The 144,179-nt window shown below is 44.1% G+C and overlaps 2 protein-coding genes across 3 annotated transcripts in view; one reads left to right on the forward strand and one right to left on the reverse strand.

Moving 5' to 3' along the window:
• Positions 1-738: 738 nt before the first annotated feature.
• Positions 739-57,304, reverse strand: PCYT1B (phosphate cytidylyltransferase 1, choline, beta). Its single transcript, XM_030202368.1, has 8 exons — positions 57,114-57,304; positions 47,176-47,275; positions 21,117-21,233; positions 17,751-17,902; positions 12,026-12,104; positions 5,922-6,064; positions 5,545-5,733; positions 739-2,705 (listed from the first exon to the last, which is right to left on the reverse strand). Exons 1-8 carry the CDS (start codon positions 57,150-57,152, stop codon positions 2,505-2,507), a joined length of 1,020 nt encoding a protein of 339 aa, XP_030058228.1. The 5' UTR covers positions 57,153-57,304; the 3' UTR covers positions 739-2,504.
• Positions 57,305-76,820: 19,516 nt separating this feature from the next.
• The window catches only part of POLA1 (DNA polymerase alpha 1, catalytic subunit), a 782,590-nt gene continuing 715,231 nt past the window's right edge, over positions 76,821-144,179 (forward strand). For both annotated transcript variants that reach the window (XM_030202369.1, XM_030202370.1), the window contains exons 1-13: positions 76,821-77,142; positions 82,577-82,701; positions 87,279-87,375; positions 96,574-96,654; positions 108,457-108,563; positions 110,311-110,376; positions 112,800-112,898; positions 115,976-116,144; positions 117,443-117,608; positions 118,929-119,107; positions 124,564-124,676; positions 125,484-125,600; positions 133,169-133,243. In XM_030202369.1, coding sequence (XP_030058229.1) covers positions 77,100-77,142; positions 82,577-82,701; positions 87,279-87,375; positions 96,574-96,654; positions 108,457-108,563; positions 110,311-110,376; positions 112,800-112,898; positions 115,976-116,144; positions 117,443-117,608; positions 118,929-119,107; positions 124,564-124,676; positions 125,484-125,600; positions 133,169-133,243 — 1,437 coding nt within the window. In that variant the 5' untranslated portion in view covers positions 76,821-77,099. The remainder of the gene's footprint in view (positions 77,143-82,576; positions 82,702-87,278; positions 87,376-96,573; positions 96,655-108,456; positions 108,564-110,310; positions 110,377-112,799; positions 112,899-115,975; positions 116,145-117,442; positions 117,609-118,928; positions 119,108-124,563; positions 124,677-125,483; positions 125,601-133,168; positions 133,244-144,179) is intronic.

Raw genomic sequence — 144,179 nt, forward strand, 5'->3', positions numbered from 1 at the left:
AAAGAGACAGCTTCACAGCCATCTGTTCTGGAAATATTATAAAGTTTAATAGACAATGGAACACATATAGATCGTGGAGATCTCATGGAGGAATTGATCTAGACGCCCCCAAGTTGATCGTTCCTCAGATGTGACTGTTATACTCAAGAACTCATAAACACCGATAGTCAGTTGCATTTTGTGTCTAGTTATCAGGGAAGGGTAGGGTGGGGGGGGGGGGGTTGGGGACAATTTGTTAAATCTTAAAATACACAATACATAGTAACATAGTAGATGACGGCAGATAAAGACCTGCATGGTCCATCCAGTCTGCCCATGACAAACTCATATGTGTATACCTTACCTTGAATTTGTACCTGTCCTTTTCAGGGCACAGACCATATAAGTCTGCCCAGCAGTATTTCCCGCCTCCCAACCACCAGTCCCGCCTCCCATCATCGGCTCTGGTACAGACCGTATAAGTCTGCCCTCCCCTATCCTAGCCTCCCAACCACCAACCCCTCTTCCCCCCACCTGCTCCGCCACCCAATTTCAGCTAAGCTTCTGAGGATCCATTCCTTCTGCACAGGATTCCTCTATGCATATCCCACTCATGTTTGAACTCCGTTACCGTTTTCATCTCCACTACCTCCCGCGGGAGGGCATTCCAATAATTGTATACTATGCATTGGCTGTGTGAATTTAAAACTTTAATAAAAATATTTGGAAAAAATAAAAAAGAAAGCTTCTTTACTGACTAGCTTGATTTATTGTTCACACTGAGCTTAGGTTTACAATAACACATTAAAGCACAAGTACTTAAAATGACTGAAATTGGAAGGGGGTGGTCCTGCCTGTATTTGCTTACAAGCTGTTAACATGATCTGTGTTTTCTCAATAAACACTAATCATTGCCAGCAGTGAGCCATGTTCACACCATGCATAACCAGAGGAGTCCCAAGTGCAAACGAGACCTTATTACCTGGTACATGTGAAAAGGAGGCAAATGGCGGATCTTAACTTCAATTTTATCTTCTTACAAGCTAGTGCTTCTGGTTGTCCCAGCAGGACGGAAAGTGCTGCTCGTCTAGTTACAGTACTTAAATCTTGAATTCTCCGTTACGTATTCTGCGTCAGTGCTACTGTCCAAGCTCATTCTACATCTTGCATGATAGAAGTGTGAGATTTGCAGAAACAAAATGACACCACCTCGGAGATAAGACTTTCTCTGCCTATGATTTATAGAAGGTAAAACCAGCTGTGAGCTTGTAAATAATAATCGCTATTGAAAATAAGTACCCCATTGCCAGTGTAACAATATTCACATTTTCGTTTAATACACAAGGATTTTTTTTTTTTTTTACCATGAAAATATGTTTTTGTTTAGGGTGTGTTAGGGACAGCTGAGGTTTGAGCTTGCCAGGGTGAACTAATTGTGTGCTGTTAGTATTTAGGGGGCTGGTGAAGTAACACGGTGGGGAAGGTGTTGTGTGTCCAGGAAACCTGCAAGCTTATACGTCACAATCTCAAGAGCTTGATGTATTTGTGTGGGGCTGAATGAAACGAGAGATTGGACGGCAATGGAAGAAAATGCAGTATATTGTGTCCAACAGTGCAAAGGTAGGTCAGATATTTTCCCAGGAACCCAGTCCTCCTCTCCTCTCATCCTGAAATGCACGATCAGGTTAACATTCACGGTTGCTTAACAAGAACAAAGCAAGCTGGGACTGATGTCTCTGCAGGGAATGCCCATTCTCCCACTGCTATCTAAAGGGTGAATAATCAGGCAGTAGACAACAGATACAGCTTGATCCACGATCCGTTTGGCGGTTAATTAATCTATATTAAGGAAAAGAGTCCTTGCCTATTCATTTCAAACACCAGCAAGGGGTGACAATCATTTGCGTCTGAGGCACTAGTAAAAGGGAAAATTCTGCAGTACTTTGAAGTGTTCACCGTGGAAGTCTGTCCAGCCATCAACGTGCGAGGTGGACTCGGGCCAGCTCAAGGTTTTTCCTCTATTTTTGTCTTGTGGTAATTGGGCAGCTCTAGTAGCCCTGTTGGTCCTGGAATAATCAGGTCTATCTGCAGACTGTAGTTCCCTCAATGTAACAATTATCTAAAGATGTTATCAGCTTCCCAAACCGGTCTCTTCCGCCAATGCTTTGGTGCCGAGGATACTGCAACATTGGGGACACTGTTGCACAGGCAAGGCTGCACCTGACCAACATTTAGAGCAAGTTACAAATGCAATGGAAACATCTGTCAGCTCTCTACCTACTGCCAGGTCTACAGTTTTACAATACAAAACGTTATTGACACTGGGGACATCGCTAGACCCTCCGTTCCTTCCTTGAATGGTCAGATGCCTTTCCATACAAACAAGAGATTGTGCTGTTCCTGAGATCTAATTTAATGGCACCAAAGGGTTTTTGGACTTCTCCTTTTCCAGATTCTCACCGTTTGAAGTCACCTGCCCTCAGCTCTGCCCTTGTTAGTTAAGCGATATTTCTTCTACGCTCGTATTACTTCTCATCCTCATCACCCTCACTCAAGCTGCTGATAGAGACCGAAGCAGCCTTTGGAGAAGAGGGTGGGGACGATCTGTTTGACATCCAGGGGAAGGGAGGGGACGGAGAGCGCTCTCGTGTTGGACTGCTGCTCGGGCTCTGCCTCGGAGATAGTGCCTGCAACATTCGGCCACTTCGTTCCTGGAACATCTGTTTCTGTGCAAGTGGAAACATATAAAGATATTTTAGTGAGCTTTTAGCGTTAGCCTGAAGAAAGTCTAAGGCTGCATACAGATCTGTTCTTCAGATTATTCTCAATTTATTTGCATGCATACAACCTAAGAACATGGCTGATTTGCACAGCAGGATTCCCTTGAAACCTAGACTATTTTTTGTGACCATTAATATTACCATGGATCCAAGACTATAGCCCAGGGATTCCTTGGGACTCCAGAGCAAAGAGGGTTTCTAACATTACTACTACTACTTAACATTTCTAAAGCGCTACTAGGGTTACGCAGCACTGTACAATTTAACATAGAAGGACAGTCCCTGCTCAAAGAGCTTACAATCTTATCCAAAACAAACATGCATGAGATAAATTTACATATACTTGGTTAGAGGCGCAGCCTATGGGTTAGAGCAGTGGGCTGTAAAGTAGAACAGAGTTCAAATCCTACCACTGATCCTTAGTGAAGGGACCTGCTCAAGGCCACTTAACTCTCTTTTTTTCTCAGGCACAAACTTAGATTGTGAGCGTCCTGGGGACAGGGAAATACCTGCTGCACCTAACTAACTCGCCTTGAATTACTACTACTGAAAAAGTGTGAGCTAGACCCAAATCTAACAGTATACACAAGTTATCTGTGATCTTGATAATGCTCAGAAATACTTAGGTTCCTTAAAAAAATCAGTTTAGGAAGTATTCCGAGCATTATCACTTTGAACTAGCGATTATTTTGCTTCACTTGAACATCCGAGCCCCAAGGATGGAATGCAGCTCTATGTCTTTACTCCTGGCTTCTAGGAAGAAGTCTACCAGGAGGTTGTATGGTTTTAGATGGAGGAGATTTGCTATCTCGATAAATAGCAGCAGATCTTGGACATACTTTCAAAACAAATAGGAGGAAATATTTTTTCACTCAACGAATAGTTAAGCCCTGGAACTCTTTGCCAGAGGATGTGGTAACAGCAGTTAGCGTATCTGGGTTTAAAAAATGGTTTGGACAAGTTCCTGGAGGAAAAGTCCATAGTCTGCTATTGAGACAGACATGGGGAAGCCACTGCTTGCCCTGAGATCTGTAGCATGGAATGTTGCCACGATTAGGTTTTCTGCCAGGTGTTATAAATAGCCCCCAGATAACCTATACAAAAATAGGACTCATAAAATCAGATTAATGAATCAAAGCTTAATTAAGCAATTTATTATTCAAATCATCCTTGCAAGAATGGGTGTCTATACCATCAGCTCTAACTTGGAGCTTGCCTCTATATACACACACACACACACAGATTTATATAAGATTCCACAGATTTTATAGTTACATTTAAGTGTCTGCCCCTAGGTTTTTCTCATTGGCCGATGGTCCTCTGCCTGTCTGCTAGGGTTCTGTGTAGTAGCAGCTGGGACTTTTTTTTTTTTTTTAGTTACATTTGTACCCCGCGCTTTCCCACTCATGGCAGGCTCAATGCGGCTTACATGGGGCAATGGAGGGTTAAGTGACTTGCCCAGAGTCACAAGGAGCTGCCTGTGCCGGGAATCAAACTCAGTTCCTCAGGACCAAAGTCCACCACCCTAACCACTAGGCCACTCCTCCAAACTCTCCACTCTCTTCCCCGCTAACTTCCCCCTCCCTTTTGCTTTCTTTGTTTCACTGTTATCTCAGGCCTAGTGTGGCCTTGAGCTGGTACGTTTGTCTGCCAGCCGTGTGTGTGGACTTCTTACCCCCCTTTTCCTCTCCCTTCTCCTGCTTAGTACCGATTCCTTTGTGCAATGATTCCACCAGCAAAGATACAGTGAAATGCTTTCTTTTACAGACCACTTTAGCTAGAGCCTATTACACAAGTATTGCCATACTGGGAAAGACCAAAGGTCCATCGAGCCCAGTGGCCAATCCAGGTCACAAATATCCGGCAAGATCCCAAAAAAGTACAAAACATTTTATACTGCTTATCCCAGAAATAGTGGATTTACCCCAAGTCCATTTAATAATGGTCTATGGACTTTTCCTTTATTTATTTATTGACTACATTTGTACCCCACATTTTCCCACCTATTTGCAGGCTCAATGTGGAAGCCGGCCAAGCCTTTTTTAAATTCCGCAAAGCTAACCGCCTTTACCACATTCTCTGGCAACGAATTCCAAGTTTAATTACACGTTGAGTGAAGAAATATTTTCTCCAATTCGTTTTAAATTTATTACATTGTAGCTTCATCGGATCCCCCCCAATCCCAGTATTTTTGGAAAATGTGAACAGATGCTTCACATATTAAAATGCCATATATTTCTATATTTCTTACACCAGGTACTTGTGACCTGGCTTGGCCACTGTTGGAAACAGAATACTGGGTTAGATGGACCACTGGTTTGACACAGTATGGCTAAAAAGAAATGGGATGACCTTGTGAGGAGTTCAACTCAGAAAAGACCACGTCTAGTCTTTCAAGGTCACAAAATGGATCTGGTTTTCTGTCTAAGGCAAAGCAGGGCCATTCGCATTCCTAATCTCCAGATGTGGAAAGCAAAGACACGTCATGAAAATTCATTAAAGGAATCCTGAAGCCCAGACCTGGAATGCAGCCCTGAAGTGCTCCAGCTGGACATCCTTCCCAGGGGTTAAACAGGTGAAACTTAGGGCCACAATAATTCAGGAGAGTCAAATGACCCAGTTGTGCAAATCCCAATAAATAAATAGAAATAAACGGAAAAAGAATGCTTCCAGCCAGTTGGTGCAGACTCCTAATCATCTAGTTGCACCAAGTCAAATTTTTAAAATTTTGCACATGATTGAAAATCCCACTCAGCAGCAAAGAAGTGGATGGAAAGTAGCATACCCAAGTCCCATCTGGACCGAACAACTCCAAAAAGTTGCCTATGAACTCGCGAGATTTCTCTTCCCACTTCTGAATGAGGTCATGGCTCTTTTCTTCTACTTTATACACAAATTCTTTGGATTTTTCTTCCACATTCTTCACCTTTTCCTTCATCTTGTCCACTTGGTTCTGAAAGCGATACTTTTTCTCCTGGTGGAAAGAGCCAGGCAGACAAAAAAAAGGTTATGAGACAGGTCTGTAAGACCATCAGCTTTCTGTTTTATTTTCACATCAGCTTTAGCCAAATACAAAAGTAACCCTGAAGACAAACAGCAGACTGGAACTGGTGCATTCCATGGGTTGGTCCAGCTGAGATGTTGAACCGGAGTTTCACATACATTTATAAAGCTAACGTTCAGCTCCTTGGCGGTGTATCCTCTCTGGAGGTTGCGTCGGGCATAAACGTCATAGTCCCGCACAATTCGAGTTATGATGTCCGATGTAGAGACTCCTTCTGTCCTTTGTGTAGGTACAAACATTCCTACAGAAGGAAAGACGCAATGAAAGGGGACAATTTAAATCAGTTCTTTGCTGTTTACAGCTAGATGTTAATATATTCTGTATTTGTCCTTCACATGTCAGGAATTCTATGTGATTTCTCCTCATTTTCACTTACATTACACTGATAAATCCTGCTTGGATTTAATCTTTCGTGGACAGTCACTAACTAATTTTAATCGGGTAGAAGAGAGGGAACCTATAGTGCTTATCTGTTAATATAAGTGGAATCAAAATAACTCAAAAACCTACCTACACATATATCAAATGACCTACTAGGTTGATAAATGAGTGTATGTGAAAGCACTGAACGTTCTCTCATAAAGAAGGAAAAGCCTCAAGGAGCTGTTGACCAACAGGTCTACTGAGCTACTGGCGATCAAAATGACCTAACATGTGGTTAATAAGATCTGTTCGTCATCATTGGCTCAAAAACCTTCTTTCGACTACAGGAAGGTTTTTGAGCCAATGACGACGAACAGATCTTATTACCCATATGTTAGGTCATTTTGATCGCCAGTAGCTCAGTAGACCTGTTGGTCAACAGCTCCTTGAGGCTTTTCCTTCTTTATGAGAGAACGTTCAGTGCTTTCACATACACTCATTTATCAACATAGTATAGTGGATTACTTGTTAACACAGTCTATGCTTCTAGGACATGTCAGTTGAACTCTTTTCTCTGGATATCTAGAGTCTGGAGGGATTGAGGTTTTCTCTTTTTTTTTTTTTTTTTTAACTTTAATTTTTTATTGAAAATCAGATCACAGTAACAAGACCTACAACTGTACATCACCCCTAAGGCAATTTACAACAGTCATATCGTCAATAGCTGGTACAGCAATCAACAACAAATCCATCCCTGTTAACCCTGTAACACATGCTTAACAACTGTATGCAACTAGCCCCTGTAATAAAAATTCCCCAAGTTGGTCTGCAAATGAGGGGGAACAACTTTCCCCCCTTACCAATCCGCAGGTTTTGGTTTTCTCCTTTAATTCCCCCCCCTCCCCCCCCCCCCCAACCTAAGTAACAGAAAAACTTCAGTATGTTCCCAAAATAACCCCCTCCTTGCCTCAAATCCACATTCCCTCATGAGGTATAAGGTATAGCAATGCGCACCCTATTGCATTCAATCAGCCCTGGAGTGTTAGCTTAATGACAGTTCTCAACCAAGCTGCTCATTCAGCACCAACCTCCATTTGCCTTCATATTCATGTCTCTCACCTTTAAACTCAAGATTTATTTTGTCAATCATACATATCTCTGTGATAGCTGTTATCCAGCCCAATATAGTACGGCCCTCTGCCCTTCTCCATCCTCTTGCAATACCCACCTTTGCAGTAAAAATTAATAAGTGTGCCACACTTGGTGGGAGTCCTTCATCATGGAAACCCTGAGGTAGGAGTCCCAAAATGCATGCCAGTTTATTATCTTTCCAATCCTCCCCGTCCATTGCTGGGTCTTATCCCAAACAGTCCCCCAATACTGACGTACTATTGGGCATTCCCACCACATATAACATAGTAGATGACGGCAGAAAAAAGACCTGCACGGTCCATCCAGTCTGCCCAACAAGATAACTCATATGTGCTACTTTTTGTGTATACCTTACCTTGATTTGTATCTGTCTTTTTCAGGGCACAGACCATATAAGTCTGCCCAGCACTAGTCCCGCCTCCCAACTCCAGCCCCTTGATTTGTATGTCTTTTTCAGGGCACAGACCATATAAGTCTGCCCAGCACTAGCCCCGCCTCCCAACCACCAGCCCCTTGATTTGTATCTGTCTTTTTCAGGGCACAGACCGTATAAGTCTGCCCAGCACTAACCCTGCCTCCCAACCATCCATTGTACCCCTCTGACCACAGCCTCCAGCAGTCTCCTGACATTCCCACCCAATTTCCTTTCTCTGTCTGGTGTCCAGTATGTTCTATGTAAGATCTGGTATTGCATCTGGTTATATTTAGTAATAAGTGTACATTTATGAGCAGAACAATATATTTTTCCCAGTCCTCATCTTCCAAGTGAGAACCCACTCAACAGGTCCATTTCTCCTCTGCCCCACCCCAAACCTCTGGGAACAGAGGGGGGAAGCTCTGTATGCTTACAGATGTCTGGAAGTAGAACTGTTTAAAATTGGGTCTAGAAGGAAGCTCTTGTCCCGTGTGTGTGTGTGTGTGTGTGTATATATATATATATATATATATATATATATATACACACACACACACACACACACACACACACACGGGACAAGAGCTTCCTTCTAGACCCAATTTTAAACAGTTCTACTTCCAGACAGGTCATAACTCTATGCAAATTCCTTTTAGCATCTGTCCTCATTAGAAAATCCCTCCCCTGAAAGAACTGGTAAAAAGAAATTTTCATCCCCAACATGTCTTGGAGCGTCTCCTGTGAAACCAAAATTCCTTGGCAAAACAAATCTGTACTCTGATTCTGTTCCCCAAATTCAAAAATGGAACATGGGTAAAAAATACTTTTCTCTAACAGAACCTGTCTTACTGAAGATTCCTCAAAGTGAAATTCTCTCAGGGTCTTCAAAACAGCAACATGATTGTAACATTTCAGATTAGGAACCCCCCCCCCCCCCCCCCCCCCCCCCCGCTTCTTAACACCCACTAGTGTTTGCCATCCTACCTTCGCCCTTTTACCTGCCCAAATAAAAGTTCCTCAATATCCTATCTCATTGTTTAAAATACTTCTTCGGTATTTTAAGCGGCAACTGAGCAAAGAGAAATAAAATTTTGGGTAAGACCATCATGTGCACCATCGCAGTTCTACCCCACCAGGTTAACCAAAGTGACTGCCAGGAGTCTAAATCATTCTGAATTTGGCAAGTGAGCCTCTCTTAGTTCAGCTGAAACAAATCTAAGCATTTGTTGGACAAAACTATCCCCAGGTACCTAAAGCCTTTATGTGCTACTCAAAAATGGGAACTGGGAAAATTCTGAGTCACTTCTGTGGTCAGATTATTTATTATAATAATTATCAAAAGTTGTCTTGAACATTGTGAACAAAGATTTAAACAGTGTCAAGTAATAATTAATTATACTGTATCAATTTTATACTATTACTTTACAGATTGAACCCAGTTACATTAATAAATATGCATAAAACAGATTTGCATTAAATGGAAGCGACAGGCATGCAAATCTGTCTCATGCATATTCATGAGGGATATCCTGAAAACGCATCTAGCTGGTGGTCTCACAGGACAGGTTTTAAACCATTGCTCTAATGAAATTACAGCATCATCATAAAACACCAGGGATCATTAAATTCAACACATTTATAACATCAGCTGCTCTTAAGGAATGGAAATGGCCTAGTGGTTAGAGCTCATTAGCTGGGAACCAGGGAAGCCAGAGTTCAAATCCTGCTTGTGCCGCTGATGCTCCTTGTCAAATCAGTTTATCTACACACGAAGGCAGAGTGGAAGTAAAACTTATGTACTTATGTACTTATGATATGATGCGAGTTGCAGAAGTCATAGGAGAAGATCTGATATCAACAACTAAGCAAATGTCAAGAGAGAATGACAGCGAATGATTTTGAAACTGAAGATGCCGTCTGTGGATTGAAAGTGAAAATGCCGTTTTGATGATTGGCTAGCGGTTTAAATGTCCATGAGATCTAAATGGTGAGAGTTCTCTCTCAAATTTAATTTCTGATATCCTGTATAATAAGCACTAAAGTGAAAGAAATTGCGAGCTAAAGTGATCGTTTAAATGTATGATACCTTCCTTTGTTACTTCAAATGTCGATGCACAACCCCTGAAGAAGCCGTTAGAGTGAAACAGGTCTGGCCGTCATCGGGTGTCAGTTAAGTGCTCGACTTCTTTCTGCTATTTTTAAAGACAAGTACATAGTTGCTATTGCATTGTCAAAGGAGAGTGATTTTTGTGCCTAAATTAAAATGAAAATGAAGAACATTATTTTAACAAAGGACAAGGGCTTTCTAACCACCAGAACATACCAAGTAAAATCAAATTCAAACATATCACCTCCGAGGAAAGCAGCCTGCAGAGTACCTCAAGGATCACCAATACTCTTCAACATGATGATGATCCCACTGGCAAAGTCCTTATCCAATCGAGGCCTTCACCCATTCATCTATGCAGATGATGTTACAATGTACATTCCCTTCAGACATGCCTTGACTGAAATAATCAATGAAATCAATGATGGCCTGAACTTCATGGACTCTTGGGCAAATTCATTCCAACTGAAAAAAACACACTGCCTTATCCTCTCATCTCAACGTAACAACTACAAACCTGCAACCATAAACCCCCCAGGACACGCACTCCCTATTTCAGACAGCCTAAAAATACTCAGAGTCACAATCGACCGTAATCTCACTCTCGAGAGCCAAGTAAAAGCCATAATAAAGAAAATGTTCTACTCAGTGTGGAAACTCAAACGAATAAAACCTTTCTTCCAGAGGGATACCTTTCGTAAACTAATACAATCAATGGTCCTAAGCCATGCAGATTACTGCAACGGAATCTATGCGGGATGTAAAGAACAACTCTCAAAAAAACTCCAGACCGCCCAAAACACAGCGGCCAGACTGATATATGGTAAAACACGATTCGAAAGCGCTAAACCCCTTCGAGAAAAGCTGCACTGGCTCCCAATCAAAGAATGGATCATCTTCGAAATCTGCACATTGGTCCACAAAATCATCTACGGCTAGTCTCAGGATACATGACAAACCTCATAGATCTACCAACTAGAAACAGACTCGGATCAGCACGATCATACCTAAACCTATATTACCCAAACTGTAAAGGGCTAAAATACAAAACAACTCACACACTCTCCTACATAAGCGCACAACTATGGAGTGGACTCCCGCATGCAGTGAAAACAATACATGACCACCTAAACTTCAGGAAATCATTGAAAACCCACCTCTTCAAAAAAGCTTATCCCACCGATCCAACATAAATCCCCACACCCAGCAACACAACATAATCAATGATTGTACTGGACAATTTACTCCCTCTTCCCCCTCGACCCCATGACGCCTGAATCACTTCTACCTCATTTGACCACAACACAATCTTGTATTTGTTATCAACCGAAATGGCAAATGCCTTTACGGTACTTTGTAAGCCACACTGAGCCTGTAAATAGGTGGGAAAATGTGGGGTATAAATGTATCAAATAAATTAATTAAGTAAATAAATAAAGTAATTAAAAAAATGTTAAAAGAGTGCTAAGAGTGCTACGAGTTTTTTTTAGACCTGTGATGAATACCACAACCTCAGTGAAAGACAGCAAAATTGTAGTAAGCGTTTGGGTGTTTTGAGGTCTTTTTCTCGTTTTACTTAAAATAATACCATATCTTTATACCATTACTGGTCTCTTCATTTATTTCATTGCTAATGCTCCTCCTCCTCCTCCTGCTAGTTATCATTTCTATAGCGCTACTAGATATACACACCACTGTACACTAAATATGTAAGAGACGGTCCCTGCTCGACAGAGCTTACAATGTAACCAAGACAGACAAACAGGATAAAGGACAAGGGAATTACTTACAGACACTGAACAGGTGAACAGGAGTTAATAGAATTAAAAGCAGCCTCAAAAAGGTGGGCTTTTAAGCTAGGCTTGAATATGGCCAGAGATGTAGCTCGACACACCGACCCGGAAGTCTATTCCAGGCGTACGCTGTGCGCCTAAGCACGCCCCACATATTTAGTGCTTACCGTCGCTTCGCAAAATGGCCCCTTAAGACTAAGCCCTCCAAGGACAGAGAAATACCTAGTCTGCCTAAATATAACTCACCTTCAGCTACTACTGAAAAGGGACTGAGCTAAATCCCAACACAAGTTAAATAAACAAAGAAACTCCGAGACATTGAGCTCAACTGCAGAAAAAGTACAGAAGAGTAGAACAGGAACGATGCTTCACCTGCCTCCTTAATGTGCTTGTACACGTCGTCTGAGCCAGCAGAAGAGTAGGGAATGTCATCATGAGCCACAAAATCAATCTGCAGAGAAAGCAAGAAAAAAATTTCACTTAACGATAACACTGCCACACACAGGCACTTTATTTCTTTAACACTTCCTGCCTATAGAACTAGCTTCAGGGCACAGAAAACAAACTAAGAAAACAAGATTTCCTTATATGAAAAAAAAAAACAACAACCCAACAACACTGCTTTGAGTCAGTACTCCTACCTAAAATCAGAAGGAGTGGAACGAACACAAATATCCCACGGAGAATCACAGTTAAAAGTAAGGAGTGGGAACAGAGTCAGGCACTTCAAAACAGACCACAGACGCTGGACGTAAATCAAAAATCTTTAACGGAGGATGACTCAACAGGGTATCATGTTTTGGTACACACAGTGCCTTCCTCAGGAGGTTTGTCTGTGTATGAAGATCTAAACCCTCAGAATGTGGATTCTAGAAGGAAGTGGTCTTTGGAAAGACCTTTGTTGTGAAAGTGAATATCGCTGCTTCTGAACATCATAGAAAAGCTTTAGATCTTCATACACAGACAATAAGATAAGGATAAGGCAGGCCAAGAGGAACTTCGAAAAAAAGATTGAGTTTGAGGCAAAAACACATAGTAAAAATTTTTTTTAGGTATATTAAAAGCAGGAAGCCGGCAAAAGAATCAGTTGGACCGCTAGATGACCAAGGAGTTAAAGGGGGCGATCAGGGAAGACAAAGCCGTAGCGGAGAGATTAAATGAATTCTTTGCTTTGGTCTTCACCGAGGAAGATTTGGATAGGATATCGGTGCCGGAAATGGTATTCGAAGCTGACGAGTCAGAGAAACTTAATGAATTCTCTGTAAAACTGGAGGATGTAATGGGGCAGTTCTACAAATTGAAGAGTAGCAAATCTCCTGGACCAGATGGTATTCATCCCAGAGTACTGATAGAACTGAAAAATGAGCTTGCGGAGCTATTTTTAGTAATACGTAATTTATCCTAAAAATCAAGCGTGGTACCGGAAGATTAGAGGGTGGCCAATGTATACGCAGATTTTTAAAAAGGTTCCAGAGGAGATCCGGGAAATTATAGACCGGTGAGTCTGACGTTGGTGCTGGGCAAAATGGTAGAGACTATTATTAAGAACAAAATTACAGAGCATATTCAAAAGCATGGATTAATGAGACAAAGTCAACATGGATTTAGTGAAGGGAAATCTTGCCTCACCAATCTACTACATTTCTTTGAAGGGTGAACATGTGGATAAAGGGGAGCTGGTTGATATTGTGTATCTGGATTTTCAGAAGGCGTTTGGCAACACCTCATGAAAGACTCCAGAGGAAATTGGAGCGTCATGGGATAGGAGGTAGTGTTCTATTGTGGATTAAAAACTGGTTAAAAGATAGAAAACAGAGAGTAGGGTTAAATGGTCAGTATCTCAATGGAGAAGGGTAGTTAGTGGGGTTCCCCAGGGGTCTGTGCTGGGACTGCTGCTTTTTAACATATTTATAAATGACCTAGAAATGGGAGTAACTAGTGAGGTAATTAAATTTGCTGATAACACAAAGTTATTCAAAGTCGTTAATCGTGGGAAAATTGTAAAAAATTACAAGAGGACCTTATGAGACTGGGCGTCTAAATGGCAGACGACATTTAATGTGAGCAAGTGCAAAGTGATGCATGTGGGAAAGAGGAACCCGAATTATAGCTACGTCATGCAAGGTTCCACGTTAGGAGTCATGGACCAAAGGTGTCGTTGTTGATGATACATTGAAACCTTCTTCTCAGTGTGCTGCTGCGGCTAAGAAAGCAAATAGAATGTTAGATATTATTAGGAAAGGAATGGAAAACAAAAATGAGGATATTATAATGCCTTTGTATCGCTCAGTGGTGCGTTCACACCTTGAATGGTCGCCGCATGGTTCACACCTTCTGGTCGTCGCATCTCAAAAAAGATATAGTAGAATTAGGAAAGGAGCAGAGAAGGGCAATGAAAATGATAAAGGGGTTGGGACGACTTCCCTATGAGGAAAGGCTAAAGCGGCTAGGGCTCTTCAGCTTGGAGAAAAGGCGGCTGAGGGGAGATATGATAGAGGTCTATAAAATAATGAGTGGAGTTGAACGGGTAGATGTGAAGCGTCTGTTCACGCTTTCCAAAAATCCTAGGACTAGGGGGCATGCAATGAAGCTACAATGTAGTAAATTTAAAACGAATCGGAGAAAATGTTTCTTCACTCAACGTGTAATTAAACTCTGGAATTTGTTGCCAGAGAATGAGGTAAAGGTGGTTAGCTTAGCGGAGTTTTAAAAAGGTTTGGACGGCTTCCTAAAGGAAAAGTCCATAGACCGTTATTAAATGGACTTGGGGAAAATCCACTATTTTTGGGATAAGCAGTGTAAAATGTTTTGTACTTTTTTGGGATCTTGCCAGGTATTTATGACCTGGATCGGCCACTGTTGAAAACAGGTTGCTGGGCTTGATGGACCTTTGGTCTGTCCCAGTATAGCAATACTTTTGTACAGGCCTAGGTCACCTGACTGGACTGGATTTGCGCATCTGACCGTGTTCCTCTACCATCCTGTCTGTTTCATTTATCTTTTGTTGTTATGCAAGTGCTTCTTTTCTTTCCGCTGATGTACTTCTATTTCTGAGTTGTTGCTTATAGTTTGTAAACCACTTTCTTCTGGTCAGATAAAGCGGTATAACGTTACTAATTATTTTGTATTCCATAGGAATATAGTGTTTGAATAGTACTTTGCATATTATTGGAGAGAGGTTCTTCCTATATGTGCTATGGAGGGGGCGGAAACCTGACTGTGATTCGTGTAATATTGAGAACTAGTATTCTCAGTGGAGGAGGGTAGTTAGTGGGGTCCCGCAGGGGTCTGTGCTGGGTCCGTTGCTTTTTAATGTATTTATAAATGACCTAGAGATGGGAATAACTAGTGAGGTAATTAAATTCGCCGATGACACAAAATTATTCAGGGTCGTCAAGTCGCAGGAGGAATGTGAACGATTACAGGAGGACCTTGCGAGACTGGGAGAATGGGCGTGCAAGTGGCAGATGAAGTTCAATGTTGACAAGTGCAAAGTGATGCATGTGGGTAAGAGGAACCCGAATTATAGCTACGTCTTGCAAGGTTCCGCGTTAGGAGTTACGGATCAAGAAAGGGATCTGGGTGTCGTCGTCGATGATACGCTGAAACCTTCTGCTCAGTGTGCTGCTGCGGCTAGGAAAGCGAATAGAATGTTGGGTGTTATTAAGAAGGGTATGGAGTCCAGGTGTGCGGATGTTATAATGCCGTTGTATCGCTCCATGGTGCGACCGCACCTGGAGTATTGTGTTCAGTACTGGTCTCCGTATCTCAAAAAAGATATAGTAGAATTGGAAAAGGTACAGCGAAGGGCGACGAAAATGATAGTGGGGATGGGACGACTTTCCTATGAAGAGAGGCTGAGAAGGCTAGGGCTTTTCAGCTTGGAGAAGAGACGGCTGAGGGGAGATATGATAGAAGTGTATAAAATAATGAGTGGAATGGATCGGGTGGATGTGAAGCGACTGTTCACGCTATCCAAAAATACTAGGACTAGAGGGCATGAGTTGAAGCTACAGTGTGGTAAATTTAAAACGAATCGGAGAAAATTTTTCTTCACCCAACGTGTAATTAGACTCTGGAATTCATTGCCGGAGAACGTGGTACGGGCGGTTAGCTTGACGGAGTTTAAAAAGGGGTTAGATAGATTCCTAAAGGACAAGTCCATAGACCGCTATTAAATGGACTGGAAAAATTCCTCATTTTTAGGTATAACTTGTCTGGAATGTTTTTACGTTTGGGGAGCGTGCCAGGTGCCCTTGACCTGGATTGGCCACTGTCGGTGACAGGATGCTGGGCTAGATGGACCTTTGGTCTTTCCCAGTATGGCACTACTTATGTACTTATGTAACTAGTAAAAAAGCCCCGTTTCTGATGCAAATGAAACGGGGGCTAGCAATGTTTTCTTCTGTGTGCATGTGGGAGTGTGTGTGTCCCTGCTCTCTGGCCTCTCTCCCCTCCCCCCTCTGAGTCCTTCAGTAAAAAAGCCCTGTTTCTGATGCAAATGAAACGGGGGGGGGGGGGGGGGCTAGCAAGGTTTTCTTCTGTGTGCATGTGGGAGTGTGTGTGTCCCTGCTCTCTGGCCTCTCTCCCCTCCCCCCTCTGAGTCCTTCAGTAAAAAAGCCCTGTTTCTGATGCAAATGAAACGGGGGGGGGGGGGGGGGGGGCTAGCAAGGGTTTCTTCTGTGTGCATGTGGGAGTGTGTGTGTCCCTGCTCTCTGGCCTCTCTCCCCTCCCCCCTCTGAGTCCTTCAGTAAAAAAGCCCTGTTTCTGATGCAAATGAAACGGGGGGGGGGGGGGGGGGGGCTAGCAAGGTTTTCTTCTGTGTGCATGTGGGAGTGTGTGTGTCCCTGCTCTCTGGCCTCTCTCCCCTCCCCCTCTGAGTCCTTCAGTAAAAAAGCCCTGTTTCTGATGCAAATGAAACGGGGGGGGGGGGGGGGCTAGCAAGGTTTTCTTCTGTGTGCATGTGGGAGTGTGTGTGTCCCTGCTCTCTGGCCTCTCTCCCCTCCCCCCTCTGAGTCCTTCACTGTTACAGAGCCAGCGATTTGATTTCGTGCTCTGCTGTTTTCCTTCACTGACTGTGGTACAGAGAGGGCGGGGCAGACACTCATAGGGAAACCGGATATCTCGCCCCCTTCACACTTCCGGCTGGAGGCTTCATAGAACGTTGGTTTTGCCTTTTATATAGAGAGATTTGGTTATGTAATCTGTAAGTTGTTTGGTTACCATGCTTTCCATCAGTTTGACTGACAACGGAATGGATTATACTGGACGGTAGTTAGTGATTTCATTTGTTTTTTTCTTGGTGTCTTTTGGTATCGGAGTGAGTAGGATATTGCCATTTTCCTTAGGGAAGAGAGCTTGCTGAAGCATGTAGTTTAGGTGGGATGTGAGGTCTGCTATGAAGCGGTCAGGGGCGGATTTCATCAGGTAGTTGGGACAGGTATCTAGTTTACAGTAATTCTGAAAATTGCTCTTTAGGGTAGGGGCAGGAGGGTCTCATTTTTATTTTCTTAGTTTATATACTTAAAATTCAGATGTCAGAGTGACACTTATATTTTGCTTGTCTGATGGGAATTACAGTCATGCTGCAGGCTTGTGGCCCTGGCCCCTTTACTCCTTATTGTGATTTGGTGATGCATTTCTCTCATATTTTACTGTAGAGCGTCCCCCTGACAGACTGACAGACTGCTGCTAACAGCTCAGATAAGTGCAGCTAATCTTTTTGAATATAATACAATATAGACAACACAAAATTAGCAGCGTTAAATTTGGAGGTTTTTGACTAGTGACAAGCTAGCCTGATATCCACAGCACGAGCAAAATAGCTCTATGTGGGATATTGAAGGCATTAACCCTATAAAGTTAATCAGAGTATTAACAACGAAAGGTTAAGCATCTGAAGTCTTTTCCTCCTATGTAATTCAATAGTAGATTCGTGAGAGGGTTATGCGCATTATTTAAGTTGAAACAGATCTCACATTTTACAGCAATGCAACAGGACACAAGCAAATAAGGATGACCAACACAACAGCATTAAAGCAGAAAGGGGAAAAGCTCTTACAAGTGAGGAGCATAAACAATGCAGAGTGAATCCTACCTTATGTTTCTCCAGGAATTCTGCTGAGAGCGTCCAGGGGGCATCCCTGATAACTTCGTCTACATAGCGACAGTGTCGGAGAGCCTCGTAACGTTCGTTTTCATCCATCACCGTGAATCCTTTGTATTTGTGGGTCAGTTCATCACTACAAACTAAACAAGCAGCAAACCCAGACATCAATAAGCAAGCAGACAAATGCACACCCAGAAGTCCCAGGGACTCTCATTTACATCCGTTTTAAAAGGTGCTTGAGTGAATGGGAGCCAGCAGTGCTGGAGGGGCTTAGCACGTAACACCTTTGAAGTTGCACACTGCAGATCACAGCAGGCGTAAGAGTGGTGGCTGGCTTCTTGCATTTGAGGAACACTTTTATAGGGAAAGGGAACTGGGACTTGACATACTGCCTTTCTGAGGTTTTTGCAACTACATTCAAAGCAGTTTACATATATTCAGGTACTTATTTTGTACCAGGGGCAATGGAGGGTTAAGTGACTTGCCCAGAGTCACAAGGAGCTACAGTGGGAATTGAACCCAGTTCCCCAGAATCAGAGTCCACGGCTCTAACCATTAGGCCACTCCTCCACTAGCAACATTCCATGTAGAAGCCTGCCCTTGTAGATCACCAATGCGGTCGCGCAGGCTTCTGTTTCTGTAAGTCTGACATCCTGCACGACATGAGAAACAGAAGGAATAGGAAGCCTTTTGCGAGGAGGACCTCAGCTGGTGGGGGGTTGAGGTCCCCCGCCAGCAAAGGTAAGCGGGTTGACGGTGGGGGGGGGGTCGAGTGGGTTGTCGGGGAGGGAGGGATCGACAATGGCGGGCAGGTGGTGTTGGCGGCAATGGGAGTCGGGGGGGGGGGGGGGGGCTAAAATGTGCCCCCTCACCTCAGGCTCCTCTGGACTAGAGAGCTGCACGGCTTCCGTCCCCGCGGGAATCCCGCGGAACCCGCGGGATTCCCGCAGGGACGGAGGCAGTTCTTGCGGGGTTCCTGCGGGGATGGAAGCCGTTCTGCGGGGTTCCCGCGGGGACGGAGTCAGTTCCTGCGGGGTTCCCGCGGGGATGGAACCAGTTCTATGGGCTTCCCGTGGAATTGTAAGCTCCACCTGCACCAGCCTCTCATCTACCGAATACCAATTTCTTTGAGTGCTGTCTCCTCCTCCTCCTCCTCTTCCTCCTTGCTTTAACAGCATAAATGTGGAAAGTCTTCCATTAAGGAGGTGGTAGAGTCACAAATGATGACGGAATTCAAAAAGGCATGGGATGAACACAGAGGATCTCTAATTAGAAAATGGAAGTTATAAAAAACCTAACCTTAAATGGCTGCATGTGTGTGGATGTGTCAAGTGACGCTTAGATGGCGACTCTGGCTGTGATGAACTAGGGCTGATACCTGGCAGACTTGTATGGTCTGTGTCTCATACATGGCAATCTGGTGTAGGATGGGCTGGAAAGGGCTTAGACAGCAACTTCAGTGGCTGGAACATGAGGACAGTGCTGGACAGACTTTTATGGTCTGTGTCCCACAAATGAGAACATGAATAGGCTGGAGTGGGCTTCGATGGCAACTCCAGCAGTTGGAACATAAGGATGGGGCCAGATAGACTTCTGTGGTCTTTGTTCCAGAAACACGAAAGAAAGACCATAATCAAGTATATAATATCACACTCGTTGATTTAATGATGAATTGATCATGAGTGTGACTATTGGCAGAGTGGATAGACCGTTCAGGTCTATTTGCTGTCACTTACTATGTTACTATTAATCCTCTTTGCTACCAGGCTGGTGCACAGACCTCAGCTCTGACACAGGCACGAGAATCAGATGTCACCTGACCTACTGGCGCGTGCATGTGGCGACCTCTCAGCACAGAGTGCAAGTGAATTGGAGACAAGTCTTACATGTGCGCACCAGAGTGTTCCAACTTCCGTTCCTTCCTTGTCTACAATGCTGTGGCTCAAATCCAGAGAGAGACTGAGGGAGCTGACTGGAACTTTCTTTTATGTACTATTACATTCTTACGGGGATGGGTTAAATTCTTACGGGGATGGGTGGGGATGGGTTAAATTCTTGCGGGGACGGGTTGGGATGGTTTAAATTTTTGCGGGGATGGGTGGGGATGGGTAAGATTCCAGTGGGGATGGGTGGGGACGGGTAAGATTCCAGCGGGGACGGGCGGGAATGGGTAAGATTTCTGTCCCCGTGCAACTCTCTACTCTGGACCCCCCTCCCGCTGAAGTCTGGCTACGCCCCTGCTCCTAACGCCTTTGGCTCTGCTCTGATCAAACTCGATCCTTCCCGACACTCATCTACACTATTCATACTTTCCAACAGGAGAGGGCAAATTATGGCCTGTGAGCTAAAATCAGCTGCATCTCAATTGTGAATTTAACATTATCCCTGACCTACTTACACTAAGGGCTGGAGTTACTAATGTGATTTACCATATTAATTATTTTATTTGTTACATTTGTCCCCCACATTTTCCCAGCTATTTGCAATTTAAAGCATGTTAGTGTGGAATAACCCGTCTTAAATCTATTCCTCTCTCTGCAGTAGCTCTTAGGATGTTATCATTCAAAGCCTCCAGGGTATCTCACTTCCAATGACCCACCCTGCCGAACTTCTGGTTCGTGGTATATACAAGACACTGGTTTAATTTTTCAAAATAAAATTAGACACCCAGTGGAGATTCAGGTAGGTTACCCTAGTTATTTCATGGCATCAAACTCTTTGGACTTTCACCCACTCCAACCACCCTTGCCTCAACTCTGACCAGGGTCAAAGGGACCCTTCCCCCCCCCCTCCACACACACACCTGCTGTAGCACTCGGGCCAAAACATGTGTTCACCCTTGTTTAGGAGGATGTTCAAGGCTTGTTTTTTTTTAAGTGTCTTTACAGAATGTGTTCATGAGGTTCAGAGGATGGTCTGATTGGACTGTAGCTCGCTGGCATGGTAGGACTACGATTTGGGACTGAGCAGGACTCTCAGCAATTACAGTGAGTATTTATATATTCATTTATTTATGGCATGTTCCCAGCCCTTTTCCCGGTAGACTGTAATTAGTATTTTTTCAATTAGCTCTTTTTTTCCTCTTTCAGCCTTTGGGACTCTAGTTAATAGAGTATCACGTTGAAATGCATTTGTTTATTATATTATTTTTAATTGTACTTTATTACGTTTTCTACATTAAAAACAGCACAAACATCAACAACTTAAACAAGCTGAATAGAACAAAATCAAGCAAATCTACAGAAGGTGCATACCATTATTTTATGTTAAAAATAAATCAGCAAATCACCCAAGCTGAATAGGACGCATGAAACACACAGACTTTCCTCACACACCATTCAATTTGGACCTTACCTCCGACAAGTAAGTAGCTGTTAGGAAACAGATTTTTAGCTTGCATAAGGGCTCTGGCATGCCCAGAGTGGAAGAGGTCAAATATCCCATCTGCATACACTCGGACTGGTCTGTCAACTGTGTGAGAAGAAAGACAGTGGTAAAGACAGCACAGATGGAAAAACATTTATCCAGCTTCCCATAAGGATCATTCAAACCTCAGTCACATATTCAAGCATCTGAGACACAGGCTCACGGCTGAATCAGATATATTAGTACTAACATTTATTCCTCTTCTCCATAATTTAGGATAAGAACATAAGGACAGCCATACTGGGTCAGACCAATGGTCCATCTAGCCCAGTACCCTGCTTCCAACAATGGCCAATTCAGGTCACAAGTATCTGGCAAAATCCCAAACAGCAGCGAGATTCCTGACTCCAAAAGAATAGCAATCAAAAACAGCGAAGATGACGCAAAAAAGGAAAAAATGCAAAAAGAGAAAAATAAGGAAAAGTAGAAAATAAAAAAGAAAAAGAAAAAACCACAAAAAACAAAAAAGATAAAATCAAAAAAAAGACACAAAAATGATAAAACTTATGAATTTAAAAAGGCTGTGTGCGCGATCTGACAATAATCGCTATGGAAAACTGTGGCTAAAAACGTCTCGCTGGAGTAGCTGCAAATCAGCTTCACATTCTGATTTGCAGCTACTCCAGCGAGACGTTTTTAGCCACAGTTTTCCATAGTGATTATTGTCAGATCGCGCACACAGCCTTTTTAAAGGTAGAGTGGTTTTGAATAAGGTAGTGTTTGATAGAACACTCTTCAAAGAAATATTGATATTACCAGAGAACAGATACATGGTGTAACAGACTCCTGATGCAGGCCAGTTGGGCTGAAACACAGCTGTGTCGAGCCATATCACCTTAATAAATTCATAAGTTTTATCATTATCATTATTTTTGTGTCGTCTTTTTTTGATTTTATCTTTTTTGTTTTTTGTGGTTTTTTTCTTTTTCCTTTTCTACTTTTCCTTATTTTTCTCTTTTTGCATTTTTTCCTTTTTTGCGTCATCTTCGCTGTTTTTGATTACTGTTGTTTTTTGTGGAGACTGGTTTCTTCCGTGTTTTGTCCAAAAGAATAGCAACATTCCATGCTGTCAATCCCAGGGAGAGCAGTGGCTTCCCCCATGTCCATCTCAATAGCAGACTATAAACTTTTCCTCCAGGAACTTTTCCGAACTATTTTTTAAACCCAGATACACTAACCATTGTTACCACATCCTCTGGCTACGAGTTCCAGAGCTTAACTATTCTTTGAGTTAAAAAATATTTCCTCCTATTTGTTTTGAAACTATTTACATTTAATTTCATTGAGTGTCCCCTGGTCTTTGTACTTTTTGAAAGAGTGAAAAATCAGTTCACGTTTACCCATTCTACACCACTCAGGATTTTGTAGACCTCAATCATATCCCCCTCAGCCATCTCTTTTCCACGCTGAAGAGACATAAACTCTTTAGCCTTTCCTCATATGGGAGGAATTCCATCCTCTATTATTTTGGTCGCTCTTTTTTGGACCTTTTCTAATTCCGCTATATCTTTTTTGAGATACGGCACCAGAATTGAATGCAATACTCAAGGTGAGGTCAAATCATGGAGCGATACAGAGGCATTATAACATTCTAGGCATTATAACATTCTAGGTCTTAATTTGCATCCCTTTCCTAATAATTCTTACATCCTGTTTGATTTTTGGCTGCTGCTGCATACTGGGCAGAAGATTTCAGTGTATGGTCTACAATGACACCCAGATCTTTTTCTTGAGTGTTAACTCCTAAGGTGGACTCTAGCATCAAGTAAATATGATTTGGATTATTCTTCCCAATGTGCATCGTTTTGCATTTGTCCACATTAAATTTAATCTGCCATTTGGATGCCCAGTCTTCCAGTTTCCTAAGGTCTTCCTGTAATTTTTCACAGTCCACATGTGTTTTGAAAACTTGAGTTATGATTTCCAGACAATTTATAAATGTTAAATAACTCTGCTGCCCATCTCGTCTTCCGCCAGGGTCGCTTTACTCATACTACCCCTCTCCTCAAGTCGCTTCACTGGCTCCCTATCCGTTTTCGCATCCTGTTCAAACTTCTTCTACTAACCTATAAATGTACTCACTCTGCTGCTCCCCAGTATCTCTCCACACTCGTCCTTCCCTACACCCCTTCCCGTGCACTCCGCTCCATGGATAAATCCTTCTTATCTGTTCCCTTCTCCACTACTGCCAACTCCAGACTTCGCGCCTTCTGTCTCGCTGCACCCTACGCCTGGAATAAACTTCCTGAGCCCCTTCGTCTTGCCCCATCCTTGGCCACCTTTAAATCTAGACTGAAAGCCCATCTCTTTAACATTGCTTTTGACTCGTAACCAGTTGTAACCACTCGCCTCCACCTACCCTCCTCTCCTCCTTCCCGTTCACATTAATTGATTTGATTTGCTTACTTTTTTTTTGTCTATTAGATTGTAAGCTCTTTGAGCAGGGACTGTCTTTCTTCTATGTTTGTGCAGCACTGCGTACGCCTTGTAGCGCCATAGAAATGCTAAATAGTAGTAGTAGTAGAGGAGTAGCCTATTGGTTAGTGCAGTGCAGCTCCTTGTGACTCTGGGTAAGTCACTAAACCCTCCATTGCCCCTGGTACAAAATAAGTACCTGAATATATGTAAACCGCTTTGAATGTAGTTGCAAAAACCTCAGAAAGACGGTATATCAAGTCCCATTTCACCTTTCCCTTATGACATCACAATATCAGAAGTGAGCCAAGTATCAGGCAATCAAGCCACTGTGACATCACTGATGAGGTTGGCTCTTATTGGTGGACTGAGCCTCCACCTACCCTCCTCTCTTCCTTCCCGTTCACATTAATTGATTTGATTTGCTTACTTTATTTATTTTTTGTCTATTAGATTGTAAGCTCTTTGAGCAGGGACTGTCTTTCTTCTATGTTTGTGCAGCGCTGCGTACGCCTTGTAGCGCTATAGAAATGCTAAATAGTAGTAGTAGTAGTCTCTTGTAATCAGAGGTGATATTGTGATGTCATAATGCCTCAGGCCACCAATAAGAGCCAACCTCATCAGTGATGTCACAATGGCTTGATTGTCCTATACTTGGCTCACTTTTATTACATAGCTCTTTGAGCAGGGACTGTCTTTCTTCTATGTTTGTGCAGCGCTGTGTACGCCTTGTAGCGCTATAGAAATGCTAAATAGTAGTAGTAGTAGTAGTAGCAGCACTGGTCTCAGTACAGATCCCTGTGGCACTTTGCTATTCACCCTCCTGCATTGAGAAAATTGGCAATTTTGCCTACCCTCTGTTTTCTGTCCAATAACCAATTCCTAATCCACAACAGAACACTGCCTCCTTTCCCATGACATTTAAAAATTTTCAGGAGTCTCTCATGAGGAACTTTGTCAAAAGCTTTCTGAAAATCAAGGTAAACTACAACAACCAGCTCTCACCTTTATCCACGTTTAATTTACACCTTCAAAGAAATGAAGCAAATTATTGAAGAAAAACTTCCCTTGGCTGAACCCATGCCGACTCTGTCCCATTAAACCATATTTGTCTATGTGTTCTATAATTTTATTCTTTATAATAGCTTCCATTATTTTGTCTGGCACTGAAATCAGGCTTACCAGTCTGTAATTTCCCAGATCACCCCTGGAGCCTTTTTATAAAAACTGGCATAACATTGGCCACCCAGCAATCTTCAGATACTACGGACAAGATATAAAACTTCTGATTAAAAAATGGAAAAAAAAAATCCATCTTTATCTTTGCGTGGTAAATTTTAGACATAATCAAACCATGCATGTGATTTGTGTGGAAGATTCTATCTTCTTTTAACTGAAACAGCCAGCAGACAAGAGAATGTATGAACACGTTCTCTTTTTCAGGTCAAATCTGTTTTTACAAACAAATCACCACACAAAAGGGCTCAAAAAGCACTTGACAAAAATATTATTTATATATAATCCTAACTGATCCCCTTTCAGCCCTCCCCTCCCATAAGTCATTATTGAACAAATACAGCTACGAGGGAACCTTGATTGTTATGACTCCCCCTCCCCCATGAACCAGCAACTACAGAACTCCCTCCCTGCCCAAACCAAGATACCCTCTACCCATCCATCCTCCACTATCTTCCCCATATCTACTAATACTACTACTACTATAAATCACTTCTACAGTGCTACCAGTCGTACGCAGCACTTTACAATTGAACATGAAGAAGAAAGACAGTCCCTGCTCAAAAGAGCTTACAATCTGAATCAGGACAAACAGATAGGACCAAAAAGGAGAAGGGAAGGACAGACAGAGGACACATAAGATAAAAGTGACAAGTCATGAATCGAAAGCTGCCTTACTGAAGGCTGTTGAGCCCCTACATCTTGCCCCATCCTTGGCCACCTTTAATTCTAGACTGAAAGCCCACCTCTTTAACATTGCTTTTGACTCGTAACCACTTGTAACCACTCGCCTCCACCTACCCTCCTCTCTTCCTTCCTGTACACATTAATTGATTTGGTTTGCTTACTTTATTTTTTATCTATTAGATTGTAAGCTCTTTGAGCAAGGACTGTCTTTCTTCTATGTTTGTGCAGCGCTGCGTACGCCTTGTAGCGCTATAGAAATGCTAAATAGTAGTAGTAGTCGAAAGCAGCATCAAACAGGTAGGCCTTTAGCCCGGATTTGAAGGCAGCCAGGGATGGAGCTAGACGTAATGGCTCAGGAAGCCTATTCCAGGCATAAGGTGTGGCGAGATAGAAGGAGCGGAGTCTGGAGTTAGCGATGGAGGAGAAGGGTGCAATTAGGAGAGATTTGCCTAGTGAACGGAGTTCTAGGGAAGGAGTGTAGGGAGAGATGAGGGTGGAGAGGTAGTGAGGGGCTGCAGAGTGAGGTCAACAAGAGGAGCTTGAATTGTATATGGAAACGGATAGGGAGCCAGTGAAGTGATTTCAGGAGAGGGCTGATATGGGCATAACAACTTTGGTGAAATATTAGTCATGCGGCAGAGTTTTGAACAGATTGAAGAGGAAAGAGATGGCTGAGTGGAAGACCTGAGAGAAGCAAGTTGCAGTAGTCTAAGTGAGAGGTGATGAGAGTGTGGATGAGGGTTCTGATAGCGTGTTCAGAAAGGAAAGGGCGAATTCTGGCAATGTTATAAAGGAAGAAACGACAGGTTTTAGCAATCTGTTGAATATGGGCAGAGAAGGAGAGGGAGGAGTCAAAGATGACCCCAAGGTTATGAGCAGACGAGACAGGAAGAATGAGCGTGTTGTCGACAGAAATAGAGAGTGGGGGAAGGAGAGAGGTTGGTTCAGGAGGGAAGATAAGGAGTTCAGTTTTGGACACATTGAGTTTCAGGTGGCGGTGAAACATCCAGGTAGCAATGTCAGAGAGGCAGGCAGATACCTTGGACTGGATTTCTGCCGAGATTACTGGTGTGGCAAATAGTTAAAGCAAAATACATATAAAAAGGACACACAGAGGTCTCTAATCTTGCCACCCTCTGCACCTACTACCGTGTTAAGTATGCTCTATGGAGAACTATAAATTGGCACTCTCTTAAATCTGCACTATACGTTAAATTAGTAATTTTAGCCACTAAGGTTTGTTTATTAAAAGAAGCTAAAGGAAAGCCAAAGTCCTGTTCCCAGCCCTCCTTCAACTGATTCCCACTAATATTAGGACCAAAGGCTGCGAGGGAGCGATGACAATTGTAAATTGACATATATCCCAGGGAAGATTTTTCAAAGAACTCTCATATTCTGGCCCCAATTTAGGGTTGGAGATCCAATTTATTTAACATACGGGTCCTTTTACTAAGCCGCGTAGGTGTCTACGCGCACCCAATGCACACCAATTCAGAACTACCACCCGGCTACCGCATGGCCCAGGCGGTAATTTCATTTTTTACATGCACCCACTACATGTGCTGGAAAATTTCCGGAACACAGCATTAACCGGGCAGTAATCAGCATTCTACGCACGCTGACGATTACCGCTCGGTTAACGTGTGAGACCTTACTGCTAAGTCAATGGGTGGTGGTATGGTCTCAGGCCCAAAATGGACATTGTAACCAGGTACCTCTAGGTGCAGCCAAGGATAGAACAACCTCCTTCAGCCACAGGCTCCTGGTACAGTCAAGAAAACAAATGTCCACCAGCAACTTCAATTTTAAGGCTTTTATTCTATGCAGGTTTCTAGTAGACCTGATACACGGTTCCAACAGCAGCATTCACCTTTAATCTTAAGCACATGTAAGCCACCTGAAAGTGTGTGGCAAATAGTCCCCTTTAAGCAGTAGGCTACCAGCACCTACCAGGATTCAATGCAGGCTCACAGTCAGCTTCAGTCTGGGCTCTTTATCCAGTGCACAATAAACAGTAGTTCAATTCCCAAGACAAACAGTCCAATCAGTTCATCATCCCAGTTAAACCACAAAGCAGCCTTTACTTTCAGGAGGTTTCAATACTTTAGGGACTTCCTCACACCCAAGGGATTTCAGCCTGCTTTAGTACTTTAGGGACCTCTCTTGCCCAAGGATTTTCAGCCTGCAACTGCTTCTCTCCTCCTGAACTGAACTCCCCTGGGACGCCTTCCCACCTGCCTAATCAATCCCTGGCTTCTGTTCTCACAACCAATCATTCTCCTTCCATTAGCTTCCCCCACAACCATACCAGCTGAGTTAAGCATTAGACTAATGATGAGGTCCTGCACACAGGGTTTCCTAACTCTTTCCCCCTAGTGGCAGCCCATCTACACGTCCTGCCAGCTTACACCCATGTCTTCCCCCATTGCAGCTAGGAGTCCAGTCCGGGTTCCTCATCTCACCCCCTGGCTCCTTGCCTGCAATGCTTTCTGGGTCTTGTATTTCAAACTGACACTGTCTTAACCCAACTATCCTGGATGTGACTTTATCACAACATGCGACAATTTTCATTTTGATGCACATCCATTTTCGACCAAAAAAACCCAAATGCGCTGAAAAATGAACTTTTACGCGTCCAATACACGTCTACCCCAGCGCAGACCACTTTTTGGCGCACCTTAATGTCTCAAATGGAGATAAGCAAAATATTTTTTCTATAAACCAGAAATCTATGTTGTAAATCCTCAAATTTCATAAGATCTCCAGCATCTGTTAGAATGTGTTACAACCTCAATACACTTCTCCTAGAGTAGACCATTAATCAAAAGCCCCTCTTTCCATGCCAGGCAAAAATAAGGTAAAATTATGTATAATCATACCTGATAATTTTCTTTCCATTAATCATAGCTGATCAATCCATAGACTGGTGGGTTGTGTCCATCTACCAGCAGGTGGAGATAGAGAGCAAACTTTTGCCTCCCTATATGTGGTCATGTGCTGCCGGAAACTCCTCAGTATGTCGATATCAAAGCTCCATCCGCAGGACTCAGCACTTAGAGAATTACACCCACGAAGGGACACTCTGCCCAGCTCACCACCGCCGAAACGGGGGAGGGGAATTAACCCAGCTCATCCCCACAAGTGGGGGAGGGGAATCCGTCCAGCTCATCCCCGCGGAGCGGGGGAGGGACACCACACCCGCCGATGCGGGGGGATCTGGCTTATCCTGCAACCGCAACCGCGGGAGGAGCTGACTGACCCTAACACCGCCGAAGCGGGAAGGGTACAAAGCTGCCCTACAGCCGCACGAAGCGGGAGGGAGTGCCGGCAGAATTTTAAGTCTCAATCCAGCCCCGTAAAACGGAGGGGAGAGGAATGCAGCAGCTCACTGTAACACAAACTCGTCTTAACTCTTGAAGAATCCAAGTGAAAAAACTTGAACACGAAGTCTTTCTGAAGTAACTGAAGACTTAAACTTGAACCTGAAATGCAACCAGAATAAAAACAGTACAGATATCTGGGAGGGGCTATGGATTGATCAGCTATGATTAATGGAAAGAAAATTATCAGGTATGATTATACATAATTTTACCTTCCATATCATCAAGCTGATCAATCCATAGACTGGTGGGATGTACCGAAGCAGTACTCACCCAGGGCGGGACATTGAAATCCCTGACCTCAACACTGAAGCTCCAAACCGGGCCTCCGCCCGTGCAGCCACAGTCAAACGGTAATGCTTGGAGAATGTATGAGCCGAAGCCCAAGTTGCCGCCTTGCATATCTCTTCCAAGGAGACGGATCCGGCCTCTGCCATCGAGGCCGCCTGAGCTCTTGTGGAGTGAGCCTTCAGCTGGATAGGCGGCACCTTCCCCGCGGCCACATAAGCCGCTGCAATGGCTTCCTTGACCCATCTTGCCACTGTAGGCTTAGCAGCCTGCAGACCCTTACGAGGACCTGCACACAGGACAAACAGATGATCTGACTTCCGGAAATCATTGGTCACTTCCAAGTATTTGATGATGACTCGTCTCACATCCAGATATTTAAGAGCAGAGTACTCCTCTGGGTAGTCCTCCCTACGAAAGGAAGGGAGACAGAGCTGCTGATTCACATGGAAGCGAGAAACAATCTTGGGCAGGAAGGAAGGCACTGTGCGAATAGTCACTCCTGCCTCAGTGAACTGCAGAAAAGGCTCTCGACAAGAGAGCGCCTGGAGCTCGGAAACTCTTCTGGCTGAAGTGATAGCCACCAAAAAGACTGCTTTCAACGTCAGGTCTTTCAGAGATGCCCTCGACAAGGGTTCAAAAGGCGGCTTCTGCAATGCTCTTAGCACCAGGTTGAGATTCCACGCAGGCACCACTGAGTGCAGAGGAGGGCGCAGGTGATTAACTCCCTTGAGAAAGCGCACCACATCTGGCTGCGAAGCCAGGGAAACACCCTTCAGGCGGCCCCTGAAGCAAGCCAGAGCCGCTACCTGGACTTTAAGGGAACTGAGCGACAGGCCTTTCTCTAGACCTTCTTGCAGGAACGCCAACACTGAAGAAATTGGAGCAGTGAAGGGAGAAAGTGAGCCTGCTTCACACCACGCTGCAAAGATACGCCAAACCCTGGCGTAAGCAGTAGAAGTAGAGCGCTTCCTCGCTCTCAGCATAGTGGCGATGACCTTGTCTGAGAAGCCCTTCTTCCTCAGACGCTGCCGCTCAATAGCCAGGCCGTAAGACCAAAGGGGGAGGGATCCTCCATCACCACGGGACCCTGATGTAACAGGCCCTGCTCCACTGGCAGTCGCAGAGGATCGTCGACTGAGAGCCTGATCAAGTCCGCATACCAGGGACGTCTGGGCCAATCCGGACCCACCAGGATTACCCTGCCGGGATGCTTTGCCACCCGGTCTAGCACCCTGCCCAACATGGGCCAGGGCGGGAACACATAGAGAAGCTCTTGTGTCGGCCACTGTTGGAGAAGAGCATCTACTCCCAGGGATCGAGGGTCCCGTCCTCTGCTGAAGAAGCGCGGCACTTGGCAATTGGCCGATGACGCCATCAGATCTAGGCTCGGCTGGCCCCAGCGCTTCGTGATGTCCAAGAACGCCTGAGCAGATAGCTGCCACTCTCCGGGCTCCAAGGTATGGCGACTGAGAAAGTCCGCCTTGACATTCATGACTCCGGCAATGTGGGCCGCTGAAAGCTGCTCCAGGTTCGCTTCCGCCCACTGGCATAGATTCATAGCCTCCTTGGCTAAAGGGGCGCTCTTGGTATCTCCCTGGCGGTTGACATAGGCCACAGCCGTGGCATTGTCCGACAGGACCCGTACAGGCTTCCACACCAGTACCGGGATGAACTCCAAAAGCGCCAACCGAATGGCTCTGAGTTCCAGGAGGTTGATAGACCACTTTGCCTCTGCAGGAGACCAGAGCCCCTGCGCTGTCCTTCCCAAGCAGTGGGCTCCCCAGCCCGACAAAGAGGCGTCCGTCGTGACGACAATCCACTCTGGGGTCACCAGAGGCATTCCCGCAGACAATTTGTCTGTCTGCATCCACCAGCTCAGCGCCTTGCGCACTGCTGGGTCCAAGGGAAGTCGCACAGCATAATCCTCCGACATCGGAGTCCAGCGCTGCAGCAGAGAGTGTTGAAGTGGTCTCATATGAGCCCTGGCCCAGGGCACTACTTCCATCGTGGCCGTCATAGAGCCCAACAGCTGCACATAGTCCCAAGCCCGAAGAGGAGAGGCTACTAGGAACTGGTTCACCTGAGCCTGAAGCTTGACAATCCGATTGTCTGGCAGGAACACTCTGCCCACTTGGGTGTCGAATCGAACCCCCAGATACTCCAGGGACTGAGTGGGGCGCAGCTGGCTTTTCTCCCAGTTGATGATCCATCCCAGGGAGCTCAAAAGAGCAACCACCCGGTTCACAGCTTTGCCGCACTCTGCATAAGAGGGGGCTCGGATCAACCAGTCGTCCAGATAAGGATGGACTTGTACTCCTTCCTTCCTCAGGAAGGCCGCGATGACCACCATCACTTTGGAGAAGGTCCGCGGAGCAGTAGCCAACCCGAATGGGAGGGCTCTGAACTGGAAGTGTCGGCCCAGTACTGCAAGACGCAGGAAGCGTTGATGAGGAGGCCAGATGGGAATATGCAAGTACGCTTCCTTGATGTCCAAGGATGCCAGGTACTCCCCTGCCTTCACTGCCGCTATAACAGAGCGGAGAGTCTCCATGCGAAAGTGCCGAACTTTCAAGGCCCGATTGACCCCCTAGAGGTCGAGGATAGGCCGGACAGAACCTCCTTTCTTTGGTACCACAAAGTAAATGGAGTAACGTCCCTTGCCAATCTGATTTTCTGGCACCGGAACGACCGCCCCCAGGCGGATGAGATTGTCCAAGGTCTGCTGCACTGCCACAGCTTTGACCGGAGACTTGCAGGGAGAGAGTACAAACCCGTCTCTTAAGGGTCGGCAGAACTCTAGCTTGTAGCCGTCTCTGATGACTTCCAGCACCCAAGCGTCTGAAGTTATTGTGGTCCACTCGCCCAGAAACGAGGACAGCCGTCCTCCAATCTGCACTGGGGCGTGGACCAAGACCCCGTCATTGGGTACGAGACCCTGGGGGAGGACCGGAGGGAGCACCTCCGGGACGGCGGTCTCTGCGAAAGGAACGCTGCTTGGGGGAGAAGGTCCTCTTAAAGGAAGAGGAGGCAGAAGAGCCCGACCTGCCCGGGTGGTACCGACGGGCTTCCTGAAACCGTCCTCTGGAGGTACCGGGGCGAGCACTAGCTCGAGCCCTGACCTCTGGTAACTTCTTGCCCTTGGACGTGCCGAGATCGGTCACGATTTTGTCCAGCTCGACCCCAAAGAGCAGCTTGCCTTTAAAAGGCAATCTAGCCAGGCGGGATTTAGAGGCGTGGTCAGCAGACCAATGCTTCAGCCAAAGCCACCGCCGCGCAGAGATTGTCTGAGCCATGCCTTTAGCTGAGGCTCTCAAGACATCATACAGCAAGTCTGCCAAATAGGCCAAGCCCGATTCCAGGGCCGGCCAATCATCCCTCAAGGAAGAATCCGAGGGGGAAGCCCGCCGCACCATAGTCAGGCACGCCCTGGCCACATAGGAACCGCAAACTGAGGCCTGCAAATTTAAAGCAGTAGCCTCGTAGGACGACCTTAAGGCCGCCTCCAATCTTCTGTCTTGGGCGTCCTTTAGGGCCGTGCCACCTTCCACCGGCAACGCCGTTTTCTTAGTCACCGCAGTGATTAAAGAATCCACGGTAGGCCACAGATAGGCCTCACGTTCACTCACAGCCAAAGGATAGAGGCGGGACATAGCCCTAGCCACTTTAAGGCTCGCTTCTGGGACATCCCATTGAGCCGAAATTAAGGTGTGCATGGCATCATGCACGTGGAAGGTTCTAGGCGGGCGCTTCGTCCCCAGCATAATGGCAGAGCCAACAGGGGCTGAGGGAGAGACGTCCTCCGGAGAGGAAATCTTCAAAGTGTCCATGGCCTGTAGCAACAGGTTGGGCAAATCCTCTGGGCTAAAAAGCCGCGCTGCAGAGGGGTCATCCGCTCCAACCGAGCGGGGATCCGTCTCCTCCAAGGAATCCGCAAAGGACCGTTGGGAGACCTCAGACACGCTGCCCTCATCTACATCGGAGGAGACAAATTCCTCCAAGGCCTGGGAATCAACCCGAGGGCGTTTGCCTCTGGGAACCTCAACCTCTTTACCAGACGAGGGAGCAGGGGCAGCGTTGTGCATGAGGAAGGCCTGATGCAGCAGCAAAACAAACTCGGGGGAGAAACCCCCCAGACTGTGCACTTCCGCAGCCTGGGCAACAGCCCTAGACGCACCCTCAACCGGCGCTCGCAAGAGCGGGGGAGAGACATGCTGCGCATCCAAGATGGCGTCCGGCGCGACACTCCGCGAAGGAGCCGCGCGGGAAGAACGGCTCTTAACTTTAGCCGCTTTTGTGCCGTCGCCCAAATTAAGGGCGTTCATGGCATTAATGTCTCCAACCTCAAGGGCGGCCCAAGAAGAAGCCGTCCGAGCCGCGTGGCCGGCCAAGATGGCGGAGGCGAGGAGCGGGGGATGGGCGTTTATGGCGGGAAAAACCGCCACGCCGGAGGAAGGACCGGGACATACATCGGTCACGAAACTATCACCCAACAAGGGCGAATCAGGCTTGAAGACCCCCGCATCCCCTCTAGAAGCGCTCCAGCGATCCGGGGAGCGACCCTTTGCGCCCTCGCCCTCCGACGCCATATGCCACGAGAAGAAGAATCGGGGAACCCCCTGCCCGCTATAAAAAGGTAAAAATTACCTGCTGTCCGCTCCGAGCTGTAACGACCTGGTGTCCCAGTGAGTAGCTGCCATAGACGCTTAAATAAACGTCGAAATAAACGCCTTTAAGGACGTTCAAAATTTTTTTTTTTTTTTTTTTTTTTATTTTAACGGAGCCAGCGGGAGGGGGGAGAAAAGGAGGGACCTGGCACCACCAGGTTTGCACTTGCTCAAAAGAGCCCTCAACCCCAGGCCTCAACAAAACCTAAGGATTAGGCTTGGAGGCCTAGCCAGAGCTGCTGCTGTGTGTGACCACCACCTGCTGAGATAGAGAACATACTGAGGAGTTTCCGGCAGCACATGACCACATATAGGGAGGCAAAAGTTTGCTCTCTATCTCCACCTGCTGGTAGATGGACACAACCCACCAGTCTATGGATTGATCAGCTTGATGATATGGAAGTTGCCTTTCCCTTTAACGGAAATTACTCAATAGTGTTAGGATTCAGGTCCTAATATTGAGCCATATTACTCCATATCATTCTTAATGGATATAATAACATGGTTTTTCTTCAAACAATGGGATTAATCTGTGTTTCTGGCTTGCAGGAGATACATAATATGCCATGGAAAAATTCTTTTTCAGAGGTTAAAGGGATATGATCCTGAGAGGACAAAACCCAATCTCTTACATGTCTTAACAAGCAAGTTTCATTATATTTCTAGTCCCAATCCACTCCATTGCTATACCCAGTACAACAGCTCCATTTTCACTTTGGGTTTTTTCCCCCACCCCAACAATATTTGGCTACAGGAGCTTAATGTAGAGCTATTTACTAAAAACATGTTATAAAACTATACATGATAAGTTATTTTCAGTCCAAGGAGTTAAGACTCTGGAATTTATTAACAACTAGTAAAAAAGGCCCGTTTCTTACACAAATGAAACGGGCGTGTATGTTTTAGAGAGTGTATGTGAGAGTGACTGTGTGAGAGAGAGAGTGAATGTGCGAGTGTGTCTGTGAGAGAGAGACTGTGTATGTGTGAATGAATGAGAGTGTGTGCAAGTGCGTATGTGAGACACAGAGAGAGTGTGTTTCACACAGATACAGTGTGTGCGAGACACAGACTCTCTGTGAGACTGACAGGCATATTTTCAAACCACTTAGCCTTCCAAAGTTCCATAGGTTTCTTGACATCTATCCCAGGGAAGATTTTTCAAAGAACTCTCATATTCTGGCCCCAATTTAGGGTTGGAGATCCAACATGAGACCAAGAGAGTGTGTGAGTGACTGTGTGACACATAGAGAGTGAATGTGATACAGTGTGAGACATAGAGTGTGTGAGAGTGAGAGAGAGAAAGACATTGACTGTGAGTGAGAGAGAGAGAGTGTGTGACAGAGATACCTCCCCCCCCCCCTCTGGTGTCAGGCCCCTCCTCCCTCCCTCTCTCTGGTGTCAGCCCCCCCCCCCCCCCCCCTCTCTCTCTGGTGTCTGAGCGTTACTGTGCAGGAGGCTGAGCTCTGGCTGTGCTTCAAGGAACTGACCAATCCTATTTAATAGAATGCACCTCCAACATTCTGAAGCCCAGAAACCTCGTGTGGTTGGTCACTTCTGCTTGTGACGAACCCGGAAGTACGTGATGTCAATTCAGGAGATGGATACAGAGAGCAGGAATGCCTCAGCCATGCAGTCAGCTTCAGAATGTTGGAGGTGCATTTTATTATATAGGAAAGGAACTGACCAATCCTATTTAATAGAATGCACCTCCAACATTCTGAAGCCGAGAAACCTCGTGTGATTGGTCACTTCTGCTTGTGAAGAACCCAGAAGTAACGTGATGTCAATTCAGGAGATGGATACAGAGAGCAGGAATGCCTCAGCCATGCAGTCAGCTTCAGAATGTTGGAGGTGCCTTTTATTATATAGGAAAGGAACTGACCAATCCTATTTAATAGAATGCACCTCCAACATTCTGAAGCCGAGAAACCTCGTGTGATTGGTCACTTCTGCTTGTGAAGAACCCGGAAGTAACGTGATGTCAATTCAGGAGATGGATACAGAGAGCAGGAATGCCTCAGCCATGCAGTCAGCTTCAGAATGTTGGAGGTGCCTTTTATTATATAGGATAAGTTTGAAAAAAGTACAATCACCTTTACAATTTCGGAAACTTTTTAAAAACTTTCCTCTTTGAGTCTTCTTAGTTAAGATTTTTCAGTTTTCAAGATGTTTAGGAAATTTATTTATTTATTTATTGTACATTTATATCCCACATTTTCCCACTCATGCAGGCACAATGTGGCTTACAAAAATTAGGCAGATATACAAACAAGCTGAAAGACAGTGCAAAGGAGACAGAGGATAGACGGTGGGAAAAAATAACTAGCAACAGAAGGCAGAGCAGGGTGAGGATCAGGAGGGGGAGAAATGCTATTTCATGATGCGCTGATATAAATTTCTTTTATTCTCTCTTGAGGAAAAGAGCTTTTCTTATTGTGAACTGCCTAGAAGTCCATTTTTGGATAATTTCTGCGGTATATCAAACAGGATGGCATAGCACAGCATTTTGGGAACAGAGTCATGCGATACAAACCGACATAGCCACTCAGCAACTTGTGACCTCCATCAAATGAGTGACATTCAGCTTATAAAGGCATTGGGTAGCCACTGCCAACTGTAACCCTAAATATCAGAATGAGACATCAGCCTATTTCAATGGAAAAGGCCCTTGCCAGCCCTCTCACAAAGCTTCGCTTGTGATCGATGCTTTGGACTTAGTGAAATTTAGTTTGAAACCAGAAAAATCCCTGAATTCCTGAAAATTTTCCATTAACACCCTTAAGGAGTCTTTAGGATTAGTAATATGCACCAATAAATCATCTGCAAAAGTCACTATTTCACTTTGTTGTGCTCTCACACCTGTAGTAACACCCCCCTAATAAAGGGATCTAATATTAAAATGAAAAGCAGAGGGGACAAGGGACGACCCTGCCTCTTCCCTCACTGTATACTAAAGTAATCTGACAGAATTCCATTAACCTACACTCGTACCTTCATGCCATTATATGATGCCTCAATTGCACCCTTAAATAGATTGTTAATATATTTATTCCACACTTGATATACTGTCTTTCTGTAAATACATAGTAACATAGTAGATGACGGCAGAAAAAGACCTGCATGGTCCATCCAGTCTGCCCAACAAGATAACTCATATGTGCTACTTTTTGTGTATACCCTTTGATTTGTACCTGTGCTCTTCAGGGCACAGACCGTATAAGTCTGCCCAGCACTATCCCCTCCTTCCAACCACCAGCCCCGCCTCCCGCCCTGGCACAGACCGTATAAGTCTGCCCAGCACTATCCCTGCCTCCCAACCACCAGCCCTGCCTCCCACCACCGGCTCTGCCACCCGATCTCGACTAAGCAGGTACTTGTCTGTAATGGGCTCACAATCTAAGGTTATATGTATTTGGGGCAACGGAGGGTTAAGTGACTTGCCCAGGGTCACAAGGAGCTGCAGTGGGAATCAAACCCACTTCCCTAAGTTCTCAGCTCACTGCACTAATACCAAAAGCATCCAAAACTCTATATAAAAAAATCCCACATCGCTCTGTCAAATGCCTTCTCTGCATCAAGGTTAGTCAGAGGAAAAGGCATCCAAAGATGTCAATGTAGTATGTAAGATTTTTTTGCAAAACTACAATGTCAAACAAATCCCACCTGGGGTTCCATAATAATCTTTGGGAGCACCTGTGACAACCAATTCGATTAAAAAAAAAAAAAAAAAAAAAATTTAGCCAGTAGCTTAGTTTAATAAAGAGATTGGCCAATAAGACTTCAGCTGAAATGGGTCCTTGCCTGCTTTCAACAATACAATTATGTGGGCCATTTGCAAAGAAGTTGGCAATGTCTTCTCCTGCACAATAGTACTGAATATTTTAGTCAGAGGCAAAGTAACGTCATCCTTCAAAATTTTATACAACTCTGTATGGTAACCATCTGTACCAGGAGCCTTATACAAAGGACTATATCCAATAGCCCAACCTAAAGATACATTTAACAGCTTTTTCTCAACATCAGTTATCTTAGGAATATCTATGATATACAAGTAAGTAGTACTAGCTAGCTACTAGGCCAGATGCTTAGTATATAGGGTGTTATAAAAAGGCCGAAAAACCTTGCCTATGTTCTCATCTTTCCACTCCATCCTCCCTTGGGCATTCTTTATAGTCAGCATATTATGTGATTCCACCCCCCCCCCCCCCAAACATCTATCAAGCTTGGCCAAAAGTTTCCCCGCTTTTATTACTTTTTTTTTTTTTTAAAGATTGCTAAAAGGACAGGAAGAAAGAAACTCTGAGACAGAGGGGCTCATCATATCTACCGAAAAACAACAAAGAGAGTCCAAATCTCCCGCAAAATCACACAAGGAACCAACAAGTCAAGCGGAAGATATCCAGAAGGACCAGACTGAAGTCACAGATGTTAAAAGCCAAAATGATTTATTGGGACCCTACACGGTCCCGTTCATCATATCTACCACCTGCTGGAGGCTGAGAATACTGGCTCACTCAAGAATTGGTGTTCTCAGTCTCCACCTGCTGATAGGTGTGAACAATCCATCAGTCATTCTGAGCCGGTCCAGAGGGACGCTAAGGAAATACAGCTGGTACTTATAATAATTCAGCCATTTAAGGGTTCTTTGATGAAGCAATTTGTTTAATGCCACTTGAGTAGTTAGTAGCTGGGTCTTACTCTGCTGTAGTGGACTGTTCCCTGTTACCTCTTTTTTTATGAGTTGCGCTTCTAAGCACAATATATTTCTGTCTGTAGCTCTGGGTAAATCTCTCTTATCTGCACCCTTCTCCTCCACTGCTAACTCCAGACTCCGTTCCGTTTATCTTGTTGCATCATATGCCAATAGACTTCCTGAGTCAGCACGTCAAGCTCCATCTCTGGCCGTCTTCAAATCTAAGCTAAAAGTCCACCTTTTTGATGCTGCTTTTAACTCCTAACCCGTATTCACTTGTTCAGAACCCTTATTTTATCATCCTCACCTTAATATTCCCTTATCTCTTGTTTGTCCTGTTTGTCTGTCCTAATTAGATTGTAAGGTCTGTCGAGCAGGGACTGTCTCTTCATGTTCAAATGTACAGCGCTGCGTACGTCTAGTAGCGCTATAGAAATGATAAGTAGTAGTAGTTCTTTTATGGTTAACATATGCAATTATTTCTCCCTGAAGAACAGTTTCTGGCCTGATAACCAGGGGAAGTGCGTTCAATTCCCACCATAGTTCCTTGTGATTCTGGCAAGTCAATTAAACCCTCCACTACCCCAGGTACAAAATAAGTACCTGTATATAATGTTTAAAACTGCTTTGACTGCAGTGGGAATTGAACCCACTTCCTCAATATGAGAACCATACCATCCACTCACTGGTTTTAATCATCCATTTGTGTTTTATTAAGCAAGGGGGGGGGGGGGCATTCACTTCCACACAAGAGAATCTGTTACTGACCTGAACCCTGCATCAGCAGTACAGCCCTGTGCACACGAAGGTCATTTTGCAAAGAAAACTTCCCTTAAAGAATGCTAACTCATATGTATAAATTACCTGCTAATTTGTCTTTTGAATGTATTCATTAAGCAAAAGCGGAATGATAAAAAAAGCTGTGTTGAAAAGGCTGCAGTGCAATTAACCTTTTATTCTAGGAAGGACAGAGATGGAGAGTGAAGGAACACATTTCCCTAAGTAGCCTGATGGGCTAGAAGAAAAAAAATGGAAAGTTATGATCCGCTTAATGGAGAACTGAATTACATAAATATGAACAAGGAGATGTTCTTGGGCTTAATAAGGGTGTTGATTTGTGTATCTACATCTAGCTTACCAAGGACTTGGCTCAAACTCTTCTGTAGCCCAAGTTCTAATGCGCAGAAAACCCCTTAACGAAGCAGAGGAACACACGAGTACCAGAGGCTTAACTTGATGGGAAAGATTTTGAATCAGGCCTCAAAAGAAGAAAAAAAAAACCACAACAACAACTTTATTGAGTTACTGCCAAGACTTTTTACATTTGGAAATTACTACTACTACTACTATTTAGCATTTCTATAGCGCTACAAGGCATACGCAGTGCTGCACAAACATAGAAGAAAGACAGTCCCTGCTCAAAGAGCTTACAATCTAATAGACAAAAATAAAGTAAGCAAATCAAATCAATTAATGTGTACAGGAAGGAGGAGAGGAGGGTAGGTGGAGGCGAGTGGTTACAAGTGGTTACGAGTCTACTACTACTACTACTATTTAGCATTTCTATAGCGCTACAAGGCGTACGCAGTGCTGCACAAACAATACTGCAGGAAGGGCAACTAATGCAAACCCAGAGGACCCCCAAAACGAAAGGCCTGATTTTGCACCCCCTCCCTCAAATCCTGATGCTGCTGTTCTAATACAGACATACTGAAAACTCATATGAACTGAAGAGAAATAGTTCATGGCAGCAGATGAAAATCCAAGGGACCGATAATCAAAACAAGTTATGCATTTGTTGTCAGGCATCAAACTTGTGACTTACTTATTGGTACATTTTCCATTATTATACAGATAAAATCTGGCTAGCTTTGGGGAGGAGTGAAGGTGGAGTCAGCAATGATACTCAGCCACTACAAAGATAACATTGTGTAATTTCAGTCTAAATTAAACACTGGTGGCTCTGCCAACAACTTTTACACGTACATTCGGCAGGGGCGTAGCCAGACACCCAATTTTGGGTGGGCCTGGGCCCAAGATGGGTGGGCAGAACTCCGCCTTGTCAGTGTTGCCAGGTGGGCGGTTTTCCCGCCCAATTGGGCGGTTTTCCGCGACCCGCCGCGGGAAATTTTTGCCTGCGGCGGGTTGCGGTTTTTTGGGCTGGTTTTTGGGCTTCAGGGCGGTTTTTTGTGCGGCTTTTTCGGCCGCGGGGGGCGGGGTTAGTGACGTTTTTGGGCGGGGTTAGTGACGTGGGAGGCGGGGCCGATGACGGGGGAGGCGGGGCCAGTGACAGCGGGGGCGGGGTTGATGACGGCGGGGGTGATGACAGCGGGGGCGGGGGTGTTAGGGGCGGGGTTTGAGTTTGGGCGGGTTTTGGGCGGTTTTTGTGCTGTTTTGGGTGGGAAAAAAATTTTCTACCTGGCAACCCTGCGCCTTGTCCCACAAGTGATTTGGTCTCTCTGTCTCTCGCCTGCATTCCATATGGTCTTTCAAACATCCCCCTCCCCCGCATATCTTTTAAATAGCAGAATTTCACCGGCAGCAACTAATACACACTGCTCATGTTGGCCCCACAGCCTTCCCTCTGATGCAACTTCCTGTTCCCGCATAGGTGGGAACACATCAGAGAGACGGCTGTAGGGCTGGTGCAAGCAGTATGTATCAGTTGCTGCAGGTGAAGATCTGCTATTTACAAGGTATGCAGGAGGGACAGCTGTTGGGTGTTTTCAGCTGGTGGGGCTTGGGGATCCCTGCCAGCCACATCATAGATATGCTGCTACTGGGTGGGCCTGGGCCCACCCTTGTCTACGCCACTGACATTCAATGATATTACTTAAATGGATAGTGATGCTAAATTCTATTAACTTTGTATTTCAAATTACTATGTAAGCCGTATTGAGCTTGCATTATGTGGGAAAGCGTGGGGTACAAATGTAATAATAATAAAAAAAAAAACAATCTATATTAACATAATATAAATGAATATAAGTTAAGCACCAATAAAGTCAGACCTTATGATTATTTATACTTGAGTGCCAAGACTCAGTTCACAATTCTACTGCAGGTGGTTCAAAAAGGCATAACCCTAACGATCCAACTGAAACGCCTGTGTCCTGCAACACAACGAAACTAATACTCGAAATGGACATAACTTAACTCTTCCTCCTTTCGATTCCCTAATGCGCCTGTTACACATGAACTTTACTATACCATAATATCACTCTGTATCTGTCATACCGGAACGGCGATCGCCTTACGGTACTATGTAAGCCACATTGAAGCTGCAAATAGGCGGGAAAATGTGGGATACAAATGCGACAAATAAATAAATAAATAAAATATTGCCGGTCGCTGGAAGAGTGCCGGCAGCCATGTTATACCCAGATATTCAGCAACAGACGGTATCTAGAGATTGGTGCTGAAAATCTGGGTCTAAAATAAGTGCACTGGCCAGCATTTAAATGAAAGGTAGGCTCTTCTAAAAACCGGAGGAAACGTCTATAAAGAAACAATTCTTTATTGCAAGCTGTAAACATTGACTACTGTGGCTAAGTATTACCCCTTGAAGTCTACTGTATTAACCCCCTCCTAAATTTATGATAAGATGACTCTAAATAGAGCTCAACTGACAGAGTAATTCCATACACCTGGTGCCTAATATGCAAAAGCAGCATGGAGTGTGTCGTCTCCCCCATCCCCCCTACCACCATGAGAATTCCAATATCACTGAGTAGAAATTTAGGAAATTACAATAAAAAACAAAACAAACAAAAAAAAAATTATGCCTTCATCCAAGCCATCAACAAATATATTATACAAGAGGAATTGAAACACTGATTGTTACATTTGTACCCCGCGCTTTCCCACTCATGGCAGGCTCAATGCGGCTTACATGGGGCAATGGAGGGTTAAGTGACTTGCCCAGAGTCACAAGGAGCTGCCTGTGCCGGGAATTGAACTCAGTTCCTCAGTTCCCCAGGACTAAAGTCCACCACCCTAACCACTAGGCCACTCCTCCACTGTTGGAATTAACTGGGCAATCCCCCGACCCTCCAATGATTCCACCTCTTGGTGGATCGGAGGCATAGCCTAATGGTTAGTGCGGTGGATTGAGAACCAGGGGAACTGGATTCAATTCCCCTTGTGACTCTGGGCAAGTCACTTAAACCTCCATTGCCCCAGGTACATAATATGTAAACCGCTTTGATAGTAACCACAGAAAGGCAGCATATCAAATTCCATTCCCTTCCAAAAAGGCTGACAGCTGAGGAGCAGCAAAGAATATACACTTTTGAGAGTTCAACCTAAGTATACATTTTTAGCACGCGTCAACACTAGAGACACCAACAGGAATATATGGGTGTCTCTGGCATTAGCGAGCGCTAAAAATGCTAGATCGCCTTAGTAAAGAGGGCCCTAAGGCAGATACGTTTAATAAAGCATCTGTTCCATAAGGCTGCATTATGGACATTCTTCCACTCCCTGGTACTCAATCTTGACTACTGCAATTCTCTATTTCAAGGCATATGGGCCACTGAGATTTGATAACTTCAACTCACTCAAAATAAGAAAGTTATTACTACTACTACTTATCACTTCTATACCGCTACAAGGCATACGCAGCGCTGTACACCATACATGAAAAAGGCAGATTGAAATTAGCAGTAGAGGAGAAGGGGACAGACAAGAGAGATTTATCCACAGAACGAAGTACCCAAGGGGGGTTGTAGGGAGAGACAAGAGTGGAGAGGTAGAGTGAATGCACTCATAGGTCAGTAAGAGAAGTTTGAACTGAATGCAGAAACGGATAGGGACCAATGAAGTGACTTGAGGAGAGGGCTAATGTGAGCATAGCGACTCTGACGGGAAATGAGTCATGCAGCAGAGTTTTGGACTGATTCAAGAGGAGAGAGATGGTTAAGTGGGAGGCCGGTGACAAGCAGGTTGCAATAATCTAGGCGAGAGGTGATAAGAGTGTGGATAAGGGTTCTGGTAGAGTGCTCAGACAGGAAGGGACGGATTTTGCTGATGTTATAGAGAAAGAAATGACCACATAACCTCTTTACTGCAGGCAAAAAATTGTTCACCTATCACACATAGGATTACATCAAGATACTAACATTAGTTCACAAGATAGAAATAACGGCAAGCTCGAGTGGTATGTCTGAATTGCTGATTCCGTGTGCATCTCCTAGGGAGCTTCGCTCTTCTCAGTAAAACCTTCTTGTTATCCCCACCTTCAGGTGTATTAGACTAGACGCCATTAGAAGTTCCATTTCCATGCGATAGGCCCAATATTATGGAACAACTTACCCACTTATCTACGATTTCAATTTTCATTTCAAACTTTAAACGAAAAGGACTTAAAACATTTTTATGATGCGTTCAATATAATATTACTCTTCCTTCCCAGCATTTATCTGGTGGCACGGGCCTGCAGTTTTCCTGTCCTGTTTATTTCTGGTAAAGTTAATTGTGTTAGATAAGCACAGATCCCTACAGCCCCAAGAAAAACCCTCTGATGTTGTAAACCCAGTTAAAGGAGCTCAGGATAGACAAAGAAAGCCTGGTAGGGAAAAACCCCCCTGGGTGGAACAGGACCTGCACATCAGGCATCTCCAACGCAAGCTACTCTTCATATTGTTTTTGTTAATGTCCATTCACTACGAGGGAAACACCATTTGGTACAGGATCTAATCCCGACTTCTAATTTGGATATTCTCTGCCTGGTGTAGAATTGGTTGAGTGATGGTGATGAGGCCTATTTGACCCAAGCAACCTCCCCTCCACCCCCCAAAATTATTCTTACATCTACAGACATAGGGGTGGGAAATGAGGTGGTGGATTGGCTGTTATATATGCTTCTTACCTGAACATCCGTTGCCTACACCTAGAAGCCTCGTTCCCACTTGAGTGTCTCTCTTTTTCAATACCTTCTCTTACTTCTGTGAATTTTCTTTTGATTTATCACCCTCCACCGGTTACTGTCACTAGTTTTAATGCTCTTCATACCTTGATTCTAGAATACTGTGTTCGGTCTCGTGCTACCGTCATTGAGGGCGATTTTAATATTCAACTAGATAATCCTATGGCACCTTTCTACGTAGACCTTTTTACCATGGCAGATGACTTGGATCTTACTGTTCTAAGTTCCACTCATGTAGCTGGTCATATTTTAGAAGCTGTCTTTCTCGACTCATCAGTTTTACAGTCCATCTGTTTCTCGGTACACCCTCTTCCCTGGTCAGATCATGCTCTTGTTAAGTTTATCTGCTTGCTCCTGACTTTTCTTAAGTGACCCCAGAAACAATATAGGAATCTTCAACAGTTCTCTCAATCTTTCTTGCGTGATGCCTGGGACCCTTTAGTTGCTCAATTTTCTACTCTTACCTTGAATGAACAGGGTGACTTATGGGACACATCTATTACTCTGGTTTATGATACATTAGTTCCCTTGCAAGTCTGACGTCTTCCAGTTCGGAAATCTGAACCTTGGTTTGACGTTTCTCTGTATTTATTACAACGACAACTACGGCATTCAGAAAGGTCATGGCAGAAGGCACATACTGATACCGCTCTGGATAGCTACAAACATACTGCTAATCACTATAAAACCGCTAATGTGGAAGTAAAACGTAAACATTATTCAGAACGTATAGCCAAAGTGTCTCATTCATCGGCTCTTTAACGTATTTTATACTCTCCGACAAAATCATCACATTTTGTGAATGATTCTGCTGTCACTCCCTCAGTCCAAGCTTTGGCTTCCGCTTTCTACGATAAAATAGCCAATCTTCATGCCACTTTTGGCTCCTCCCCTACTATCCCTTTTACTAGGAGTTCCTTACCCTCCCCTTTGGTATCTGATCATTCTATAGCTATCACTGCCCTTTCTGATTTTACGTTTCCAAATCTTGCTACCGTTGACACAGCATTAATTCATATGAAGTCCACCACACCACCCCATGACCCTATTTCATCTTCAATCGTAAGTTTGCAAACACTGTTTCCCCTTTTCTGCATTCCCTGATTTCGTTAAGCCTGGTGACAGGTCAAGTTCCCAATGTATGGAAGACAGCATATATCTGACCTTGGATTAAGGAGTAAAAATTGGGTCTCCAGTTTCTCTGTAATTACTGCCCAGTGGCAAATGGGAAAATTATGTAAATTACCTGATAATTTTCTTTCCTTTAGTAGCGACAGATGAATCCAGAAACCTGTGGGTTGTGTCTATTTACCAGCGATAGAGAGAAAAGTTTTGCCCTCTACCTTATAACACAGCAGCCAGGCTTATATTTGAAGGAAGTAGAGAAAGGAATGAGGCACAGAAATACCTACAATTCATTGAAAATAGAAGAACCTAAACAATCAGAGCAACTAACACCGATTGCACACACTGTAGCAGGACTTGCTTACCCATTCCTATCCTAGCTAAGATTATATTCATGCACCTTTCTTTAAATTTTCTCTCTCCCTTATTTTCTAACTCTGTTACTCTGTCTTATCTGTGTTCCACCTTTGTTTACACCCAGTAGTATACTATGCCACACTATGTTCTGTTATCCTATAAAATAATTTGCACCTCCAACGTTCTACGTCTGGATGCCTGGGTTCGAAACACAATTCCCATTGGTCCGCCTTCGCGTCAGAATGTGATGATGTCAGAGGGCGGATCAATGAGGGAAGGGAAACCAGCACCAGGCAGCCACAGAACGTTGGAGGTGAGGATTCAATCACGGGAGAATCGCCCCCTCCCTCCCCCCCCCCCCGTCCTCCAAGTTCCAGGCCCCCCTCTCCTCCGAGTTCAAGACCCCCGTACCTCCCTCCCTCCGTCTTCCGAGTGGCAGCCCGACCTGCGTTGCCCGCCCTCTTCTCCCAGTCCTCCGCCTGTCCCTCGCCTTCCTGCGTGCCGGCCTGAATTTAAAAGTTCTTACATCGGGGTCCGCCGGCAGCAGTAAAAGACGAGCAGGCACGGCGCTTCAGCCTGCCTTCCCTTGTCTCAGCTCTCCCTCTGGTCCTGCCCTCATTTCCTGTTTCCAGAAGGGCGGGACCAGAGGCAGAGCTGAGACAGAAGGGAAGGCAGGCTGAAGCGCCGTGCCTGCTCGCCTTTTACTGCTGCCGGCGGACCCCGAGGTAAGAACTTTAAAATTCAGGCCGGCATGCAGGAAGGCGAGGGGCAGACGGAGTGGGAGAAGAGGGCAGGCAACGCAAATCGGGCTGCCACTCGGAGGGGAGGAGAGAGAGGGAGGGAGGCGCGGCGGTCTGGAACTCGGAGAGGGGGCATGGAACTCGGAGGGGAAGAGAGGGAGGGAGGCCTGGAACTCGGAGGGAAGGGGGGCCTGGAACTCGGAGGGGAGGAGAGGGAGGGAGGGGGGCCAAGCTGGAACTCGGAGGATAACCTTGCTAGCGCCCGTATCATTTGTGTCAGAAATGGGCATGTTTTACCAGTTTTGAATACATTTTACTGCTGTAAATTGCCTGTTGCCTATGTTCGACTTATTCTTCCTGTACACTGCCTTGGGTGTATTTCTTCAAAAAAGTGGTAAATAAATCCTAATAAATAATAATAATAATTAAAAAAATTAACAAATTGATATCAGTTTATATGGTGAGGGACTCACCTGGGGTTCCCAGCCTTGCCTGAGCGATGGTCAGTTTTTCATGAGGAGCCTGACAATGGCAACTTGTCTCATTTGCAAATGGAGCTGGTGCAGCTACAGTCTAAATGAGAGCAACAAGCAAAACAAGAAATCACTAAACGTGCAAAGCATCGTGAAAAGGAAGAGCTGTGTCCGGCAAGTACTACGTGAGCTTCACTACCTTGCGATATTTGAAGACCTGCAGACCCGATTCCCCTGAAGTAAATGAGGTAATGATTAATACAGTAATTTGATAAGCCCTCTTAATTCTACATAATGTTGTTTGTTTTTAAATCTCCGTGCAAGTGTAACAGAGAAAGAACCCTCCCTCTTTCTGATCCACATGGGGTAGTGCTGTCATAGGCTTGACTGGCTTCACAAAATATTTTTTATTACTTTTCTCTTGTAGCTTTTCTAAAAACATAATTTAAAAAGTCTATTGTTAATATGCTTCTGAACTACTTGAAGTAAAATAATTTGATGTTTATGCAACCTATATTTGCATACCTTGTAAAAAATAAAAAAAAAAATCACAAAGCAGGAATGATTCAGGCTTTCATTCTGGGTTTAGAAGGGCAATTTTATCAGCTAACTGCAGCCCACAGAAATCTGTGCAGGGCAGACAATTCCACCTGATCAGACTCAGTAAGGTCTTTCATTTTCTAATCACTGTTTTTTTGCGCGTCTGTCTTTGTGATTATTGGGTACTAAACTATCTTTTTTTTTATCTACAAACAAGGTCAAGTTATACCCTGTCCCGTGCAGCCGAGCTCATGCTGAGATAACGAAGAAGGCAAAAAGTTGAAATAATGATAGCTATGGACTGGGGCCTACAGCTGGTAATCAGTCCCTGGCCAGGCAGAGAGGTCTCCCAGCAGAGATATTGGATGAAAATAGGTCTCTTTTGAAAAGGGGATTTTTTTTTTCAAGCAGAGTAAATCATTTCTGCATTTATAGAACACTTTTCTACCCTGAGAAAAGCTTTAACCGCTGGCAAGACTTAAAACTGTGAAAACAGAATAGTAGGGGGAACTCAGCAAGGCAAGGCACTGCTTACTTGTTAAAGAATAAAGACCCCCAGAAGGTTCACAACTTTGCAGGATTATATCTGCGAGCATTGTCCGTGCATCTTGGAGGGTCTGTGATGATGCCGCAGTAATTTGGCTAACGTTCACAATAAATGGGATGTATGTAGTTATCTATCAGTTATAAGCTTTGGCTTGAATTATCTCCAGAGGACATGCATGTTCTTGCAGCTGCCAGGCTCAGTCACACCCCTCTACTGTGGCAAAGCAGAGGCTATGATTTGTTTCAGTCTTTTAAACTTCTTCAATTCACAGCTCTCTTCTAAGCGTCCTAGTTAGTGCAATTATGTTGATTTTTTTTTTCTTGCTCTGTCTTCTAAGTACTGCAAGCAAGGCAGTCCAGGTCTAAACGCCAAGATACTTGTAAAACATTTCAGGCCAAGTCTAGCAAAATATATCTGTAGTTAGGTACATTAATTGCAGCATATTGCATGTAGGACTCTACACAAACAAATCTCAGCGAGGACATGGCTTCTTGACTGAGGCTTTCCCATGCTCACTGTACAATCTTACAGTACTGTAGAAAGACGCTCTACATAGTCATTCCTTAATATTTCCTCAGTTCCTTTGCTCTTTCATAATGTAGACCTATCTTCGCTTTTCCAATTGCAACACATAATTACAGTCCCATAATAGCTCTGGTTACCACAGTCTGACTCATCTACGGAACCTCCTCGCGTTTGTACCGTCACCATCTCTGGGACTGAAGCTCTCTAGTGGATATGGTTGGTGCAACTCCGCTGGTAATTTACAGGAAGGATGAATACTAACGTAATGAGCCTTATGGAATACACAGCATGTGAAGTTGTCACAAGTCATCTCATCCTCAAACAACAGAATGGGGAAGGGGGAAAGGACACAGAATAGTTTACAGATTAAGGGGCCCTTTTACAAAGCTGCGGAAGGGCTAATGCGCGGATAGCGCTCGCCAAATCGGCACTACCGCCGGGGTAGCCCGTGCACCCAGTGGTAACTCCGAGCTTGGCGCGTGCCGAATCTCGCAGTAGAAAATATTTTTCTATTTTCTACCGTGGGGGGGAGGGGGGCGTTCCCGGTGGTAATCAGCAGCACGGCCACACTGGCGCATGCGCAGCATGGTGTTAGCACAAGGGTAGCGCGTCAACCCTTACCGCTAAGCCGATGGCTGGCGGTAAGCGCTCAGGAAGTAAATAGGTGTGCGCTAGTTTAATCTTTGTGCACGCTCATTTCCTGGCTCATTTTTTTTAAAAATGGTCTTTTTTGCAGCCGCAGAAGTGGCACAGCGCACACTCAAAAGGCGTACCTACCCCCCATTACCGCAGACCACTTTTTAACGCAGCTTTGTAAAAGGACCACTAAGAGCAAAAGCTGTTTACATTTAAGACCTTGAGGCATTTTCCATTTATTTATTTAATGCTATCTGGCCCATAGACAAATGTCTTTAAGAGAGCAAAAGAATAGCCATACTGGGGAAGACCAATGGTCCACGCAGCCCGGTATCCTGCTTCCAACAGTGGCCAATACAGGTCAGAAACCCAAACACTAGCAAGACTCCAGAATCCTAAAAACAGTAACAAGATTCCAGTCTACAAATCCCAGGGACAAGCAGTAGCTTCTTCCACGTCTATCTCAACAGCAGACTATGGACTTTTACTGCACAAACTTGTCTGAACATTTTTTAAACCTAGAAACACTAACCGCTGTATCCACATCCTCTGGTAATGAGTTCCAGACCTTAACTATTCACTGAGTGAAAAAATATTTTCTCCTATTTGTTTTAATAGTATCGCTATGTAACTTCAATGAGTGTCCCTTGAATTAGTACTTTTTGAAAGAACAACCAATTGATTCACATTTACCTGTTCTACTTCACCCAGGATTTTGTAGAACCCTCAACCATATCCCCCCTCATCTCTCTCTTTTCCAAGAAGAAGACCCTTAACCTCTTAAGCCTTTCCCCATATGACAGGAGTTTCATCCCCTTAATCATTTTTGTTGCACTTCATTGAACTTTTCTAATTTGGCTATATAGGATACTATTAGAGCTTTGCTAAAATATGCCAAGTCATCCTGTAGTTTATATGCCTGCCCTGAACATTTGATGAAATTGGCCTCTCCTTCATTTCTTTACATATAGACCAAATGCTTTAATAAACAATTGAGTTCCGGCGATTTTCCTTCCATGAGCGGAGGCACTGTTTCAACCCCCATCCTTAAAAATCCTAAGAGAGATATACAAGAAGTAATTATAGATCAACAGCCTCTATCCCACTTTTCATTAACATGATGGAGGGTTTGTTATTGAACAATTAGAGGATTATTTAGATAAATATGATTTGCTACATTTTTTTTCCAGTCAGGTTTCCAGAAAGGTTTAGCACGGAAATCGTAGTGGGCTCTATTGTTGCTTTTGGAATATCACTATTGAGCCGAGGTCAATACCTAGCAATTATTTCATTTGATCTTTCCTACACATTTGACTTGGTAGACCACGATCTTCTGTTGTCTATTCTTAGCGGCTTTGGCATTCAGGGTGTAGTCTTGCAGTGGTTTTATGACTTCTTATTTTGTCGATCTTATAGAGTTAAAGGTAAAGGACCCTTGTCAGAACCCTGGAGAGCCTCTTGTGGAGTTCCTCTGGGCTCACCGGTATCACCTACACTGTTTAATCTTTTGATGCAGTCATTAAGAGTAGCACTGGAACAGGTTGATGCAAATTTTTTTTATTTATGCCGATGACATCACGGTATTATATCCTGTTTCCAAGGATTGGCCCACTACCTTAAAGAGCATTCAGAATTGCTTAAATGTAATAGAAAGCTGGATTTCTTCTCATTGGCACAAGCCAAATAATCCACTGAGACCCCAAAGCTTCACTATTGGTAAGGATCAACTCTCGTTTGATATACTGTCAAGAATTCTTGGGGTTGAGGTTGATAGTACCCTCACTATGAATAATATAAAGTCGGTAGTCAAAAAAATCTTTCTATTAAATAAAAATTAGAACTGTTAGAAAATATTTTGATCAACTAGTGTTTAGGCTTTTAGTACAAACTTTGATTCTATCAAGAATGGACTACTGTAATTTTTTCTGGATGTTCCTCCGAGATCAGCCACAGAACATGGAGGAACGCTCTATCCCCATGATTGTAGTGCAGACAAATCAAAGGGTAGGGTGGGATGGCTCTTCCAAAGAGCATAAGGGAGATGCCAGAGTACTTGTACGTAAGGATTTCTTGAAATTACAGCAAAAGAATCGACACAGCGGCAGTGTTACAAGTCAAAGGTGCCTGCCTCAGGAGTCTAAAATAAATACATGTAAATAAAACATGCCTTTTAACTTTGTTTTCTCCTGTATAAGTCTGTACATATTTCAATTAGTATGATATGTTATTATGTTTTGAAGTTATATCCTTTAGCTCTTTCTTATTTGTGATTTGAGTACCATGTTTTACATATTCTAGCAATCTGTTCCGATTGGTTCCGGTCTGAATGTGTGACGTCAGACGCCGACAATTCTCCGGCTTCTTCATTTCCTGCCTGGGGAGCATTTATACAGTTTGTTTCAGACACGATCTTGTCTTTCGGTCTAGTAGCACAGTTATTTTTGTTGCAGGCTGAATCCAGGTCCCTGATGAAGATTTTTTCGAAACCCTGCACAGCTGGACTTTATACGGATTCTGCTACCAATGGAAGATTGGAATCTGGAGTTTTGTTTTGAAAAATCCGGTGTGAGAAGCAAGATGGCTGCTGGGTGTAGTGCACACACTCGACAGACTTAAGATAAGTGCACCTTACTTAGAAATATCTCTTAGGAGTATTTGTAACAGTATTGTGTTTAGCTATACAGAGCATCTTATTTCAGTATGTTTGAGCTCAGCAGTAAATAACAGCATTTTTTTATAAACATGACACATACGTGGAAAAGGTACAGCGAAGGGCGACGAAAATGATAGTGGGGATGGGACGACTTTCCTACGAAGAGAGGCTGAGAAGGCTAGGGCTTTTCAGCTTGGAGAAGAGACGGCTGAGGGGAGATATGATAGAAGTGTATAAAATAATGAGTGGAATGGATCGGGTGGATGTGAAGCGACTGTTCACGCTATCCAAAAATACTAGGACTAGAGGGCATGAGTTGAAGCTACAGTGTGGTAAATTTAAAACGAATCGGAGAAAATTTTTCTTCACCCAACGTGTAATTAGACTCTGGAATTCGTTGCCGGAGAACGTGGTACGGGCGGTTAGCTTGACGGAGTTTAAAAACGGGTTAGATAGATTCCTAAAGGACAAGTCCATAGACCGCTATTAAATGGACTTGGAAAAATTCCGCATTTTTAGGTATAACTTGTCTGGAATTTAGGTATAACTTGTCTGGAATGTTTTTACGTTTGGGGAGCGTGCCAGGTGCCCTTGACCTGGATTGGCCACTGTCGGTGACAGGATGCTGGGCTAGATGGACCTTTGGTCTTTCCCAGTATGGCACTACTTATGTACTTATGTACTTATGTGATATTGTGATAGTTATTGTAGGTATTCATTGCAGACGTTTAGGTATGATATACGATATTCATGTGTGATATTTAACATACAATAGTATCTCTTATACTTACGTGATATATTGATAAACATAGAATATATTACACATGTGTAATTTTACTTTCTGAGAGAGAAGTCAAGTATGATGTTGAGCAAAAATAGAATTGAGTAGAGTGATCCTCCTTCCTGTACACATTAGTTGATTTGATTTGCTTACTTTATTTTTGTCTATTAGATTGTAAGCTCTTTGAGCAGGGACTGTCTTTCTTCTGTTTGTGCAGCGTTGCGTACGCCTTGTAGCGCTATAAATATGCTAAATAGTAGTAGTAGTGATCACAACTAAGGGGAATAGATTATTCTAGCTCTTTAACCATTTTTGGATGTTTTGAGTGAGTGCTTGTAGGAACAAGTGTGTTTAACTTAGTTGGAAGGGTATGGGTAAGGCTGATTTATATTTAAATGTTTGAATTATTACTGTCATTTATACGTCACTTAGTGGTGAACTTTTGCGCTGGGTATGGTATGGGATTTGCGTTACAAGACGTATGAGGAGAGACTTGTTGACCTGAACATGTATGCCCTGGAGGAAAGGAGAAACAGGGGTGATATGATACAAACGTTCAAATATTTGAAAGGTATTAATCCGCAAACGAACCTTTTCCGGAGATGGGAAGGCGGCAGAACTAGAGGGCATGAAATGAGATTGAAGGGGGGCAGACTCAATAAAAAATGTCAGGAAGTATTTTTTCACGGAGAGAGTGGTGGATGCTTGGAATGCCCTCCCGCGGGAGGTGGTGGAAATGAAAACGGTAACAGAATTCAAACATGCGTGGGATAAACATAAAGGAATCCTGTTCAGAAGAAATGGATCCTCAGGAGCTTAGCCGAGATTGGGTGGCGGAGCTGGTGGTTGGGAGGCAGGGATAGTGCTGGGCAGACTTATACGGACTGTGCCAGAGTCGGTGGTGGGAGGCGGGGATAGTGCTGGGCAGACTTATACGGTCTGTGCCAGAGCCGGTGGTGGGAGGCGGGGCTGGTGGTTGGGAGGAGGGGATAGTGCTGGGCAGACTTATACGGTCTGTGCCAGAGCCGGTGGTGGGAGGCGGGGCTGGTGGTTGGGAGGTGGGGCTAGTGCTGGGCAGACTTGTACGGTCTGTGCCCTGAAAATTACAGTTACAAATCAAGGTAAAATATACACAAAAAGTAGCACATATGAGTTTGTCTTGTTGGGCAGACTGGATGGACCGTGCAGGTCTTTTTCTGCCTATGTTACCAAGTTGGTCTCTTATAATTGACACTAGAAGAACTTGTCTGTGCCCATATTTATTCATAGGAGATTTTCAGTGATTGAGAAACATCCACCGTCAAGGTAGCGCCTTTCATCTTATGGTGGCACTCCGCTTGGGTGAGTTATTACTCTGAGAATTTCTCCTTTATCACCATTTAATTAGCGACACTTTCCCATATCCTTCTTGACTCTTTTCATATCCTGGTTTGTTGTGTTGTTCATTAATTACTTATCAGTGGTAATTATTGGGGATTATATAGTATTGTTTTGTTTTAACTTGCCTTACCATTATATACATTTTTATGTTAGTTTTGGCGCGTCACTTCTTTTGCAATTTGACTTGGTCCAATTTTTGTTCCCTGGTTTTTCTTAAGAAGTATTATTATACTGTCAAGTCTGGTGAGCTCTGGTTTCACTCCTACACACACACTACCTGTTTCTCAAAATGAACACAGTTTCTTCTTAATTTTAGTACGAATTGTACCTGGTCCTTTAAAAGGGTAGGACCAACAATGAACTGTTAAAATACATTTCCAGTCGTTTGTATGCACGTTGTTTATTGTTTAACATTTGTTCCCACTTTTAAAAAACTGAGGGAGTCTTTTGCAAAGGCATTTTTATCGCACCTTAAACTCTAGAGACACCCATATATTCCTATGGGTGTCTCAACGTTTAGTACGTGCTAATTTTTAGCACACGCTAAAAATGCTAGCGTGCCTTAGTAAAAGGACCCCTGAGTTTATATCTTTCCACAGATGATTGTTTCCATTGCAACATTTCGCATTTTCCTGAACAAAGCATTTAATGAACAACATACAAATAGCATACACCATATTTTCAGGTTGGTTTCTGTGCTTCGAAATCACCATTCAACTTTTCTGTCTTGTTTTTATTTCTGGGTTATCTGTATGTTAATTGTATACATATATCATGTTTTCATATTTTTCCACGCATTTCTCTCATCAAGTAATAGGTTATTAATGGCACATTTTAATAACAGTACTTTTTTTTATCCTTTAAGAATATAATCTACAAGTCTAGCCCTATAGAATTACCACAATCTAACACTGACATTTTTTAATGTTCACTCCATCATTTATGTACAGATTCATTGTGTTGTGATTTATCACAGAGATTTAGCATATTTTTCTTATACTTAATGGTTCTAGCCCTGCACATGTACCACAAACTTACAGCTTTTGATTGTTTACTATAGCCTATTAATTTTCTTTCCTAGTTACTATATATTCATATTGTTCATATTATGTTATCGCATTTTATTCTGTTACTTTATATTTAATGTATTTATGTATTGTCTTATTTTACATGTATTTATTTTAGACTCCTGAGGCAGGTGCCTTTGTGGTGAAACACAGCCGCTATGTCGAGTCTTTTGGTGTTATTTCAATAAATCCTTATGTACAAGTATTCTGGCATCTCCCCTCTGTGCTTTGAAAGAGCCAACCCGCCCTACTCTTTGCCTCACATAATGCAAAATATAGCAATTAGGTTGATTTATTCTTTAAGCAGATTTCTGTTACCCTTGCCATTCTTGAATTGAACTGGCTTCTGGTAGAGGCCAGGATTCAATTCAAATTATGTATAATAAACATTATATGGAGAAGCCCCATTTTATTTAGATTGTAAGCTCCTTTGAGCAGGGACCGTCCTTTTTTGTTTATTTTGTACAGCGCTGCGTAACCCTAGTAGCGCTCTAGAAATGTTAAGTAGTAGTAGTAGTAGAAGCCCCATTTTATTTGACCTAATTAGTACATTTATTATTAGGCCGCAATCCTTATGGACTGATTTATTATTATTACGTTACCCTTCAAAGAGAATGATTAAAATCAATAAAACTATTGACATCTTCATTTTCTTATCAAGTTGTCTCTATATGGAACCCCTTACCATTACTGATTAGCTCAAACAACATTTTTTCCAGAGTTCAGAAGAATGTTAAAGACCTTTTAATTTCAAAAATGTGTTAAATCAGAAGATAACTCGATCAGATTGGGTATCAGTTGTTATCTTGTTATTCCTGTTCCACTCTTGTTTTGTAATCTGCAGTGAACTAACAGGATACATGTGGAATACAAGTCTTGTATACTGTAATGTTTTTTTGAGATATTGTAACCAGAACTGCACACAATACTCAACATTCCTGTGAGTGCCCAAGTGCTGATTGGCTCTGCCACAATCCCCTCTTCTGTCCCGACCCAGCCTGGACCCCCCCCCCCCCCACCCCCGATCTCCTCCCTGCCACATCTTCTCCCTCCCAGTCCAAAAATAAAGAACCCCTCCCCCAAACCTCCCTGGTAGTCTAATGGCCCCTCCAACTTTGAGACCCCAACCTGCAGTACCACACTGCATCCTGGGATGCACTGGGTGGGGCCTGTTTACTATAGAGATGAGCTATTTTGCAGATAATGGCACCTGGAGACAGGAGTGAGTGGGCATCACCCCTGCCTTTTTCCAGGTATGGGGTCAAGGGGCCTTTGGTTGGGGGGATTTGGTGTAATCCACCTGGGAATTAATACTGGGGAAGAGGGAGCGGGGTGCTGGGCTGGGCCAGGTCAGAAGAGGGGGTCATGAACACCAGGCATATTTTTTTTTTTAGGTGGCAGGAAAAGGTGGGGGTATGCATGCTGTGGCACGTGGGTTATTGTTTGTCAGTGAGCGAGCCAATTACAGCTCAGGAACTGACTGGAAAGTTGATATTTAGTGCTGCCACATGCATAACTCTTTCAGCAGTTAGTAGCACAAAACTTGGGCCACATTTTCCAGCCTGATCGCTCATGGACGTGCACAACAGCACACACACGTATGCAATGTGCCGGGCCGCGTAGGTTGCACTGCAGGAGCCACGCCCGGTCATGATGTTGCTGCATTGGCAGAGTTGAAGCAGGAAACTTTGGCCGGCGGTGCACGAGCTGCAGAAGCGATGCGTCAGTGAGGGAACATCCCCACCCCCACCTCCCCGTGCCACGCGCCCTTTGTGCTGCTGCTGCTGCTGCTGCTGCTGCTTCACTCACCGGCCGGGCCCGAGGACACGTGTGCTCCGTCTCCTCCATGGCTGCAGGCGGGGCCCTCGCATGGCCGGAGGGGGAAGGGGGCGGCGGGCTCAGGGCATTGCGGTGTCCGGCTCGCGCCCTCCCCGGGAGCACAGGATACCGACGGCAGCTGCTCCTTTCAGTGGGTGCACTGCGCGAGCGGCGCTGCTGCTGCTGCTGCTGCCGGGCCCCTGCCTATCATCGCTATAACAACGGGCCGCGCGCCGGCCCGCCTCATTTGCATGGCGAGCGCTGATTGGTTGCTGCCTCTCGCCGGGCTCGTGCACGGCCGCTGCTCGCCTCGCCTTTGCCTGCCCGCGCGCGTGCTTGAGGGGGCGGGGCGAGTGCGGGTAAAGCCCTATTCTCTGGAATTAGCCATCGGGGGCTTTCGCTTGCTTCATTTGTTAAACTTCAGCAATGCAGCTATTCCATCTTTTCCCGTCCTTATATTAAAATTCCTCTTAAAGCTTTCAATTCAACATTTTCCTAGGGCTGGTGCAGCGATTTGCAAAGGGTCTTCAAAGCCTGCCAGTAATTTCTGCTGCATTCAGATTTGGCCAGGGGAAGTGCCCTGTTCGTTCGCACCCTCAACGCCGGCCCGAGTCTGCTTTAGCTGTCTGCAGCTGATGGTGCTGAAAGGACAGCTCCTCTTCTGACCGCGCTCACGTTCAAGGCACTGTCCTACTGCTGTCATTGCTGGCAGAGTTCTCGGGTGGCAATTCCATCACAGACCCTGCCCTTCGCTCATGCTAACCTACTGAAGGGCTAAATAAATATATGGGGAAAAGAAGGTCAAGCACATAACCATAGCTACTTATTACATAATGAAAGAGCTGTTAAGAATAGGTTACACCTATCCGCAGGATATTTTTTATTTATTTTTGTTACATTTGTACCCTGCGCTTTCCCACTCATGGCAGGCTCAATGCGGCTTACATGGGGCAATGGAGGGTTAAGTGACTTGCCCAGAGTCACAAAGAGCTGCCCGTGCCTGAAGTGGGAATCCAACTCAGTTCCTCAGTTCCCCAGGACCAAAGTCCACCACCCTAACCACTAGGCCACTGCTCCACTGTTGCTACTATTTGAGATATTACATGGAATGTTGCTATTCCACTAGCAACATTCCATGTAGAAGTCGGCCCTTGCAGATCACCAATGTGGCCGCGCAGGCTTCAGACTCACAGAAACAGAAGCCTGCGTAGCCTTGTACATGGAATGTTGCTAGTGGAATAGCATTTGTACCCTGCGCTTTCCACTCATGGCAGGCTCAATGCGGCTTACATGGGGCAATGGAGGGTTAAGTGACTTGCCCAGAGTCACAAGGAGCTGCCTGTGCCTGAAGTGGGACTCAAACTCAGTTCCTCAGAACCAAAGTTCCTCAGGACCAAAGTCCACCACCCTAACCACTAGGCCACTCCTCCACTGTTGCTACTATTTGAGATTCTACATGGAATGTTGCTATTCCACTAGAAGTCGGCCCTTGCAGATCACCAATGTGGCCGCGCAGGCTTCTGCTTCTGTGAGTCTGACGTCCTGCACATACGTGCAGGACGTCAGACTCACAGAAACAGAAGCCTGCGTAGCCTTGTACATGGAATGTTGCTAGTGGAATAGCATTTGTACCCTGCGCTTTCCACTCATGGCAGGCTCAATGCGGCTTACATGGGGCAATGGAGGGTTAAGTGACTTGCCCAGAGTCACAAAGAGCTGCCCGTGCCTGAAGTGGGAATCAAACTCAGTTCCCCAGGACCAGAGTCCACCACCCTAACCACTAGGCCACTCCTACCTCTGGACAGACCCTCCTGTCATAAAATGAAGGCCTCTCCAGAGCGCAAGATAGTGGCAGCAGCTCCTCTCTGTGGGTGAGTGAGCGGCACTGCCGGGCCCATGCCCATCACTACAACGGGCAGTGCCCTACCAATGCTCAATATCAACTGCTACACTCAATTCCATAAAGCCTTCAAATTGGTTCTATTCAAGAACTAGGACTTACCAAACTCCTCATAAATCTGGTTCCCCAACCTGACTTTTTCAATAGGTCAAACTGAAGTCCTTTTCACTGTCCATAAACCACTACTAAATAGACTTGGGAAAAATCCACAATTCCAGGAATAACATGTATAAAATGTTTGTACGTTTGGGAAGCTTGCCAGGTGCCCTTGGCCTAGATTGGCCGCTGTCATAGACAGGATTCTGGGCTCGATGGACCCTTGGTCTTTTCTCAGTGTGGCATTACTTATGTACTGCATCTATGTATTAGACTGACTTTATCTACCTGCTAACCCACTCTGTAATCTGCTATGAAACTTGTCTTCCCAATGCAATCATGTTGAATTCTCTTTACTCTGTAATCTGCTCCGAACCTCTTGAGGTGTGAGTGGAATACAAGCACCTGGTAAAGTAAAAGGGTATAGTATCTGTGCCATTCCTGAAATTGATTAAATCATCCTGCCACCCCTAAAAGAAAAATTTACATACAAACATGGAATATTTAAGGCACATAAAGACTTTATGGCCTATCCAGTCTGCCCATCCATACCATCTACCATCCCTTCCTCTCCCCTAGAGAGAGCTTGACCAAATCCAGGATCCTGTTTCTGCAGAAACCAACTCTGTGACTGAAATTGGCCACTTGCTTTAGGTGGACACCAAAAATTAAAAGGAAATTGACCCACCCAACCCCAAAAAACCCTCTCAGCCCCCCCCCCCCCCCCAGCAGCAACCACTTTTCTAAGCCCTACGGGGGCAATCTGCTCCTGTGTCTACCTTGTTGTTAGTGGGTAGAGGGCATAGGAGCATCCCCACTTCCTCCTCCTCATGGCTGGTTCCAGATTAATTAATTTATTTACACTTGTACCCCGTGCTTTCCCACTCATGGCAGGCTCAATGTGGCTTACATGGGGCAATGGATGGTTAAGTGACTTGCCCAGAGTCACAAGGAGCTGCCTGTGCTTGAGGTGGGAATTGAACTCAGTTCCTCAGTTCCCGAGGACCAAAGTCCACCATCCTAACCACTAGGCCACTCCTCCACTTCTGAGACTTCTGTGGAAGGTCCTAGCAGCCATTTTGAGATTAGAATCAGCATGAGCAAGAGATTTGCTCCTGCCTGTGCCGGTTACAATATTAAAATGGCTACCAGGACCCCCCCCCCCCCCCATGGCAGTCTCACACGGCTGCTGCAGAAGGTCCCAGCAGCCATTTTGAGATTGGAAGTAACATGGGCAGGAGACTCACTCTCTGCCCATGCTGGTTCCAATATTAAAATGGCTGCCAGGACCTCCCACAGCAGTCTCAGCAGACATTTAACTGAGCAGCAGCACCGAGCAGGAATGAGTGGAGTTTGTTCCTGCCTCCAAAAAGGCCAGTAGACCAGCAGGGCTTCTTAAGGTAGGGGAGGGTCCATAGGAGGTTGGAGAGTGTGTAGTCGGGGCAGGAGTGATTCCTCAGTCACTACTGCTCATGCTGACTCTGCTCTCAAAATGGCTGCCATGACCTTTAATGGCAATCTTGCGAGACTTCTGCAAGAGGTCACAACAGCCATTTTGAGAGTAGAACTGACATGGGCAAGAGCAAGTAGGGATTATTCCTGCCCTGACTACACCACTAGATCACCAGGGATTGTAAGGTAGACTGGTAGGGGGGCTACTCTCTGCATTATTTTTTTTTTTGTGGTGTACTACAATTGCAGGTAATGTAGTTATGATCTTGCATAATAGTTTATATGGTAAATATGAAGGCATAGTCACTCACCAATTTATGGATTATCTCTCCTCCTTTCCCCTTCTTCACCATACACAATCTGGCTTCAGACCCAGTTTCAGCACTGAAACAGTCCTAATCACATTAATTGCTACTTTCAGGAAATAAATTAGCCTAGGCAGGAAGATCATCCGTATGCAATTTGCTATGTCAAGTTCATTCAATGTGGTAGACCATAATTTGCTACTTGCATTAATAAACAACTTAGATATAGGAGGGTATGTCCTAAATTGGTTTCAGGATTTTTTTAAATCTAGATCCTATCAAGCCAAATCTCCTAATTCCATCTCCCCCCATTGGGCTCCAGACTGCAGAGTCCCACAGGAATCCTCCCTTTCACCCATCTTATTCAATATTATGATGTCCTCCTTAGGAAAGGTGCTTGATGCCCATAGTTATAATAATTTTATTTATGTGGCTGATGTAACCATCTACATATCTTATAAAGATTCTATTGAAGAAGTGCTATCTTTCATCAAATCTGGTCTAGACCTGATGGAGAATTGGGCCTTCACCTTTAAACTAAAATTGAATAGAGAGAAAACAACATTTCTGTTATTATCTAACCCTCAGCGTGTCATAAACTGTCACAAAGTCACAATTGTATTATTTATTTTTTTAGGCTTAATTTACTGCCTTCTTGAAGGAATTCACTCAAGGCGATGTACAGTAAGAATAAATCAAACATGAGCAGCAGACAATTACAGCAGTAAAAAATATTCAAATAACAATACAAAGTATGGCATGGAGGCTTATTTTCAAAGCACTTAGCCTCCCAAAGTTCCATAGAAACCTATGGAACTTAGCCTCCCAAAGTGCTTTGAAAATATGCCTCATCGTATACTACTTACAATGTCAACAGAATACGTAATACAACATTTTTAATTGACAGTGTAGGGTATAAGCAAAGATGGAACTTATATATAGGTAAGAGAGTAAGAGGAGTTAGAGAATAAGGTGACTGATTTAAAGAAAGTTGCACATGAGGTCAGAGAGATGGTTAAATATTATCTCAGCTAGGGTAGGTATAGATAAACATGTCCTGCTGCAGTACGTGAAGCCCGTGTCACGTGTGTGTGTGTGTGTGTGTGTGTGTGTGTGAGAGACAGAAACAGTGCTGGGCAGACTTTTACGGTCTGTGCCCTGAGAAAGGCAGGGACAAATCAAACTCGGGTATACATATAAAATATTACATACATGTAAAATGAGTTTGTCTTGAGAGGACCTTAGTGTCCTTGGAGGTGTGTAGAGGGTCATCCTATTCTTCAGGTACTTAGGGAGCAGCCTAGTTGTTAATGCAGTGGATTTTGATCCTGGGGAACTGGGTTAAATTCCCACTACAGCTCCTTGTGACTCTGGGCAAGTTACTTAACCCTCCACTGGAGTCCCAATTTAAGATACTTGGGTGCTCATTTTCAAAGCACTTAGATTTACAAAGTTCCATAGGCTACTATTCAACTTTGTAAGTCTAAGTGCTTTGAAAATACGCCTCTTGGTATATTAATTGATTCCTACAGTAATACAGCTGGATCCAGGTGTATGCTGCCCTTTGTTTGAGATATATTGCTGGATCTAAGTGTATACAGCCCTTGGGGTAAGAAATTGAGCTGGATCAAGGTGTCTGCAGCCCTTGGTAGGATAGAACCAAATCTAGGTGTATGCTGCCCCTCTGACAATAAATGCAGTTGGATCCAGGTGTAAGCAGCCCTTCCAGAAATATTTGCACATGTATTATTGTATTGTATACAACAGTGTGTAAAAATAAGCAAAATATGTAAAGAGAGTTTCTGCTGTTTCTAACAGATGCAATAGTTTTTAATGCTGTTTTACTGATTTAAAATTTAATGTTATATTTTAATTGAGGAAGCTTTCAAATAAATGACATTTCTGTCAAATTAAAAAGAAAGTCACACACAGGCATAAACATTTGCAAATATTTTTATAAAGAACTATATTTATTGTCAGCATAAAGAAAAAAGCAGGCATCTAGGCTCCAATGAAAACCACAATACAGCTTTGGAAATGATAAAGCAGCTTCTGGAGCACTGACAAATATATTTTGAAAATAACCCTCTCCTCTTTCACAGATGCTTGAAAATTCCACCAGCCCCCCCAACTCCTCTTAGATCTTCTCCCCCCCCCCATCCCCTAACAAGAAAAAATGCAAATGCAAAATGAACTTGCGGAGCTACTGTTAGAAATATGCAATCTGTCCCTAAAATCGAGTGTAATACCGGAAGACTGGAGGGTAGCCAATGTTACTCCGATTTTTAAGAAGGGTTCCAGAGGAGATCCGGGAAATTATAGACCGGTGAGTCTGACGTCGGTGCCGGGCAAGATGGTGGAGGCTATTATTAAGAATAAAATTGCAGAGCATATACAAAAACATGGACTGATGAGACAAAGTCAGCACGGATTTAGTGAAGGGAAGTCTTGCCTCACCAATCTAATGCATTTTTTTGAGGGGGTAAGCAAACATGTGGACAATGGGGAGCCGGTTGATATTGTATATCTGGATTTTCAGAAGGCGTTTGACAAAGTGCCGCACGAAAGACTCCTGAAGAAATTGCAGAGTCATGGAATCGGAGGTAGGGTATTATTATGGATTAAGAACTGGTTGAAAGATAGGAAGCAGAGAGTAGGATTGCGTGGCCAGTATTCTCAGTGGAGGAGGGTAGTTAGTGGGGTCCCGCAGGGGTCTGTGCTGGGTCCGTTGCTTTTTAATGTATTTATAAATGACCTAGAGATGGGAATAACTAGTGAGGTAATTAAATTCGCCGATGACACAAAATTATTCAGGGTCGTCAAGTCGCAGGAGGAATGTGAACGATTACAGGAGGACCTTGCGAGACTGGGAGAATGGGCGTGCAAGTGGCAGATGAAGTTCAATGTTGACAAGTGCAAAGTGATGCATGTGGGTAAGAGGAACCCGAATTATAGCTACGTCTTGCAAGGTTCCGCGTTAGGAGTTACGGATCAAGAAAGGGATCTGGGTGTCGTCGTCGATGATACGCTGAAACCTTCTGCTCAGTGTGCTGCTGCGGCTAGGAAAGCGAATAGAATGTTGGGTGTTATTAAGAAGGGTATGGAGTCCAGGTGTGCGGATGTTATAATGCCGTTGTATCGCTCCATGGTGCGACCGCACCTGGAGTATTGTGTTCAGTACTGGTCTCCGTATCTCAAAAAAGATATAGTAGAATTGGAAAAGGTACAGCGAAGGGCGACGAAAATGATAGTGGGGATGGGACGACTTTCCTATGAAGAGAGGCTGAGAAGGCTAGGGCTTTTCAGCTTGGAGAAGAGACGGCTGAGGGGAGATATGATAGAAGTGTATAAAATAATGAGTGGAATGGATCGGGTGGATGTGAAGCGACTGTTCACGCTATCCAAAATACTAGGACTAGAGGGCATGAGTTGAAGCTACAGTGTGGTAAATTTAAAACGAATCGGAGAAAATTTTTCTTCACCCAACGTGTAATTAGACTCTGGAATTCATTGCCGGAGAACGTGGTACGGGCGGTTAGCTTGACGGAGTTTAAAAAGGGGTTAGATAGATTCCTAAAGGACAAGTCCATAGACCGCTATTAAATGGACTGGAAAAATTCCTCATTTTTAGGTACAACTTGTCTGGAATGTTTTTACGTTTGGGGAGCGTGCCAGGTGCCCTTGACCTGGATTGGCCACTGTCGGTGACAGGATGCTGGGCTAGATGGACCTTTGGTCTTTCCCAGTATGGCACTACTTATGTACTTATGTACTTATGTACTTTGCTATTGTTTTTGACAAACTGAGATGGCTGCTGCAGGGGGAACCAGCTTCAACTTCATAGTCATACTGTTACAAGGAATTAATTTATACTTTGGGGAATTGCTAGAGCACTCACTAATGTTTCTCCACCACTTACCTATAAGGTAAGAATGATTTATAATTGCAATGAATTAAATATTATCCCTGTTGAAATGCAGTGTCCTGCGTTTCCAGATTTAAAGTCGTGCACCCAGGACACAAAGACCATCTATTTAGCTTCAGAAAAGGTTTATTTAAGGTACAAATCATGTAAATAATATTGCAAACCAAATGAGAGGTAGGTCTTACAGATCTTTACAGAGAATCTGTACTTAAGTAAAGTAAGGTAGCAGGTCTAGATCAAAAGTTATGTTACTTACAGGTCCTTGTTACATAGTATGAACAGCATGAGGTAAGCACATGGTTGCAGAAGAGGTGCTCATAGCAGGCAGGCAGGTGAGCTGCAGGTCCCAGGAAGATGCAGGATAGAAGAGAAAAAAACTGGCTAGCTGGGCTGCTCCCAGGCTTTTATAATGTTCCCTGAGTCCTGGATATTATAGTTTGCAGGGGATCTTGGGTATTGTAGTTTGCAGGGAAGCATGGTCACATGTTTCCTGGATATCTGCTGGCAAATGGCTTTTCTATAGCTTGAGGGCTTTTGCACAGGTTTCAGTCTGTTCATATGATCACATTACAAGTCTTTCCTTACTGCACATGTGTTCCCTGATAGCTGATGGGAGGGGGCAGATATACATATCTGAGGCAACAAGCAAATGCCATGTTTATGCTTTTCCTCTGAAGTCTTTGTCTTCAATGGGTTCTCCAGACTTTCTGTCTCTTGGGTCTTTGGTTTTTGGTAGGGTTACCATTTGTCCGGATTTCCCCGGACATGTCCTCTTTTTGAGGGCGCTGTCGGGAGTCCGGGCGGATTTCTTTGTTTGCTGGCTTTGTCCGGGTTTTCTCCGAGTCCTCCGCTCCTCCTCCTGACTTTCAGTCTCCTCCCCTCGTCCGACGTGCAGCGTCCGTGCGTGATGACGTACACGCCCCAGTCAGCTGATTAGTTGATCGATCCGCCCTCCCTCCGTCCTCAGTCCTCCTGCACGCACGAGTCAACTAGTAGTGCCTGCTGCAGCCACGAGGTAAATTTGTTTTTTATCCGAGTTGTGTGGGTCTGGGTGAGGGTCGGACGGACTGAGCCACTTTCTTGATGTAGCTGCTACTTCACTTAGTTGGCAGGCAGTCGCGGTAGTGTGGGGATTCGGGGGGGGGGGGGGGAAGTAATAAAACCGGAGTAATAAAACAAGTAGTTGTTCAAGTAAAAGAAAACTGGGGCCCGCCTGGGGGGGGGGGGGGGAGACCAGAATGGAACTGGCTGGGTAATTCAATTGGTTTCTCTCTCCCCGTTGGTTAAAATAAATCCTCCTGTTCTCGATTTCATTTGGATTAGAACAAAGGTGCACAAATGTCGGGCAGCTTCTCTGTGCTATCTTTTTCAACTCTCCAGGGCTTCCTTACTGTTCCTCTCCTCATCTATCTGTACAAGTGGTATCCTCTGCCCCTATCACGCTGGCTGGGTTTTTTTTTTTCTTTTTCTGTTAAACGTTTTATTGCCCAATGTTGTTTCTCTTAAAAGTGCCCCGCCCCCTGGCCATGCGGAACTAATCATCTTGTTGTGGGTTGCAGGGTGACTTGTTATTCTGTGTCTCCAGCTTTTAAGTGCTGTCTAACTTGCCTGCCTGCAACGGGAGCGGAATATACAGAAAAAAAGAATAGAAAGGCTACAAAGGTTTGTTCTAACTTCTCTCTTTCTTTCCTTAAAAGACAAGCGTGTTAACACTGCAATGCTGAGGTAATAAAAGAAAACCCCAGTTTTATTACATCCAGTAGTGTTTGGTGTGATTTTAGATGCCAATTAAAGCTGAACCCTTGTGTTCAAAATTGCTGCTAACAGTTCAAGCGGCAGCTTCATGAGACTTCCATTGAAGTCTTGAATAGGGGGCGGGGCAAGGGGTGGGGCATGGGCGGGATGGGGGCGGGGAAGAGGTGTGTCAAGGGGCGGGGCATGTGTCCTCTTTTTTTCTTAGGGCAAATATGGTAACCCTAGTTTTTGGAGATGTCCTGATGAGCCTTCAGGTATCCACCTAGTCATGCTTTGTTTCAGATGGGAGGAGAAGAAAGCTACCTTTTATCTCTGTTAAGTGTTTGTAATTGCCTAGCCCTGCTATCAGAAGTTCCCAGAAAAAGGGATTGGGAAAGAGAGTTTGAAAACTCCTTGCAGGCAGTACCTTTTGTCTTTTAAATGTTCCCCAAAGGGAGGGGGAAGAGGGCTTTGGAATGAAAGCCAGTTTCGGCTGCATCTTCAAATATATTTTTAAAGCTGTATTTTTGTGTTGCTATATATATATATTTGTATCTGATTCAGCACAATATCATGCTACACATTTAATTCTGATGATTAGACTCATATCACGCTACAATACTGTGTCCTGTTACCCAGTCTCAGTGGACCAGATAAGCTCATGCTATGTCCCCTCATTTAACTTCAAGGAGATAGAGATAAGAGTTTTCAGTTTTGGCATAGTATAAGTCATCACAAGAAGAAAATATAAGAAAATCAATGGACTGTATTAGGGGCTTATAGCCCATTTAGTTATGTTTAAACAAAAAAGATCTGCATGAAACAAAATATGTATTTTTATTTAGACTTATAAAACCACTTGCCCCTGAAACATGTTCAAAACAGATGAAGATGTGATTCCACATGCCCCAATGAAAGGAGAGTTTAATTCTACTTCCATTTAATTTTTATATATTCCATCATCTTTGTAAGACCAGGCTTCCCAAGGCAGATTACAACAACAGTTAAGATGAACCCATCACGAAACAGGATATCCTCGGTGAAATCGGGCCGTCTTGCTTACTAGATAGGCTCACTTCCACTGCAGTCTATTAAACCTCCTTGTTTAACCTCCTTCAAGATTCGACATGGAAAGAGAGGCATAAGCTCTTTGAGCAGGGCCTGTCCTTATGTTAAATTGTACAGCGCTGCGTAACCCTAGCAGCGCTTTAGAAATGTTAAGTAGTAGTAGTAGTATAGAGAACCGCAGCGCTGGGTTATGGCTAGTGATCACTGCATACTGTAAGCGGTGGTGTCAGTCAAACCAAAGAAGTGCTCCAGTCTTAAGGTAGTACTTAACAGATCCGGAAGATCCCAGGGATTTCACAGATCTGGCTTTACACCGTCCCACAGTACTTTGAAATCAACCAATATGAATGGCTGGTAGTATCATCGCTTGACTACCAAAATCTAATATACTTCAGCTGCACAAAGACCTTACTCAGAAGACTTAAAACCATTCAAAACACAGCAATCAGGTTAATCTTCAGGCTATCAAAATTCAACAGCATCTCCCCTTCCTACACTGTCTCCTCATCAGGCGAGAGTAATTTTCTTGCTGGCCTGCTTCCTCTTTAAAATGCTGGAAGTATTGATCCCCAGCTACCTACTTGGTCACTTCTGCTTTGCAACCTGGACCAGATCAAGGAGAAAAGAAGCTGCCAAATTCTTCACTTTCCCATCATCTAAGGGCAAGAAGAGAGTAGCACTCCCTGACAAATCTCTTGCCATCCAAGCTGCTATGCTTTGGAAAGATATTGCCAATAAAAATGTTCCAATTTAAGAACTAGGTTTGTAACTTAGACTTATGCCGATCTCCAAAATAACAGCTGCAAGCATTAGAAGAATCTCATACAAAAAAGGTTTGGCAAACTGCTTAGAACTGAAAAAATGTCAGCTGGATATAAACCCTAATATAATATAATCAATAGAAATAAAATAAAATATGGAAAAGAAAATAAGATGATACCTTTTTTATTGGACATAACTTAATACATTTGTTGATTAGTTTTCACAGGACCCCACGGTCATTCACAAAGGAAAAATATTCAACATGAAGGAATTGTTCAGTGTAAAAAATGCAACAAAAGCTGCTACATTGGAGAAACAAGTCAGATGCTAAAGAAGAGATGTAATTTACATAGACACCATATGAAAAATGCCAGTACTAATAAAGATGTCACGCCTGTGGGGCAGCACTTTACAAAACCAGAACACTGCTGCATCAGTGATTTAATGGTAAGAATCCTGAAGGGTAACTTTAAAACAATACAGGAACGTAAGACCTTTGAAGTCAGAATGATTAAATATTTTGACACCCAACAGACAGGACTTAACAAGGATGTGGGTTTTCTAGCCCATTACAAGGCATGAAATTATATTGCTTTGTAAATTGTAGTGCCCTCCTGTCCAGTGGCATTCCTGGGGGGGCTGGCACCTGGGGCGGATCGCCGATGCGCCCCACCCCCCGGGTGCAGCGCCCTCCCCCGATGCAGCGCGGACACCCCCACGAAGGAACCCCCCCCGCCGGGTGCACGCCACTGGGGGGGGGGGGGGATGCCGCGCGCAACTGCCCTCCGTTGGTCCATGCTTCTTCTCTGCCCTGGACAGGAAGTAACCTGTTCTGGGGCAGAGAAGAAGCATGGACCAAGGGAGGACAGGCGCGTGCGGCACCCCCCCAGCGGTGTGCACCCGGGGCGGACCGCCCCCCCCCTTAGGAACGCCACTGCTCCTGTCTCTCTGACTCTCACCTACCCACCCCCATCCTGATAGACTGTCACTGAAATGGTTTGATGTTTCTCTCATATATACTTTCTGCTACCTCATTTGCTTATTTCTGATCTGAGGAAGAGAAGGGCAACCTTCCAAAGCTAATCAAGAAATGGGAATGCATGGGCAGATGCATTCCGCCTGAAACTAAACGCAGAAAAAACCCAATGCCTGATACTCACCTCCCAATACAACACAACTGAATTCAACGTGATAAACACACCAAACCTAAAACTTCCAATCTCAGAAACGCTAAATATCCTCGGAGTGACTATCGACCGCCACCTAACACTCGAAACTCACGCAAACAACATAACCAAGAAGATGTTCTTCAGCATGTGGAAATTGAAAAGGATAAGACCATTCTTCCCAAGATTTGTTTTCCGCAGCCTAGTGCAATCCCTCGTCCTTAGCCACTTGGATTACTGCAACTCATTATACGCAGGCTGCAAAGAGCAAATACTGAGGAAACTTCAAACAGCCCAGAACACAGCAGCCAGGCTCATCTTCAGAAAACCTAAATATGAAAGGGCAAAACCACTACGAGAGAAACTACATTGGCTTCCACTCAAGGACCGCGTTACTTTTAAAATTTGCACATTAGTCCATAAGATCATTTACGGTGAAGCCCCAGCGTACATGTCTGATTTAATAGACCTACCACCCAGAAACGCCAAAAGATCATCCCGAACTCACCTCAACCTTCACTACCCAACTTGCAAGGGCTAAGAACGATTAACGAACAAGCCTCCTTCCGTAAACTACTGACTCACCTGTTTGAACAAACTTACGGAAAGAGCCAAAACACATAGAGACCACACTCACTGTTCAGCAATGCAATACACATCCACTTCTGATCCCTCATCCCTTTATCCAGTCAATCATACATGTATTCACGGAACTATGTACACTATCAGGCTCATTTTCAAAGCACTTAGCCTCCCAAAGTTCCATAGAAACCTATGGAACTTAGCCTCCCAAAGTGCTTTGAAAATATGCCTCTATATGTCTAGGTTTCTAACAATGCCCTTTTTTCCCATTGTCTCCTTCTAATGTTTCTATGTTGATGTCCCATTGTTATATTCCCAATGATATTCGAATGTCTCGCACAACTCTGTTCAATGTAATCCATAACCTAGTTGTAACAAATGTATTTCTATTATTCATGTCTTATTGTAAGCCACACTGAGCCCGCAAATAGGTGGGAAAATGTGGGATAAAAATGCAATAAATAAATAAATAAATATTAAGTTATGTCCAATAAAAAAAGGTATGATCTTATTTTCTTTTCCATGTTTTATTTCTATTGATTACCCTTAAAAGTGGACTAACACGGCTACCACATCCCTCTAATAATGTAATATAATAAGCTCCCTCTGTGTACTGTTCATTCTCCAAAGACAAGCAGGCTGATATTCTCACAAGTGGGTGACGCCACGTCGGCCCCGGAGGATTTTAAAGCAAAATCTAAAAATCTCTTCTACGGCGTTCCGTCGCGCGAGCGAACGCACTGCGCATGTGCGCACACCTCTTCCCGCTCGCCGTGCGGACACGCCCCTCAGTTTTTCTTTTTCCGCGTCTGAGGAGACACGGAGTTCGTTAGTGCTTCGTGTTTTCTTCAGGTCCTCGGAGTAAAATCTCTTTTTTTATTTTACCCTTTTTGGGTGTTCTTTATTTTTTCATTTGATCGTTTCATGGCAGGCTCATTGTGGCTTATATATACAGGTACTTTTTTGTACCTGGGGCAAGGAAAAGTTAAGTAGTTGCCAGAGTCACAAGGGGCTGTGCCTGAAAGGAAAACAAAGCATATAAGCTTCTCTTTTTCTTTTTTCTTATAAAAGTGCTGGCATATTGTTATCTGTGGGCTCTCTCTCGCCAGCAAACTAAACAAGCCCACATTTTTAGGATCCATTTATTAAAACTTTACAAATGGCTCTCCAGAGCTGTGAGAGCCTGCTCCAGCACACCACTGTCTTTAAGCCACACAAGTGGTGAAGGTGTATGTCACAGGAAAAACCAGGAACCTAAGCAGGTGCATTCCTGGTCAGCCACTGAATGGGCAACCTGGTGACACAATATCAGTGGTGTAACCTTTGAAGTGAGTCTCCACCCGCCTCGGCGCCTCCTGCTATGCAGGTCATTCGGGCGCATCGGAGGATGTGTCTTGGGCCGGATCATCTCCCTGTGAAGCGCAAGTAGTGTCTCAAAGACGAGACGTATTCTACTCTGCCAGGGATGCCCAAAGGAGATCATTCTGGAGTCCGACAGAGACTGATGCACGCTGGGTATAGTTATGCATCGAATAGGTCTCCACCTGCCTCGGCGCCTCCTGCTTGGCAGGTTATTCGGGCGCATCGGCGGATGTGTCTTGGGCCGGATCATCTCCCTGTGAAGCGCAAGTAGTGTCTCAAAGACGAGACGTATTCTACTCTGCCAGGGATGCCCAAAGGAGATGCCCAGAGCTTTGCTCCCTCGGTTATGGAGGTATCCGGGCTTCAGACATCAGTCGGTGCCGAGAGCGTTGCTCCCTCTGTTATGGAGGTATCCTGGCATTGGACGTCGATGCACCGGTACATCGGTACCAGATATCATCGGTGCCGTGGATACCATCGGTGCCAGGTGTCATGGGTACCGTCGGTACCGAGGAGTATCGATACCAGGAACATTGGTACCATGGTCGGTGTCATGGGTCCCGTCGGTACCGGGTATCATCGGTACCATGGGTCCCGTTGGCACCGGGTATCATCGGTACCATGGGTGCCGTCGATGCCGAGTGTCATCGGTGCCATGGGTGCTGTCGGTACCGGGTATCATCGGTGCCATGGGTACTGTCGGTACCGAATATCATCGGTGCGTCGGTACCGAGGAGTATCGATACCAAGAACATTGGTACCATGGTCGGTGTCATGGGTCCCGTCGGTACCGGGTATCATCGGTACCATGGGTGCCGTCGATGCCGAGTGTCATCGGTGCCATGGGTGCTGTCGGTACCGGGTATCATGGGCACCATCGGCACCAGGTATCATGGGCACCATCGACTATCGGTACCAGGTATCATCGCCCATCGGTACCGAGTATCATGAGTGCCATCGGTACCATAGTATCAGGTATCGTCGGTACCGTGGATACATGGCTATCAGGTATCATGGATGCCGTCGGCACATGAGTACCATCGATACCAGATATCATGACCAGGTACCATCGGTGCCATGGGTGCCATTGGTACCAGGTGTCATGAGCACCGTCGGTGCCATGTGTACCATCGGTACCGTCGGTGCTGTTGGTGCCGGATATCATGGGTACCATCGGTACCACATGTCATGGCTACCATCGGTACCAGGTATCATGGGTACCATCGATACCAGATATCATGACTATCATCGGTACCAAGTACCATGGGTACCATTGGTACCGGGGTCCATCGGTACCATGTGTATCATCGGTACCGTCGGTGCCATGGTCTAGCAGTCTGGTTTCGATTCTCTTGCATTTCCAGACTTTGTCCTTGGCTTCGGGACCATGGGTACCATTGGATGCCATGGGTGCTACCGCCTCCTGCGGCATCTAGCTTTTCACCTGGTCTCCTTCACCGATGCTGCCTCTGGTATGGGTGTTCGCACCCTACTGGGGCAACTTCTCGACCCATAGTAGCCTCCATATCGGACGTGTTTGGATCTGAGCTGCTCTGTTTGAGTAGTTAGTTCAGTTCAATGATGGTCATCTGACATTACAGTGGAGATTGTGAATCCCAATGCCCAGATGCTAGAGGTCCTGGACTACTATCTTCACCTGAGTCTTCTGCACTCAGAACAGATAGGAGTTCTAAGAACTTACTTCGGCGCCCCCGGGGCCAGAGCATACATCCTTAGCCTCTTTTGGAGAATGGCATACCAGGCTGGCATGATCGCATCCCAAATCAAGTCTTGTCAGATCTTTACGAGCATTCCCACCGGAGTAGGCTAGACCTTTTCACCAAGTGGTCAGGTAGCACACGGTGTGTCGCAGGTTCCTGTCCAAGGGCATTTTCGACACTTGTAATGTAACACCTAGATTTCTGCTCTAGGAACAGTGATGCGCAGACTCTCATGACTGTGTGCCTCTCTCCTGGAGGAGGAGACTCAGCAGAAAACTGTAGATATGCTGTGCATACACTTCCTCATCTTGGAAGTTCTTTAGAGAGAGGAGTAGTTTTCCTTGTGCCTTAAGGGGTCGTACCTATACTCCTACTTCTCGACAGCCGGTTCGGGCTATGCCTCAGCACGCTTGTTCTAGTCAGCGGCGTGCACCTAATCAGGCCCCTGCAGCTATTCCCCAGGAACCAGAGGGGTTTTTGACTGGCTCCAATTCAGTATAGCCACTAAAAAAAAAAAAAAAAATGTCCGTACCGGCCAATCTGCCTGTCGGGGGGGAAGTTTAAATTTTCTCCACCAAAGGTGACTTCTTTTATCCTCCAACCGGTGGGTTTTTTCAACTAGTCCGGTTAGGATACATTCTCAATCTGGAATCAAACCCTCCACATTGTTCATTGGAAGCTTAATCCTTTAGCTTCCATCAAAAGTGAGTACTTGCAGAGGAACTCTCTGCTTTTCTCAGCGCCAATGCAGTCGAGCCCGTTCCACCAGGGCAAGAAGGGTTGAGATTCTATTCCAGGTCTTTCCTTGTGGGTTGCGTCCCATCATAGACATAAGGGGCCTAAACAGATTTGGTTCAGGATGCTTTCCCTGGGCATCCTTCTTCCCATACTTCAGGAAAACGATTGGTTATGCTCTCTGGATTTACAGGATACTTATACTCTCTTTGCATCCAGAGTATGTTTTTTTCCTAGTACCTGGCTGTTGTTGCAGCGTATCTTCATGGACTGGGAGTGCATGTGTTCCCTTAACACGATGATTGCCCGTCTCAACAGATTACAGCACAGTACATATTGAGACTTCTAGACACATGGCTTCCACAGTTCATGTAACTCCCATGGCACTTTTGCACATGACATCCGCTCAGTGCATCCTAGCTTCCCAGTGGTATCAAGTTTAGGGTATCTAGAGGATGTAACCCAACTGTTCGCCAGTCTTCGGTATTCCCCTCAGAGGTGGTTAATTCTCTCTATTTTGATTCTGAGGCATCTTACTCAGTCAAAAGCTGCTGACGAAGGTTGCATCCCTCCTGGCTATCCAACCAAATTATTTTAATTCAACAAACAATCGGGTTGTGATGTACTCGATAACAAAGGAGTACTGGATCTTGCCCTCTGAGTCAGGATGCCATGCAGATGTAGCGGTGGGCCCGTAATGCGGCATGTTTTCTCCAAGCCACTTATCTAATTGGCGTAAACAGCAGTCTGGCCGACAGGCTGAGCAGGATAATGCTACAGTTGAGCATGCCTATAGTTCGAAAGACCCCTCAGTGGATCTTTTTGCTACTTAGTCCAATCGCAAAGTCCCTCAGTTCTGTTCCAGGCTGCAGGTTCACGGCAGGCTACCATCGGATGCCTTTCTTCTTCTTTGGGAGACAGGTTTTCTGTATGCGTATCCTCCCATACATCTGGTGGAAAAGACTTTGCTGTTTCTCAAGCAAGATTGTGGAGCCATGATTCTGATTGCTCTTTTCTAGCTGCGTCAAATAGGATTCCCTCTTCTTCTGGAGTTGGAATGTTTTCCAGCTCTCATTACGCAGAACGAGGGGGCACTTCTACATCCCAACCTCCAATCTCTGGCTCACACGGTCTGGATGTTGAGAGTGGGGTTTCGTTGAGTTTTCCAGAGTGTCTCCCGACTCTTGCTTGCTTTCAGAAAAGATTTCACAAAGAGGTGTTATTCTTTTTCATGGAAGAGGTTTGCCGTCTAGTGTGACAGCAAGGCCCTAGATCCTGCATCTTGTCTTATACAGACCTTGCTTGAGTTCTTTCTACACCTGTCTGAGTCTGGTCTCAAGACCAACTCTGTCAGTATTCATCTTTGTGCAATAGAGCTTATCATCAACGTGTGAAAGGTCAGCCTTTAGCTGTCCACTTCACGAGAGGTTTATTTCTCCCCCAATATTGAGAGAATTCCTTGTATGTGTCTAGGGGAGATTATTTCTGTTGGGCTTAGCACCCACAATAATTTTGACAGTTGGCTCTTATGCTTCGGTCAGAGTTCCTATCACTCCTTATCCAGTATCTTGGGGTCCCATTGTCGTTTTCATCCAGCTGCTGCAAGCTCAATTCGGGCCACTGGATTCCTGCCATCTGAAGTATTGGACCTGGAAGGTCGTTTTCCTTAGTGGCTGTTCCTTCAACTCGTAAGGTCGGTGAGCTTCGGTCTCTAGTAGCTCAAGCGCCTTACCTTACTTCTCATCTTAACAGAGTAGTTCTCTGCATGCAGACAAAGTTCTTACTGGCGCTGGTATCAGAGTACCAGCTGATCCAGTCAGTTGTCTTGCCAACATTCTTTCTCCCTCATCTTACAAGCCCTGGCGAAAGCAAGCTCCGCACTTTTTGCGTGGAGCAGACGAGCTCCCTCGGACGGTCCGCCCAGTTGTTTATTTCTTTTAATGCCAGTTGCTGTCGGAAACTGCATAATTTCTTCTTGGCTAGCAGAGTGCATCTCCTTCATTTTTGTCCAAGCTGGACTGACTCTAGAAGGCCATGTCACGGCTCACAAAATTAGAGCCATGGCTGAGTCGGTGGCTCATCTAAGATCAGTCACTATTGAAGAGATCTGCAAAGCTGCGGCGTGGTCATCAGTCCACACATTTTCATCTTACTACCGCCTTCAGCAATAGCCGACTCGTCAGTCGGTTTGGGCAGTCGGGGCTGCAGAACTTCTTTGGGGTTTAGAATCCAACTCCAACCCTCCTAAGCCCATTTTTGTTCTGTTCCAGGCTACACTCATTTAGATATTTCTTCTTTTCAGGTCAATTTTATTCTGGCCTCGCCGTTGCGAGACTCAATTGACCACTGTTTGTTGTGTTGTGTAAGCCTGGAAGCTAGGGATACCCCACTTGTGAGAATATCAGCCTGCTTGTCTTTGGAGAAAGAGTAGTTACTTACCTGTAACAGGTGTTCTCCGAAGACAGCAGGCTGCATATTCTCACAAACCCTCCCACCTTCCCCTTTTGGAGTTGTCTCCTCCATCTTTTGGATTTAACTGAGGGGCGTGTCCGCACGGCGAGCGGGAAGAGGTGTGCGCACATGCGCAGTGCGTTCGCTCGCGCGACAGAACGCCGTAGAAGAGATTTTTAGATTTTGCTTTAAAATCCTCCGGGGCCGACGTGGCGTCACCCACTTGTGAGAATATGCAGCCTGCTGTCTTCGGAGAACACCTGTTACAGGTAAGTAACTACTCTATATGAATGTAACCTCCTGGGCACGGAGCATGCGCAGCAGCAGCAGTGACACGGGAAGCGGAAGAGTCTGTTTGGCTCGCGGCTCCCGTGTCGCGCGCCTCCTCCTCAGCCTGTTGTGTCTTTTCAGAGTGCGCATGCGCCTGTGGTGGCTCGAGGCTGCAGAAGCGCATCGACTGTGTTTCTCTCTCTCAGAGGTTCGCCGGCCGGTCGGTCGCCCTGTGCTTGGGTTGGGAGCCGAGACCGACGGACCTTCTCACCCTTGTGGTTCACTGGCAGCGGTGACAGAGAAAATCCGAGCAAAGAAAGAGCGTTTTCCACCTCGGGGACCGAGTCCCGCCCAGCACTTTAAACCGTAGCCAGATTTGGCGGGAAACCCACCCCGTTAGCGGCTGCAGTGACGGAAGGAAGGAAGGACCAGGCCAGAGCGCCCGGACATGGCTCCAGTGCACCGTGAAGATGCTCAGCCCGAGAGCAGCGGTATGGAGAGGGAGAGCGTGGTGGTGCGTGGTGGGTGGTGAGCGAGGAACAGAATCTCATTCAGGATTAATAAGCAGAACTGTTTTACCTGTGCTGCTAAAGCAATGCATGTAACAGACCAGGGAAACCAAAAGGAGATGAGCAAGTCCTAGTAGCTACAATGAAAAATGAGAATGCTCTCCTCACATAGTAACATAGTAGATGACGGCAGAAAAAGACCTGCACGGTCCATCCAGTCTGCCCAACAAGATAAACTCATTTTACATGGTATGTGATACTTTATACCCGAGTTTGATTTGTACCTGTGCTCTTCAGGGCACAGACCGTGTAAGTCTGCCCAGCCCTATCCCCGCCTCCCAACCACCAGCCCCACCTCCCAATCTTGATGATAATGAGGAGAGAGAATGTTTCTCTCCTCACATGCTATTCTTGACCCACTACAATCTGGTTTTCGCCCTCTCCACTCAACCGAAACTGCGCTTACTAAAGTCTCCAATGACCTATTACTGGCTAAATCCAGAGGTCAATATTCCATCCTCATTCTTCTTGATCTTTCCGCTGCTTTTGACACTGTCGATCACAGTATACTTCTCGATACCCTGTCCTCACTTGGATTCCAGGGCTCTGTCCTTTCCTGGTTCTCTTCCTACCTCTCCCTCCGCACCTTTAGTGTTCACTCTGGTGGATCCTCTTCTACTTCTATCCCTCTGCCTGTCGGCGTACCTCAGGGTTCTGTTCTTGGTCCCCTCCTCTTTTCTATCTACACTTCTTCCCTTGGTTCATTAATCTCATCCCATGGCTTTTCCTACCATCTCTATGCTGATGACTCCCAAATCTACCTTTCTACCCCTGATATCTCACCTTGCATCCAAACCAAAGTTTCAGCGTGCTTGTCTGACATTGCTGCCTGGATGTCTCAACGCCACCTGAAATTAAATATGACCAAAACCGAGCTTCTCATTTTCCCCCCCAAACCCACCTCCTCACTCCCCCCATTTTCTATTTCTGTTGATGGCTCTCTCATTCTCCCTGTCTCCTCAGCTCAAAACCTTGGGGTCATCTTTGACTCTTCTCTCTCCTTCTCTGCTCATATCCAGCAGACCGCCAAGACCTGTCGTTTCTTTCTTTACAACATCCGTAAAATCCGCCCCTTTCTTTCCGAGCACTCTAACAAAACCCTCATCCACACCCTTGTCACCTCTCGTTTAGACTACTGCAATCTGCTTTTTGCTGGCCTCCCACTTAGTCACCTCTCCCCTCTCCAGTCGGTTCAAAACGCTGCTGCCCGTCTCATCTTCCGCCAGGGTCGCTTTACTCATACTACCCCTCTCCTCAAGACCCTTCACTGGCTCCCTATCCGTTTTCGCATCCTGTTCAAACTTCTTCTACTAACCTATAAATGTACTCACTCTGCTGCTCCCCAGTATCTCTCCACACTCGTCCTTCCCTACACCCCTTCCCGTGCACTCCGCTCCATGGATAAATCCTTCTTATCTGTTCCCTTCTCCACTACTGCCAACTCCAGACTTCGCGCCTTCTGTCTCGCTGCACCCTACGCCTGGAATAAACTTCCTGAGCCCCTACGTCTTGCCCCATCCTTGGCCACCTTTAAATCTAGACTGAAAGCCCACCTCTTTAACATTGCTTTTGACTTGTAACCACTCGCCTCCACCTACCCTCCTCTCTTCCTTCCCGTTCACATTAATTGATTTGATTTGCTTACTTTATTTTTTGTCTATTAGATTGTAAGCTCTTTGAGCAGGGACTGTCTTTCTTCTATGTTTGTGCAGCGCTGCGTATGCCTTGTAGCGCTATAGAAATGCTAAATAGTAGTAGTAGTAGAACTAAAGCAGTGCTCAAACTCCTTCTTGGTCGGATAACACTTGGATACTCCATGCTTTGCTGCTACAGCTGAAGAGGTGGGGCCTGAAAGGGGGCAGGTAGAGAGGGAAAAAAAGGAGAGAAGGCAGTATGGAAAGGGTCAGAAAATGAGGCAGAATCCTGGCAAGTTGCAAGAGAGACAAAGAATTGATGCTGGGCAGATGAGGAGGGAGACAGGCAGTGCTCTGGCAGGGCGAGAGGGTGAAGAGTGGACATAAGAATAGCCATTCTCCATGTAGCCCAGTAGCCTCTTTCCAACAGTTGCCAGGTCACAAGTACTTGGCAGAAATCAAAATAGCAACATTCCATACTACCAATTCCAGGGCAAGCACTGGCATCCCCCATGCCTGTCTCATTAGCACTTTTCCAAACCTTTTTTAAACCCAGATATGCTAACTGCTGTTACCACGTCCTCTGGTAACGAGTTCCACAGCTTAACTATTCACTGAATGAAGAAGATATTTCCTCCTATTCATTTTAAAAGTATTTTCTTGTAATTAAACTTTATTATTAAAGTTCAAGAATGAATATACAACATTGTATCTCAACTTATCAACAACTACTACTACTACTTAGCATTTCTATATACAACCCCCAATGTACATCCCCCCTTCCCCTCCCTCATAAAGATTATTCAGGCCCCCCCTTCCCTTCCTATACCATACAAATAAAGCTTTAATCTGCAGTAGGACCTCATTTTGGTCAATTTTTGAACCTTTTCTAATGTCACTATGTTTTGAGCTACGGCGACCAGAATTGAATGTAATACTCAAGGTGAGGACACACCATGAAAAGGCATTATAGTATTCTTGCGGTGAGACTTGGCAAATCTGTTGATCGCTTGGGTGACAGTTTCCTCCATCAGTAAATCGAAGCTTGTCCAGATTCGGTCTGCTGGATATTCATCGATGATTGGATCCAAACAGTTAATGAAATTTTCATAGTCGGTGGTGTTAAGTGGTAAGGTGGATCGTAATTTTATAATTTTCTCGTTGAAGTAAGTGGCCAGATCAGCTGCTGATGGGGTATCTGTATTAATTGTAGTAACCGGTGAGGTGTCAAAAAGTTTGTGTACGAGTTGGAATAATGTGTGTATATCCTTATAATCTGGTCCAATATTGGATTTGAAAAATGACCTTTTGGTTTGTCTGATAGTATATTTATATTTTCTTTGCATTTGTTTCCATGCTTTAAATGTGCATTAATTTTTCGTTTTATTCCATACTCGTTCAAGTCTCCTTACTTGAGTTTTTAGTTTTTTCAGTTCTTCATTAAACCATGGTAATGAACTATGTCTTCGCGAGGTTCTTGTTTGTAATGGTGCAATTGTGTCAAGTATGTTCTTGCATCTATTGTCCCAATTTAGGAGGTATTGATTGGATTCTATTTGTACTGTCCATTCGTTCATGTAGAAATGTTTCCAGAATCTTACATTTTAGGCCTTTGTATACAGATACTTCAAATTGTGTTTTTTTTCCTTGCATCTTCGTGCTGTTTAGAAGCAAAGAATCGGGGCTAGGGGGAAAGGGTAACAAGGTCCAGAGAGAGAAAAAGGGGAGAAAATGCCTGGGGTGGCAGGAAGAGAAGGAAACAGACTCCCAGCAAGGGGAGGGAGAGCAGGAACTGGAGGTGGATCTGGATTTGGGGCCCAAGGAGGGAGATGGAGGTGGGACCAGAAGAAGGCAGGAGCTTCTTTGAAGGGGAGGGACAGAGGTTGGTTGGAGGAGGGGGGAATAGCTCAGAGCCCTATTGGGGGTGTGCTTGAAGAGAGGGAGAGAGAGAATCCCTTAGATGGGGAAAAGTAGTGGGGCCCTAGAATTAGGAGGGAGCAGACTGCCAAGTCTTCCATTTTCTGTATTCTACCTGCTGTACAAGAAGGCAGCTATTGAAGTGGTCAGTGGTCTTTGTCATAAACCATATGGGGACAGACTTAAATATCTCAATGTGTGTATACTTTGGAAGAAAAGTATGAGAGGGGAGATACGATAGAGATGTTTAAATACCTCCGTGGCATAAATACACAGGAGGTGAGTCTCTTGCAAATTGAAAGGAAGCTCTGGAATGAGGAGGCAGTAGGTGAAAGGGGACAGGCTCGGAAGTAACCTGAGGAAATACTACTTCTCGGAAAGGGTGGTGATTTCATGGAAAGGCTTCTTGATGAAGGTGGTGGAGATGAAAACTGTATCTGCATTCAAGAAAGTTTGGGACAAATACATAGTGACTTTAAGGAAGAGGAAGGGGATAGAAGATGGTACGGTTGGGCAGACTACATAGGCCATATGGCTTTTCTGCCTCTGGAATTCGTTGCCGGAGAACGTGGTACGGGCGGTTAGCTTGACGGAGTTTAAAAAGGGGTTAGATAGATTCCTAAAGGACAAGTCCATAGACCGCTATTAAATGGACTTGGAAAAATTCCGCATTTTTAGGTATAACTTGTCTGGAATGTTTTTACGTTTGGGGAGCGTGCCAGGTGCCCTTGACCTGGATTGGCCACTGTCGGTGACAGGATGCTGGGCTAGATGGACCTTTGGTCTTTCCCAGTATGGCACTACTTATGTACTTATGTACTTATGTTTCCCTTTCTTTGTTTTCCAATGCCTAATGTAGAATAGTTAGGGTGGAAAGCAGATAAGCATTGGCAATAGGATGCACCTCAGTCCATTATCTATCTCATTTTTGCAGGGAATGCCCCCCCCCCCCCAAAAAAAAAAAAAATTCAGGGCTTGCCGGATACTTCTGCTACGGAGGTTGAGAGATTAGCAGCAGGAAGTATTGGTCTGCTGGATCTTAACTTGTTAGCAGTACTGACCGAGAAGAAAAGGATCACGTGCTGTCATGGGATAAGCTCAGTTTTTGTAGGCCTCAGAGTGGATAAGATGTGGGGGAGGGGAATCGACTGACAATCTACCTTAAAACTTTGCTTCCCCTTGACTGCCCTGAGAGAGGGTGATAGGGGTAGAGAAGTATAGTCCTTGATCTGCAATGGAGGTGGTAAGAAGAAACAGCTCTGTATGGGGAATGGAGGGAGATGGGAGGAAGAGAGAATTGATCCCCTAACAGGAGAGGAGAGAGCTGGGCTTCTGGTAAAGGGAGGAAAAGGTGGGACAGGTGGATGTTCTTTTGTTAATATGCTCTGCCCTCTGAACGGTCTTTAAATTCTGTGATACAAAAAGAAAGTGAATTGACAAAATAGTGTCCTTTCTGCCTATACATCAGGTATGTTTTCCTAGCTGCTGGGGGGGGGGGGGGGGGGGGGGTCTAATCAGAGTAGAACTCAGCTACACGCGGGACCCTTGGCTTGCAGCCAAAAGGTCAGATCTGGAAGGTCTATGCAGACTGCTATTGAGATGGACATGGGGAAAGCCACTGCTTGTCCCTAGAATCGGTAGCATGAATCTTGGTATTATTTGGGATTCTGTCAGGTACTTGTTAACTGAATTGGCCACTGCTAGAAGTAGAATACTGGGCTAGATGGTCTGATCCAGTATGGCTATTCTTATGTTCCTATGTCCAGTTTTTCTCCCTGTAAATACTGTGATTTATCCCTTTTCAGCCATGTCGAACTCCAGCGATTTTGCGGCCTCACGTTCTCGTCGTGAAAAGAGAGAGAAAAAAGGACGCCGAGAAGCTCTTGAACAACTAAAAAAAGTCAAGGCTGGTGAAAAAGTCAAATACCAGGTAAATGGGTCATTTTTATTTCCAAAGGCAATGGTTTTAAACTTTTTAAGAATGTTATTTTTACTTTAGAATCCCAGACTATTTGCCTAATGTACCTTAAGTGCTGTTGCTGGAATGGTGCATTATTTGAGTTATGTTGATATGCTCAGTATTCAAAGGGTTTAGTTGTTTAACTGGATATTAAGTTCCAAAATTATCCATTTCAATTGATTGGGGTTGAGTTCCTAAATTTAAGACTCTAATTTTACTAGGCAACTAAATGAACTTTATAATAAAACAGGTAGCTGTAGGAGTGAAGTTAGGACATTGTGGGAAGGGGAAGTTAGGAATAATAGGTCGATGACAAAAATGAGCTCTATGTTGTGTCTTGTGGGCGAACAGTAGCGTGTTTTCATAATGTGGGTTAGAGAATGACACAGGGACAAAGTTTGTTCCCATCCCTGCAAGCTCTGACTCCATCTACTAATGAATTTCACCAATACCCTTTTTGAGTCAAGTTTGAAAACAATACAATATTTAGGGAAAAGGACTAAACTTTTAGATGCTCTCTTTTCCTATCAGGCAGCTTGTTTAGACAAATCTATCCAAAGCTTATTATCTTCCATGATCAATTATAGACAGTTTCGGATACAGATAAAAACCTACTTATTTAAGAAATGTGTATTGAATCATACCCAATTTATAAGGTGTAATAGGTCTGCTTTGTATCAATCGTTTATGTATTTCCTGGAAATGACCAATCTCTTTATTGTGATCTGCATTGAACCGGAAGGTTTATAGCAGAATATAAATTTTATTGTTATGTTAAAGGTTGGAGATTAGAGCTCCGGAGCCCGCAGCACCCACTGCTCCGAGTCGATCTGCTTGTTAAGCGGGTTACTGAGGAAGGAGGGTCGTGTCACGCTCTGAAAGAGCTTGTCTGGTTTCGGTAATCGTTTCACGGCCTCGTCCTTGCTCTCCACTGCTGCCTCTGCTCCCCGCGTTACCGGTTCCTTACCACCATTGTCAGAGTCCGAACTACTACTGCTATCATAAGCAGCGAGGGTCTTTCTCCTTGGCGGCCGCCATGACGCACTCCGGACGCACTGTTCACAACTCTCCCCTCCCCTCCATCCACCCATGTCCAGAACCCTCCTCTCCCCCCTCCCCTGCTGTCGTTACCTCCTGTGAGTCCTGGACAGCTCGCCTCCAGCGCAGCGTTCCTTTCCCTCTCTGTTCCGTCCTCTGACGTCATCACGTCTTGACGCGTGGGCGGGACAGAGAGGGAAGTCTCTACTGCGCATTTGCAGGTGTCGGTCACCTCTCATTTATATAGTTAGATTGCATTGTGTTTGATATCTGCCAAGTTTGTTATGAAAACTAATAACAATGTTGTACACTGAACAGTGGAGGAGTGGCCTAGTGGTTAGGGTGGTGGACTTTGGTCCTGAGGAACTGAGTTTGATTCCCACTTCAGGCACAGGCAGCTCCTTGTGACTCTGGGCAAGTCACTTAACCCTCTATTGCCCCATGTAAGCCACATTGAGCCTGCCATGAGTGGGAAAGCGCAGGGTACAAATGGAACAAAAATAAAATAGATACTATTGGAGATTCTACATGGAATGTTGCTACTCTTGGAGATTCTACATGGAATGTTGCTACTATTGGAGATTCTACATGGAATGTTGCTATTCCACTAGCAACATTCCATATAGAAGGCTGCGCAGGCTTCTGTTTCTGTGAGTCTGACGTCCTGCACGTACGTGCAGGACGTCAGACTCACAGAAGCAGAAGCCTGCGCGGCCACATTGGTGATGTGCAAGGGCCGACTTCTAGTGGAATAGCAACATTCCATGTAGAATCTCCAATAGTAGCAACAGTGGAGGAGTGGCCTAGTGGTTAGGGTGGTGGACTTTGGTCCTGGGGAACTGAGGAACTGAGTTTGATTCCCACTTCAGGCACAGGCAGCTCCTTGTGACTCTGGGCAAGTCACTTAACCCTCCATTGCCCCATGTAAGCCGCATTGAGCCTTCCATGAGTGGGAAAGCATAGGGTACAAATGTAACAAAAATAAAATAGATACTATTGGAGATTCTACATGGAATGTTGCTGCTATTGGAGATTCTACATGGAATGTTGCTACTATTGGAGATTCTACATGGAATGTTGCTGCTATTGGAGATTCTACATGGAATGTTGCTGCTATTGGAGATTCTACATGGAATGTTGCTGCTATTGGAGATTCTACATGGAATGTTGCTGCTATTGGAGATTCTACATGGAATGTTGCTATTCCACTAGCAACATTCCATGTACAAGGCTGCGCAGGCTTCTGTTTCTGGACGTCAGACTCACAGAAGCAGAAGCCTGTGCAGCCACATTGGTGATCTGAAAGGGCCGACTTCTACATGGAATGTTGCTAGTGGAATAGCAACATTCCATGTAGAATCTCAAATAGTAGCAAGAGTGGAGGAGTGGCCTAGTGGTTAGGGTGGTGGACTTTGGTCCTGAGGAACTGAGTTTGATTCCCACTTCAGGCACAGGCAGCTCCTTGTGACTCTGGGCAAGTCACTTAACCCTTCATTGCCCCATGTAAGCCACATTGAGCCTGCCATGAGTGGGGAAAGTGCGGAGTACAAATATAACAAAACAAAACAGTATAGCCTAACTGATGTTTTCGATGTTCCATCTGAAATACCTAGACTAGAATTTTAAGTCATGTTTTAGCAAAGTATTCAATTTAACCATAGTGAAAAATTCTATATAAACCAACTCTACCACCTCTTCTACCCTTTTGCCGTTAATGGGGAATTTTATAGCCTGGAGGACAAATTTCTGTAGGGATCATCTAAGTTGGTATTTACGTTTGTGAAACAACTGGTTTTACATGTTTATCTCTTATTAAATCATTTATTTATACATTTCTTTTTTTTTTAATTACAGATAGACCTCGGCTTTATATAAAAACAAAGAATCAGAAAGGGGGAAGGGGAATAACAGTATTTTTGACAGGAATTAATATTACTGTAGATTTTTAAGAGTTCCTAGAGGATAAATCATTATTTTATTTACTTATTTGTTACATTTGTATCCCACATTTTCCCACCTATTTGCAGGCTGAATTATGGCATTTACAAGGTCTGTTTCCAACTATTTATACTAGTGTTAGACAATCACCATAGCGTAATCAGTTAATAGTCAATTTTCATGTACTGGTGGTAGTTAAAAAAACAAAAAAAAACCCCAACACCAAACCAAAAAACCTTTCTATTTTTAGTAGGGCTGCATATTGATAAAAATGTTCAATTGTGATTAATCATGCGATTTAAAAGATGCCTACTAGCATCTTATTTCTGCCCTGTCTATCTATCCCTCTCTTCCCCCCCTCTGTGCCAACATAACTACTGTTTATGGCCACGTGGAGGAGTAGCCTAGTGGTTAGTGCAATGGACTTTGATCCTGGGGAACTGAGTTTGATTCCCACTGCAGCTCCTTGTGACTCTGGGCAAGTCACTTAACCCTCCATTGCCCCTGGTACAAAATAAGTACCTGAATATATGTAAAACCTCTTTGAATGTAGTTGCAAAAACCTCAGAAAGGCGGTATATCAAGTCCCATTTCCCTTTTTCCCTTTCCCTTATGACATCACAATATCAGAAGTGAGCCAAGTATCGGGCAATCAAGCCATTGTGACATCACTGATGAGGTTGGCTCTTATTGGTGGAATGAGTGGAGGAGTAGCCTAGTGATTGGTGCAGTGGACTTTGATCCTGGGGAACTGAGTTCAATTCCCACTGCAGCTCCTTGTGACTCTGGGCAAGTCACTTAACCCTCCATTGCCCCTGGTACAAAATAAGTACCTGAATATATGTAAACCGCTTTGAATGTAGTTGGAAAAACCTCAGAAAGGCGGTATATCAAGTCCCGTTTCCCTTTCCCCCTTTCCCTTATGACATCACAATATCAGAAGTGAGCCAAGTATCGGGCAATCAAGCCATTGTGACATCACTGATGAGGTTGGCTCTTATTGGTGGAATGAGTGGAGGCGTAGCCTAGTGGTTAGTGCAGTGGACTTTGATCCTGGGGAACTGAGTTTGATTCCCACTGCAGCTCCTTGTGACTCTGGGCAAGTCACTTAACACTCCATTGCCCCTGGTACAAAATAAGTACCTGAATATATGTAAACCGCTTTGAATGTAGTTGGAAAAACCTCAGAAAGGCGGTGTATCAAGTCCCATTTTCCCTTTCCTTTCCCTTTATCAAGTAGTGTTACAAGAGAACTCTTGCCATATATTTTTGTATATTTGAATTACTTTTTAGGGTTCCTTCCCTTATTTTTGGTTTAGTTGATACTAATGTTTCAGCTTTGCCATTAGGGATAATTGTAAAACGGTCTCTTAAAGAGACCTTGGGGAAGGTAAAATGAATATAGTGGACATAGTGCTTCCTGAAAATACATCAGGGATTAAAGATAGGAAGATGCTAGATCTTGCTTTAGGCTTGGCATGTTTTGTATAAACTGATAACCATTTTTTTAGTAGCTTATGTGCACAATTCTTCCCCAAGTGTGACTGAGAGAAACTTGTCTTTGTGTATAGGTTGAAGAGCTAACAAGTGTCTATGAAGAGGTTGATGAAGATCAGTATTCTAAGATGGTACAAGAACGCCAGGAGGACGACTGGATTGTGGATGACGGTAGGCTCTGATTTTTCCTTTTGTTGAGTCATCTGAAATTCTCTCCGTTATAAAGTTTTGAGTTTATTTGGGGTTTACTACCCCTCAGTGGCATAGCCATGGGTGGGCCTGGGTGGGCCAGGGCTCACCCACTTAGGACTCAGGCCCACAAACAGTAGCACCCATTTAGCGGTAGCTGGTGGGGATCCCATGCTCTGCCAGCTGAAGACTTCCCCCTGATGGTAACAAAAACGCTACACTCCATGATACCAGCACCTCCACATGCTCAGTTTTTAATGCATGCCTGTTGCAGCATGCAAAGGTGGAAAGAAGTGTTTTCCCACCAGCTAAGATATTTTTTTGATTTGGGGGTGGGGGTGGGGGGGGAGAACACTTGGTGCCCATCCACTTCTTACCTAGGCCCACCCATAATCTGTTGTTTGGCTACACCCCTACTACCCCACCCATCGCTAAGACATCTAGGCGGCTAACATACTAAAAAAGGAAACTAGAAAAAAGGGGGATTAAACTGGAACAAAAGGAAAGGAGGCAGAACTGCAATATTGACAGGATAGGGATAAACGCAAAAAGAGGGGGCAGCTGCTCTTCAGGCCCATGTCTTGAAGAGGGGAAGCCTTAACTATAGGTATGTCGGAAGAGGAGAGGTTTTTAAGTTATTGAAGTGTCTTTTGTTCGCATAGAGATTGTGGTAATTTATTCCAATTTTTGGGACCCTGTACTGAGAAAATAATGGCCCGTGTGTGCTCATGGAAGATTTCCATGAATGAATGAGGGGATCACAAGGCAGTGTTGAGTGGCTGATCTTAGTGTTCAAGAAGGGGAAGTAAGGAGTCAATAGGCAGGAAAGGTCCCTGCCCGTCTTCAAGTCTTTGCTTAAGGCCCACCTCTTCAATGCTGCGTTCGGCACCTAACCCTTACCGTTCAGTGAATCCAGACTGCCCCAATTTGACTGCCCCTATCGGACCCGACCGTTCACTTGTCTATTAGATTGTAAGCTCTTTGAGCAGGGACTGTCTCTCTTTGTTAAATTGTACAGCGCTGCGTAACCCTAGTAGCGCTCTAGAAATGTTAAGTAGTAGTAGTAGTATTACATATAGCAGTGATTTAACCAGAGCTGAGATTGTGATGTCATAATGCCTCATTCCACCAATGCCTAAGAGCCAACCTCATCAGTGATGTCACAATGGCTTGATTGTCCTATATTTGTCTCACTCTTATCTATTAGATTGTAAGCTCTTTGAGCAGGGACTGTCTCTCTTTGTTAAATTGTACAGCGCTGCATAACCCTAGTAGCGCTCTAGAAATGTTAAGTAGTAGTAGTATTAGAGTTCGCCAAATATAAGAAACTTATGCCCTAGGAGCAATGTTTTGTAAATAATTCAATGAGGTAAAGGTAGCCAATGTGCTGCCTTAAGAAGTGGTGCAACATGATAGAACTTTTTTAGATCTGGTGGTTAATTTAATGGCGGTGTTATTTGTATAAGTTGTAAATGGCGGATATCCTTTTGGGTAAGTCCATTGTAAAGTATGTTGCAATAGTCAAGTTTAATTTATTTGGATTTATTAACCGCCTTTATGAAGAGATTCACCCAAGGCGGTGTACAGCATGTACATTTTAACATAAAATTTAGTTTTGTTAATAGCATAACAATAGTAAAATATCCAAGAATAAATATAAATATAATAAATGAGTTAAACTTGAAAAAAGTAGACTGAAACCTAATAATAGAACTACTGTGAAACAGTATAAAAATATACACATTTAACAGCACTGGAATTCAAATACCAGACATATACTACAGTGTTAGCATAATAGTAATGATATGCCTAAGAAGCATTCATTAGAAGATTAATCTAATATAGATATGATGCTAAAGAATTTCTACAATATGGTTTATCATATAGCTGAGAGAATTTAACAGTTGACTGATAATGAAAGAATGGATCAAGATATTTAAACCCAGAGAACATATCAGGGATTTTAGTCAAATTGCCCCATTACATCCTTGTTAATGATACATTGAAACCTTCTGCTCTGTGCTGTGGTGGCTAAGAAAGCAAATAGATGTTAGATATTATTAGGAAAGGATTGGAAAACAAAAACGAGGATGTTAAAATGCCTTTGTATTGCTCCACGGTGCGACCGCACCTCAAATATTGTGTTCAATTCTGGTTGCCGCATCTCAAAAAAGATATAGTGGAATTAGAAAAGGTGCAGAGAAGGACGGCGAAAATGATAAAGGGAATGGGATGACTTCTCTATGAGGAAAGGCTAAAGCGGCTAGGGCTCTTCATCTTGGAGAAAAGGCGGCTGAGGGGAGATATGATAGAGGTCTATAAAATGAGTGGAGTTGAACGAGTAGATGTGAAGCGTCTGTTTACGCTTTCCAAAAATCCTAGGACTAGGGGGCATGCGATGAAGCTACAATGTAGTAAATTTAAAACAAATCAGAGAAAATGTTTCCTCACTCAACATGTAATTAAACTCTGGAATTTGTTGCCAGAGAATATGGTAAAGGCGGTTAGCTTAGCAGGGTTTAAAAAAGGTTTGGACGGCTTCCTAAGGGAAAAGTCCATAGACCATTATTAAAATGGACTTGGGGAAAATCCACTACTTATTTCTGGGATAAGAAGCATAAAATGTTTTTTATTTTTTAGGATCTTGCCAGGTACTTGTGACCTGAATTGGCCACTGTTGGAAACAGGATGTTGGGCTTGATGGACCTTTGGTCTGTCCCAGTATGGCAATTCTTATGTACTTATATGATCTAATTTGTCTAAGATGGTAAAAGCACCTGTGAATCACTGTAGCGATATGCGGTTGAAACAAAAGTATGTCGTCTAAGATATACTGCAGAATGTTGAGGAACTGGTACTGAAAAAAGCATGAGAAGGTGTAGCAGAATTGTATTGGGAGAGTTTGAGAAACAGGATGCATCTTGATTTATCTGGAGTAAGCACTAGCCTATTATTTTGAAGCCACATGGCCAATTGTGTCAATTTCGAGTTAGTATCGGAAATCATTTTGGGGTTATGTAGATCTAAAGCATGTAACAATTGTTGTCTAAATCCTAAAGATTGAGCCAAGGTGAGAAAAGGTGCCATGAAAGTATTAAATAACAAGAGACAAAATAGAGCCCTGTGGTACTCCTGAGATTAGTGAAAAAGGTGTTGATGTGTCCTTCTGGAAATGAACAACGTAGAGACAATCTGAGAGAGATGATTGGAACCATTCAAAAGCTATGTCACGAGATCCTGAGTATGATATGGTCCACAAGATCAAATGCTGCTGATGAATCAAGTGATAAAAGAGTATGGAGCTTTTAACATCCAGATGACGGTGAATGTAAGTGGTGAACCCTAACAGAGCGTTTTTTTGTGCTATCATGTGCACAGAATCCTGTTTGGTTTGGGTGGAAGGTTTTAATTTTGGTCAAGAAGTCTTGGAGCTGAGAGTGAATGAATGACTCAACAATTTTTGTAAGAAAAGGGAGATTAGCAATAGGTTGGTAGTTATTACTCTCTGTGGGTGGTTTAGAAATATCCTTTAGTTTGGGTCTAATAGTTTCCATCCATCTAGGAGAAAAGGCAAGAGAATTATTGGGGAAAGAATAATTCCTCTCATTGTGCAAAATGGAGCTTCTCTCTGGATAGGATGTACTATTTGTCCCCTTAAACCGCAAGAATCAAGACAGCATCCTCTTTTATCAAACTAGTTGACCACATGCTTTATTTGATCAAGAGAACCTATTAGAAAACTGACCAGGTCTCTAGAAGCTGTCTTTAGCTACCAAAAGTGTCATCCTTGTTTGGAATTACCAAAACCTCTGGACTATGTTTAATGCTCAAATCCCCTATAAATAGAGGACATCTTGGAGAAAAAAAAATGTTAACTGATCAGCAGTTTAGTAAAGCAATAAAGCCATATTTGAAGGAAGGTGCATTGTATACAGTTATGCGGGCATTGGTCATAGCATATTATTTATTTATAGCATTTATATCCCACATTTTCCCACCCAATGTTTATTAAATATTAAAACTGTGTATATAATTGGAGGAAAAAGACTTCAGTATGAACCGCTAGTTAATGAAACCCACAACATGGCTGAAGAAAGTCAGTGGTCATAAAGCCCTCCCCATCTAATGTGTGTGATCTGTGTGTAAACCCTGTAATAATTATGTAATTAAAATCCAGACTTATCTGGTTTCCTCTTAAGCATTTTCTTTTTGTAGCAGTGGATTATACCAATAACACCAACAGTGTTTTGCCAGAAGCTGTTTTCGCTGGCGGTATTAGGGTGTATAAACCTCCTTGGTGACACCAAATATGGTTACATTAACATTTTTGTGATCGAGAGGAATAATTACAGTATTGTCAAGAAAAAAAATGTAATGGAGATTAAAAAAAATTAACTTACATTCCTTCCATTGTATATAGTTACACAGGCATTGGTCATTAGCATAGTAGATATTAGTCTTATTATTACTACTACTATATTAATCTTGGGACGTCCTGCAAAAGTGTGAGTGGTGCAGAATACAGCAGCCTGGATGCTGTTAGGTGTGAGTTGAGTGGGAGAGTGCCTGGCCTGCTTTAGCTAAGCTTCATTGGTTACTTGTCGGGGGAACGTGTTGCTGATGGGGGAGGCTAAGCATTTACTGGATCACTTGTAAAGGTGTCACCGAGAGCTTTCAGACTGGATGGACCGTACAGGTCTTTATCTGCTGTCATTTACTGAGTTACTATTAAGTATTTTCTCAGTTAAAATCATGTGAAAGAGCTGCTTGCAAGCAAGGGTGTTTTCACTTGATGCACCGAGTTTGTGGAACTTTTTGAATTTTTAGCTATAGCCTTAAATGGCTGTTCCAACTAGAGAATAACATGGGGAAACAGTTTGTCCACGTCCCTGCGTCATTCTCTGGTTGCTGAATTAAATATTTGCAGCTTTAGGAAAAACTCAAGAAAGTAATTATCAGCCAAGGCATAACAGTATTGTGTCAACTTTTATTTAGCAGTACTTGATATACTGCCTCCCACAACATGCAGACTGAAGCAATTTACAATTGAGTGTGTGAAAGCTCCGGAAGACTTTCTGTATTCATAAATTGTTTGTATTCCCTAGTGTGATTTAATCCTAGCTCTTATTAAAGGAACACAAGAAATGTCTGGGTCAAAATGTATAAACTTCACTTGCAGCATTTAAATAAATTTCTGGATATTAATTGCTGGCAGATATCTAGGTATTGTAACCAACACTTAATTAAGGGGAAAATAAACCTTAACCGGAGTCAATCTAAACCCTATAGCAACAAAAGACTCCAGAATTAAATTCCAATTTCTCTTTATTTGAACATAAGTGTCAATCATCAACAGTAAATAATAATATAACATACACTCACTCACATGCATACGTCAGCCACCCTTCAAATCTCATAATTGCAATACCAACAGTAAAACTGTAAAGATGTTACACAATGCACCACAGTCCTGCCGAACAATACAGTACAGTGATTTAAACTTAGTATTATATTCTCGCATGATTTTAGTGTACAAACTAAAGTGTACACACTAAAATGATAACCGCCACTGAGTCCTTCAATAGTGGCGTTCAAATTGTCATTATTCCACTAGATCATACATAGTGGAATATTAAGATGATAACATCCCAATTTTATCGTAATGTGATGATGTCGGCAGAACATCAAAGTTGGGTAGCTGAAGAAATGCATCCACAACTGTTACTTCATCAAACAACCGGTCAGGGGCGTAGCCCCTTTGGGCTCGGGCCCACCCAGCAACGGTGCAGAGAGAGACGCCGCGGCCAAAAGAATTCATCTGCTGTCGGCACCCTGCAGGCCTTCTTTCCTCCACCTCCCCCCCCCCCCCCCCCGGGCAGCGCAGTGTCTAACACTACAACAAAGCTGCACCGGGTCCGTCTTTCCTCCTGCTACGCTGCTGCCCTCCGGCTCCATCTTTGTTCTTCTGCTGCTTATCTGCAGCGAGCGGATCTGCGCGTTACCAGGCTGTCTGTATGCTGCCTGCGACTGCTTCCTCGCTGGCCCGGCCTAAGGGTGCGGGGCCAGTGTAGAGGAAGCAGTCGCAGGCAGTACACAGACAGCCTAGTAGCGCACGGATCCGCTCGCTGCAGATAAGCAGCAGAAGAACAAAGATGGAGCCGGAGGGCAGCAGCGTAGCGGGAGGAAGGACGGACCCGGTGCAGCTTTCTTGTAGTGTTAGACTGCGCTGCCCGAAGGGGGGGGGGGGGAGGGAGGTGGAGGAAAGAAGGCCTGTAGCCAGCGTGCCAGTGGTGGCTGGGGAAAGGGAGGGAAAAAACGTGCAGCACATGCTGGAGGGTGGTTGGTTTGTTTGTTTGTGTGTGGGTGGGGGGTGGAGACAGGAGCACTGTTGGGATGAGGGAGTGAGACAGGGTAGAGCTAGGTGGGGGGAGGGACGGAGAGATGCTGCAAGGGGAAAGAGAGGGAGAATTGTTGGATATGGGTGGGATGGGGAGAGGGAGGGAAAGGGCATGAGAGAAAAAAACGTGTTGCACATGGAAGTGGAAGGGAGAGATGAGAGGGGAAATGTTGAACATGGCATTGAGGCGAGGGAAAGGAAGGATGGAGAGATGGTGGTAGGTGGGAGGGAAGGGGGTAGAGAGAGATGTCAAACCAGGGGCTCAAGGCAGGGAGAGGGAGAAAAGTTGGACATGAAGGTGGAGAAGAGGAGAGGAAAGGAGATATGTACAAGTGGGGGAGGGGAGAAAGAGGGAAGATGGATCCAGGGAGAGAAGATAGACAGTGGATGGTAGGGAAGAGAAAGGGAAAATGCTGGATAATGGGGGAGGGGAGAGAGATGGGACAGGAAGATGCTGGTGATGGGAGGTAAAAGGGATAGGGAAATATCAGGCTACAGGGTAGAAAGAGGGAACAGATGCTGGGCTGGAAGGGTGGAGGGAGGGAGACACTGCGAATGGGGGAAGCATGGGGGAAAGGCCCAGGGCGTGGAGATGGCAAGGAAATAAATGAGAGAACAGTGATTACAGGGGGTAGAAATATGGTAATGGCATGTAGATTGAAGATGGAAGGGAATGGAAGGCTGAGAAGGAGAGAGATGCGGAATGGGAGAGCTAGTGGGTGAAAGGAGATGGAAATGTGATAGATATCTGAAAAGTGAAAAGATTTAGAAAGAGGATGAAATTTGAGTGTACAGAGGCAGAAAAGAAAAAAAAGAAAGAAAGAAAGAAAGGAAAGAGCTAAAATGGAAGGATCAATATTTCAGAGGTAGGTGTAGTGAGGAAATGAAACAACAGGAGAAAAAAGACAAATGGACAACCGCTTGAAGAATTAGCAGAAGAGAGACAGGAAAGTGGGAAAGAGAAATTGGAACCAACATGATGGAAAAATAAAATGTCCAGACAATAAAGGTAGGAAAATCATTTTACTTTGAATATTTTAAATGGAATATGTTAACTTTGGGAAATGTGCATAGCGGATATCTTTTTATTGTGTTACGTAGAAAAGGAAATGCGCTTTTGTTTTGGGGTTTTTTTTCTCTAGTGTTGCAGTACATGCTGAGGTTCCCAGTTCAATGTTGTCTATATATTTTTATTTCTAATTTGTGATCCCTTGTTCTGTAATTTGTGACGGTCTGTCAGTGTGACTTTAAGGGCAGATGAGGAGAGGGAATTGGGGGAGGGGCTTTATTTTCTGCCCTGGTCACCAGCATGGCTAACGGCAGCCCTGACCCTTGCTGTAGCTAGTGGGGATTCCCAAGCCCTACTAGCTGGGGTCTCTTCTGAAGCTGGCCAGAGATGCCTTCTACTGAGCTTGGCAGATGGGGGCAGCATCCTGGAGCTACTGACAACTAAGCATGTATGGGGGTGCTGGCATCAGTGGCTCGAGGAGTTGCTGCTGCCTACTGGGCTTGGTGGAGAGGAGTTCTGGCCATCTTTACTGGAGGCCTTCAGCTGACAGAGATTGGGGATCCTCATCTGCTAAAGTATTTATATTTTGAATTGGGAAGGGGCGGGGGGGGGGGGGGGGGGGGGAGAGGAAATTTTGTGCCCACCCACTTTGTGCTCAGGCCCACCCAAAATTGGCTGTCTGGCTACGCCACTGCAACCGGTTCCCCGATGCTGGTCCGCATTTCCTTCGTCAGGAGGAACCAAGGCTGTAACGGTATTGTCTTAAATTAGCTACAAAACGTATGATTTTAATCAAAGATTACGGAGTAGCTAATTTAAGACAATACCGTTACAGCCTTGGTTCCTCCTGACGAAGGAGAAGGAAATGCGGACCAGCATCGGGGAACCGGTTGTTTGATAAAGTAACAGTTGTGGACGCATTTCTTCAGCTACCCGATTTTGGTGTTCTGCCTACATCATCACATTCGATAAAATTGGGATGTTATCATCTTAATATTCCACTATGTATGATCTAGTGGAATAATGACAATTTGAACGCCACTAATGAAGGACTCAGTGGCGGTTATCATTTTAGTGTGTACACTTCAGTTTGTACACTAAAATCAGCGAGATTATAATACTAAGTTTAAATCACTGTACTGTATTGTTCGGGCAGGACTGTGGTGCATTGTGTGACATCTTTACAGTTTTACTGTTTGTATTGCAATTATGAGATTTGAAGGGTGGCTGACGTATGCATGTGAGTGTGTTATATTATTATTTACTGTTGATGATTGACACTTATGTGTCAATAAAGAGAAATTGGAATGTAATTCTGGAGTCTTTTGTTGCTATAGATATCCAGGTATGCCACAGACTGCCACCATTATCTGGTTAATGGTGATATTTGCTACTGCTATTTAGATAATTATCTGGACAAGTTAAGACAGAGAAATTGCTGAATATCACTGCCAACAGGACACAGTGCAGTGCAGTTCACGCTGGGGGGAAGTCTTTAATAAATTTGGTGACATTATCCAGATAGTGCTGCTGAATATTGCTGAGTGGCCCCAGTCAGCAGCACTTATTTGGGTAGCAGGCTCTAGTATCTGGGATAAGTGGTTTTGAATATTTGGCTGGTCATATTTTGGAGGGAAGCCACTTGCTGGCTAGGAAGTCATCTACAGAAAAGTGAAGAAAGAGACGGCGTTGGCAGCCAGCCTTAGAGAACTCTTGAGTTATATTTGGAAGTCTTCGTAATAAGCTGTCTTTCTTTTCTCTCCCTCATGCACAGATGGGATAGGTTATGTGGAAGATGGAAGAGAGATATTTGATGATGATCTGGAAGATGATGCCTTCAGTAACAAAACTAAAGGTACTGTACGTTCTTCATTGAGAGTGGCAGTCGATCCCTGTTCAAAACAGGGAAGAAGTAGCAAATGGGTTGCATGGGGAGGGAGTAAGAATATTCCAGTTATTAGTATATGTGTTAGTGACAGCCCCCAAAACGAGAGCTGCACAAATATAGCTCCTGTCCCACACCATCAACTCCCTCTGTAACAGATGCTGCAATGTCCACCCTTCCTTGTATGTGCTGTTTGGGCTCAGGACTTATTGTTTGTAATCTGCTTAGAATCTCTCTTGAGCTTAGCAGAATATAAGAATCATATAGAGGGGCATTTTCGATATGACGTCTAAGTCCGACTTTGGACGTTTTGCAAATGACATCCAAAGGTTATTTTCCAAAAAGAAAAAAGGTCTCTCTCTTGTTTTTGAAAATACTGTTTTGAACAAGGTTTTGTGATTTGGACGTTTTGTTTTTTTGGTCCATTTTCAAACAAAAAACGTCTATGTGCAAAATGCACAAAATCAAGCCATTGGGATGTAGGAGGAACCAGCATTTTTAGTAGACTGGTCTCCCAGACATCCCAGAAAAGCAATAGGGCACCCTAAGGGGCACTGCAGTTAACTTTAAAAAAAAAAATGCTTCCAGGTACACATCTCACCATTGTTCCCTTATCTTGTCTGCTGAGCCCCCCAATCCCCCCCCCCCAAACCTGCTACCCTCAACTGTACACCACTATCATAGCCCTTATGGGTGATGGGCGCACCTATTTGTAGATTCAGTGGGTTTCTGATGAGTTTTGGAGGGCTCACAGTTTTCTCCACAAGTGTAACAGGTAGGGAGAGGTATGGACCTGGGTCCACTTATTTGCAGTACACTGCACCCAACACTAGACTACTCCAGGGACCTGTATCCTGTTCTAATGGACCTGAGTATAACATCTGAGGCTGGCATAGAGACTGGCAAGTAATGTTTTTCATCACATTTTTGGGGGGTGGGAGGGGGTTAGTGACCACTGGGGGGGGGGTAAGGAGAAGTCACCCCTTATTCCCTCCAGTGGTCATCTGATCATTTAGGGCACCTTTTTGTGCCTTATTTATTATAAAAACAGGTCTAGCTCAAAACGTCGTAGTGTTATCCTTGGACGGTTTTGTTCTGTTCCATTATGGCTGAAAAACATCTAAGTGTTAGGAATGCCCAAATGCCATCCTTAACATGCCCCTGACACGCCCCCTTGTGATTTGAATGCACTTCTGACAGACTTCATAGAAAAACATGTAAAAATTGGTTTTCAAAATAGTGATTTGGATGTTTTTGTGAGAAAAACGTCCAAATGCAGATTTATGCCACTTTTTGGACGTTTTTCGCTTTTGAAAACGAGCCCGATAGCATAGCTCTGTAGTTAGCTCCACAGTGAGAAAATGCTGAAGGCTGCAGAATTAGCTGCAAAGGCTTCCCATGTTTCCTGTATAACAGAAAACTTTTCTTCCATATCATCATGCTGATCAATCCATAGACTGGTGGGTTGTGTCCATCTACCAGCAGGTGGAGATAGAGAGCAAACTTTGCCTCCCTATATATGGTCATGTGCTGCCGGAAACTCCCCAGTATGTTCTCTGTCTCAGCAGGTGGTGGTCACACACAGCAGCAGCTCTGGCTAGGCCTCCAAGCCTAATTTTTAGGTTTTGTTGAGTGCCTGGGGTTGAGGGCTCTTCTTGAGCAAGTGCAAACCTGGTGGCGCCAGGTCCCTCCTTTTCTCCCCCCTCCCGCTGGCTCCGTTTAAAAAAAAAATAAAAATTTTGAACGTCCTTAAAGGCGTTTATTTCGACGTTTATTTAAACGTTTATTGCAGCTACTCACTGGGACACCAGGTCGTTACAGCTCGGAGCGGACAGCAGGTAATTTTTACCTTTTATAGCGGGCAGGGGGTTCCCCAATTGGTCTCCACGTGGCCTATGGCGTCGGAGGGCGAGGGCGCAAAGAGTCGCTCCCCGGATCGCGTGTGCGCTTCCAGAGGGGATGCGGGGGTCTTAAAGTCTGATTCGCCCTTGTTGGGTGACAGTTTAGTGACCGATGAGTGTCCCGGTCCTTCCTCCGGTGTGGCGGTTTTTCCCGCCATAAACGCCCATCCCCCGCGGCTCGCCTCCGCCATATTGGCCGGCCACGCGGCTCGGACGGCTTCTTCTTGGGCCGCCCTTGAGGTGGGAGACATTGATGCCATGAACGCCCTTAATTTGGGCGACGGCACAAAAGCGGCTAAAGTTAAGCGCCGTTCTTCCCGCGCGGCTCCTTCGCGGAGTGTCGCGCTGGACGCCATCTTGGATGCGCAGCATGTCTCCCCCGCTCTTGCGAGCGCCGGTTGAGGGTGCGTCTAGGGCTGTAGCCCAGGCTGCGGAAGTGCACAGTATGCGGGGTTTTCTCCCCCGAGTTTGCTTTGCTGCTGCATCAGGCCTTCCTTATGCAAAACGCTGCCCCTGCTCCCTCGTCTGGTAAAGAGGTTGAGGCCCCCGGAGGTAAACGCCCTCGGGTTGATTCCCAGGCCTTGGAGGACTTTGTCTCCTCCGATGTAGATGAGGGCAGCGTATCTGAGTTCTCCCAACGGTCCTTTACGGATTCCTTGGAGGAGACGGATCCCCGCTCGGATGGAGCGGATGACCCCTCTGCAACGCGGCTCTTTAGCTCAGAGGATTTGCCCAACCTGTTAATGCAGGCCATGGGCATTTTGAAGATTTCCTCTCCGGAGGACGTCTCTCCCTCAGCCCCTGTTGGCTCTGCCATTATGCTGGGGACGAAATGCCCGCATAGAACCTTCCACGTGCATGATGCCATGCACACCTTAATTTCGGCTCAGTGGGATGTCCCGGAAGCGAGCCTTAAAGTGGTTAGGGCTATGTCCCGCCTCTATCCTTTGCCTGAAAGTGAACGTGAGGCCTATCTGTGGCTTACCGTGGTTTCTTTAATCACTGCGGTGACTAAGAAAACGGCGTTAACGGTGGAAGGTGGCACGGCTCTATAGGACGCCCAAGACAGAAGATTGGAGGCGGCCTTAAGGTCGTCCTTTGAGGCGGCTGCTTTAAGTTTGCAGGCCTCAGTTTGCGGCTCCTATGTGGCCAGGGCGTGCCTGACTATGGTGCAGCGGGCTTCCCCCTCGGATCATTCCTTGAGGGCTGATTGGCCGGCCCTGGAATCGGGCTTAGCCTATTTGGCAGACTTGCTGTATGATGTCTTGAGGGCCTCAGCTAAGGCATGGCTCAGACAATCTCTGCGCGGCGGTGGCTTTGGCTGAAGCATAGGTCTGCTGACCACGCCTCTAAATCCCGCCTGGCTAGATTGCCTTTTAAAGGCAAGCTGCTCTTTGGGGTCGAGCTGGACAAAATCGTGACCGATCTCGGCACGTCTAAGGGCAAGAGGTTACCAGAGGTCAGGGCTCGGGCTAGTGCTCGCCCCGTTACCTCCAGAGGACGGTTTCAGGAAGCCCGTCGGTACCGCCCGGGCAGTTCGGGCTCCTCTGCCCCCTCTTCCTTCAAGAGGAAATTCTCCCCCAAGCAGCATTCCTTTCGCAGAGACCGCCGTCCCGGAGGTGCTCCCTCCGGTCCTCCCCTAGGGTCTCGTACCCAATGACGGGGCCTTGGTCCACGCCCAAGTGCAGATTGGAGGACAGCTGTCCTCATTTCTGGGCGAGTGGATCACAATAACTTCAGACGCTTGAGTGCTGGAAGTCATCAGAGACGGCTACAAGCTAGAGTTCTGCCGACCCTTAAGAGACGGGTTTGTACTCTCTCCCTGCAAGTCTCCGGTCAAAGCTGTGGCAGTGCAGCAGACCTTGGACAATCTGATCCGCCTGGGTGCAGTCGTTCCGGTGCCAGAAAATCAGCTTGGCAAGGGACGTTACTCTTTTTACTTTGTGGTACCAAAGAAAGGAGGTTCTGTACGGCCTATCCTCGACCTCAAGGGGTCATTCAGGCTCTTTCGCATGGAGACCCTCCGCTCTGTTATAGCGGCAGTGCAGGCAGGAGAGTTCCTGGCATTCTTGGACATCAAGGAAGCGTACTTGCATATTCCCATCTGGCCTCCTCATCAACGCTTTCTGCGTTTTGCAGTACTGGGCCGACACTTCCAGTTCAGAGCCCTCCCGTTCGGGTTGGCTACTGCTCCGCAGACCTTCTCCAAAGTAATGGTGGTCATCGTGGCCTTCCTGGGGAAGGAAGGAGTACAAGTCCATCCTTATCTGGACGACTGGTTGATCCGAGCCCCTTCTTATGCAGAGTGTGGCAAAGCTGTGAACCGGGTGGTTGCTCTTTTGAGCTCCCTGGGGTGGATCATCAACTGGGAGGAAAGCCAGCTGCGCCCAGCTCAGTCCCTGGAGTATCTGGGAGTTCGATTCGACACCCAGGTGGGCAGAGTGTTCCTGCCAGACAATCGGATTGTCAAGCTTCAGGCTCAGATGGACCAGTTCCTAGTAGCCTCTCCTCTTCGGGCTTGGGACTATGTGCAGCTGTTGGGCTCTATGACGGCCACGATGGAAGTAGTGCCCTGGGCCAGGGCTCATATGAGACCACTACAACACTCTCTGCTGCAGCGCTGGACTCCGATGTCGGAGGATTATGCTGTGCGCCTTCCCTTGGACCCAGCAGTGCGCAAGGCGCTGAGCTGGTGGACGCAGACAGACAAATTGTCTGCAGGAATGCCTCTGGTGACCCTGGAGTGGATTGTCGTCACGACGGACGCCTCTTTGTCGGGCTGGGGAGCCCACTGCTTGGGAAGGACAGCGCAGGGGCTCTGGTCTCCTGCAGAGGTAAAGTGGTCTATCAACCTCCTGGAACTCAGAGCCATTCGGTTGGCGCTTTTGGAGTTCATCCCGGTACTGGCGTTGAAGCCTGTACGGGTCCTGTCGGACAATGCCACGGCTGTGGCCTATGTCACCTGCCAGGGAGGTACCAAGAGCGCCCCTCTAGCCAAGGAGGCCATGAATCTATGCCAGTGGGCGGAAGCGAACCTGGAACAGCTGTCAGCGGCCCACATTGCCGGAGTCATGAATGTCAAGGCGGACTTTCTCAGTCGCCATACCTTGGAGCCCGGAGAGTGGCAGCTATCTGTTCAGGCGTTCTTGGGCATCACGAAGCGCTGGGGCCAGCCGAACCTAGATCTGATGGCGTCTTCGGCCAATTGCCAAGTGCCGCGCTTTTTCAGCAGAGGACGGGACCCTCGATCCCTGGGAGTAGATGCTCTTCTCCAACAGTGGCCGACACAAGAGCCTCCTCTATGTGTTCCCGCCCTGGCCCATGTTGGGCAGGGTGCTAGACCGGGTGGCAAAGCATCCGGGCCGGATAATCCTGGTGGGTCCGGATTGGCCCAGACGTCCCTGGTATGCGGACTTGATCAGGCTCTCAGTGGGCGAACCTCTGCGACTGCCAGTGGAGCAGGGCCTGTTACATCAGGGTCCCGTGGTGATGGAGGATCCCTCCCCCTTTGGTCTTACGGCCTGGCTATTGAGCGGCAGAGTCTGAGGAAGAAGGGCTTCTCAGACAAGGTCATCGCCACTCTGCTGAGAGCGAGGAAGCGCTCTACTTCTACTGCTTACGCCAGGGTTTGGCGTACCTTTGCAGCGTGGTGTGAAGCAGGTTCACTTTCTCCATTTACTGCTCCAATTTCTTCAGTGCTGGCGTTCCTGCAAGAAGGTCTGGAGAAAGGCCTGTCGCTCAGTTCCCTGAAAGTCCAGGTAGCGGCCCTGGCTTGCTTCAGGGGCCGCCTGAAGGGTGCTTCCCTGGCTTTGCAGCCAGATGTGGTGCGTTTCCTAAAGGGAGTTAATCACCTGCGCCCTCCTCTGCACTCAGTGGTGCCTGCGTGGAATCTCAACCTGGTGCTAAGAGCCTTACAAAGCCACCTTTGAACCCTTGTCGAGGGCATCTCTGAAAGACCTGACGTTGAAAGCAGTCTTTTTGGTGGCTATCACTTCAGCCAGAAGAGTTTCTGAGCTCCAGGCACTCTCTTGTCGAGAGCTTTTTTCTGCAGTTCACTGAGGCAGGAGTGACTATTCGCACAGTGCCTTCCTTCCTACCCAAGATTGTTTCTCGCTTCCATGTGAGTCAGCAGCTCTGTCTCCCTTCCTTTCGTAGGGAGGACTACCCAGAAGAGTATTCTGCTCTCAAATATCTGGATGTGAGACGGGTCATCATCAGATACTTGGAAGTGACCAATGATTTCCGGAAGTCGGATCATCTGTTTGTCCTGTTTGCAGGTCCTCGTAAGGGTCTGCAGGCTGCTAAGCCTACAGTGGCAAGATGGGTCAAGGAAGCCATTGCAGCGGCTTATGTGGCCGCGGGGAAGGTGCCGCCTATTCAGTTGAAGGCCCACTCCACTAGAGCTCAGGCGGCCTCGATGGCAGAGGCCGGGTCCGTCTCCTTGGAAGAGATTTGCAAGGCGGCAACTTGGGCGTCGGCCCATACCTTCTCCAGACATTACCGCTTGACTGTGGCTGCTCGGGCGGAGGCCCGGTTTGGAGCTTCAGTGTTGAGTTCAGGGATTTCAATGTCCCGCCCCTGGGTGAGTACTGCTTCGGTACATCCCACCAGTCTATGGATTGATCAGCATGATGATATGGAAGGTAAAATTATGTATCATACCTGATAATTTTCTTTCCATTAATCATAGCTGATCAATCCATAGCCCTCCCAGATATCTGTACTGTTTATATTCTGGTGAATTTTAGGTTCAAGTTTAGTCTTCAGTTACTTCAGGAGGACTTCGTGTTCAAGTTTTTTCACTTGGATTCTTCAAGAGTTGAGACGAGTTTGTGTTACAGTGAGCTGCTGCATTCCTCTCCCCTCCGTTTTACGGGGCTGGATTGAGACTTAAATTCTGCCGGCACTCCCTCCCGCTTCGTGCGGCTGTAGGGCAGCTTTGTACCCCTCCCGCTTCGGCGGTGTTAGGGTCAGTCAGCTCCTCCCGCGGTTGCAGGATAAGCCAGATCCCCCCGCATCGGCGGGGTGGTGTCCCTCCCCCGCTCCGCGGGGATGAGCTGGACGGATTCCCCTCCCCCACTTGTGTGGGGGATGAGCTGGGTTAATTCCCCTCCCCCGTTTCGGCGGTGGTGAGCTGGGCAGAGTGTCCCTTCGTGGGTGTAATTCTCTAAGTGCTGAGTCCTGCGGATGGAGCTTTGATATCGACATACTGAGGAGTTTCCGGCAGCACATGACCACATATAGGGAGGCAAAGTTTGCTCTCTATCTCCACCTGCTGGTAGATGGACACAACCCACCAGTCTATGGATTGATCAGCTATGATTAATGGAAAGAAAATTATCAGGTATGATACATAATTTTACCTTTTCAGGGCTGTAGTATCTGTTGCTTCCTCTGCTCCAGATCTCCCTGCAGTTATTTCTCTGCAGTGATGCAGGAATATGTTACTCTTGGGGTGTTGTAAGTGCTGCCTTTACAAATGTGGAAGGAGCAACACTGGAGCCTCCAAGAGAACAGACCCTAAATGTGCTTCTGCTTGTTCAACTATTTGTTCAGGGTTGCAGTCAGAATCAATTTTATCCTTCAGATCCCTTACTCCCCCACCCCCTCATGAACAGTACAGAAGTTGCTGTCCCTATAGTAACATAGTAGATGATGGCAGAAAAAGACCTGCACGGTCCATCCAGTCTGCCCAACAAGATAACTCATGTGTGCTACTTTTTGTGTATACCTTACCTTGATTTGTACCTGTGCTCTTCAGGGCACAGACCCTATAAGTCTGCCCAGCACTATCCCTGCCTCCCAACCACCAGTTCCGCCTCCCACCACCAGCTCTGGCACAGACCATATAAGTCTGCCCAGCACTATCCCCGCCTCCAAACCACCAGTCTCGCCTCCCACCACCAGCTCTGGCACAGACCGTATAAGTCTGCCCAGCACTATCCCCGCCTCCCAACCACCAGCCCCTCCTCCCAACCACCGGCTCTGGCACAGACCGTATAAGTCTGCCCAGGCTTAAACTTATCTTGATGATCCTTATTACTGATGATAGACTGCTGATTGGCTCAACCTCTGACTTTTCATTGTAAGCAGAACAATTACTGTCGACATTTAAAACATTTGTAATTTTGCTCAACTGTTAAGAAACCATTGTTGAGAAGTTAATCCCTGCTGATTGTAGAGCAATTACCAATTTGGCATTTTTGAGAATATAGAATAGAATTTAGTTCACACCTTTTCAGTAGTAGCTCAAGGTGAGTTGCTATACAATGGAAGATTATGCAACTTGCCCGAGAGCATAAGAAACTGCTGGCTTGTTCTGGTACCTCTGTTGATTAGAAGAATTGGGGTTTAGACCGAGAATTCTTTCCTGGTTTAGCACTTTTCTCCAAGGTCACCCTCAGAAATGAAAGTTAGGAAATGTATGTTGTGAGTTATAGGTGAGTGAATGGGGTATGCCACAGAGGTGGTCATTAATTCCCAGTCTTATTAAACACTAGTGGAACCATGCCCATTTCCTGAACAATGAAACGGGCCCTAGGAAGGCTGTCATGTAAGCTTTTTTTTTTCTCTCCCCTGCCCTCTCTCCCCTCCGTGTCCAGCAATTCTTCCCTCCCCTCCATATCCAGCGATTCTCCTCTTCTCTGCCCTCCCATCCGTGTCCCGCGATTCTCTCCTCTACTGTCCTCCTATCTCATCCATGTCCATCAATTCTCCTCTACCCTGCCCTCCCTCCCCTCGATGTCCTGCGATTCTCTCCTCCCCTTGATTTGTGTCTGACCGTTCTCTGGTTGGCTGGCTCTGGCTTCCGTTCCGTTCGTAACATCCCTCCTGATGTCAGCTCGCCTCCAGCGTTCCCTTCCCTCTCACTGTTCCACCCTCTGACGTCATTACGTCTTGACGCGAGGGTGGGACAGTGAGGGGGAATGGAACGCTGGAGGCTGGCTGATGTCAGAAGATGTTACGAACCCAGGCAGCCAGACATGGAACGTTGGAGGTGCAAATTATTTTATAGGATTAATTTGGCTCCATTAGGATATGTGGAAATAAGGGTTAATAAAGAAGTTGTAGTTGAGATCTTTTTTATTGGCTTATTTAATATATATATCACTAGCTTTTGAGAGTCTTCCCCTCTTCATGAGGCAATGAAGAAATAACATAGTTACATTGGGTTTAAGTAGCTCAGAATAAATCTAGATTGGTGCTTCTTAATCTTTGATTTTGGGGCACACTTTAAGCTTGCTTCATCACTGTGCTACACAAAACCAAATTTAGCAAAAGTTGTCATATTTCCTAATGAAAATCAATACATCTAGATTTTCAGAAAAATTTTGACAAAGTTCCTCATGACAGACTCCTGAGAAAATTGAAAAGCCATGGGATAGAAGGCAATGTCCTTCTATGGATTAGGGATTGGTTATTGGACAGAAAACAGAGGGTAGGGTTAAATGGCTGTTTTTCTCAATGGAGGAGGGTGATTAGTGGAGTGCTGCAGGGATCTGTACCGGGACCGGTGCTATTTAACATGTTTTTAAATGATCTGGAAATCGGAACGACAAGTGAGGAGATTGAATAGTTTCATATCATCTTCAAATATAAAGTCTTCAAAACGTATGTGAATTGTGAAAAATTGCAGGAAGACCTTAGGAAAGTAGAAGACTGGGTATCCAAATGGCAGATGAGTTTAATGCACATTGGGAAGAATAATCCGAATCATAGTTATCTGATATTAGGGTCCGCTTTAGGAGTCAGCACTCAAGAAAAAATCCTAGGTGTCATAGACAATATGCTGAAATCTTCTGCCCAGTGTGTAGTTGCGGACAAAATAGCAAACAGGATGCTAGGAATTATTAGGAAAGGGATGCAAAATAACACCAAAAATATTATAATTCCTCTATAGCTCCATAGTGCGACCTCACCTTGAGTATCGCGTTCAATTGTGGTCACCATATTTCAAAAAAGATATAGTGGAATTAGAAAAGGTTCAAAGAAGAGTGACAAAAATGATAGAGGGGATGGAACTGCTAACATATGAGGTCTTCAAAATCCTGAATGACATGGAATGGGTGGAGGTAAATCATTTTTTCACTCTTTCAAGAAGTGGAAAGACCAGGGGACACTTGATGAAATTGCATGGAAATAATTTTAAAACACATAGGAGGAAATATTTTTAAAATGCAAGAATAATTGAGCTCTGCAACCTGTTGCCGGAGGATGTACTGAAAGTGGTTAGTGTATTTGGGTTTAAAAAAGTTTTGGACAAGTTCCTGAAGGAAAAGTCCATAGTCTGTTATTGAGATGGACCTGGGGGAACCCACTGCCTGCCCTTTGGTAGCATGGAATGCTGCTACTGATTGGGTTCCTGCCAGGTTCTTGTGACCTGGATTGGCCACTGCTGGAAGTAGGGTATTGGTCTAGATGGACCATTGGTCTGACCCAGTATGGCTATTCTTATGTTCTTATGTGCATTCTACAAGAGTTCAGGCTGCTTTGAGTGCAGAACAAGACTTGGTGCCTTTTCAGGATACTTGCAGATCGGCGACATGGTCTATCCTCCATTTGTTTAAGCATTACTGGTTGGATGTTCAAGCGATACTGGAGGTATCCTTTGGAACTTCAGTTTTATCTCTGGGATTGGCTAAGTCCTGCCCTGCTGCTTTTGTACTTCTCACTCATCGGGAATAAGGAGAAATTAGATCTTACTTGCTAATTTTAATTCCTTGAATTTTTCTGGACCATTCGTGAATCCACTCAGAATTTAGGGAGGTGGTTTTTTTTTGATGATGATCTGTATTTACATGTACAGCCCTTATTCAGATGTGTCCTTCTGGGCAGCCTAAACTCTGAAAGGGGATGCACCACTTCATTCTGTGTGAGAACAGTTAAATTTCTGATCGTTGTTTCTTTCTTCCCCTGGGTTATTTGGGTTGTTCTTTGTTTTCTACCATGTTGCTTTGCCATTAGAAATTCTGTCGGGCTGTGAACTGTACAGGTGTTCGTATTATGACATTACTCAGTAGTCTCAGTCTCCTTGCTGCTGGTAGGAGGGCACATTCCCACTTGTTGAATTGAGCAAACTCAATAAAAATTAGCAGATAAGATCTAATTTCTCCTTTTCTGTCATTTTATGTAATTTTGCTGCAAATGTTTGTCTTGTTTTTATCAAGACCATATAAAAAAGGGTATCATTGCTTCCAACTCCAAATACTGGGAAGAAATCATAAGACTATCTCATTGCCATGAACAACTGTGAGTGGTGGTATTAAAAAAAAAAAAAAGCCTACATTTAAATTGAAAACTGTGAGAACCTAATACACACTCACAGCTTAAAGGTGTAATCAAATTGCAGCTATTTTCTCAGGTCATAGCAGTTCAGTTACTGTGCAGCCATATACTGTATATACTCCTGTTTTTGAATATGTTTTGAAAGGTAATATTTAAGATCTTTTTATGTGGGAGAATCTTCTGTGAGGTAATAGAGAAGGGAATACAGTTTGAAGAGGGTTGGAAGGCATTTTCTAAAATGACTGTGGTAACTGGTATTTCCTTTTCCTTGGTTTGATACTGAGGCATTTCAGTGTTTCATTGGATCTGGAAGGAAGGTTTGGTACTCAATGAGTACCATTTACGGGACTAGCAATGCAGGGAAATGAATCTGGCTTTAGATGGCATTTATACGACTGTTACATCTGCATTGTTAAGATTGAGACAGTTGAGAGACGATGTATTCTGACTTGAAGAACAAACTTTCTAATGTATTTCTGTGATGTATCTGCATTTCTTAAATTTTGAGTGTTTTGATAAATCTGTCGGTGACTCCTCTAAGTGTATTAGTCTATGGGCCTCACAATGATTTTCATTTCTCAAAAAGGTAACACAGGAACTGCGAAAGACACAAAGAATGTGAAGAAAGTTGTTTCAAAGCCAAATAACATTAAGTCAATGTTCATGGCCTCTGCTGGGAAGAAGAATGTTGATGTGAGTTTTTCTTTGAGATGCATTCTAACTGCTGACCTGGGATGAGCGAAACATGCATTTGCTTTGCTTCGTAGAATTCAGCTTAGGGACTAGGAGCCAGCTGCAAAGAGGAAACAAAGTGACAGACAACATCGCTATGTAAGCAGTAAAACGGGGACTACAGTTCATCCAGTTGGAAGGACAAACCAAGAGAAGGGGTATCAGGGTAGAGGGTGGCGTGGTGGAAAAAGGGCAAGTTGGAGTCTTGCTGTGGATAGAGGGCTTGAACTTGGGATAAGACAAAGAGCCCGCATACCGGAGGTCTTGGTGTGAATGTTGAGTGAGCAGTTGGAGGTGAGGGAATGCAGACTAGGTGAAAGAGAGAGCAGGGGGGTGGAGAATAGAGAGCAAAAACTGGGATAGTGGGTTTGAGGTTGCAAGAGGAAGAAAGAAATAGATGGTGTGGGGTGGTGAGTTTGGGAAAGGGAGATGGAGCTGAAGAGGATAGAGCTATGAGACAGAGAGTGAAAGGGAATTTGGACTTGATATACCGCCTTTCTTTGGTTACAATCAAAGCGGTTTACATACTATTTACTTGGAGGGTTAAGTGATTTGCCCAGAGTCACAAGGAGCTGCATTGGGAATCGAACCCAGTTCCCCAGGATCAAAATCCGCTGCACTAACCATTAGGCTACTCCTCCAAGCTAGGGGAGACAGGGCAGGACTTTGTTGCAAGAATTCTGCCCAAAAAACATTAATAAAATTCTGTGGTCTTTTGAGTAAATACCTTTTTTTTCCCCCTCATTGAATCTTAAGTTATTGCTCATTGTTAATATTGTATAGATTTTAGAATTTCAAAATATTGTATGCAGAGTTTACATTTTTGCACAGAATTCCAGAAGGAATTACCTTGTGCATATAGTTTTGCTTTGCCAGCAGTTATATAGAGCTTAATGCATTCTCTGCTTAATGGGTCTCTTAGAATGGCCTGTTAACCTCTGACAGTCGTCTCGTATCCAACTTCTGCTCTCCCTGCTGCCGTAGGGAATAAAGAAATTAAGTGGTGGGTGCATGGCTCTCTTCTCTCCCCATTCTGTTTTGCATAGATGCGATGTTGCATTGTTGGGGTGATTTGATCTTCATTGTTTTGTTTCTAAGACTCTTAACTGTTGCCATCTACCTTGTAACATAGTGAATGATGACAGATAAAGACCAACATTGCCCATACAGTCTCCCCAGTAAGGTCCTTGGGGTAGTACCTCCTGTGTAATGCAGGCTACAACAGCTTAAAATGTGTGGCTATTGACTTTATAATAATGTTTGGCCAAATACCTTAATGTCTGGCCAGAAATGTCCTGTTTAGAATGTCTAGGCGGTATTCCAGGGGAAGGGATAATAGGTGGGTGGATAGTGCCAGTATACAGCAGAATCTGCTTGTCTGTCTATTTAAGTAGGATCATTTTATAGTTGTCCTAAATAAGTTGTCTAAATGTAGGACCTTATTCAACAGTTCCACTTTAATGGAAGTCTGCTGAAAATTGCCTCTAGGTAACCGAATAAGTAATTTGTTCATCTTTAAATGGAGAACAGGCTTCTGGATAAAGCAGCATTTACATCAGTTCAGTGCCCTTGTGTCAAAGAGCTTGCCATTCCACATGAAATGAGGAGTGGAAATGCTTTGTAAAATTTGTCATGCTGTAGGACAACTGTTTTTTTGTGTTGGAAATAACTGTGCATGCTCTAGTGACTATGAATTATTGTTTTACAGAAAACTGTTGACTTATCCAAAGATGACTTACTAGGTGATATATTGCAAGATTTGAATAATGCTGAGGTATGTTTGTCTTTATATTTCTGGTGCTACCCGAAGCTGAATGCACAATGTGTACTCCCTAAAATTTACAGCTTGAAATAAACGGCAGAAAACAGTTGTATTTCTTTTAAGGACAAAAGTATTTTAAAACAGCACTACATCCTTTAACTTTAAACAATTTTTTATTGGAAAGCAAACACCACGGTACAAAAAGTGTCAATAAACAATAAGCAAAAATAAGACAAGTGGATAATAACATCATAGCATGTCAACAACAACAAAGGAATGCAGTTCCCAATTTTTAAAGGTAAGAATCCCAAGCCCTGATCCAAGCTAATCTTGATGACCCACTCCCCCCCCCCCCCCCAAAAAAAAAAAAAATTGTTGTTGTCATAGCCTGGTTCTTGCAACCTTCTGACAAAACAGAAAAACACTAAACAACCCATCTCCATCCCCTGATCCCACCCTCCCATACCACTCCATCCCAATAACCCATCTAACAACACGGAGTACCAGAAAAGCAGGGAAGGACCCCACTCAAAGTTAAAGGATATTCAAAATAAGACTTCTCCCTTGTGCTGTCATATGGTGGAACATCCAAGAGGCTACAAGGCTCATTTTATGAAACAAAACTGTGCCCCCTTGTCCCTCCCACGAAAAGACCTCACCTTATTCAATAATAGCTGTTCTGGGGATACCACTATCCTATACCCCAGAACTTTACCCATATATCTCACCACTGAAACCCAGAAATGCTGAGTCTCTGTAAACACTGCATCCTTTAATTACCTTCAAGATATCTTTCTTTTCCTTTTAGAATGATTATTTTCTGTACTTTTCTTTTAAACCTTAGCACAGTGTTTCCTAAACTGTGGGTCATAACTTCAAATGGGTTATTATAACACTAGTAAAAAAAAGGTCCATTTCTGCCTGAAATGAAACGGGCGCTAGCGAGCACGGGACTCCCTTCCCCTCCCCTTACGCTACTATCCCTGGTGGTGTAGAGGTACCTGTTCGCTCGGGGCAGGAAAGAAAGAGCCCCCTGTTTCCTGCCCGTAGCACTGCTGATAGCTGCCCTGCTGCATCCTGTGCGAGTCCGGCTCTCGGCGTTTCAAAATGGCCGCTGAGAGTTGAAGTCTCGGGAGGCTGCTTGAATTTTCGGCGGCCATTTTGAAACGCCAAGAGCCGGACTCACACAGGATGCAGCAGGGCAGCTAGCAGCAGCGCTCCGGGCAGGAAAGTGGGGGCTCTTTCTTTCCTGCCCCTAGCGAACAGGTACCTCTACACCACCAGGGATAGTAGCGTAAGGGGAGGGGAGGTGATGGGGGAAGAGGGGGCGACCGGGGGCGGTAGTGTGAATGGGGCAGGGCGATGGCACGAAAGGGGTGGGGTGATGGGCACGTCCTTGGCGGCTTACTTTTGTTAGGCTGTGTGCGTGTTTCCCTACTCCCCATTCGTTCATTTGCGTTGTTGTGTACTTGTTCCGCCCTCGACGTCATCACGTGTGACGCGAGGGCGGGGCATGGAGACATGGTGAGTGTTCTGGCTTCACCACCATGAACTTACGAACCGGTGTCTGAGTGTCTTCAGAACGTTGAGGGTGCGTTTTATTATAGTAGACCCCCACGTGTAGATTTTAACTTGACCTGTGCTGGCTTGATGGGAAGAGTAGATGATTTGTCTGTTTGGGATATAGAACTAACATGAGCAAGTAGATGGAACAACTTTTACCCATGTTCTTGTATAGTGACTCCAATGTTCAAGGAAATTCACGTCTGTTCTAAGAGGTATCAGTTTAATTAGAATTTTTCAGATAAAGATTGTAGGTTAATCCTTTTTTTCCCACAGTGTTTATCCATAGGCATATTATTTGCTTCAGATTTTTCACGCCACAAATTGCAAAACGGAATTGGTTCAGTATTTAGAATATTCGGGGCTACATGTACTACCCGTCCTCCCCAGCGCTATAGTTTCCTTGTAGGTCTGTTCCTTTCCTTTTTCTGTTTGTGTTCAGTGTGAGGTTGTTCCAGCATTTCTGGAGCTCATTAAAATAGTAAATGTTCTCGTCCGTAGCAGATATTTATTTATTTATTTACAGCATTTATATCCCAAAGTTTCCCACCCAGGGGTAGGCCCAATGGTAGTTCACAATATTTCTTTTTATTAACGAAATAGTGGATTGGTGTCAACAAGATTGTCAGTGTTGGACTGTTCTCCAGCGATGAACAGATCAAATGTTGCATAATACACTTATTGCCATGCTATCAGGTCTTAGATCCAGTATAGTATTTTCATTTTGTTATGTCAGATATACAGTGCACAGAGGAGCCTAAAATCACAATTTCCATAAGGCTTTCACCTTCTCGGCACTATGCCTGCCTCTGCTTGTCTGGTTTCAGTGAAAATATTAACCAGAATTTTCTGCTTTCCACCCCCCTCTGAAGATGCCTCAGCTGGCTCCACCACCAGTTATAATGCTGAAGAAGAGGAGACCTGCTGGAGTTGCACTGAATCCGTTCTCTGTGCTCTCTCCACTTCCCAAGGTAATCATGTGCCGTCTAATGCAGCTTTACCTCAGCAAGTGTTAACCTGAACTTCTACTTCCTCTGCTGGTTTTATACGTCTTAGCTGTCATTTTGTCTCTCATCCTCAGAAGGAAGGGATCCCCAGAAGCTTAGCCGGTGGTGGGAGGCGGGGCTGGTGGTTGGGAGGTGGGGATAGTGCTGGGCAGACTTATATGGTCTGTGCCCTGAAAAACACAGGTACAAATCAAGGTAAGGTATACACAAAAAATGACACATGTGAGTTTATCTTATTGGGCAGACTGGGTGGACCGTGCAGGTCTTTTTCTGCCGTCATCTACTATCCTCCCTGTCTCATCAGATTGTAACCTTGAGGTCATCTTCGACTCCTCTCTCTCTCATTCTCTGCACATATTCAACAGACTGCTAAAACCTGTTGTTTCTTTCTCTATAATATTGCCAAAATTAATCCTTTCCTTTCTGAGCACACTACCAGAAACCTTATCCACACTCTTATCACCTCTCGCTTAGACTATGGCAACTTGCTTCTCACAGGTCTCCCACTGAGCCATCTCTCTCCTCTTCAATCTGTTCAAAATTCTGCTGCATGACTTATTTTCCGCCAGTGTTGCTATGCTCATATTATCCCTCTCCTTAAGTCACTTCACTGTCTCCCTATCTGTTTGCATTCACTCTGCAGCTCCTCAGTACCTCTTCACTCTTATCTCTCCCTACACTCCTCCCTACACTCAGTTCATTGGGTAAATCTCTCTTATCTGCACCCTTCTCCTCCACCGCTAACTCCAGACTCCGTTCCTTTTATCTTGCTGCACCGTATGCCTGGAATAGACTTCCTGAGCCGGTACATCAAGCTCAATCTCTGACCGTCTTCAAATCTAGGCTAAAAGCCCACCTTTTTGATGCTACTTTTAACTCCTAACACTTACTCACTTGTTCAGTACCCTTATTTTATCATCCCCACCTTAGTAATTCCCTTATCCCTTATTTGTCCTGTTTGTCTGTCCTAATTAGACTAAGATCTGTCGAGCAAGGACTGTTTCTTCATGTCCAGTGTACAGCACTATGTACGTAGTGCTATACAAATAAGTAGTAGTTTTGACATGTTAAGTGTAAATTTGCACAGTGTGGAGTTAAAACCTGGGATCCTTTGCATGGTTGGTAGATCATTCTAGTTTTATTTTACTTGTACTTGTTAATAGAACACACTGCAAAACTAATATATGGTACTGGTAGTATATTGGGTAGTATAATATATTTAACAAAAGAGGAAGGAGTTTACGGGGATTTATAAGGGATCTTCCAAGGAAAACTGCAAATTCTGGATATTGGGAAAAGGCACGTTGGTGTTGTTTTTTTAAGATATGAAACCATATTACTTTGAAATACCAAATCAAAATATTTCAGCAGGGCTGTGGAGTCAGAGTCGATAAAAATGTACTGACTCCATTTTAAAAATAAAATATATATGGTAAATTTATCATTTTATACTTCATATAAAATTTGTCCTGTAAATACAAGTTAATATAACCTATATTTCTCTGAGTACAAGACAAGCCTTCCTATTCTCACATCTAGGTGACATCATCCGATGGAGCCCGGTGTGGATACTGACAGCTGACTATCTATTATAGTAGAAAATTCTAGCAGTGTCTCACCGTGGATGCACTGGTGCCTTCCTGCCCGACGCATGAGCAAGGCTCTCCAAGTCTTGCTTTTTCTGCGGAGCAGAACTCTCCTCATACTGTGCTTTTTTTTATGAAAGAAAGTGCTTTCCCATGTGGGTTTCTTTTTTGTTTTAGTAAAGCTCTTCTCAATCTTTGTTTTCCCATCCAGACTATTTTTTTTTTTTTTTAGAATTTTGTAGTCTTTTAAAGTTTTCTTTATTGTTTTAAATTTTCTTTATTATGATAAAAGATTCATAAAATCATTAATTATGTGGAATAAGTTAATAGGATTCAGTTATATACTCTTTCAAATAGTTCTTGTGTGCTGAGACTAACTAGTAACAGATTTTAAACACTTTTTAGAGTGTTTTTTTTCACTTGAAGTTGCATAACATGTTGCCAGAGGATGTAGATCAAGATTAATAGTAAAGCTGGGTTAAAGAAAAAAAAGGCTTGGTCAAGTTTCTGGAGACAGGTCCATAGGATTAACCTGTTGGAGGGTCCTAGGCAAATCAGCATGGTGGGTTGTTCCCTCCTTACCATAGTACAAATACATTGTAAAACCCCTGGCACTAACTACACCACCCTCTTGGTTTAATGACATTTATTCCCCTTCCCCCGCAACCCCCCCCCCCCCCCCAGCACTGTCACCTTCACTTCTTTCCTATTTTTTCCTGCCTGCCAGTTGGAACTGCACAGGGCCAGGAAGTGTTGTGAGGTTGAAGCCCCATACAGCTCTGACTTGAGAAATTCCTCTTGCAAACATCTTCTGGAGGACAACACACAAGTGGTGGAGAGGCTAGAAAGAGACTTCTTTGGTTGTTGGTGGCTCTGATCTGTTCCCATGCTTCTTTCTTTTGGGGGGTTGACAGGCAAAAATGTGCCTTGAGAACCACTGAATTATTGATTTTTATTTATGACATCTATATCCCGCATTAGCCCGAGTAGAAGTCAGGTTCATTGTGGCTTACGTAACAATTAGAAAAACACAAACATGTTCAAAATATATTAACAGAAAGTAAGATACATCATATAATGTTAGACCAGTAAAACTTGAGTTAGGAGCAGATGTAATTAAATACTTAGTGATTTAAGCTAGATAATTGAAATATGGAGGGGAAAAGGTAAAGGGCTAGGATTAACTGGGATAGACAGGAGTAGCTAACACATCTTGTATGTCCTAGGCACATGCTTTAGTGTACCTGTGCTTTAATCCAACCCTATGGGTACCCTTAGAGATGATCTCTTTCTACTTCTGGAAGTGAACTTCAGGGAATGGATCCTTCTGTTACCATCTGTCAAATACTTCCAAGAGATCAAATTTGGTCACAGTTGAAGATTGAATGCTGGATGATTATTCTGTGTCAGCATTGGCACTTCTTAGATTTTTAATGATTGGTTGAATATTTTTAGGTAACACCTCCTGCAATGGTGAGAACCCCACGCAGCAGTGTCAAAATGGAGTCTCCTTTCTTAGCTCCAATTAAACAGGAACCTGCCAGTCAGAGAACAGCAATTAAGGAAGAATCCAGTGTGGCAGAAAGAGACCCTATGAAAGTGAAAGTAATGGCAGATGAAGCAGGTATGTGTTTTTTTTTTTTTTTTTTTAATTGCAATAGACACATCCATCAAGAGGAGATTGCTGTAAACTTGGTACAGTACATGCTAGCAGCTCACACACTTTGCTTTACTGACTATCTCTGCTGCCTTCAGCAATCACAAATACTTGCATCTTTTGGTTTTTAAATCTTGAGAATGGTGGCGTTTCCTGCTTGCCCATGTGCACCTTTGATTCCTGTAAAGCAGGAGGACACATTTTACCAGCCAGATCACTTTATAGCTTATCTCTCCATGGCCTCTGTTATTGCATTGAACTGATTCAAATATACAAACATGAAAGATTAAGTTAATCATTTCCTTAGAACTTTGAAGTGGCCAACTTGTGAAATATGTAGGGGCTTCATAGTTGATTAGTTCTTATGATGTATTTCATGATATGAATGAAGGAAAGCAGCAGTGATGACCAATGAGAAGAATTACAAATGATCAGCAGTACACTAGGATTTAAGTTCCATTATGATCTCAATAAATAGAATCACAAATTTCAAGATGATCCTAAGTGGCTGCGTTTCGTCGTATCTGCTTGAGTCAGGCGTCAACAACTGAAATATGTCAAGAAACACATACACTGGTGGTTATCCTTTGTCTTTTTCTTAAAGTGCCACATTTTTGCCCATAAATATGAAGCATATGTAGTGACTAGTTGAATCGCAGCCATATCGATTCATCTTGAATTTGTGATTCTACCCATTGCTGTTGCAATAAAACTTGAATTCTGGTGGACTCCTTAGTTGTTTATCATTCTTCCTCTTGGTTGTTGCTGCTGATTTCCTTTATCTCTATTTCTTCAGACAGTATCTCTCATGATATAACATGTTCCTTTCCATTTAATCTTGGCTTATTAGAACTACAGTAGAAATCCGATTATCCGAATGCTGATCATCCGGATTTCCAGTTATCTGGACCCATTATCCACCAATACATTCCCAGCCAATCCTTGTGGTCCGCGTAGAGAAAGTCCTGCCCTTTCCTTTTCTGGCTTTTTTTCCAGACTCTCACCCAGTCACCAAGTCAGTTAGGTTTTAAGGATATTCACAATGAATATGCATGAGAGAGATTTGCATGCACTGCTTCCTTGGTATGCAGATCTCACACGCACATTTCTTGTGGATATTCTGAAAACCCGACTGGCTTGGTGTGTCCTGAGGACTGGATTGAGAACCACTGGCTTAGATTTGAATGATGAATATGAAATGTATACTGTTATGACCTGGTGCTTCCAACCATCTATTGTCTCACGTATTTGGTCTGCATTTTCAGGAGAAGATCAGCATGCAATGGATTTTGAGGATGGTGATTTTGATGAGCTTATGGAAGCTCAAGACATGGGTGTAGTACCTGAGACTGGCAATACCATAGAGGAGGAAATAGGACATGTGGAATGTGCAAGAGAGAAACACGGAGAGTCACAAGACACATCATCTGGGTAAGCAGGCTTCATAGATGTTCTAACGTTAAGCAAGGGGAATAGAAGAAAATTCCCTTTAGAGCAGGGGTTCTCAACTCGGGAAGACACCTAGCCAGTTAGTGGGTATGCTGAAAACCTGTGAATATGCATGTTTAAATTTGCATACAGTGGAGGTAAGGCATGCAAATCTATCTCATGCATATGCATTGTGGGTATCCTGAAAACCTGATTGGCTAGGTGTGTCCCGAGGACTGGGCTGAGAACCTCTGCTTTAGAGGGGGAGAGAGAGAATCTAATATTGATGTAATGCATTGAGGAAAAATTTTATTTATTTGGATTTGCCACCGCCTTGAAGAAATTCACTCAAGGTGGTGTAATGGATAGGTCAAGCACAGGTAATAGACATTTACAGCAGTAAAAATATTCAAACAGTAAAAGGTATGGCATAGTATGCTACATTGCAAACTCAACACAATACGCTGTAAAAAAATGTTTTTTAGTTTCATAGGGTGTAAGCAAAGATGGAACAGGAAGTAGAAAATGAATTTCTTTAGCATACATTTCTGGTGTTCCTCTTCATAATCAATTATTTTTTTCTCTCTGTCTCTACTGAGAGCCAGCCCTAAAATGTTTGTTTTAATTTATATTTAATTTGAAACTTACTCCGTTCTTTAGCAGAGATGCACAGTATTTCTTACTAGTGGGAAGGAACATGTCCATAACTAGGTGTGGGTAGGAGAGAGCCATTTGAGATGCAAAGCCTTTTGGGGGTGCAAGAATGACTGACTGAATTGCAAGTGTTTCCTGGCAGCATCAAATGATGAGACAGGAAAGGTGTGGTTCTCCTACCATATGGATTGTAGGGAAGAAAGGGAAAAGACTGGGAATCTGTCGAAAGTTGTGGCAGAAGAGAGGCGTGCGGTGGAGGAAGGGTTGCGAGTATGCTTGTCTGCCCTAGGCACTTATAGCTCTGGGTGCAGCAGTGTTTGCCAAACTTGCAGGAGAGGTCACAGTTGGAGGTGTGGAGTGTGTCAGCCATTACTTAACAGCAAAACTTACAGGTCAAACTTGGAACGTATGCATCTCAGATCCTGGAGGGATCTGCGGTCTATGATTCATAGTTGAGGATTCTTTGTGCCATGGTTAGGTTAGATGAGAATTGTGAAAGGGTTAAAAAGATGGGGAAAAAATCTTGGGTAGTTATGAGTGTAGACTCATTCTATCCATAGCTCAGTATAGGTTGGTTCTGACTGAACTGGAAACCCAAAGGAGCAGGGGGAAAACTGCCAGATCTAAAGAAAAGAATACCATGTAATGATTGTTTTCTGATATTTTCAGAAGTAGTATACTTCCAGAGATATCCTGCTGGGATCGGATGGACCAAGAGGAAAGTGACTCAGTGGGTACAGAAGTTCAAGTGGACTCGAGCCAGCTCCCTCTAGTGAATGGGGCTGATGGGGAACAAGTCTTCAGGTTTTACTGGCTAGATGCTTATGAGGATCAGTATCACCAACCAGGTACATATAAAAATTTACTTGGTGAAATGGACTAAAGTGCCTTTATGTGGGGGTAATAAGGAAGGCAATAGTTTTGTTTAAAAATTGATTAAAAAATGAAAAGATTATAGTGCTGCTAGTCTGCTTAGAACATATTAACTGCTGTGTTTTTGCTTAAACATATTTTGATAGTGGTATTCATCCAAAGGAGACAGATTTAATAAATTCTTTCACTCTTCTGACATTCGCATTTAATATTTTATTTATTTATTTATTTTATTGCATTTGTATCCCACATTTTCCCACCTATTTGTGGGCTCAGTGTGGCTTACAATACATTGTGAATGATCGAAATACAATTGGTCACAGTACGATTATGGGGTACATTGTGAAGAGTTATGGGAAGACAAAGTCAAAATATCATCTGGGAATAGAACAATGGAATGTAACAATGGGGAAATGATAGGGCGATAGAACAATAGCGAGAGAACATTAGGATGTAACAATTTTATCTGTGGGTGGAGTTTTAAGTGTGGCGAAAGTATGGGGAAGAGAATTCAGAAGAGAGTGTATTGGTGCTTTTCTATTAGTGTGTGTGAATTCATGTTTTTTGGTCTTTGCAGTAAATGTTTTCAAAGAGATGAGTCTTCAATAGTCTGCGGAAGTCAGTTAATTCGTAGATCGTTTTCAGGTTGCGTGGTAGTGTATTCCAGAATTGTGTGCTCATATGAGAGAAGGTTGATGCATGCAGTACTTTGTATTTTATGCCTTTGCACTTAGGGAAGTGGAGATTGAGGAAAGTTCGGGATGATCTTTTGGCATTTCTGGGTGGCAGGTTTATTAAATCAGACATGTATGCAGGGGCTTCACCATGAATGATTTTGTGAACTAATGTGCATACTTTAAAGATGATACGTTCCTTGAGTGGGAGCCAGTGTAGTTTCTCACGTAAGGGTTTTGCACTTTTGTATTTTGGTTTTCCGAAAATGAGTCTGGCTGCTGTATTCTGGGCTGTTTGAAGTTTCCTCAATATTTGTTCTTTGCAGTAGAGAGTGCTGTGACTGCGCTCTCTTTTTTTTTTTTTTTTCATAAGTGTCTAAATGCTGCTGTTGTAATGCTAGTAGTCATACATACCTTATGTTGTTAAAATTGTTATATACCACTATAGAATAGACATGAATGATTGAGCTAAGCATAAAATCAAAATATTACAACAAAAACCCTAATTGTAAAATTAAACAAAATACCAAAACCTCTCCGCAGTTTAAGACAACATCGAACAGCTTTCAATTCCTCTTTAAATTAGGGAGATAAAGAGCCAGGTTTCTAATGCTTTCTTAAACATCCTCACATTTTCCAGACAAACTTCCCTTGTCAGAGAGTGGTGTGTACTAGTGTGAGGGTAAATGTAGAAATACTTTTAAGTACATAAGTAGTGCCATACTGGGAAAGACCAAAGGTCCATCTAGCCCAGCATCCTGTCACCGACAGTGGCCAATCCAGGTCAAGGGCACCTGGCACGCTCCCCAAATGTAAAAACATTCCAGACAAGTTATACCTAAAAATGCGGAATTTTTCCAAGTCCATTTAATAGCGGTCTATGGACTTGTCCTTTAGGAATCTATCTAACCCCTTTTTAAACTCCGTCAAGCTAACCGCCCGTACCACGTTCTCCGGCAACGAATTCCAGAGTCTAATTACACGTTGGGTGAAGAAAAATTTTCTCCGATTCGTTTTAAATTTACCACACTGTAGCTTCAACTCATGCCCTCTAGTCCTAGTATTTTTGGATAGCGTGAACAGTCGCTTCACATCCACCCGATCCATTCCACTCATTATTTTATACACTTCTATCATATCTCCCCTCAGCCGTCTCTTCTCCAAGCTGAAAAGCCCTAGCCTTCTCAGCCTCTCTTCGTAGGAAAGTCGTCCCATCCCCACTATCATTTTCGTCGCCCTTCGCTGTACCTTTTCCAATTCTACTATATCTTTTTTGAGATACGGAGACTAGTACTGAACACAATACTCCAGGTGCGGTCGCACCATGGAGCGATACAACGGCATTATAACATCCGCACACCTGGACTCCATACCCTTCCTAATAACACCCAACATTCTATTCGCTTTCCTAGCCGCAGCAGCACACTGAGCAGAAGGTTTCAGCGTATCATCGACGACGACACCCAGATCCCTTTCTTGATCCGTAATTCCTAACGCGGAACCTTGCAAGACGTAGCTATAATTCGGGTTCCTCTTACCCACATGCATCACTTTGCACTTGTCAACATTGAACTTCATCTGCCACTTGCACGCCCATTCTCCCAGTCTCGCAAGGTCCTCCTGTAATCGTTCACATTCCTCCTGCGACTTGACGACCCTGAATAATTTTGTGTCATCGGCGAATTTAATTACCTCACTAGTTATTCCCATCTCTAGGTCATTTATAAATACATTAAAAAGCAACGGACCCAGCACAGACCCCTGCGGGACCCCACTAACTACCCTCCTCCACTGAGAATACTGGCCACGCAATCCTACTCTCTGTTTCCTATCTTTCAACCAGTTCTTAATCCATAATAATACCCTACCTCCGATTCCATGACTCTGCAATTTCTTCAGGAGTCTTTCGTGCGGCACTTTGTCAAACGCCTTCTGAAAATCCAGATATACAATATCAACCGGCTCCCCATTGTCCACATGTTTGCTTACCCCCTCAAAAAAATGCATTAGATTGGTGAGGCAAGACTTCCCTTCACTAAATCCGTGCTGACTTTGTCTCATCAGTCCATGTTTTTGTATATGCTCTGCAATTTTATTCTTAATAATAGCCTCCACCATCTTGCCCGGCACCGACGTCAGACTCACCGGTCTATAATTTCCCGGATCTCCTCTGGAACCCTTCTTAAAAATCGGAGTAACATTGGCTACCCTCCAGTCTTCCGGTACTACACTCGATTTTAGGGACAGATTGCATATTTCTAACAGTAGCTCCGCAAGTTCATTTTTTAGTTCTATTAATACTCTGGGATGAATACCATCAGGTCCCGGTGATTTACTACTCTTCAGCTTGCTGAACTGACCCATTACATCCTCCAAGGTTACAGAGAATTTGTTTAGTTTCTCCGACTCCCCCGCTTCAAATATTCTTTCCGGCACCGGTGTCCCCCCCAAATCCTCCTCGGTGAAGACCGAAGCAAAGAATTCATTTAATTTCTCCGCTACGGCTTTGTCCTCCTTGATCGCCCCTTTAACACCATTTTCGTCCAGCGGCCCAACCGACTCTTTGGCCGGTTTCCTGCTTTTAATGTATCTAAAAAAATTTTTACTATGTATTTTTGCTTCCAACGCTAATTTCTTCTCAAAGTCCTTTTTTGCCCTCCTTATCTCTGCTTTGCATTTGGCTTGGCATTCCTTATGATCTATCCTGTTACTTTCAGTTGGTTCTCTTCTCCACTTTCTGAAGGATTGTTTTTTGGCTCTAATGATTTCCTTTATCTTTTGCTGTTCAGGTTAAGCAGAGTTGCTCTAATGGCAGCTACAAGTTTAAAAAAAAAAAATTTTTTTTTGTTCTTTTAGATGCCTTTTTGTTATTATTATTATTATTATTTAGAAGCTCAAGTCAACGTTACAAAGAAAAGGCAATATACATCAAACATAAGACGCAAAATATACACTAGGTAAAATAAATCGCTTCTCAAACATAAAGGCCACAACAGGAACCTCCAACTTTTTAGAGAGAGAGATATAAGCCCCTCACTTGTTTCTCAAACAACCCCCTCCCTCCTCCACGGACTATGCAATTAGAAAAAAATGAGCAATGATTAAGAAAGGATTCCTATAGTTGGCCACACTAACTGCACCCCGGATGAAGAAAGGGTTTCCGTTTAGCCACAGTCTTGTTATGCTGTGTTGTAATATTTCCATATCAGCTATAAACCAAAGTTTTGTAATCCATTTATAGGCAGGTGGAAGAGTCTCTGATTTCCTGGTAGTAGCCAGAGTGAGTTGTGTTGCACTAAGACAATATTGGACAAGACATTGCTGTCTCAAGAGTGCTCCCTGAACTGCGTCTATTAAGCAAGTTGATATCCGGGTCTCATGGTATCTCAAGACCCAACCAAGTTTACAGCTTATACTGCAGTGTCTTCCAGTCAAGTGAGACAGGCCCACCAAATGTGTCCTATAGTTCTCTATCACCACATTTTCTCCAACAAAGCGCTGAAACAGCAAGAAAAATGTGATGAAATCTGGCAGGAGTAAGATATCAATGATACATTAACCCCATTCTCTTTAAAGTTAAAAGCTTTAGATAAGTGCGGCAAAGCCTTCCAATCACACTTCTCATATTGAGTACCTAGCTCAGCTTCCCATTTAGCTCTGTGAGAGAGATCAAGGGGCAGGGCAGTCTGTCCCTAAGATACCAATATAGCACTAAATTTAATTTACGAATATTACAAAAATCTTCACATAATTCTTCCAGGAAAGTGTTTTCCCATGTGATAACAGTCATAGATTTTCCCAAGTCTTGCACACAAATCTCTAAGGCCCCCGTGCACAGTCTCAATTTTCACCAAAATCTCATCCTCAATGCTTTTCAACACTTGGTGCTTTCCCATTAAATAGCACTTAAAACCTTGAGATGGCCTCCTGATGTTCACCTGTCGACTGCAAGGACTAACGCTCAGGGAATCAGGGCCTGGGGACATGTGACGCGAGGAAGGTTTGGGTCTTGGCTTATGGAGGAGCTTTTCACTCTCCTTAATAGCAGACTTAGTTTGGGAAGCCATAATATCGTCTCTCCAACACTTCAGGAGCCACAGGTAAGGCTAATGCAAAGGCGGATTTCAATGGATTAAGCAAGTTAAGTTAGTGGGGAAGCAGGAGCTCAGGGATCAGGCTGCCATCCAGAGCTGTGATGTCACTTCTTCCGTGGCAGCTACAAGTTTTGAATAGTAGTGATTGAATGGGACCTAAAAAGTGTAGTTCTGTGACAAGAGAAGCGGTGACCAAAGCGCTAAGATTTATGAGGAATAATGAGTGAGTATCAGGAAGTTCTGTGGTTTTTTTTTGTTTGTTTCTTTTTGTAAACATGCCTGCTACCTAATAGTGTTGATATTACCCTGCTGTTTTTCTTCTATTTTGTTAGAATGTATTAGATTTGTCCTGTTATGGTTTTTTTTTTAAATTGTGGTGGTGATTTTGTTTTATTGTTGTATGAAAATACATTCTGGTGGTGGTTTGTTTACTTGGTGGCATATATCATTGAAGTATTTGTTTTATTGATTGTTGAAATAATGTATTTATATTGCTTTCATCTTTGATTTTAAGCTGAGTGTATGCTCTTCAGTAAATTAAATAATTTACTTTCCATGTTGTCTCTTGACTGAATATTCATTAATTTCAATTATGTGCCTAATACAATAGGGCTCTGATATGTTTCTGTTGGATCTTGAAATCCCTCCTCCTCCTCCTTCCAGGTGTGGTGTACCTCTTTGGTAAAGTTTGGATTGAATCTGCCAAGACCCATGTAAGCTGTTGTGTAACAGTGAAGAACGTAGAGCGAACAATATATCTATTGCCACGTGAAACGGTATCTTTCAGCTTTGTGTACATATGTATAAATTATGGCTCTGGTTTTCTAATAGGGTGTAAATGCAGATGAGCAAATTTATATTTTTCTGAAGTTGGTGTAAATGTGTTTCTGTCTTGTACACGTGTATCTGTTTTATAAACTATGCACATACTCTGCTCAAAGTACATCCCCAGGAGCATCTACAAAAAATTGCTGAAAACTTATTTCTTTGTTAAAACATACTCCCCTAGTTGCTCTGCTGATTAGTATTCCCATCACACTCTCCTACCCTGCTTAGTTCCCCATTGTTAGCTACTTCTCCCCCTGTCTATCCTTAGTCATCTTTAACTGTATTATCTCAATTTGTAATTTTTTCTTAAATTACTATAAGCCACATTGTGCCTGCATGTGTGGGAAAATGTGGGATACAAATGAAATATAAATAAATAAATCTACATACAGCTTGTGTAAAAGTAGGTGCATGCTTTCTGTATGTATATTTTCTACATTCATATGTGGTCATGCAATGTTATAAAAACTCTTTTTCATATGTAAAACAGGGTTTAAACATGGAAGGAGCTTTGTAAAATTATGTCCTAAATGAGTGCTGTGCCTTGCCTCCATTGAAATTTTATTAAGGTGTTTATATTAGTTTCTAGTCTATGAAATTTCTGAGCCACATAAATGGCTTACTATTTGCATGTGGTCTGCCTTTTTCCTTGGGTAGTATCGCTTTTTTGAGCACCTCAGAATGTTGTAAGTGATTGTCTTTTACTACCATGGCTGGATTTGGTTTTCATATTGCCTTTCTGTCCCCTCTCTAAGTGGGTGGAGCTCTCTTCAGGGAAGGACACAGGAACTCCAGTGACAATGATGGATATCTATCAGGAGTTCAGTGAACATATTGCTGTGAAATACAAGATCATGAAGTTTAAGTCCAAGGTTAGTTCATGGCAGTACTTCATTTCCTGCCCTTCGACCTTTTCTAAGTTGTAAGAGTTTAGTCCTAGTAGGTAAAGATGTTAGAGAAATAGTTTTTCCTTTACGTAGCTTCCCACTATTCCAAAACGTGTGGGATAGTTGTGTCCATCAACCAGCAGGTGGAGATAAAGAACTGATAACTGAGTTGAGACATATCTGTTGGCATCCAGTCCAGCTCCTCAGTATTTTCCATCTCCAGCACATGGATGGACAGACTTTCAGCCTCTGGTTCTGAGTGATTTGCTTTTGATCCAGTTGGTCAGCTGGTCACCAATTGATCTTTGCAGGTGGCTTGAGTCTGCAGAGTCGTATCTGGATGATTTCAGATCCCCTTTCTCTGCTGCCCTGTGAATCTACTTCTTCCCACCCTTCATCTCTCCCCTGTTTCCTGTGGAGCTCTCTTTTTCCAGCACAACAACCTAAAAAAAAAAAAAAAAAAAGGGAAAAGGAAAGAGTTATCCTGGAGAGTATGGGAGAGACTATCAGTCTTGATTCTTTCTCACATGGGGTAAGATTTGTGGAGACTGTGAGCTTGAGGGGAGCAGCCAGCAGTAGTAAGTCCAACTTAAGTTTGACTCAGAACCGCTTGGAGGGCTGCAAGTTCTGTGTGGTGCAGGGGAGGGACCTGACTCACGGCTTGGGACTGCGTTGTGCTGTGCTTGTGCCAATTAGGGTGAATTGCAACTCCTGTGGAGGCAGTTAAGTGGTTTTCCCACTGTGGAACTCGCTGGCTGGCGTCGGAACATTGCAATGCTTGCAAGCTTGGAATCCCACGGGATATGGGGGGAAACCGTCGGAGGCAGCACATCTTCGGATTTGGCGCAGCATCCGAATATGCCAGGGACTTAGGCTCTCCAGCAAGGCCACTGCACAGTATGATGCAGGAGAGCATAGGAACGGATGCCATTTTGTCAGGGCTGACTGGCAGTGAGTAACAGCCTCTGTTTGATCATGAGTGGCGCACAGCTGCCATTTTACAATCTCAGGGCACGACAGATCATTCAGTTGCTTCGAGATCTTTGTTTTCTCCGGAGTTTGTATTACTCCTACACAAGGCCTATTTATTGAAGCAGGGACAGAGTTGCTGCCAGGTGCATGTTGCCTTCTGCCTCTCCAGCTCCTAAGAGATTTTATTTAGCCTCATCTGTCCATTCCTCGAGGTTTATCTTTGCTTCTCCCTCCTTAATCTGATGTGGCCTCGGTCTATTCAGAAGAGCCATTATTGAAGGAGCTGTTAGAGGAGAAAGAGTTCCCTCCTGAGGAGGAGAATGATCCAAAAGTACTGAGGTTTTATAACAAGGAACTCAATACTCTTATTTCTGAGGCATTGGCAGTGCTTTCCAAAGCTGAGGAGCCTTCTGCTTTGGTGTCAGGAGTTTTATCTTCATTGATCATGAGTGGGCTTAGAGGTCCTTCCAAGGCCTTCCCGATGCATCCACACATTCAAGATTATAGGAGAATGGGTCTCACCGCACAGGATGCAATGTAGGAGCCAGAAGTATACAAAAAGTGGGAGAGCGACCAAGGATACCAGAAACTGGAGGATGTTCGTTAATAAACAATTTTATTGAAAATTTGAAGACTCGACACAATGTCGTGTTTCGGCCGTCAGGCCTGCATCAGGAGTCTGCTTTGCAGAGTGCTGTGGAGCAATGATAATGAAAAACCTTTGGAGATCTCACAGCAGTCTCTAGCGCAAAGTATTGCTGAATAACGATGAAGATGATCCTTCCATCACTAGCAGTGCGTGCAGCGTTTTTGACGGACTTTTCCAAAATAGTCTTTTTAAAGACTACTATGTAACGCCTGAAGGATCATTTTCATCGTTATTCAGCAATACTTTGCGCTAGAGACTGCTGTGAGATCTCCAAAGCAGACTCCTGATGCAGGCCTGACGGCCGAAACACGACGTTGTCGAGTCTTCAAATTTTCAATAAAATTGTTTATTAACAAACATCCTCCTGTTTCTGGTATCTTTGATCGCTCTCCCACTTTTTGTATACTACTGTTTTTACCGTGGGGCGTTTGAGTTCTCCGCTTGCTGGCGGATCTTCTCTCACATGTAGGAGCCAGACCCATCTCATGTAGAATCTTCCATGCCTCCCCAAGTTTGCGGACTGTATGCACCTTACCTTTCACAGCAAAATTCAGGGCAAAGGGAAAAGCCAACGATATTTAATATGGACTGAGGACAGAAGATCCAGAACAGGTTTTAGCACTTTCCGCTGTTGCAAAGTATATGAGGAAAGCTCTTGGTACACAGAGACCTTGGCCTCATACATCAACTATTTGTTAAGCTTTGGCCAAAATCAGTTCCTTACCCGGAAAGTGCATAAAATGTGCCACAATAACCTTAGGAGTAGAATATCGGACCCTGCTCCATCACTGTTAGAGCCTAAAAGCTGCATGCAGAACAGTTTTACGATAACCACATCTTCCGGTTCTCCACCTTCAGACATCCCCTGGAAATGCAAATTTTTCCGGCATCCTCTGTTTTCCAAATTGTCTATCTTATAAAGCAGCTCCTCATGATATTCGAACAGTTGTGAAACACGCTTCTGTGAGGTAGACAATCTGCATGCTCCTCCATTTTGGTTTCCAGCTCAGTCACGCAACCTCCCAGTTCCTGCAGATCTGCACTTAAGTGGTCGATGTGATCCACCATGTCCACTCGTGAAGCTTTAATTTCCTCCTTTATCTCGGCAAAATACTGCTTCAATTGTCACGGACATCTGGCAGCACTCTTGTCTCCTTGCAGAGAATCGTCTACAGAGTCGGTCGGACTCTGTCAGAGCTAACACAGCATGGCGGCGGATTTATCCTTCTTTTTTCATGCTGGGATTTCTTCACAGTGACACTAATTCTCTTCAAACATTTGTCACTTCCATGCAGAAAAATCCTCTGATGCAGATCAAGAGAGATTCACTCAGGAGCAGGCAGGAGGAAAAGAACTAGGCTGCCATCAAGTCAGATGATGTCACTTCCTCCGGGTTCTGGATATTCTTACAGAAGATTACAAGTTGGAGTTCCTCCCGCCTGATCGCTTCTCTCTTCATGAAGTCTGTTTGTCAAAAGGGAGCCAAGGCGGTTGAGATTCAGGCCACTGTATATTCCTTGCTGGTGCTCCGGGCCATAATTTCAGTTCCTGGGCCGAACAGGGACGAGGCAGATACTCTGCTTCATTGTCCCAAAGAAGGAAGGCACCTTTTGTCCAGTCTTAGATATCAATGCTCTAAACCGCAGCCTCTGAGTTTCCCACTTTCACATGGAAACACTAAGAGCAGTCATAGCCTTGGTTCAAGTGGGAGAACTTCTCACTGCTGTTTCAGGGAGGCATACTTGCATATACCTATATGGCCGCTGCATGAGATGTTTCTATGTTTTGTGGTCTTACCGTGGCACCAAGAACGTTTACCAAGGTTATGGTGGTGGTGTTGGCAGTCTTTCGGTGTCAGGGAATCAGAGTTCTCCCGTATGTCAGTGACTCATTCGTGCATCATCCTATTCAGACAGTGTGGCAGTGATGGACAAAGTTGTCTGTCTTCTGCAGTCATTGGGTTGGGTGATCAATTTTGAGAAGAGCAGACTAACTCCATTGCAGATGGATGTTCTTTTTGACACAGCAGGGGAGAGGATCTTAAGTGACTTCGCTCCCTTTCTGGCAGGTCCCTGGACCGAGTTTTCATAAGAACATAAGAATAGCCATATGGTTCTGACCAATGGTCCATCTAGCCCAATATCCTGTTTCCAACAGTGGCCAATCCAGGTCACAAGTACCTGACAGAAACCCAAATAGTAGCAACATTCCATGCTACCAATCCCAGGGTAAGCAGTGGGGCTTCCTCTTGTCTATCTCAATAGCAGACTATGAGTTTTGCCTCCAGGCAAGGCTGTAACCAGAAATGTTTTACAAGGGGAGTACCTCACTCCCCCGGTACTTTAAAATCCTGTCTGCGCATCCTAACATTTCTCCTGGCAGCTCTTCTGAAGGGATTGGCGTTGGGTTCTGTAAAAGTTCAGGTTTCGGCTTTGGCCTGTTTCTTCAGAAGATGTCTTTTGGCTTACTCAGATATCGTTCGATTCTTTTGGGGTGCAGGCCGCTTGTGGACCTCCCTTTCATACACCATGTCCAGAGTGGAACCTTAATTTAGTCCTTTGGGCTCTTTAGAAACCTCCCTTTGAGCCACTCCGGAAGGCCACCTCGAAAGATTTTACACTAAAGACGGTGTTCTTGGTGGCTGTTGTGTTGGCATTTAGGCTTTCAGAGCTTCAGGCTCTCTTGTTGGGATCCCTTTCTCCTCTTCTTAGAGGTGAGGGGTCTCCCTGTGCACGGTTCCGAAAGTGGTATTCACATTTCATCTCAACCAATCTGTGGAGCTTCCATCCTTTCGCAGAGAGGACAGAGAGGCTCAGTATTCATTCTTGAAGTTTCTCAATGTGCATGAAAGTCACAAATGAGTTTCACAATTCAGATGGACTCTTTGTGCTTTTTGGTAAGCAGAAGCTCGGCCTCATGCCTTCCAAGCCCAAAATTGCTAGATAGCTGAAGGAGACTATCAAGTCAGCTCATTTGCTTACAGGGAAGCAGGCTCCTCAGAGCTTGCGGGCTCATTTTACGAGGTGTACAGCGACAACCTGGGCGGGAACCTACCTTACTGTCTCCTGCAGATATTTGCAAGGTGACGACAAGGTCGATGCTGCATACCTTTGCCATAAACAAAGAACCAGGAAAATGTACTAATACAGAAATCACTTTCAATAAAGTAAGAGGAGCACCCTCAGAATAATAATCACTCAAGTAGTAGTCTTACTAGACCACTATCGGTCCCAGTAGAGATCCCTGAGACACTCCTGTCCACTGTTCACCCTCTTCCATTGAGAGAAATGACCATTTAACCCTAGTGGAGGAGTGGCCTAGTGGTTAGGGTGGTGGACATTGGTCCTGAGGAACTGAGTTCAATTCCCACTTCAGGCACAGGCAGCTCCATGTGACTCTGGGCAAGTCACTTAACCCTCCATTGCCCCATGTAAGCCGCATTGAGCCTGCCATGAGTGGGAAAGCGCAGGGTACAAATGTAACTAAAATAAAATAGATACTATTGGAGATTCTACATGGAATGTTGCTACTATTGGAGATTCTACACGGAATGTTGCTACTATTGGAGATTCTACATGGAATGTTGCTATTCCACTAGCAACATTCCATGTAGAAGGCTGCGCAGGCTTCTGTTTCTGTGAGTCTGACGTCCTGCACATACGTGCAGGACGTCAGACTCACAGAAGCAGAAGCCTGCGCGGCCACATTGGTGATCTGCAAGGGCCGACTTCTAGTGGAATAGCAACATTCCATGTAGAATCTCAAATAGTAGCAACAGTGGAGGAGTGGCCTAGTGGTTAGGGTGGTGGACTTTGGTCCTGGGGAACTGAGGAACTGAGTTTGATTCCCACTTCAGGCACAGGCAGCTCCTTGTGACTCTGGGCAAGTCACTTAACCCTCCATTGCCCCATGTAAGCCGCATTGAGCCTGCCATGAGTGGGAAAGTGCGGGGTACAAATGTAACAAAAATAAAATAAAATACTCTCTATTTTCTGTCCAATAACCAATTCCTAATCCACACCAAAACCTTGCCTCCTATCCCATGACTCTTTAATTTTCTCAGGAGTCTCTCATGAGGAACTTTATCAAAAGTGGGTGATGGGATTGGGGGCTCAGATAATGTGAGGGGGAATTCCAGAAATAAGAGATCAGAAGTCTTGGGACACAGAGATCAATAAGTATAGGCGACTCTTCTTGGTGGAGAAGTAAGGATAAATCCTGAGATCAAATAGTCTGTGGAGGAGGAAATGGGAATAGACGGGATTAGCTGTTTGATATTCATCTGCCAGTGTGGAGGGTAGTAACCCAGTAGATAACTGTATTTAAAACATAAATAGGCTGGAGGGAATTAAGTATATACAAACTTCAATAAACCTGCAGTTCCACTGTCAGTTATATATGTGCTTTTGTATAACATGTAAGTCATTATTATAGATATGCTTATATAGGTTCAGAGATCACCACAGATCATCTGATCTTGTGTCCCTTGCTCAACTGATTTTAATCATTGCACATAAAGGGTCCCAAAATTCTTGAAAATCATTTGAGAAAACTTTGAAAGAAATTTGAATGCACTTTTGTTTGTTAATTACATGATTCATATCCTTGTCACCAATTAGTACAGGTATAAACTACTAATAAATTTCTTTTTCCAGGGTCCCAGAGAGGGTACTTTCAGAACCAGCTGTATAAGTTACTCCTGTTGGAATTCTACGCTAAAAAAAAATTCAAAATTCTGCACACAAAATTTGCAAATTCTGCAAGTTTGTCATAATTTAAACAGTATTGCAGCCCCCTTTCTGTACACAGATACCATCCACCTTTTCTCCAGTCCCCTCCCAGCACCCATAGCATTCACCTTTTTTCCAGACCCCTTCCTGGCACCCACACATAGCATCCATCATTTTTCCAGCCCCCACACTCCATACAAATTCCTTTTTTCGTCCAGTCCCCCCATGCACAAAATCACACTCCATTTTGTTCAAGATCCCCCCCCCCCCTTCACTCACTGGTCCTGTGACCATGAGGTAAGAGGAAAAGGAGACGCTGCATTGGGAGTACCTCTTTGGGGCAGGAAAGAACACCACTCTTTCCTTCAGTCTGCCTGCTGCTCTGGGCTGGTGCTGCTGAGATTTCCTATGACAGCCTCACAAGGTAACCGCTTGAAGAAGTGGTGGCACTGGCCAGAGAGATGTGGCAGCAGGCAGGAAAGAGTGGGGTTCTTTTCTGCCCCTAAAGAGACCAGCAGGGCATGTTAGGTCCAGAGGAGAGAGGCTGCTTTTCTGCGGCCCGTTTCTGCATCATTATTTATAAAATTCTCCTCAAAGAACAGATTCTGCGTGAAAATAATTATTTGCATCTGGTGAATTCTGTGTAAATTGTGTGCTGCGCAGTTGCGCAGAATTCCGGGAAGAGTAATAAGTTGATGTAGCTAGTATGTGTGTAAGTAGCAGCAATTTAGACAGGAAAAGTATACAAATCCTGTTGCTGCTTTTTTTTGTGTGTCTAGCATCTGCAGACGGGTGTACGCCTGCGTTGGAGCAGATCTGAATCTGGGATTTGTAAAATGCAAAGTATTCATAGGATTTCTGTGTACATGTTCTTCATATGTGTATTTGGTACATTATTTTACAAATGGTTTGTTCTGTGGTATCTGCCAGATACTTATGGTTTGGACAGGCTACGGTCAGAAACAGAATGTGAGGTCTCACTCAGCATGGATTTTCTTACTTTCTTAGGTTTTACATATGAATGTTAAATTATTCCCCCATCCAGTCTGTTTATATACCTGAAACTCATGCATTAAGTGAGGAGTAGGAGGAGGGTAATAAAACTAGAATCTTCTGGTTCTCAGCTTTCTAGTTCTAGTTGCAGGACTATAGCTCTTGAACATATAATTTGGGTTTAACATTTGTGCTTGCTTTTTGAATAGAAAGTTGAAAAGAGCTATGCCTTTGAGATTCCCGATGTCCCGGATAAGTCTGAATATTTAGAAGTGAAGTATTCGGTAAGTAAGATGAATGCAGATAAACAATTAACTTCTTGATAGCTTTTGGTTTGACATTTCTTAAATGTGTTTTTTTAAATTTTTTATTTATTTACAAATACTTGATATACTGTCCATTGCATAATGGTGCTGTTAGGCAGTTAACAATCAATAATAAAAATGCCTATTATATCCCACGTAACGGAATTCAAAAATGCTTGGGACAAACACAATGGAATCCTGTTTAGAAAGAATGCATCTCAAGAAGCTTAGAGGAGATTGGGTAGGAAAGCCAGTGCTGGGCAGACTTCTGCGGCTTGTGTCCTGATTGAGGCTGAATAGATTTGGATGGGCTGGAGTGGAACTTTTCAGGGGCTTTAACGACTTCAGAAATTTTAGAACAAGGCCAGTGCCGGGCAGAGTTCTATGGTCTATGTCCAAAATATGGCAAGGGTAAATCAAGATCAGATATAAATATGATGTATCACATCATACCATATGTAATGTTTCTCTGGTTTGGGAGTACTGGATGGACTGTACAGGTCTTCTGCCGTCATCTACTATGGTACAGGGAAGAGCAGCCACAGGGAAGAGCCATGTGTTGATAATTGTGGAATTAGAGAAATTAGGCTGTTCACAATGTGCACATTTTTATAGTGGATTACAAAATAGTAGACATCAAAATTAATATGATACAAGAAGATTGACCCAGGCCAAGCATAAGATATTTACAGTACTGAAATGTCACCAATAAATAAAATAAAATTGCCTTACATTAAACAGGCAAATAGAAGTTGGGAAATTTGAAACAATGTGACAGTGATATGAACTGCTTTGCATATCTGTAGTGAGTGGGTAAAATAGTGCTAACAATTGCAGTGGGGAACTCTGGTATTTGGGAAAACGGCAAATGCTGCATAATTTGGGTGACGTTGAAACAGCAAAACGTTAAGAGTGCATGCCTCAGAGGAATATTAATGTAGGGTTAGATTGAGAGCAGGGGAAAGAAAGCTTAAGGGACTAAAATCCATGTTGAATAACCTGGGTCTGTATTAATAGTGTGATGTCATATGAGTGTTCATGATCTGTGAATGAAAATGTAAAGGCAGCTCATGCAAGGTAATAGCAAGAAAAGGTGAACTGACTCACGACAGTAAAAAAAACAGCAGCAGCACTTGGAATTGAAAAGGAGGATAAAAAAGATGTTCTGATCTGATTATTTAAAAAAAATTGAAGACAGACAAATTACAATGGAATGAAAATGGAGGTAAAACAGAATCAAAAGGAAGCTGAGAAGAAATGAGCTTATTGAGAGGGAAGCAGTGAGGATAGTCGCAACCAATCATGGTAATAATCAGACCTAGATTGTGTGTAGTGGAGGGGGATAAGTGAGGAAGTGAAAAGATTCAATCTGTGAAAAGAATGGAAGAGAATTAGAGTGCCTAGGAGAAACTTCATCCAGCAAATGGGACTTGGGCAAGGAAAGAGACATGAAATTACAATAAAGCCCATTGATTTACTTGTGAAGAATGTCGCAGAGGGGGAAGGAAACGTGATAGTAATATGAGATCTGCAAGTGAAAAATTTAGAGAGAGGAAGAATTTTGGGAATACCAGTGACTGCCCTCTTCCCTGTGAAAGGAATGGGAAATAGAGTAACTTGATCACTAGAAGTGTTAAAAATAAAAATCAAGACTAAGATAATGGACTTTTTCTTAACCAATCTATTATACACAGGTCCTCTGGTGGTGGTAGTGGCTGAGCTAATTTTGGCTTGGCTGTTCTGGGCTTCCAGTTCTGTCTGTATTGGGACAGGGTTCTGGCACCATGAGCCTTTGTTTACATGGCAGCTTTCTTCTGCTGCAGATTGCAGTCAGAGCAACAGTCCTGGGCCAGGAGTTGTGCCTTAAATGCAGCCTTTAGGTGCATTGTTGTGCAATGACTGAGGCCTTACCATATCCACAACGAGAGCTATAAATGCTACCTCTGCAGCTTCAGTGGCTTCAGCTTGCCCAGAGAGGGAAAGACCTGACCCAGTTGCCCACATCCCTCTGCCATTGAGCAACTGGGCAAGCCCTGCTACTAGTTTCTGACATGGGAAATGAGCATAATGGGACTGGGCCCAGAACAGCAAAATCTACAGAATCTGTAGTCCGAGTGGAAGGCATAAACAAGAGTAGGATGGGAGTGGAAAAGAAGGTATTTGTGAACATCAGTTAAGTACATAAGTGTTGCCATACTGGGACAGACCAAAGGTCCATCAAGCCCAGAATCCTGTTTCCAACAGTGGCCAATCCAGGTTACAAGTACCCGGCAAGATCCCAAAACAGTACAATACATTTTATGCTGCTTATCCTAGAAATAAGCAGTGGATTTTCCCCAAGTCCATCTTAATAATGGCTTATTGACTTTTCTTTTAGGAAGCTAGCCAAACCTTTTTTTAAACCCCGCTAAGCTAACTGCTTTTACCACACTCTTGGGCAACGAATTCCAGAGTTTAATTATACGTTGAGTGTAATTAATAACTAATCTCTGAAGAAGTGATAAAACTGCTTGCTATCCCTAGTTATAGACATAATTCTTGCTTTTTGCAAACTTTACAAGTATGTTATCCATCTTTAAGCAATGTTTGGTTAAAATTTCATTATGAACGTTCTTTTCCATATCGGCACAAAAATTTGGAATACCTTACCCTGAAAATTAAGACAAATTTCATCTTTTCATTTTAGAAAGGCTTTAAAAACTCATTCTTTTTTCTATGCCAAACTAAGTATGAAGTTTTTGCTCTTTAGATAGCTGTGCAATCTTCAAATGCTGAGGTAACTTTAATGTTGTGGCCTATGGTCTTATCATTTTTATGCAGATGACATTTTATTAGATGCACCTATTTCCCTTGGGGTGGGGGGGGGGTGTTTCTCATGGTGACCACCTCTCTGACATTTTGGCTGTGTTCTGATGGTAAATTGTCATAAAACTGAGGCTCCTCCTTGTGACACAAAATAAGACTTTAGTTCCACCTTCTGCAGTTTGCATAGCTGACATGGACATGTCTGTTCTGTGTGGAATTCCGGTATCATGGGAGGCTTACTCTAACCTGTGCACAAGCCTTTTCTTAAATGCCTCCCTTCTGAAACATGTTACCAGTTGCACTACATAACGCAGGTGAGGGTGATTTTGTAGATTTTTAAAGGCTTGTCAGATGTGTATATTTTTGTTAGCCCTTTCTTAATTTCCATCTCTCTCTTCTGAATTTATAAATAAGTCCCAATACTGGAAATCGGGTCTCATTTAGCCGCCAGCAGTCACCACCTAAAGAAACATTGAATGCTGCCATCTCACTATTGGTCGTTTAGGAAAGAAGGATTTTATTTCCTCTCTGGAAATTAAGAGAAAAGGAAGTCATTACAGCTTTTCACTTCTTTGCAGCATTAAATGTTGGATTATTTGTAGTAAATAATTAGCAGATTTTAGTACACACAGCTTCAGCTTTAGAAATGTTAATTTCTTTCTTCATCTCTCTCTCATTCACCCCTGAATAATTCACTGCTGAGTCACTTTAAAGTTGAAGTAACAAAACATCTGTTTACTCACAGTTTGTAGTTAGATTATAATCAGACAGGCTTATATATACATATTACTATACATTTGTATTATCAGCTCCTTCCATGTGCTTAGATGGTAATGGATGCTCACACCACCATAGATCCTCTCAGGTTAGGAGAGATCATGAGCTCCATGTGCTCCATGTGCTGTGTCTGCTGCATCTAACCCCCAACAGGAAGTTGCATAGCAGTGTGACCTCTCTAAGTAATTCACATCAGAGGTCACAGAGTAATCACAGAGAAATAATAGGTGACAGGCAATGCATGTAAAATACAATTACATTCCAACAAACCCCTTCTCATGCATAACTGTCATGCAATTATTTATTCATACAAAGTCCAAGCTTTATACGCAGATTCACAAAATGTTCTCTGGGTAACGGTTTGGTCATGATGTCAGCTGTCATCTCACTGGTGTGACAATAGTGTAGACTGATGACCCCTTCTTTTACCAACTCTCGCACGTTGTGGTATTTCGTTGCGATGTGCTTGGTACGTGACTGAACCTTGTCATTCTGTGACAGTCGGATGCAGCTCTGATTATCTTCCATTATCTGGATTGGTCTCTGTTCAGCTATTCCGAAATCCAGCAAAAGTTTTTCAATCCACATCAGTTCTCTGCATGCTTCCGATACGGCCACGTATTCAGCTTCTGTAGAAGACAAACTCACAATACTTTGTTTATGACTGGCCCATGAAATTTGTACATTTCCATACATAAACACATATCCACTTGTGGATTTATAATCAGAATGATCCCCTGCCCAATCTGAATCACAGTAACATATTAGTTTTGGATTACTATTGGCTGAAATCTTTAATTTACAATCAATGGTACCCTTTAAATACCTTACCATCCTTTTAACTGCAGTCCAATCTGATTTGGTAGGTGAGCTGACCCTTCTGCTCAAAATTCCTACTGCATTTGCTATATCAGCCCTGTATGTGGTAGCTAGATATAAAAGCTTACCTATGGCTGATCTATATTGGATGTTATCTGGTAAAGGTTCTCTTACTGTTTCATCCTTCAGAAAATCAGTGATCATGGGAGTGCTTACAACTTGGGCATCTTGCATACCTAAACTTTCAATAAGCTCATTTATTTTCTGCTTCTGGCTTAGAAGATAAGAACCATCATTTTGTTTCTCAATTTCTATACCAAGATAGTATGACACATTACCAAGTTCTTTTATCTCAACATTGAGGTTTAAACATTTTACAATGTCCTTGTACTCTTGCTCACTTTCGCTTGCAATGAGCAGATCATCAACAAAAGCTAAAATGTATGCATATTGTCCATTTGTGCACCTAGTGTACAAGCATTTATCTGCTTCACCTTGCTTAAATCCTAAATTTGTCAATATTTCATGCAATTTTTCATTCCAACATTTTGCACTTTGCTTTAATCCATAAAGACCTTTGTTTAATTTACACACTAGGTGTCTTTGTTTTGTATTTATGAAACCTGTTGGTTGTTCCATGTACAAGTCTTCAGTTATATCTCCGTGAAGAAACGCTGTTTTCACATCAATGTGGTTGACTTGCATGCCTTTTGAGACTGCAATGCTCAGAAGTGTTCTGATTGTCGTGTGTTTCACTACAGGTGCAAACACTTCATCAAAATCTTCTCCATATTTTTGAAGATATCCCTTTGCCACTAATCTGGCTTTATACCTTTCCACTTTTCCTTGTGCATTCCTTTTTAACTTGAATACCCATTTGCATCCTATAGCTTTCTTGCCAGGAGGTAATTTTGTAAGAATCCAAGTATTATTTTTATCCAATGCATCAATTTCTTCTTGTGCAGCTTTATGCCATTCAGCAGCTTCTTCTGCTGGCATTTTCTCAATCTCATCCCATGTTAAGGGCTCTTGAGCTTCTGCTGACTTTGTTAGGTAAGACAGTCTTGGGGGTGGAACACCTTTGTTTTCCCTGGATGAGCGTCTGACAACAGGTTGGTCTGACCTTTCCGCATCCTCTAAATCTGAGAGTTCTTCTCCAATTGATTCCCCTTCTCCAACTGTACTGTCTTCTTCAATGATCCTTTCTGTGTCTGCTTCCTCTGCCTGTTCCTCATTAGATACAGGTGAGTTGCTTTCAGACATCTGCCTTGGTATGGCATTTATATACACTGGCATGTCTATTATGGTTCTAGTTTCATATTCTGGATGATAAGGCTCATCTGGGATAATCCAGCCTTTATCAACCCTTTTGTTTTCATCAAAATATGTAACATGTCTTATGCCAACAATGCCAGTTTTCAGATTCAAAATTCTATATCCTTTGTGTCCTGGAGCATAGCCAACTAAAATGCCCCTTTCTGTTGTGGAATCCAGCTTATGCCTTCTTTGCTTTGGTATATGAGCATATGCTGTACTTCCAAATGTTCTTATGTGTGACAGGTTTGGCTTCCTACCATGCCATGTCTCATGTGGTGTGCGCTCAGCGCCTTTAGTTGGCATTCTGTTTTGTAGGTACACTGCTGTGAGAATGGCTTCCCCCCATAGTCTTTTAGGGAGATTGCTATCTGACAGCATACATCTGGTCATTTCCACAAGTGACCTAAATTTTCTCTCTGCAACAGAATTTTGCTCTGGTGTATAAGCTACTGTTGTGATATGCTGAATGCCTTCTTGTTCTAGAAATGTGCGCATGCTTTGTGAAATGAACTCACCACCATTGTCGGTCTGAAGAACCTTTGGTTTTCTTTCAAATTTATTGCTCACCATGGCTACGTATTTCTTCAGCATGTCTGTGACTTGACTTTTCTCTTTCAGCAAATAGGCCACACAATATCTAGAGAAATCATCCAAGAATATTAGCACAAATCTGTTATTTCCCAATGATGGGATATTAAACGGTCCACATAAGTCACTGTGTATTAAGTCCAGCACTTTATTACTCCTATTTCCTGTGTATGCAGGAAATGAGGGTCTCACACCTTTTTGAGTAACACAGTCTATGCATTTCTCCATTTTACCAGCATCTGCACTTATCTGAATGCCAGTGGCTAGTTGCTTACTGTAAAGATCCTGGATCACCTTAGAATCACGATGTCCCAGGCGGCGGTGCCAGATTTCCAGACTACATTTACCATCATTCTTCCTTACTTGCGCCATATGTGAGGCTTCACCTGAAATGCTCAGTTTATAAACATCATTATGCATAAAAGCTTCAGCATACACTTCATCATTTTTAGAGATTGTGCACTTACTGTTTTCAAAATGAATCACAAATCCCTTCTTATCTAATGTAGATACACTAAGCATATTGCAAACTGCTTGGGGAATATACAAGACATCACTTACAGGAATTTCTTTAACTTCATTAGACACTTTGCATTTTAAGAATCCAATACCTTTTGCTTGGATCTTAGCAGTCCCTGCGTTTGCAGTTTTAAGAATACCTTCCTCTGGACACATTTCCTGAAAGAAATCTTTACAATTGGTTAAATGGCATGTGCTCCCTGAATCCAAAATCCAAGTACTTTCATTTGAATTATTATTTACCATAGTCAAAGATTTTTCTGCCATTAGAAAGCCCTTGTGTTTATCTTTGTCCTTCATACATTTCCTGGTTTGAAAATTCTTTAGTTCCATTGGCTTAGGTGAGCTAGAGGGAGTGTTTTGTGTTTCCTTACACCATTTAGATACATGTCCCTCCTTTCCACATGAGTAGCAAATCAGCTTGCCCTTGGGTGGAGTTTTCCCATAGCTCCGCCTTCCTCTGTTCTTTGCCAAGAAATTTGTTTCATTTCTCTCTGACTGACTTTGAGAACACATCTCCTCAGAATCATTTATTATGCATTCCTGCCTTAGTTTTGATGTTGCCTGTTCAAAAGATTGCCCTTCAATGGCCTCATTTACAGACCTAAAAACATCAAACTTCTTTGCTAGTGAGGTAAAAAGAAATGCTCTTTTCAATGCATCACACATGGGAATTCCAGAAAGTTCTAACTTTTGAAATGAAGACATAAGATGCATAATGTGATCATTACATTTACTTTTATCCCTTAATTTGGTTTCATTCAACTCTGCCAACCAAATTGGTTGCTGCTTTGCATATGTAGTTGCATACATAGTTCTCAGTTTATATAAAATGTCCTTTGGTGTATCTTTTCCCTCCACTAATATGGCTTGTTTCTCTGAGAGAGCTTCCAAAAGCATGCACTTCACATAATAGTTTGCATTGTCCCATTCAGCCATATTTTCAGCTGTTCTGTCTTGGTCTAAGCATATATTTAATCTTTTTGCTCGAAGGAGACATATGAATCTTAATTCCCATTGCTGATAATTAAATTCAGTTAATTTAGGCACCTTGAGAGAGTAGAAAAATGGTGAATTTCTTCCCTCAGCCATTTTCTTAGCCTTCTGTCTGGTGTGTGGGGGGAGAGAGAGACAGACTGAATCTTTCTTTTAAAACTTAAGAGAAAAATGTGGCTTTTTTACTGCCTGGTAATATTTCTCTTCTTTTTCAATTCCTGAGCCCTGGGCCCATAACCCTTTTGTTGGATTATTTGTAGTAAATAATTAGCAGATTTTAGTACACACAGCTTCAGCTTTAGAAATGTTAATTTCTTTCTTCATCTCTCTCTCATTCACCCCTGAATAATTCACTGCTGAGTCACTTTAAAGTTGAAGTAACAAAACATCTGTTTACTCACAGTTTGTAGTTAGATTATAATCAGACAGGCTTATATATACATATTACTATACATTTGTATTATCAGCTCCTTCCATGTGCTTAGATGGTAATGGATGCTCACACCACCATAGATCCTCTCAGGTTAGGAGAGATCATGAGCTCCATGTGCTCCATGTGCTGTGTCTGCTGCATCTAACCCCCAACAGGAAGTTGCATAGCAGTGTGACCTCTCTAAGTAATTCACATCAGAGGTCACAGAGTAATCACAGAGAAATAATAGGTGACAGGCAATGCATGTAAAATACAATTACATTCCAACATTAAACAGTTCATTTTAAAGTTCAGAACTGAAATTTAAACTAAAAACTTACCTGTTTAAAAAGGCATACCCTACCAACCCCAACATAAATGCCTGATCTCTGTAACAAAAAAAAAAGTAATGGACATAACACAACCCTGCCGAGTACGATTCACTTAAGTGGTTATACCACATGAACGTTATCTTACCACAACTTCACTATGTATTTATTTACACCGGAGTCTGCAATCGCCTCTCCGGTACTATGTAAGCCACATTGAGCCTGCAAATAGGTGGGAAAATGTGGGATACAAATGTAACAAATAAATAAATTTGTGCATTGTTTTTGTTTAATGCAAATGTTTGTACCCTGCTTTGATCCATGGCGATTTGGTGGGTTATAAGCTTTATAAATAAAATAGTGCCACTTATTAGCGACTGAGGCACTTAATCTGCGTAGTGGCTGCTGCTGTTTGAAGTTCACAGCTTGGTTTTTTTTGCATTTAGAATGCCATGCTCAAAAGTTTCTGCTCAATAGGTGTTTTACAAAACACATTTACCCCTTAATTCTCTAACAGGGCACCCACATTAATGCACCACTTGGGCACGTAAGTATTTAGAATACTGTCACTTTCATTGGTAAACTACAGGAATGGTCTGGAATTTGGCACCTTAGCTTTACTGCTAAAAAATGCAGGGTCAGGCATTTGAGCTGCAAAAGCCTGAGGGAATGGTAGAGTTTAGGGGGCGAAGAACTTTTGTGCATGAAAGAGGAGCGGGACTTGGGTGTGATCATTTGTGATGATCTTAAGGTGGCCAAACAGGTAGAAATCAGTGGTGAAAGCTAGAAGGATGCTTGGGTGCACAGGGAGAGGAATGGCCAGTAGGAAAAAGATGGTGACGATGCCCCTGTATAAGACTCTGCTGAGACCTCATTTAGAGTATTAAGTGCAATTCTGAAGACCCCGCTTTAAAAAAAATCAAACATATAAATGGCAAGAGGCGTACTCACTCGCAAATGCGCAGTAGAGACCCTCTCTGTCCCGTCCCCGCGTCAATACGTGATGACGGGGGCGTGACAAACCTGCGCACCTGCCAGTGAGGGAACTGCCGTCGCCACCGCTCCCCCCCCCCCCGGGTTGCCGCTACTGCTCCCCCCACCCACCTGGAGTCGCTGCCGCCACCCACCCTCCACCCGACCCGGATACCTGGCTTCACTATTCAAACTGCCGGAACGCAGCACACAGCTCATCTGAGCTGCCGTTGGCCTTCCTTACCTGCCTGTGTCCCGCCCTCACTGACGTTACGTCCCATGAGGGCAGAACACACGCAGAGAAGAAGGAAGGCCGACGGCAGCTCAGATGAGCTGTGTGCTGCGTTCCGGCGGTTTGAATAGTGAAGCCAGGTATCCGGGTGGAGGGGTGGCGGAGGGGACTCCGGGGGGCCAGCGGCGGCGGCGGCGACCTATCCGGGGGGGGGGGGCTTTCAACCCCCCCCCCTTACTTTACTAGCCCGTTTTTACGGGCTCAACGGCTAGTATATAATAAGCAAGATGGAGTCAGTCCAGAGGGGGCGGCTACGGAAATGTTCAGTGGTCTTCATCATAAAGCATATGAGGGCAGATTTAAAGATCTCAATATGTATACTTTGGAAGAAAGGCGGGCGAGGGGAGATATAATAGAGACATTTAAATACCTATATGGCATAAATGCATAGGAGGTGAGTCTCTTTCAATTGAAATGAAGCTCTGGAATGAGGGGACATAGGATGAAGGTGAAAGGGGATAGACTCAGAAGTAACCTGAGGAAATTTGTGACAGAAAGGGTAGTGAATTCGTGGAACAGCCTCCTGGTGGAAGTGGTGGAGATGAAAACAGTATCTGAATTTGAGAGCTTGGGACAAGTACACGGGATCTCTAAGGGAGTGATAGGGAAAGTAGATGGCATGGATGGGCAGACTGGATAGGCCATATGGCCATTATCTGCCGTCACTTTCTCTGTTTCTATGTAAGTGTACCGTTAAGTCTGTAAGTGACATCAAAACATCTGTTCGCTAGTCTGTGAGGGTGTGCATAAATGGCATAGCCTTTAAATACAAGGGTGGCGTCTACATGGGCAGAGCATGGGTGGGGCTGCCACTTACATGCACACCTTATACAATACAGTAACGTATGCATGCCCTTGCCACATTTGTGCCCCACAGTTACACCAGGTCTATGGCTGATGCATCTGTGGGCACCTGGATATTAGACATGCTGTTGCCAGGCTAAGCTAGAGGCATCCAGATTCTCTTATATAATAGGCTCTCACTGCCAGCATCAGGGCATTTCAAAATAGACATCCACTAATAGAATTGCTTTCTTATTGACTGTAGATGGAAGACATAAGACAGACATATTTTCCCATATTTAGATA

This window comes from Microcaecilia unicolor, chromosome 4 (assembly GCF_901765095.1).
Source record: "Microcaecilia unicolor chromosome 4, aMicUni1.1, whole genome shotgun sequence".
Classification (NCBI taxonomy): Eukaryota; Metazoa; Chordata; class Amphibia; order Gymnophiona; family Siphonopidae; genus Microcaecilia; species Microcaecilia unicolor.

What these genes read in the sequence shown, in the direction of transcription:
- PCYT1B (XM_030202368.1), bottom strand. Translation starts at nt 57,152, where the DNA reads ATGGAGGAGACGGAGCACACGTGTCCTCGGGCCCGGCCG. An exon ending in CAGCTACTTACTTGTCGGAG is followed by an intron (nt 17,903 to 21,116) that starts GTAAGGTCCAAA and finishes CTGCTTGTTTAG; the next exon opens with TTTGTAGTGATGAACTGACC. An exon ending in AATTCCTGGAGAAACATAAG is followed by an intron (nt 12,105 to 17,750) that starts GTAGGATTCACT and finishes CTTTCTCTGCAG; the next exon opens with ATTGATTTTGTGGCTCATGA.